We start from the raw sequence: 144179 nt of genomic DNA, 5'->3' as shown, positions 1-144179 counted from the left end.
AGCCCAAACGACGGCGAAACATATCAAAAAATTTATTTGGGAGTTTATCATCTGTCGTTTCGGGCTTCCACAAAACTTGGTGAGCGATAACGGCACCAACTTTGCTGACAAGAACCTACAACGGTGGCTTAAAGAACTTCAAATCACCCATACCTTTACCTCAGTGGCACACCCGCAGGGTAATGGTGAGGTGGAAAGAGCAAATAGGAGCATCGTTGATGGCATAAAAAGAAGGTTGCTGGAACACAGAGCTGGCTGGGTGGACGAAGTTCCACATGTACTGTGGGCTCATAGAACAATGAAAAAGACAAGTACAGGAGAAACACCGTTCAGCCTCACTTATGGCACCGAAGCCATGGTCCCGGTCGAAATTGGTCTACCTTCACCAAGGGTCATGATGAAACCAGAGGACAACGATGCGGAGAGACGGTTAGACCTTATGCTGACCGAGGAGCGCAGAGACTTAGCTGCAGCGCGTGAAGAGAACTACAAACGACAAATGCAAAAGTACTACAACACGCGGGTGAAGCTATGCAACTTCAATGTAGGAGACTACATATTGCGTAACAACGAGGCTTCAAACCAAGAACGCCCAGGAAAACTGGCACCGGTCTGGGAAGGGCCGTACATTATCAAAGAAGTTCTGGGAAAGGGCGCATACCGGCTTGAAAGGCTCGATGGCACTCCCGTCCCATGAACATGGAACGGAGCTCAATTACGCAAATGTTACATGTAGATCAATTCCAAGTTTGTACCGGCCAAGAGCCGCTTTAAATGGAAATGATTCTCCTTAAAACATCGACGTTAATGGTTTTGCATTCATATATAAACTGTTCACACGGATATGTCGGTCTTCACAGCGTACATAAGTGCAAAAGTCGTTGCATGGGGAAAGCGGTCAAACCCGCATAAACCCAACAATTGGTAAACCTTCACGCAGACTCGCTGCATGGGGAAAGCGGCAAAACCCGCATTAACCCAAAGAATAGAAAACCTTCACGCAGGTCAGTCATGGTTATATGTCGGTCACCCTACTGAATGAAAATGCAGGCTTTAACCGCATAAATCATGAAAGGTACCTAGATCTATTGACAACCACGCGATGAACGGTTAACCTATCTAGAATATGAGGAAAAGCGCTAGAATAAATTTAAATATGCATGCGCAAATCCCAAAGATTCGAAAAGTAAGCGGGAAAAACCCCTTACCCTGGCTATCCAGTTGACCGTAAGACGGCTGCGGGTACAGTGTTAAGGCAAAACCCTTCACAAACCTAGCACCCGCAGGGAACAGAAACCGGAAAAACCCAACTATGAAGTCGGGTGCGGGTACAGTGTTAAGGCAAAACCCTTCACATACCTAGCACCCACAGGGAACGGAAATCGGAAAAACCCAATTATGAACCCGGGTGCGGGTACAGTGTTAAGGCAAAACCCTTCACTTACCTAGCACCCGCAGGGAATGGAAACCGGAAAAAACCCGACTATAAAGCCGGGTGCGGGTACAGTGTTAAGGCAAAACCCTTCACATACCTAGCACCCACAGGGAAGTGAAGCCGAGAAAATCTTGGCATTCCACCCAACTACAAAACGGGCACAGGTACAGTGTTAAGGCAAAACCCTTCACATACCTAGCACCCACAGGGAAGTGAAGCCGAGAAAATCTTGGCATTCCACCCAACTACAAAACGGGCACAGGTACAGTGTTAAGGCAAAACCCTCCACATACCTAACACCCGTAAAAAGTCATACCTCGGCACCCAATTGTAAGTCGGGCGCGGGTACAGTGTTAAGGCAAAACCCTTCACATACCTAGCGCCCGCAGGGGATTAAACGCCAGGAACACCTCGGCAACCATAAGTCAGGTGCGGGTACAGTGTTAAGGCAAAACCCTTCACGCACCTAGCCCTGCAGGGATTTAACGCCAGGGATACCTTGGGAGTAAAGTAACTAATAAGACGAAGTACGGGTACAGCGTCAAGGCAAAACCCTTCGCATACCGAGCACTCCATGGGAATTGAAACCAAGAAGGATCTTCTGGGCCATGCTTGCAGAAACGGGATTAACATCCCCGCATAGCGGGAACGTCAAGAACTAGATTGTTTGAAACTTCAGGATGGAATTGGTGGTTATAACATGATTGATCACTATGTTCAAAACCACCAAGACCTCATGGAGAATCTACACAAAATGTTCTAAACGCTCCTGACTTGCGGGGAGGTTACAGACCTATCCGCATCATCCCAGAGATCAAGCAGAACATTGGGAAATTCTGCGTGACATTGGGAAACCCGTGGGTAAGACTTCCCGCGGAAAACCCATAAAACTAAACCCTTTTCAAAAACCCTTGCTTAAGTCCAAAAGTTCACCTCACTTTATTAAACATTCATGAGAAGAACATTGGACTGGGGGGACTTGAAGAGGTAGGTCCCAGCAGAGGTGGTTAGGACCCGCAAGACTCCCTTAAAAGGAGACGTCTGCGCAGTTGAACACGCAAGACTCCTTAAACGGACGTCTGCGCAGTTGAACCCGCAGACTTCACCATAGGGACGTCTGCGCCGCGACCTACCAAACCCGCAGGACCCACCACGCTCAGAGTTGTGACGACCTCACATGCGGTACGCAAGCTGGTCTCGCAGGAAATGCCTCCCTATGGTTTCCAAGTATCCGCCTGTTCCCGCAGGTACGGATACCCGCCATTAGGGACTGGCCACCCGCGCAGCATGGCTACACGCATAAGGCTCAAACTCGTAATAATTCAGTAGTCACCTGAAGAAGGAATGAGCAAAGCCGGGAGCATTCCCGCATAAAGGCGGGAGGGGGAAAACTCCCGCCTAAATGAGCCAGTCCGTATAATAATGGAGGATCTTTTGTGTGATACCTGACGAGGTATGGACAAAAGATCTGACCAACGATACGACAGCTCACTGACAGCAGCATGGCAGACAACACGCCACAGCACTGTGACCAATAGCCGCCGCCTGCTCACCAACTCCTGCCATACCACGTGCCTAGCCTGTAGTTGGTGGAAAAGGAAAAGTGAACAGCACGCCTGGTCACTGTCAGCCGCTGCCTATCCACCAATAACCAGCAGAGCACGTGTGTAGGCCACAGTTGGCAGAGTAGTAGGCCGGCTAAACCTCCTTGGAAACCCACCTTCGGCTATAAAAGACATCAAATGGTATTATCATTTCATCATCTAATATCTTGTATAATTTACCTGATAACTGCTCTAGTATTCTTAATATACTTTTATATTCAAAGAGTAATATAGACTGATTCTCACGCCGGAGGGTGGTCACAAGGAGGAACCCCCCCCCCCCTTTCTTAGTGACGAGCTCACGGTGTCTGTTTTGCAGGTTATCGGAAGAACCATCTTGCCGGAATTAACCCCTCGTGGGAAACGTCTATCTAACCGTCAGGTTACTCGTAATCTGTCGGGGTTCGACTGGTGTTTCTTCAATGGTCTTTGTATCATGAGCCAGGGGAGGGTAGTTTGTGGAGCCGTGCACACCAGGAAGAAGGAAGGAGAGTGATCAAATTGATGTTGTTGCTGTGCTTGATTGTGTCTACATATTGAAAAAAGTGTTATGTTAATTTAAAAGATGAGTTAGGTTGCTTGTATGGACAAGGGAGGTATGGATTTCACACCAAATTAGTCGATCAAGTAGGTGTGGCTTCTTGAGTGTGACTTTGGGTTTGAAAAGTGGAACACAACTTGTGTATTCAGTAGATGGAAGTGGACAAGGAGTGGGTGGATTGGTTGTTGATAGATGGATTGAAGGTATAGGTTGACTAGGTAAGATATGGCTAGATATTTTTACCATTGAGGGTAATTAGACTAGATTAGACAAAATTAGGAAAGCTAGGAATAATAGTTAGTTTATTAGGTGATATTTCATGTTTGATTAGAGTTAAGCATGAACCTTAAGCATTATTGGTATGTTTATATACTGTTGATGTAGTGTATCATAGGATTGTAAATAATAATAAGTGCTCGTAGTTTTTTTTTTCTTTTTTCGTATTTGTTGTCGATGCTTTATAAAAGTAATTATAAAATATAATCATGTACCTAGGATTCAAGCATTCATGTTCGACTTAAATATATATTCAAGTCATTTTTAAATATATCACCAACGTATGTGTCTGTCGGACAAGATCCGTTAGTTCTAATAATTCAATTAAAAATATCTTATTTATATGTAGTGTATCGCGCATATGCAGCCTAAGCTAGATTCGTTGTGATTAATCTTTAAAAAAATAATCATGCGTGATTTGTCGTTAAGAAATCATGATTAACTGTTGTACGGAAAAATGACATATGTAGCAGGGTGTCACGGATGGTTTATCAATTATCATCATTAATACTAGTGATACCCAATTCCCAAGACTGACACTTTCAAGATTGATAACCTACCACACAAATTTAATGATGCATTTTTAAAATAGTGGAACAGCCCAAACAAGTTTACTTTGTTTCCGGTTAAGGCACACATGCTCAGATGCTCACACCCCTCATAATATAATATCTCTCCTTTCGGCTTAATAACTGGACCGGCAAAAAGTGTGCTAGTATCTCTCTGCCCTCTATACCGAGTATGAACACAACGTAATAAGCTTGCGAGCTGATCATATCTCCACCCGTTAACCACCGGTTGCATAAAGAATATGACTAAAGGTTTTGCTGTGACTTGGGTTCGGGTGTGAAATAGGAATTAATTTTGTGACTTATGGTGAATGAGACCCGATTTATTCAAACATACAAACAAACTTACTAACTTTTATTTACACATATACTGAGTCAAGCATTTGCTCTTTTTGAGCTATTCTTTGATTTTTACAATTTTTTTATTTTATTAATATATGTATTTTTTATTATTATTATTTTATTGTTGTGGAGATGACCACGACCGAAATGCTATACGATTGTCACCACGAGTTGATTGTGACATGAACTGACAATGTGAATTTTAATTGCAGATATGTCACAGGCACCGAAGGGTTCAGGCGCTGGTAGGCACAAGCGACCACGTAGACAGCAGGAGTTTGATCCAGCTGCATAGGAGTTTGCGAGGAGACGTAAGATATGATGTCGAGGAGATCCATGTTGAGGGAGCTGCTACTGAGGACCTTATGGTGATGAAGATACCCTCATATTATATTGAGATTTGGTCTAGGTCAGCAACGCGTGCTGCTTATGATAGGATTGCGGATGTGCAATTGTTGAGACACCAGGCATTTGATTGGGAGTTGTTGGGTACTTTGGGTTCGGTTGAGAGGATCCAAGATTTGTTGGGGCCACGTTGGGTCACAGTGTTGAGGTCTGATAGGCAGCAGTATGATGAGCTTGTGCATGAGTTTTACTGGACTTTTTAGCACAAGATGGGTGACTTTGATCTACCACATGCAGTGTCGTTCTAGTTGGGATGACGGATTTTTGAGATGATAGTACCGAGGTTTACGGTTGTTGCAGGATTGTATACCAAGGCAGAGTGTCACACCCCGGTCCAGGGCCTAGGAGTGTGACCATCAGTTGGTACCTGTTTGGTAAATATATCAGAGTAGCGGGTTCATTTTAGCGGAAGTCTTTAAATATTAAAGTATTAATTTACATTATCAAAATTACTCGGGAATTAAACACTCGAGTTTCAGTTTTACAAAACAATGATATTAATAATACAAGGATTTATAATATTCAAAAACGAGCCATCTTGAGCGATCTTCTATGACTCCAATCCTTGTATACCATCTATTGTCATCTAATTACCTGCAAGGGTGGGAAAAACACGTCAGCTATATGCTGGTAAAACGTTGACTCGATAAAACATTTATAACAGCCGTTAAATACAAACATAGTTTTCTGTGTCACAAACTCAGCAAGAATGCCTGTCCATTCCCGGGATTTGTACCACTGCCCTACACACACAATTCATAGGTTCCCCGAGTACATAGCCCCTGTTCAGAGACAACCTTCCCCTAGGTTATGTAACCCTGTTGGAGAACCGGTTATGACTGACTTGGTTTTGTATGCCAATTATCAGTTATGTTTGGATCCAGACACATGTGTATTCGGTCTGAGTTGCTTTTTATTATCTATTTTGTATTATAACGATTTTAGAGATTTTATCTCATGCAAACATTTATCAGACTCTTTGTAACAAACAACCAGTCTATTACAAGAGTAAAATCAGTTCAGACAGTAAAAGGTTAACGTGTTCACCTTATATTATCAACTGGAAATATCAATCTCCTTGGCTTCAGTATGCTATTAACCTATATTCATAATAGGTATGCATAAGTACCTAGTTGGTATTATTCAGCAGACTTTAAGTTTGTTACAGTTTCAGCAGACTTGAGGTCTGATCAGCAGACTTGAGGTCTGATCAGCAGACTTGAAGTCTGATTCAGTTCAGCAGACTCTTAGGTCTGACCTAACCTTATTATAGTTATAGTCGTTTTATGAAAATACTTTGGATTTACATAGAACGTTTGGAATAGCACGCTTTGGCCTAATAAAGGGGTCCCGCGGTTGATTGGGATTTGTACGAATTGCTTTCCTTAGGCAAGAAGAGTCTACTAATGATACACCCCCTTCCAGTTACTACATGCCCGTCAAAATAATAGATTTGATAACATTACTTCACGTGGAAGCAACGTCTTTGCTTTATAAAACATTACTTGGAAAATAATTACAATTTAACGACTATACCCTTAACTAAGCTATATCTTATGTGTTTAAAGTAACTAGTAAAGTAACTTAACCTTAATCCTACCTTAATCGGCTCGACGGGACTTAAGACTTAAGAAATCAGCAGCACTTCGACTTGCACTTCGTTTTCAAGATTAACAGCTCGTTTTGCAGCGTAACAACACCCGATTCTTTGCTAGAACAGCCTCGGAACCACCAGAACTCTCTTGGCACAACTCCCTAGGTTATGTGTGTGAGAAAAGTGTGAAAATGGGATGAAAACGACTGAGCTCGTGGTTGCCCTATTTATACCCGTTTTTGTGTACCTTCGCGATACGCAAAGATGTTTGCCTGAGCATCTTCGCGATACGCGAAGCTGCTTAAGTCGGTGCCGCAATTCTGCATGTCAACCCCAGGTTGCCACGTGTCACCACGTCACTGGATAACGTTGAAATGTGTGCCAGCATCTTCGCGATACGCGAAGATGTTCCTTCTTTGCATTTTCGCGATAGGTGAAGGTGCAGAATTTCATATTCAGTCTTTCTAATTCTGGATTTGACATTTTTAGCCCTTTTAACTTCTAATCTTGACATTTTTGGCCCAAAACTAGATGGGGTATTTTCACGGTGTTACACAGAGACTCAAACTGCTGCTTTTAGAGAAAGTATTAGGGGTATCACTACTGGGATTCGCAGGTTTTGGATTTCGTCGAATGAGTTGTTGGAGTTTTGACCTATGATTGGTGATGGGCCGCATTCGAGCAATTTGGTGGAGGTTGTTATTCGAGATCTGGTACACAGGTATGTTCATAAAGTTATTGTTTCCACTTTCATCGGCCGTCAGTCGAGCCATGATAAGTGTAGCAATTTGGATCTCTTGATATTAAGCCCTAATACTATAGGTTCCAATACCTTCACAGTTATAGCGGTAGAGAATCAGAGGCTTAGACTAGAAAACAATACATACGAAAACATAACTATAATAACAACATAGGCATGTAACATCCCTCATCGGTTGGGGAGGAGAACTAAGTTTTCTTTATAAAGAGGTGGATACCTTCCCCATCATAACACGCTTTGGTTGCTTAATGGTAGTGGATAAGAAGAGAACTCCCTGATTAAGCGTGCTCAGATGGGAGTAGTAGCAGGATGGGTGACCTCATGGAAGTCTCCAACTGGGCAACCAAAAGCAAATCCGTGAGGCGATAGTGGTACGTCCCGACCAAAGCGGGCAATATTATGGTGCGACGATAGATGAGCTGTTACAACACGTGCATCGATCGACTCAGAGATCCGAACTTTTGCGTTCCATAGGCTTCAAAGACAGATCCATAATCTTGCAAAAGAGGTGTACAATGTGGCGGCGCTTCCGTGGGGCATAAATCTAAACTAGCGGCGCGGCGAAGGACTGAAGCCCAATAAGCGGCGGACCAAGTCGGCGGCAATAGCAGGGACCGTAATCCAATATGCGGCACACCAAAGTCGGGGCAATAAAAACATAATAAAGAAGAGGCGGCGCGACAACAAGGAACGACTTGAAATAGAAATAGGATCAAACAAAATTAACTTCAGCCATTGAATTGTCAACACAAGTGATCTGATTGAAAATCACCAATGAAAATGAAAAGAAAAGAATGGTGTTGCAATCTTGCAATCACACCCTAAAAGGCTACAAAACTTATTTTTGATACTATTCAAATGTTTACAATCATTAAAGCTTTGTTGGATAAAAAAGTGCTCAAAACAAAAACAAAATAAAGTTTTTAGTTTTTATTTTTTTTATTGATTAGCATATGTAAATATTATTCGTTTTCAATTTATGTGTACAAAGGATTATTTGCATTGTTATGAATTTCCTCATTCAACAATATTTGAAGTCTTGATCACACCTCTCACTAGCGGTGTTATCCCAGTATTCTTCTTCAATACAAATCCTGTATGAAATAAATTTCTTCAACACCAACACGTACGTTTTCTTCAATCCTGAATTCCAACAAAAGTATGCCACATGGTTCAAGAATACTACAAGATGTATCGAAATGGAAAGGCGCAAAAGAAGTGTCTAAAAATATCGGAGATTCTTATTAGTATCTGCTCTATGCATGTTATATTTTAGTTTTTAAATTCGTAGTAATTCGTTTCTGAATAATATTTTTTGCTAACACATAGTGTATCAGCAACTTTAAAATCATATAAATCTAACTATTTTCTAAACTAAATATTTTAAAGTCATGCATTGGTGTTATTTGTTTTGTTGTTTAGTATATTATGATTCTTTATTAAGATAAAGAACAAAATCCTATAAATCTAATTATTTGTTTTATTGTTTTTGCTTAATAGTAATCCAAAGTTCTAAAATTGTTGCCAATTACTTGCCTTCTTTTTTAAAAAAAAAAAAAAGTTTAAATTGAAGTACAAATATAATGAGATTCAATTTCTATATTTTTTGGGAATATGATCGTTAGAATTATAAAAGATACTTAGGGGTTGTTTGATAGCATCTTAGCAGTTATTAAGAGGCTACCTCTGAATGATTGATAACCTCTTAATGATTAAGAGGTAGTTCTAAGCCAGAATGGTTAAAAGGCTATCACTTAGGTTACCAAACAACACTCTTGATTATATTACAAGTTAGATTTGCTAGATTTCTTAATTAATTTTTCTCATCAACTTGTAAAGAGATGATAACCATTTAGATGGTGGTCAAGGAGGAATGGATTAAATAAAATTTACAGTTAGGTAAAAACTGGTCTGTTAAATAGGTAATAATATTTTTAAATTTTTAAATAGAAAATTACCCATGGGTACAGTAGGTCTGGTAAATAGTTAATAACAAGTAAAAACGAATAATTTCCGCGAAATGCATTCAAAATATGTGTATAGTATGATAACCAACCAAAGTAAAATAATGTAATGTAAGATGGTAAAATACTGATCGCAATACCATTCGATAAATTGTTACAATGCATAGAGAAACAGAGTTGTGGGCTCGATACTAAAACCCTAAAACTATAAGTTCAAATACATATAAAAAGGAATTCAATATTCTACCTTTTTAATCTTGCATGACAACTATACGGGACATTAAGGCTATGTGTTGCGTAAGGATGAGAAGAGCGTGGATTCTGCCACGTAGACATACAGGGCGCGAAACAACACCATGGCAAGGCGCTAACGGGTGTGGAGGGCACAAAGGCGGGGATAATTGAGGGCGTGGGCGGTTGTGTTTGATTTCTTTTTCTTAATAATACAAACGAATTTATTTATCTACACTTCATCTTACCATCATATTTCACATTTTTCCTCATCACAACATGATGTTCTTAAGTGTAAAGCGTGAAATCATGTACTGTGCACGTGACGTTTATTTGTCTTGTCACTTTTTTCAACACTTCACACTATCACAACGAATGGCTTACGTGGGTGATTCATTCAAACTACTCACTACTAGAAAACTACGATTAAATGGCAACATTAGATATAACCATATCATTAAGTATCGTTCTTAAATATAAATATAAAAATACAAGTATAATAGGATTTAGTAAATGCCATTAAAAACTTGCTTTTGCGTTTTGCACATTAACAAAATCATTAATACAAATTTTTGACGCAATTGAATTAATTAGACTTCCAAGAAATATGTTAGTGTGTTACTGTGTTGTCTTTTTTTTTAATAGTACAAATTTTGAGGGACCCGTTTTGGTTCGACTTAACTTGTTTTTGTCGGTCGGTAAGAATAAAATATGTCTTTGTTAGTGTCTCAAAGATAAACATGTTATTTGTTTTAACTTCTAAGCGACTCATGTTGAACACGAATTCTCAGTCAACCGCCCTTCTTTGTTCAACGTTTTTATTTTTATCTCAATATTTATCGGTTCTTGTTTTTAAAACTAGGGGGGTGTGGAGGGCACGTAGGTGGAGGATAATCGTGGGCGTGACCGGTTTGTGTTTGATTTTTTATTTATTCTTTAACTATTTCTTAATAACACAAACTATTTTATTTACACCTTAACCCGCCAATCCGCCATCATATTTCAATTTCACGGCATTTACTGTACGCTTTGCGTCTATTTGTCGTCACTTTTTTCCACATTTTACGATACCATAACGGATCGCTTACGTGGGTACATAATTCGTTTCAAACTACCCACTATGAGAATATCACTATTGAAGGGAAACATGAGGTATAAGAAAACTCATAAAGATTCGTTTTTAAATAAAAAAAATACTTGCTGATTTGATTTATATGATTTAAGCTTGTTGTATATTCAAGCCTTTTTAAAGGGTTGGTGGCACATGAAGATAGCCTTATAAATGCCCATTAAAAACTTGCTTTTGCATCACACTCATTAATAGTTTCAGTCTGAATCTTTATTACAAATTTTTGAAGCAATTGAATTAATTAGACTAAAGAAAATGTGTTTGTTGCTTATTTCTTAATAGTAGAAAATTTGGACATGTTTTGATTCGACTCGTTTTTGTCACTCGGTTGAAGAAATACTGTCTTTCTTACTATCTAAGAGACAGACATGTTATTTATTTATTTTAACTCATCCACATTGGACACGAATTTTCAGCCAACCGTCCTTCTTTGTTCACTGTTTTTACTTTATTTCAAACTAGCTTTTGAACTCGTGTATTACACGGGTTGTCAAATAATAAAGATAAATAAGGTCTATTATTTTAGTTGTGATTCTCAAAATACTTGTTAATTAATTTAATGTAGACTTAATGGAAAAAACAAACATGGTTAACAAAAAGTACTAAAATAGCATGATTTTGAAAACACCGGGTGTTGATTTGTAGGAAATTTAAAAAAAATGTATTAAAGTTGTGTAGTTGATCAAACCTTAGGTATGAAAATGACACACTATGTTATAACCCATTTGACAAAATGGTTTTGACCCATGACTCATTAAAGCTAGAATGAATAAAATAAGGGATTAGGAATGAGGTGAAATATGGGCTTGACACCTAAGCTTCAATATTTTCTTTTATTAGTATTGTAAGATAAAATGTAAGATAAGATAAGATGTAAGATGTAAGATGTAAGATTTTCTTTTCATATTGTAATTTATATTTAATCTGCTTGTATGTAATAACTAAATTATTTCTAAAGGGGCAGCGTTGTACCGCTATCTTGATTACTTTATCTATGATAGGTCGTTGTTTTGAGTCTTGTTCATGACAAAATTTGTCATGTGCGGACCAGAGGTTTTACCACAGTGGGCTCTCGGGTGATGAATTTCCCCTAAAACTGGTGGCGGACTCGGGTAACAGCGTTGTCTACATCACGTTAACATGTGCCCTTTTTTCAATGAGTGTATCCAAGTTATTGGACTTTTACCCTTTTTTTGGTCATTCAAATAAAAAAGAACTAAATTATTATATAAATTAAGTTTTAAAAAAATATTAAATATTAGTAAATATGGTACTTCGGATTGTGACACTACATTGTAAAAGTTTCTCTCTTTTTCTTATCACATTCCAAGCTTTTTCTTTTCAGTTTGGTTACTATGATCTTCCGCATCAAGGCATCCTTAGCTTATGTAGAGGAAATTTGTGAGAAGAATGGAAAAGACAAGTGTTGTGAAGGTTGATGTGGAGACCATCCATCCTTAAAGATCCTTCATCAAAGATGGTGGTTTGTGGGTCCTCCATGTTGGTAATATGAAAATTATGAGGTTGTTTGTAGAAAGAATGAATGAGTTATTGTTGTAGGTATTGTGTTTGTGAAAAAAATAAATAGAAAGTTGACGTGGCACGCTGACTATGCTGTTTGTAAAGAAAATTCCTCTGAAGTTATACGAACGGTCTATCAACTCATCCACACCCCCTTTACTAATTTCCACCAACCAACAACACTTCAAACACAATATATATCATCTCATTTGTCTCTATAAACACAATCCAAACTTCATTTCAAATAAAACCATTCACCATTTTTATGGTTTTAAGAACTTGATAGCAACAACAGCTAGCCCCATTGGAGTGAGTATTTTCTTTCATCACTTGGTAAGCCAAAAACCACATAAAACCTTCATTTTAAAACTTAAATCATCACTTACAAGTGCAATTTGCGTACAAGTTATTTTTGAAGTTTACACAAGAAAGGCTAGTCTTCACAAAAAAAGGTATAATATGCTTAAACCCCAAAATTATCTTTTAAGTTTTAACATTTTTAAATGCAACATCTGTGAAGTTCTAGTTCCGTCCTTGTCTGTGAAGTTTATGACTAATAAACTAAATATCATGATTTTACATAGATAATAAGGGTAATATAAAGGTAAAACCATCAAAAAGTTACAAAGATGTAACCAGTAGATGAAAATATAAAAATTACAGATTTAAATATAAAAGCTATCTTTGGAATAAAAAGTTTGAAAATTAATTATTGAACCCATCAATGCGGTTAAAATCTGAGCAATAAACTCATATTTTCAAGTAGGGTAAGTCTAACTAAATTCTAAATAGTTTACAAAGGTTTAAAATGATAATCTATAAATCTACGCGTTAAATACTCGATTACATGTTTAAAACGTGATTTTTACCGAAACCGATAACAAAAGTGTGTTTGGATTTGTGTCAATGACATGTAGAGTCTTTGAATGTGGTGGGCCCTAGTGTCAACTACAATTTTGGGTTGTTAAAAAGTTTTGCGACTCGCTAGAGAAAAGCTCGGCTAAAAAAAATATATCACCTTTAAAAAATTAATTAAAAAGTTTAGCGAGGTATGCTCAACTTCTGACTCGAACTTAAGCGTGCAGAGCTCGAGCTAGATTTTTTCGCTTGATAAAGTAAACGAGCTCGAACCAGCACGTTTAAGTTCAAGCTCGAGCACTTGGGGCATAGTAAACTTTGTTAATAACCATGGTTAAGTTGTGTCATGGATAAACCCATACCCTCTTTTCCATTTCAACCACATTCATTTTTGTCTGGAACTAATTGTTACTGACGATGCTCTTGATAATTTTCAATTACTAGTAATAAATCAGTCTGATCAAACGGAAATGCGGTTTATTAGAATTTGTCGCGCAAACCTACAATGGCGTCTTATTCAACGTCATCGAGGAAGGAGCTATCAGTATGTGATGTATTCTAAGCTTCAAAAGGTGAGGTTGATACTGAATTTAAACTTTCTTATCGAATTGATCTTTTTATCTTTGGAAATACATAACTTATAAAATGAATTTGTGGTATCGGTACCCAAAAATCAAAAAGTTGGTACCGGTTCGGTACCGGTAACCTTTTGTTGAATACTTGAATATTAGCATAATGCTAAATTTCTAATAAGATTGTGTGTATATATTGATATAGGGGTGTTGCCGTATTGATGCACCTGAATCAGATCAAGATTATGGAGAAGCTGCACAATTACTAAAAATGCAGTTGTTGATAAATTTTATTAATCAACGTGTATTACATGGACCGTTATGGTCATTGTGTCAGCGATGTGCATGATGATCAAGAACTCATTCAGGTAATCCTGTCCTCTGTGGTCATATGTGTAATAACCAATGTATATATATAATGTATATATATAACTAATATATGAAACTCAATTATGCAGGTTTTAATGTTAAAAGAAGGAGCCATCTGGTGGTATGAATATTTTGACGATCGCAATGAGCTAAAACAAGTACCTCTTTGAAACTCGATTATGCATGATTTTTTGGATTGCTATGGATTTCCTAAACAAAAAATTTATATGTTTTTTAAGGATTTTTTGGATTGCTATGGATTTCCTAAACCAACAAAGTATGAAGCCATCATCACACCTACTGCCAACGGTGTTCTTCCTATGTTCTCTTTCAGAACATATCCGGTACGTATTAAATTTCTTTATCACTAGCATTGTTTCTTCAAAACTGATTTTTTATTACTTTTGCAAATCTGTTTTAAAAAGGTAAATGGAGGAGATATTCCTGATGGGGATGGCTTGAAAGTCTCGGCTGCTCTAATTGACTTGTCTCAAGTTCCAACAGAAGTTTATAATAACCTCCAAAATTACTATCATATGTATCGATTTAACAAAACATACAAAAAAAAAGTTATTATAGCATCTCATAGGTACTTATTTTGTGCTTGTTATATTTTAATTCTTAAATTAATGATAATTCGATTATAAGTAATAGTTTTTTTGCTAACACAGGATATCAATATCTTCGGGGAAGGCAGTCCTGCCCCACTCTTATGATATTCCCCTAAGGTAATTTCAATAGATTTTTTGTCTCATATTTCGTAAGTTTTGCTGTTAAGAAAATCCTTTTCGATTCTTGGTTTTAAGTTGCGCAATGCGCTCCGATGCGTTTTATTCAAAAATCGTTTTGGCTTTGTGCTTATAAACATTTTTTTGGTTAATGTGTGTGTTTACTCATTACTACATCCGTTTGAACGAGTGATCATAATGGGAGTTTTATTATGATATATAGGTTTAATTGTAAACCATACATTCTAATTTCCAAACTTTGTTAGAAACCTGAATACCGATTAACCCGACCCAAATAAACATGATACAAAATAACCTAAAACGGTTAACCTGAATTTTATTTGGGTCAGTAAGTCGAATAACCCGACTTGAAAAACTTAAAATCCGAACTACATGAGTACATGCTAAATTTCAACATTGAAATCTTCTATTTTCATATGCTTGCAGATATTCCTTTTATTATTTGAATAAACATCTGCATTTTTTGTTCCGTTCAGCTAATTTCCCAACATGCAATTTTTTTCCAAACCATTTTGATTTCCACTTTGTTTTTTACATTGGTTTTTTCAAATGTTTTGCAACCGAGTTTTGACTCATGTGGTAAATATATAAACATTTAGGAATGTGTAGTTATTACTCATGCCCACCGGCTCATCCCAATTATAAAAGGAGCTAGGGTTTCATTCTGGATTAAGAATTCAATTTGATAGCAGACTCGGTCAACGAATTCATCGCCGGTGTTTTCAGGTTTCACAGATCCGGCTTGGTAAGTTTTTTATTTCTCATCTTTAACCTCAACTTCGTATTCAAATTTTGAGAGAAAATCGGGATTCTAAATATATTATTTATCTCAACTTCTTTAACCCCTATTTCATATTTACTTGATTTATAGCTTCCAAGCTCTAAGCCTTTGCCGGATTCAGCTGCAACAATGTAACTTTCTACTTATTGCTCAATCTTTCTTGCATTTCTTTATTTATTTTATCTAATTTGCTTTGCTGCTCGGTTTTCAAATTGAAGATACTCCCAGCTCGCATCGCCCTTGACGAAGCTTGTTAATGAAAGGGAAACAGAGGGTGTTTTAATCACACCCGGTGAGGCTGTAAAACTAGTATGCGACACTATCAAATGTTAACGATCCATAAAGATATGATCAAGAATATGGGGACGCTGCAAAACAAGTACTTCAAGATGCAGTTGTTGATAAATGTTTGTTAATCAACGTGTATTACATGGACCGTTATGGTCGTTGTGTGAGTGATGTGTATGACGATCAAGCAAGCAAAGTCGAAAGGCATTGGCTTGCGGTATTATCCCAACCCTATTGCACATTGGGATTGGAAACGACATAAAAGGTTGACCGCTAGACTTGGCACTTATTAATGTGCAACCTAGGCTGGCTTGTTAATAAAAGTAATCGAAAAATAGATTAATCATTTGCAACGCAAGAGCATACTTGCATTTATTATGACAGTTTCGCCGACCATTTTGTATAGGAAGAAACTCGCACAAGGCTGCGTTATTATGACAATTCCGCCTATTATGACCATTTTGTTTGTCTTGTAATTGTATGGTTGGCTTCGAAAACATATTGCAGCTTCTTGATGTGTTTGTTTTTCGCTAGATTCAACCTAAAAGCTTCTTAATAATAAGTAAAAATGAGGGACGGTGAAGGTACAACGCCATTGCATTTGGAACATGGACCGGATGCGTTTTAAGAAATCGTTTATCGTGTAAGCATCTTAAATTAATCAATTTGGGTATACAAACAAGAAGCACATTTCAAATCCATTATTCAAATCAAACCTCCCTCTTGCTCACTATCTTTCTGTAGTCTTTTACCTCCACAATTACCATCTGAAACTTCACTCCCACTTCACTTCCTTCCACTCCGAAGATTACTAATTCTAGTCATCTCCATTGATATTAAAACAGCATTATTCTTTTCATTTCTTCCTGAAGTCTTTGATGATGTTAATGAACTTTCTAATGATGATTTTGGTTTCGGGTTTTCTTCAGGATTATGTTTAAAGAACTCAGGCACCTGTTATTCACCATGGAAACTAATTGTGACATCTCAGATTTTGCTACTTCCACTTGTATAGAAGATAGGTCATGCCTGGTACCCTGCAAGTATTTCTTGTGTTTTTTCTCAAAACCAAGTGTAAAGACCTTCCATGTGCCTTGATTCTTAACTACAAGCGTCTTTGTACATGAAAGTTTTGTGTGGTTAGTCAGTGGCGGATCCAAGATATTTTAAACATGACGTTTTTTTGCTTAATTTACACCACAATAAGATACGCACATAGATTCTCTTGGTAACCATGACAACTCGTTACCAGAAAACTCACGGGCACCATCAATACTCAGCTAACCAGTGGGATCATGTAAGCACAAATGGGGCTAACAGATTGCCTTCACGGATAGCCGGGTAGGGGTAGCAATTTCCGAGGCCCGAACACAACACAAAAATAGTCAGATTTTAGGTTTCCATGTTTTAATAGACGGATGGTGTTCGGGTTGACTTTTTTTAACAACCCACCAACTCGGTTAACACTTTCCAACCCGCTTGACACGGTATGAAAAATGGGTTACATGATTTTTAAGTGTGTGCGGGTTATTGTTGATATCTTTCACATGCATATAAATATGGGTCATGTTCTATGTAGGTCTACCGATATATGAAGTTGCACAACATGCATGCACATTTGTACTTTTCTTTTGTTCATTCTTTTACCTTTATTCTAGTTCATGAAGTTTTCTTTGTACTTTTATTTGCATCTGTAGAGCATGAGCAATCTTTAAGCCTATGATACCATGAGCTCATTAATGTTCATCACCCTCATCAAAGTAAGCCCAATGGATGATTATTTAACTAAAGAATTTGTTTTAATTGTTGATTTCATGTTTGAACTTCAAGATACAATCTTTTAAAGGCGTGGTTATAATTTGTTGTTGGCGAATATGGAAAGCAAGAAATGAACATATTTTTTATAACAAGAGATACAAGGTTGTGGATATTGTAGCGGATATTAAGGCGTATGGCTTCCTGTGGTATAAGAATAGACACAAGGTTTCGATTAGCGATTAGAATTCTTGGTGTAATTTGTATTTGATGTAATGTGAACTGCGGGCCCCTCTCTCCTCTTTGGAGAGTGGGTGGTTTTTGTGTGTGATTTAAAGAAGTTCAACTTACAAAAAAAAAAAAAAAAAAAAAAAGATACAGTCTTTGAAAATACATATGTATGGTTATCAAAAGATCTTAACTCGTTAAGTAATTTGTTTGAAAATATTATATGCACTTACATGGTCCTTGACTAAAGACATATTGGACAAGAAAGACATCGAGGCTTTTGATATATTTGTTGCCTTAGTAAAACCAAAAATATTGGTTTTCACGATGGGGTAAAAGTAAATGTTATATTGTAAGTTTTAGGTGAAGGTTTCATAAGCCAGGGTCTAGATACATATTTTTTAATATGATATATTACATAACTTTTAGATAATTAGATTAAACTATTTTTATATTAGTCTCGAAAATTCAAAGAGACATATAAGACTATTTGTAGTAGTGGTAAAGCCCCATTATGGGACGTTTTGCAACACCTGGCCGTCCTAGTTAGTAATTGAATGTTTTGTAAAAAATGGTGTGGTGGTAAAAAACATCATACCCTCTTTCAATCGTTACATAATAATAATTATTCTTTTAATGATTTTTTAAAATAAATTAAAAGGCAAAAAACTTTGATTGGCCAACCCTCCACCCATCGTACACAACATTGGACATAAAAAATGATTGATGTCGAAAGGTCAATCAAAAACATTTGTAAAATATCTTTACTAGCAAGGGCAAGTAAGGTGTCGAATCCACAAGGAATCAGTGGAAAGTGCTAATCGAGCTTAATGTTTAATAAATAATTATGCTAGGCGGACAGACGATGTCAAGCTGATTAAATATTAATTTAGTTGTAAAACAATTAAAAGAAAAGTAACCAAACTCCAGATCTCAGGTTGTGAAGCAACTAGACCAATTGATTAAACTTCTTTGAAAACTCGTTTGCTTACACCTATAATCAAAAGACTAGATATTTGACCTTGCTGATTGACAGAACTTGATCTGAACAATTGGTTTGGTTGAATAATAACCTAATTGATTACCAGTTTTAGGATTTGATAAATGTAAGTGATTTAATGGCTAGAGATAAACGGGTCAATGACTCTAAGAACCTAATCTTAAAAGTTGATGACCACAAATCAATTAACTGATAAAATCACAAAACATTCAATTACGAAAAACTGTTGAATGCACAAACAAACGTAAAAGATTAATCAACCGAATGACTAATCAACTATAGTTCCAATGCAAAGATTCAAAATACAAAAGGTCTTGCTTACAAACACAACCCTACTCCCGGAGATGGTCACAGAAGCTTTATGTCACACCCCAACCAATGAAGGCGGAAACGTCGAGGCGCGACATGATTGCTCATTGCACAATAACACTATAAAGTTACAATATTTAAACAACTCATTTAAATCCATATCATCATAAATAACACAACAATTGTTCATACAAAATGCCAAATAGATAGATAAACAAATAACTTGTTCTTTTATTTCCTAATATCCTAAAGCCAAGATAATAAGTTTCTTCAAGTAATCCAATCAAGCTAACATCAAACCTGTAACATTGCATAAAATAGAGTTTGTTAACATGAAGGTTGGTGAGCAATTTTCATAGTTTTGGACAATAAGTATATAGTATGAAATCCACAACTAGTATATGAAAACAATAAATAATAGCAACAATTTAGATAATAAAACCGTCAATAAGAATACATTGACGAACCGTCAATAAGAATACATTGACGACAATAATGAAATCGTCAATAAGAATACATTGACGACACCTTTCTATATGGGGATACCATATATACTCGGAATTAACGTATGATCATACTTTGATGAGGCTACCCGCCTTAGCATTCAAGAGGCTACCCGCCTTAGCATTCAAGAATTTGCACATAATCATGTAAAGCATATAACACCAAATCGAGCATTTATTTAAGTAAACATATACAATACGTGTTGTGGTTTAAGACTCAAGTATAAATCATTTGAATAAGTATGCAATGCCACCCCCAAAACAAAAGATGAAAAACGGGGGATGAAAAAGTACTCACATTAACAAGTAACTTGAAAGATAGTGTCGTGAATAATCTGAGAGATCGGTTTAACGAGCAAGACCTATATTAAACGGGTCTTGTGTTAATAGGTAGTCTTGGAAGGGTTTAAAATAAAATACATGACAAATATAGTAAATAAATAAAGTTTAGGATTTAAAATGTAAATATTTGAGAAATTAAAGAAACGAGTTTTGTAAAATAAGTTTACTCGAAACCGGGTCTCGGTATTCTATTCATTAGTTTTTTTCATTTTTTACTCAACCTATGTTAAGTAATAATATGGATTAAAATGCGATATTGCAAAACCCTTGGTTATAAGAATACCAAAACGAGGTTTAAACGAGTGTTCGGGTTTGTCGGTTCGAGACTTGATAATTGACCAAGCTCACAGTTAACTTCCCAAAATAATAAATGTTATGAGATAACTCAATAAAATCAAAATAGACTTAACCAAGTATGTAGTTCTATTGTGAAGAACCTTAACGTTCGTTAAGCGAGTATACGACCTTATCGGTTCGAACTTGTTATAAGATCAAGGTGGTTACCGACATGCCAAGTATGTTTAGAAATTAACTAAAATTGATTTAAAATATAATCTTGAAGAAAAATATGAGTTTTGGTGGCTAAAAACACACTTGTGTGTCATAAGCGAGTGAACTCGGTTTAGTTCGGTTTTTGGTTCGGTCCTTGACTCGGAATAAGACCGAGGATAGTCACCACATACCCAATACCATGGAACTTGACAAATATGAATAATAAACTAAAATATGTAGAAGTTAAGCAAGTATAACAAGTTATATGGTTAGATTTGTTAAATATATAAACAAGGACTATAAAGTCCTCCATGTAACCTTGCCTTACTAGCCCGACATTTCAACCGGCCGAGACCGGAGAAATGAAAGACCGAAGGTAAACAAGGAGTGTATATTATATATATGTTGTAACATCAAGCTTTAAGTATTGAGAAGTTAGTTAAAATGAAAGATTAGCTTATGAAGAACAACCTTAGAATTCAAAAATTTGAGAGAGAAATGAAGAAATGAGCAAGCACAAATGAAGAAGATGGGTTGGTTATAGACCCAAGAAAGCACAAACTACAAATGGGTCCTTCAAGTCTCCATTTTGGTAGTTTTAGTCCCTGGAGTTCGTTTTGAGCGTTTTCGGGGAATTTTAAGAACAGAAAATGGTGTTTTTTTTTTGATCCAACAATTATAAAACAAATATTTAACATACAATTCATCATTTTGATAATATCGAAAGGTTCGGGATACAAAACGGGTCGGGTTTACATTAAGAATACAAGTATAAAATAACTCGAAATTGACAAATGTCACACTTTAGCCTTGCATCTTCATCTTGAATAGCTTGATTATGGTGTGGAAGGATGAAAGCATGGATGATTGTGGTGATTAGTAGGTGTTGGGATGGTGGAAAATGGCTTCCTAATACCCAAAAACGGCTGGGAGGACTTCTCTCTTCGTAACCCTAAGGTTATATTTATATATGGAGGCAAAAACCTAAAATCTGTGTCTTTTTACGAACTAGGCCACAATTTGTGCTCATATGGCCGCAACTTGCGGCCTCTCTTCCAAAATTGCCTGATTAGCGCCCATGCTTGCGGTGATAGCCCCCTTGCACTATTTTGCCCATAACTTCTTCGTTATAGCTCCGTTTTACGCACCGTTTTTGGCTACGTCTTCATCTTCAAATTCTTTATAATTCCATGCAACAAAATCTTCATTTCCATTCCATCTCATATGCGCCAATTTAGCTCCTTTAAGCTTCACTCACCTATAAATGTAAACCACTCAAAGTATCGTGTCCAAGGCTTATAAACACATAAAACACACGATATAACTTACTTAAAACACATTCTTTCACCCACACATCAAAAAACACACCTGAAATGACCGGGGGCGGTATTCCTGGTCGTTTTGGGTCATTTTGCAAGTGGGGAAACGTCCACTGCAGATGTAGAATTGAGGAAGATATAGTTGTCATATTGAAAGATAAGGTATATCCGGTTTGTGTAATTGAAGAAATGAAAACTTGGGTTCCTAATTTATGTGATGCAACAACCTCTTTCAGTTCTAGTGGCTCTGAGGATGATCCTATTACAAGGAATCGGTCGTCTGAGATGGAAGAGGGGTAGTTTGTGCCTAACTCTCTAGAACGAGCGACACATTACAATCAGAGTGAAGATGGGAAGTCAGCGGGTGTTTCGGTTGCTTTGCATGAGGATATGGAGGGCTCAGTTGGTGCAAGGACCAGCATGATTTTTATCGAATGAGTTGGAGGGCTCGGGTAACCTATGTCAAAATAATTAGGTTGTTGGGCAACCCATGGACCAAACTTTTATTCTCTCCATGGCTATGAGGTGAATCGGGTGTCCCGTGTATTTTTACACGATAGAAACCGGTACTCCATGACACAATACTATTTCATTAACATATACGTCTGTCATCCGCTCCGAGGCATAAGACACACGTATGGTTACGAAATGCACACTAAAAAGAAATCGTATACAAACATGTTTACACTATCTTTGTTTTAACGGAAGGACTCATGTTAAACGCGAATTCTAAATCAACCCCCCTATGTTCCTTGTGTTTTAGTTCATTTAATTTCTTTTTATATTCCAATCTTTAATTTAAGTTATTAAATATTAAATTTTCCTCATCTGAGACACAACACATGGTTGTTTATATCGGACCCATGAAACACAACTTTTGACGTCATCATCAAACTACGTTAAAAAACTAGGGTGGAATCTTATGCCTGGGAGTGTACGGAACGTTACCGTGTTCCATCAATCTGTCAAATGGGTTGAATAGAGACAAAAGCTTCATCTGAGCCGTTGAGTAGGTTGTGGTCCAAAGAGTGGACCCTTGTGATTATTTGGACTATCAGATAGAGCACAGTATGAACCACACCAGATTGGGATAATAAAATTGTTAAAATAATAATAATAATAATGGAAAAGGTTGATAGTGATGTTTCGACAGAGCAAAAGGAACAACTTTTGTCCTTTGTCTGTGTTGGATTGAGACACAACGGAACTGACACAAATTGTCCTAATTTCATTTTATTTATGGTTATTATTTACTTATTTTTACTTTATGTTTAATTTGATTTTGGTATTTATATAATTATAAAAACTTAGTTTATAAATAATATGGTGCAACTATGTAACTCTTTTGGCTGTGTCGTGTGATAACTAGCAAGAGCTAGAGGTAGATAAATAAACTGGTTAACTGAATCGACCTAAAAATCGAACAGAATCTGAATCGTTTTGAAACAACTTATGTCTAAACCGGTTTGGAACCGATTGAAACCCTAGATTCGGAACCGGTTTGTAATTTTCTCCATCAAAACCGGTTAACCGAACCGAAACTGGCCAAAATCAGGCAAAAACCGTCAAAACCCGAACCGAAACCGATGGTAACCTAGTCAAGAAACCGGTTTCAACCCGAACTGAAACCGATCATAAACCGGTTTTGACTTTTACTGACTAAAAGGAATAGGTTTTAACCCAAACCGGTTTTGAGTTTTAAACCGGTTTGTGCATCTCTAGCAAGAACTAGTTATCGAGCCATGTCACTGTCACGTCAACAGTGGAGTTTTAACTTAACTAACGCGTTGTGGGTTAACTTTGTTTACTAATATAAAAAATAAAAGAAAAGGATAATAAATAAATGTGTGTGTGTATTTAATATGATTGGTGAATTTAGAGAGACACACCAAGAGGGGATTGCACCATTGAGGCAAAAAAATGGCTACACGCTATGATGATTTATTAAGTATTGTGGTTTAATGGCGCCATGGGAGGGTGATTAGGACGATGGCGCCTAAATTCTTTCTCCACAACGCAGCGTTTTAAGCAATGTTGTAAAAGTAGATCTTCAAAACCGAGTACTCCCAGAGTAATTGTTACAAGGTATGGCACCGAGGGGAGTTTCTTTAACTCCACCTAGTTACTAAGAATCGATTAAATGTGGTCAACCTCGACCAGAATCGAATCTAGTCAGTCAATTTGGGTCGATATTGACTTAAAAAATAAAACATAATTCATATTTCTATACTATCAAAAAATGAGTCATATTTTTTAGTTATTGATTAGCAAATTTTAAAATAATTTAGTATTTAAAAATGTATTTCTTTTATTTATATTGAATTTCACTTATTTTATTAAAAATATCAGTATACTTATGATATTTGACATATATATAATATCAAATAATTAATTTTCTTTATATTTACCATTTCCGAGTACTCTCTGAGTACTCCCCAAGTACTCCAAGTACACCCAACTCCCTAGTCGGCCGCTTAGGGTCCGCCTAGCGACTTTTGCAACCTTGGTTTTAAGTGTAGAACAAGAACTTGTCTAGCGTTTTGTTAGGAATCAAGTGGCACAACGAAAACTAACACGCAACACGTAATTAAATGAAGTAAAGAACACATAAGAAATGATGTAGTTCGGTCAAGGTCACCTAAGGGCTAATTACCGGATAATCAAGAAACATAGTTAGGCCTCTTAATTGTTAATTGAAACCGGCTCGTCCCTTTTGTTTCCTACCAGTCGACCAAGACTAGAAGCCCACATAATCCTAACACGTTTTTATAATTTATGAAAGTGAGAAACAACAATGTGTAACATGTTTTCATAAATGCTTTGTATTTTACAGGTACAACATGAAAAATACAAGCGTTTGTGGTTTCATTAGGGGTGTACGTGATATTGGTTTAAAACTGGAACTATCACTGATTGTTTTCATTAGATGTTCAAAAACAGTGTGTTCTTGTTATACAATATTTGTTTTAGTTTGTCATTGAAAAATTGTTGTGGCCGGTTCAACCCTGGTTTTGTACATGAGTTGATTCTATATAATATCAGTCCAAATACTTTATGAAGAAGAAAAATGTCAGAAATATATTTATAAAAAACCTTATTTGTAGAAAAATAATTCAAATTTTCAAATATAACAAAATACCATTAATAAAAATTAAAACCATTAAAGTTCATATTTATCACGTAAAACCATAATCAACTATACAAATCAAGTGTATAAGAAAATCATAACTAAACCAAAGTTCTTAATCAGTTGTTCAGTTATTTCGATTTGTTTTTTTCTCTTTTATTATATATTGATTATTCGTTTTTTACGGTCACTCTTAGTGTTTGTGGCTCTTTACTTAACGCTTGTTATATATTATACACCACTCTTTCAATATATTGACAATGTACTTAAAATTGACAACAAATTGGTGTTTCTTTAAGTAGATATAAGAGTTAACTTAGCCCCAATTAAGTTAAGTGATTTTAACCCATAAATATTAATTAAAAATATTTTTTTAAAAAATTATAATAATAGAAAAAATGTTGGATACTAAGCTGTGTTCATAGGGTATGGACTATGGAAGGGATGGAGTAATGTTTTGTTCTGCATGCATGACACAACAGACTTACAGTTGTATTCAGAAGTTATTATGCATTGAAACGATAGTGTATATTCTTCAACCCTCTGTCACTAATACCAACTTCATTAAATTATAATTTACTAAAAGGAGTTGTACAACAAAAAAAATAGGTTTTTACTTTTTAATATAAACATACATAACCATACAAATATTTATGCATGTATTTGATACATGTTCTTTGAGACAGAGATTTAGCAACAAGAAGCTAACCGTTTACATGGTTTGGTTTGGGTCAGTTTCGGCTAAAACAAAACCAATATCCAGAACTTCGGTTTTTTGAATTTTTGAAAATCGTTCAGTTTCGGTTATCTCATTTCTTGAACTTCAAAGTTTTGGCGGAAAAAACAAGGGTATTCACCTGAAATTATGAGTTTGAGGCTGAATCATTTTGTTAACTAATAAATAATTGATTATTAATTGTATATTAGAGTTAAAATATTTAAATTATATATTATTAAATTCTTATAGATTATTTAAAATAAAAAATAAAAATTGATAACCGAAACTTCGGTTTTTTAATTTTTAAAAATCGTTTGGTTTCAGTTTTCCCATTTCATGAACTTGAAAGTTTTTGCGGAAGAAAAGGGTAGTAACATGAAATTATAATTTGATTCTAAATCATTTTGTTAAAGTAATAACTAATTGATTATTGTATATTAAGAGTTAAAATAGTTGAATTATATATTTATTAATATCTTATAGATTATTTAATATAAAAAACAAAAGTTGAAAATCTACTAATTCGGTCCGGTTCGATTTTTATAAAAACACAAAACTAAAGACTAAATCACTAACTAATAACTAATTGACTTGTATATTGGAGCTATAAATATTTGAATTATATATTTATTAAATTTTTATAAATTATTTAAAATAAAAAATTGAAAATCTACTAATTCAGTTGATCGGTTCGATTTTCTTAAAATCAAACCGTCAGTTTTCGTTTTAGTTTCATTCACACCTCTTTTGAATCAGTCAGTGCTAACTAACAAGATTATAAGACAAGCAAACATTGTTCAACAATAAAACATAAGATTCTTGACATTCTCCCGTACTTTCGGGAGCGGGGCGGTTTTAGGCGGGCCTCGTCTCGTGAACACCGACGAGCTACCAGTCCGATCTAGGTACAACCGCCCCCGAAAAGCAGCCAAATGTGCATAATAACACGGTGGCACTAACGAAACCGGTTTAGTACATCTTACAAAAGTGAAACAAAGATTGTAAACCAGTTTCTGAAACTCATCCGAAGTGAACCGGTTTTCGTCCCATAATATGTGATAATGAGTCGGTCGGCTCGTACCCTTTACGCCCCAATGGCTACATAGATAGAAGTCGAACTCTTTCGGGTGGGTGACGACCGAGTCAACCACCGTGCCTGGCGGCACGTTCTCGTCAGAAAACATGTTTCGACCACCAACCGAGACTGTTTCCGCCGGAAACAGTCTCGTGTGGTGGCGCTTCTGCACCACCACAAACGAGATCGGTGGGTTGTAGGCTGGGAACCGCCTACAACCCTCCCGAATTGCTTGTAGCTCATCGCGAAGCACCTTCTGGAACTGTGTCTCACTGACACCGTCCCGGAAGAATACCAACCGTGTCGGGAGCTTCGACAGCTCCCGAACGAAATCATTTAATATTTCCTCCACCATTCCCGCCAAATCTTGAATTATTTCTTGCCGGTGCGTCTGAGACCGCATCTTCGAAACATACTTATTCGCCGCGGGCCAGTTCACCGACCCCACAACCGCCGCCACGGACGGGCTAAAATCATCCAACGGGTGCGGGTGAGTGACATCCGCACCCAGAAACATTACCGGCTCATCCAGTGTCAGGACCCTCGGGATCTGAGCCGGTAACGAGTTGTACAACGCGACAGTACACCCACCGATCTTCGCATTAATCTTAAGCGCCAAATTCCCGAGAAACTGCAAACTCAATCTCGAAATATTTTGATACAAACAACACTGGCTCATAACCCCGATGCTCGTTTCGCTTACCCGCTTCAAATCCGCATACCCTTTGTGCTTCTTCTCCATTACACAAATCAAAAGCTGGAGATTATTATTCGCAGCCTTTTGAATCTTTTTAATCTTCGCTTCGAGAACCGATACGTTGTTAAGAACCTGCATTGACTCAAATTGCGGTTTCACGACGGTATTCTTGTTTAAAAAGATCCCTAACTGTTCGCATCGTTGTGTTAACCGATCGATGAATTTAGGGATTATTGATTTCTGCTCATTTGTGCCTCCAAAACTGATTATAGCCCATCGGCCGATTCGGCTGCCTTCAAAAACTTGGCTGCCCGAAAAGTTCCATTGGCGGTCGTGGCGGGAGGGGAGTAAGTCCCTCACTTCGCCTCCGTCTCCGAGTTTGAGCCTCGGAGGTCGGAGAATTCGACCGTTAAGTTTGGTCATTTCTTTTAGAACGCGAAGATTGAATTCGCCCGCTTGGTGTCTGCTGTTAAAATCATGGAAAAACGTTAAAAAGATGTATAAAACATAGGGGTGTGAAATGTGAATACTGACACGACATGAACCTAACGCAAAATCCGCTGGTTAGGATTTGGTATAAATGGGTCGGATTCGGGTTGACCTGACGGGTTCACGGGTTGATTTGATCGACCCTTTTGTTTATTATGTGTTTTATGTAATAAATTAAACTGGTCGAGTATTTTACGCCCAAATTAAAAACTAATAATTTACAACTATGTACAAAAAAATGAATAATATACTTTTTAAAGTTATAGAAAAATTTTAACTTGCTTCCATATTTTTATACCTCATAGCAAAATAAATTTATATTTATAATAATAACGATTTTTAAATGCATAAATACATATATATAAAATTAGATAAAGAGACTTATTTTATACAAAAGAAGTCATAATATTGTTATTTTATCATATCAACCCTTTATATTTTAAAAAAATTGCAACATAGTTTTTTTTTATTATTTGTTATTTAATTTATCTGATGATAGTAAAAAAACAAAATACATGTATAATTTTATAAAATTTACGATATTATTATTAAAAAATTGCATATTTTTCTAGTAGCGTGAGCCCTTAAAAAAAGGAAAGAGGTCCAGAGGGTAACTAGTTATTCTTTTAAGTACATAAATACATGTATTTTTAAACAAGTTTATAGACTTTAATATATCAAAATAAGTAAATACATTGTTTTTTATTTTTATCTTAGTAACCCTTTATATTAAAAAAATATAGCAACATATTTTATTTTATTTTTTACTTTTTTCTTAATATCACTGATGATAGTAAAAAACAAAATATTAATAATTCATATTACTAAAAAACAAAAGATGTCATACCTAGAATCCTAGATGGACCAAATGGTAAATAGTTATTCTTTTTCAAATACACAAATACATGTATTTTAAACAAATTTATAAACTTTAATATCAAAATAAGTAAATACATTGTTTTTTGTTTTTATCTTCACATAATTTTTTAAACCTATTTTCTTAATTTCACTTATGATAGTAAAAAAACAAAATATTTTTATAAAATTATGACATTTTACTAAAAATGCAAATTATTTTGGTAGTGTAACAAGACCTTAAAAAGGTAAAGAGGTCATACCTACATGGACCAAAGGTTAACTAGTTATTCTTTTTTAAACACATAAATACATGTATTTTAAACAAGTTTATAAACTTCAATATATCAAAATAAGTAAATACTTTTTTTATCTTATTAACCCTTCATATTTAAAAAAATGTACCAATAATTTCACTGATGCTAGTAAAAAAACAAAAATATTAATAACTTTATAAAATCATGACATTTTACTAACAAATGCATATTATTTTGGTAGTGTAAACAAAAAAATTAATAACTTTTAAATGTTATTTTTTAAATATATAAATACATGTATTTTAAACAAGTTCATAGACTTTAATATATCAAAATAAGTAAGTACATTTTATTTTTATCTTATTAATCCTTTATATTAAAAAAAATATAGCAACATAATTTTTTTCTTACTTTTTTCTTATTTCACCAATGATAGTAAAAAAACAAATATATACAGCATAGTCTGGCCAGAGTAAGGCGTCGCCTAACACACAAAAAAGTCGTCGTTCCAAAAAAATAAATAAATAAATAATTTTATAAAAAAGTAAAAGATGTCATACCTAGATGGACCAAATGGTCCAGCCATGACTCCATCAATAATGGCTTTTCTTTCCCTTGGTTTTTGACACCCCAACTTCAGTATCCTTGCAGTCTGATCATCAGAAAGTTTTCCAAGAAACTTCTGCCCTTCACACACCACACACACCTCCATCGGTAGATAACACGGCCGTCGTCGGCTCGTTTGTAAACACGGCAAGTTTCGGTACCGAATGTCATACCCATATTGTTGTTTAAAATACTCCACAACCCATAAACTCTCCCCGTTGCGGTCCCTAAACCATAAGTTCTCGGTTGACTCGTCGGTTAAGCTATGGACTTTGTATTGTTGGATGGTTTCTCGGTGGTTAACGAATACTTTAACGTTTTTTAATGCCTTTTCGACTTCTTTTTTTTCTTCGAGTGTTAAGGTTTTGGTGTCGGGAAGTTCAGTTAAGAAGGGTAAGCGTTTTTGTAAGTATGGGATTACGCCGATGCTGTCGTGGAATGCGGTGACGGTCAAGTCGACGTTGAGGGCTAGACCTTTAGGATAATGAAAACCCCATAAGGTATTATTATTAATAATAATAAACTATGTAAACATTAACTTTACAATTAGTATGAGCAATGTTCTACTCTTGAATTATACTAAATTTCTAAACATTAGTTATCCGATACAGTATCTAAGGGTGTGCATGAAACCGAAAATCAAACTAAAACAAAAACCGAAGATTTGGTTTTTTGTTTTATTAAAATCAAACTTACAGTTCTGTTTTGGTTTTACATGTAATGATAAGTTGATAACCAAACAAACCAAACCGGATTTGTAGATTTCGATCTTTTATTTTTTATTTGAAGTAATTTATAAATATTTTAATAAATATGTAACTCAAATATTTTAGGCCAAGTGTATAATAACCAATTAGTTATTAATTAACAAAATGATTTAAACCCAAATTCATTATTTTGGGCTAAAGAAAACTATTTTACCCAAAAATTTCAAGTTTAAATGAAAACTGAACCCATTCTGAAAATCGAAAAACCAAAAAAGAACGGTTTTAAAAACTGAAGTCGGTTTTAGCTCAAAACCTACCCATCTGGACCGTACACATCTCTAACAATATCATGCACAAAAAAAGCCGACCCGAACTACCCAAGACCGAAATAATAAAACCCATAGTACTGTGATTAAGGGTAATTATAGGAGTATAATAATAATTATAAACCAAAACTAATCAAATCATTTCTATAACAATACCTTGTTGTGTTGGTCTAAGGCTTTGAAAGAACCCCCTGAGTCCAACCGCGCCACCGCCAATGTCTTTCACCCCTCCCATTGCAGCCGAGTACAATGACCGGCCCAACGGAGTGCACTCCGACAACGGGTTTTCGCGTAAAACGACATCTAGAGCTTGTAAATAGTCTTGAGGAAGTGGGATTGTGTTCTTTTCATGTTTGTTTAAGTACTTACTCAAATCTTGACCATTGAGTTTGGACACATTCTTGATAAAGATTTTAAAAAGCTTTGTTTTCTCTTCATTTTCGCCCGAATTCGGAAGCAGGATTTTGATCTCAAGTTCGAATCTATCGGTTTCGAACTCCACCGAGCTGAAAAGGGTTCTCCGGCCATCAAAGCAGGGGTTTCCACCCGAAAAGATACCCGAATTCTGCTCCACAAGTTTCTGTTTTATTAATCTTGCAACATCTTTTGAGGGTTTCGGGTTCATTTCGACGTCGTATTGGTGAATTTGTTGTAAAGGGTCAAATTCTACTAGGAAATGGTTTGCTAAAAGTGGGATTATTGTTCCTTCTGTGCCGCCGGAGTCCGGTCGCCTTGCCGGAATCAGTGGTGGCTCCAGTGGTGGTGGGGTTGAATCTTTCTTGGGTTGCATTGATGAGTTCATTGTTCTTGGATTCTTTGGAATGATCTCTAGAGCTGTTTTTAACAAGAAAGTTTATTAATTTATGGGTCCCATTTGATTAAAATTAGTGTGATCAAGAGCAAAATAATGACATTCAAGAACAAGAATTTATGTTCTTGAAAAGATAATTATAAAAAAAATGAATATATAGAGCTGTTTTTAACAAGATTATTAATTTATGGGTCCCATTTGAATAAATTCAAGATTTTTTTAGTATGATCAAGAACAAAATAATAACATTCAAGTACAAGAATTTATGTTCTTGATTTTTTTTTTGAATCACTAGAGCTATTTAACAAGAAAAAGTTTATTAATTTATGGGTCCCATTTGAATAAATTCAAGATTTTTTTGGGTGATCAAGAACAAAATAATAACATTCAAGAACACGAATTTATGTTCTTGAATTTTTTTTAATCACTGGAGCTAATTTAACACGAAAGTTAATAAAAGTATGAACAAGAATTTATGTTCTTGACAAATTTTTTTTGAATTACTAGAACTGTTTTAACAACAAAGTTTATTAATTTATGGGTCCCATTTGATTAACTTCAAAATTTTAAGTATGATCAAAGAACAAGTACAAAATAATAACATTTAAGAACAGGAATTTATGATCTTCAAAAACAAAAATTATAAAAAGTAATGAATCTCTAGAGCTGTATTAACAAGAAAGTTATGGGTCCCATTTGATTAAATTCAAGACTTTTTGAGTGTGATCAAGAACAAAATAATATCATCAAAGAACAAGAATGTATGTTCTTGAAATACAAGAACATTAAAAAAAATTGAATCTCTAGAGCTGTTTTAACAAGAAATCTTATTAATTTATGGGTCCCATTTGATTAAATGCAAGATTTTATAGCTTGATCAAGAACAAAATAATAACATCAAAGAACAAGAATTTATGTTCTTGAAAAACAAGAATTACAAAAAATAATGTATCTCTAGAGATGTTTTTAACAAATAAAGTTTATTAATTTATGGGTCCCATTTGATTAAATGCAAGATTTTATAGTTTGATCAAGAAAAAAATAGTAACATTCAAGAACAAGAATTTATGTTCTTGAAAAACAAGAATTGAAAAAAAAATAGAGCCTCTAGAGCTGTTTTAACAAGAAAGTTTATGGGTCCCATTTGATTAAATTCAAGTATTTTTAGTTTGATCAAGAACATAATAATAACATTCAAGAACAAGAAGTAATGTTCTTGAAAAAAATCAAAACTTTATGCCCTTGAAAAAAAATATATTAATCAAAAAAATTTTAACAAGAAAGTTTATAAATTTGTGGGTCCCATTTTAATTAATCAAACTCAACATTTTTTTTATTAAGATCAACAACAAAATAATAACATTCAAGAACAAGATTCTGTTTCTTTTTACCCAAAGATTCTTGCAAAAATCAAGACTTTATGTTCTTGAAAACCAAGATTTATAAAAATGTAAAATAAAAACTAAATCTTGAGCAGATTATTCAACACCCATTAACAAATAAAGACAAATACTTAAAATTTAGCAAAAAAAAGGAGGTTTTAGTCACCTTTTTGATGCAAGGCATGGTGGTTTGGAACCACCGGCGGCGGCAGCGGCGGAGACACGGCGGAGATGGGTGGTGGGAGAGGAAGAAGTGGTGGTGAATAAGAATATGGGTTTTGGTTAAAAAGAGTAAAATTTGTGGTGGAATGGTGTAAAAGGTAGTGTGGATGAAGGTGAAAAAGATGGTGGTGATGATAAAAGTGGTGGTGTTGAGGGGGGTTAATAATAATATTATTGTTGGGAATATTATTATTATTATTAATATTATTATTATTATGTGTTCTTCCTCTGAAACTCTTTGTTTTTGCTGTGCATTTGTTCTTGTCTCTTTCTTCCATGGTTAAAACTCACACTGAAGATAGCCAAAAGGGTGCAGGCTTTGCATGAGAGACTGAAATATGTGTGTATGTGTATATATAGACATATATGTATAGAGAGAGAGGGTGGGGGGGGGGGGTTAAGAGAGAGAGATAGAGAGGGCAATTTGGTATTTGTCTGAGGATAACAGAGGGCAACTAGGAATAGGAGTAGAAAGTAGAAACTGCAGTTATTACACACATATGTATATATTGTGTGTGTGTATATATATAGAGAGAGAGAGAGGTGTAATGGTGTGATCTTCTTGAAAGAAAAAGGTAAATGAGATCTTTTTTGATATTTGGATTAATTTTCCAACTTTTTATTTTTGACCTTTTGAAGTATTTTATGGCCTCTTTTTGTTTACTATAAAGTTTTCTTTTTATATCAAAAACAAAGTAAAAGATTATATTTATGTATACTTCTATGAAACTTTATATTAGAATATAATAATGTAATGTAGATTTACTTTCTCATTATTTAATAATTTATTTTTTGTAAGTGCTATCTCATTAGACGTGGGGCCGACGAGTACCCAAGATCTGTTTTTTTTTTCCAGATTTTCATAGAATAGCCCTGAGTCATTATTTGTACTATCGATCTGCAAGCATGATGATGTTCCGTTTGTAGTCACAAGATGTTTTAAAATAAGTTGGTCATTCTTTAAACTGTCATGTTAACTGTGGACTGATCAGCTAACTAAATGTTTTCACAAGTTAACCCAACGCTAAGCCAGTTTCATTTGGATTAAACTCAAACTTGTAAATCTCTTAATAGGTTCATGTAAACTTTCATTAATAATATTTAAGAAAATTATTTTTTTGATGCATTACTTAATTTGTAACTTGTAACAATGAAAAAGTGGAGATTGTTGCAGGCCGGTAGATAAATAAAAAGATCAACACATTATAAAATTTATCTTTAAAAAAAAAATAACATAAAACAAGTTGTGCAATTTGTGATAATAATTTGGTAATATATCTTTGGCCGTTTGTTATGAGAAATATGTGGAGGAATCAAAAATGTTTTTTTTTTCAGACGAATTTTAGTAATGATATTTACTTTTTTTTTAATATTTATCTTATTTAAGGAAGTAATTATATAAAATCAAATAGTGTATCATTTAAAATGGAATAAATAATTAATTTGTAGCCCCACATGAACAATAAGTAGACCACTAGTTGGTGCATATGAAAACCACTCAAGAGAATTAGTGTTTTATTTCTCTGCGCCATTTTTATTTATATTTTGTTATGTTAAATTTTGCTATGTTTTTAGTTTAATAAGGGAAAACTCTTGTTTTGATTTATGTGGTTTGTTGATTTAATTGTTTTGGTTTTATTGACAAACCTTTAATAATTTGTAACGCTTTCAATCCGATTGTCATACTTATCCACTAAACCTCATCCATATAAGGGATATTTTTATCTAAGACATAATTCTTTTAAATCCCCCTTTTTATCCACTTTCCTTTCAATTTGATGTAAAACTATAACAATTATTAATTAATATTATAATGTTATATATTATGTTAACAGTTGCTATATATTATGTTAATATTATAATATCTTTTAACAAATAGTAAATGAGCTTAGTACAAGTTGAGCTCAGACTTGAAAAACTAATCATGAGCCGAGCTTGAGCCTTGGTAATAGAGATCGAAACGAGTCAAGCTCGAATTTAAGTCATGTGTAAGTTAAACGATTACACCACCATATGCAGGTCTGTTATATTATGTATAATAATGCATATAGGGGTGCAAATGAGCTGAGCTCCAACTCGAGCACTGTGTCAGTTAGACGAGCCAAACTCGGTTCGGCTCATTTACACCCATACGCATTATACACAATATAACATATCTGCATATGGAGGTGCAATTGTTTAACTTACACATAGCTCGAGCTCGATCTCGGCTTGTTTCGATCTCTGTTTCTAAAGCTCGAGTTCAGCTCGTGCTTATTTTTTCAAGCTCGAGCTTGATCTGGAATCAGTTCGTTTGCTATTTGTTAACATAATATATAATAATTGTTAACATAATATATAAATTGTTAACACAATATATAGCATTATAATATTAGGGAAAAGTTAAAATACAAAGGGAGACAAAAATGAGAAGGATGAGAAGGATTTGTGGACACACAAAAAAAACCCCTTAAAAAAATTCCAAAAAATTAATAAAAAATATCGTAACTCAAAATAGAAATAAAAAAATTAAGAAAACAAAAATGTTTCCCTCATCATTCTCGTTAAAAAAAAGAAAAAAAAACGAAAAGACACAATGCAGAGATAAAAGACACAATGACGAAAATGAACAAAAGACACAATTATAACTAAAAAAAGACACAATAAATCGCAAAATATAACACAATGCCGAACAAAATATAACACAATGTTGACTAATATAACAAAATATCAAGAAAAAAAAACACAATGTCAGGGAAAAAAGACAATCAATGACGAAAATAAACACAAAATACAATGATAAACTAAAAGACACAATGGTCATTTTCACTCAACATTGTGTCTTTTTCGAGTTTCTTTTTTTAGAACGAGGAAGACGGTGGAAACATTTTTGTGTTTTTACTTTATTTGTTTTTTTATTAAATTTTGAGTTATGATTTTTTTATTTATTTTTAATATTTTTGAAGGGTTTTTTTGTGTGGTTATAAATCCTTCTTATCCTTCTCATTTTTGTTTCTTTTTGTAGAATAACTTGACCAGATAATATTAATTAACAATTATTATAGTTTTTGTCAAGTTAAAAGGGAAAGGGGATTTAAAAGAATTATGAATAGACCAAAAGGGGATTCACATCTTGGAAAAACTTGATTTCTGTCAGTGGGTGATAGTAGGGTCTCTCAGTGACTCTTTGCTTTTGCGTATAGCATCGACATTCTCTTTGGCAACATCAATTTGGAACTTAACTTGAAAGCCATATTTCGACTCGAACATTTTCAAGATGTCGTTAATAACCAACGAATGAAGTGTTCTTCTTTGTGTGGATCCTATTTTAATGTAAACCTGATTAGTCGATCCATGTTTTGCTTTTACCGCTATACCTAAGTGAATCTGATATAATTTTTCAATGTGCTTGAATAGCCTATTGATAATTTGAAGTAGAAAGATGTATTTTGTTATATCTACCAATACAAGATTACACGTTCTTTTTTAATTGCATTGTAGTAACCTAACAAGCTGAAAGACTTGGAAATTAACTGTTATAGTTGTTACATTTAATTGCTTGTAAATGTCTGTCTTAACAGTTATAAAAGAAATTTGGAAGGTTAAAACAGTGTGTTATCAAATTTTAAAGATTTCAACATTATAAAATCAGACATGAGTTCAACCCCTTTTTAAACTTCTTAAATTCTAAAGATTATAACATTGTATTATAATTGGCCGAAAATTAATCCTAACTCATGAAATATTTACAGACAATCCTAATGTATTTTTCTTCAACAATCCCACATTAACTGAAAGACATATTTTTGACACATAAGCAATCCACGATAACATAAATTAATAAGGTTCGGTTTCAGTTAGTGTGGGCTCGCTAGAGGAAAGCACATTCATAATTAGGATTATTTGTAAATATTTCTTGAGTTTAGATTAATATCAGCCAATGTGAAAGTTGAGATATTAAAATCCAATAACCTTTCTCATTTCACATCATGTATGGCGGTTTTCATTTAAGGGTTTAATACAATGATGATGATAATAAGACCAAAGAATCTTTGTCTAAAGTCGCATGAATGCCCAAATTAACTTTTTTCTTATCAGTCAAAATTAAGATTAAATAACATGACAATCAACGGCTAATAACTAGCCGGAGGAGAAAAAATTGCATAACAAGAAGTGGGTTTTTTAATCATTCGGTCCAGCTAATTTTAAATCTTACATTTTTATTCGAAACCCATTAAAGCACCGTTGCCATTAGGGCTGAGCACGGTTCGGTTCGGTTCGGTTGTCAGGCGAAACCCAAACCGAAACCGAAGTAATCGGTTATTTGAATATGCAAAGCGTCCGGTTTTCGATTTTCAAGTTTTTCGGTTTTGGTTGGGTTGTTTTCGGTTTTTTCATTTATGTGTTGACATTGCAAAAAAAAATTAAAAAATGAAAATGCATATTTTAAGCTTGTATAAGAACGTGTTAGAGTACCACAGTGCACAAATATATTGAATTCAAAAAACAAAAATAGGCGCGCGTTACGTGGAACTGTACGAATATAAAGTTGCTAAACAAAGTTCAAAAATTAAAAAAACATTAAAAGTTTAGTCCCGATCTTCATTAATCATCTTATTTATTTATCTTAAAAGTTTAGTCCATTCCTCATCATTTTGAAAATCTTTATCATCATCAATCGGTTCGGTTCGGTTTCTTTCGGTTTTTTATAAATGGATAACCGAATCGAAACCGAAATTTCGGTTTTTCAAAAAAAACAAAAAATTAACCGTCGGTTAATGATTCGATTCGGTTTTTTCGAGACGATTTTTTTGGTTAATTCGGTTTCGATGCGGTTAATTCAGTTTTCTGCTCACCCCTAGTTGCCATAACGAAATCAACAAGTGGCTCCCTTGTTAGATCATTTTTTTTAACACAATCTCATTTCGATGCATCCAAATAAACCACCACGACGAGAAGATAATAGCTTCCATCAAATCTTTTTTCTATTTAACAAAAACAAGTCCAACCAAGAACACATATCCACCGGATTAACTTAGTTATGTGTCAAAACAAAAGATAGAAATGGGGTTTTTTGTTTGGTAGTGATAAATGGTCAATGGGAGTTGTTAATATGGTCCTAGAATAAAACACAACGAAGCCTCAAATTTGGTGGAATCAAGCTTTCAAGGAAGGTTGCATGCATCATTTGAGTGTTGTAAGGGGCCCTTAGGGCATCATCGATCAAGGTAAAGTTAACACGTTCTATGGTATCATTGCTAGCTAGAAGTGGGGTTTTGACCATAAGAGGCTATTATGATATTAAAAGAAATTGAAACCTATAATAGGTTATAAATGATTTACTAGTACTTGTCAAAAATGGTAAAAGTTTAAGTTAAAGTATTTTATGAAACTTATGTTGAAAGCACTAATAACTTACTAGAATTGAGTATAATCATCATTAAAGATGTTTTGGTTGATTATATAAGATTAAAATAAGTGACTTGTGATTAATAAAGACTAATATAAAGAAATATAAGTTCGACCAGGGTTAAATGGGTATTTCCATAAGATGTGGTTAGACGAGAATCCAGAATCTGACAGTGAATATGTTGTGATATGCAAAACAAGCAACATCATTAGCCTTGTGACAGGAAAGGGGGTTTTCTGTAAACACTCTCTAACGTGAGAATCAGTATGACAAGTTATGAGTATAAGGAGAGTTGAGAGAGCAGGAGTGGAATCTATTACCGTTTGGTGGAGTCTTGTGTGTATAGACGGAGGTATGGAGTGTTATGGAAGGCTTATTGGGCCAAGTGTTTAGGGAATATCCGGTTTGTCCCTTCTGCAACCGTTATAGTGGATATCGTGGATGCCGTTTTGCACGGTACCCACTGCTCAGTATTGTTTCTCCTTTTCTTGACTATATCAAAGTGGTCTCGCAGGTATATGTTGCACAGTGGCGCTACGTTGTTGGTGCTTGAGCCTGCACAACTCTGAGCCTAACGGTGGTCGCGAATGTACCACCGCCTATGTGGTGCTTTTGTACGTATCTATCCTAGGGTGTGCGCCTGCGGGTATGTTTCTCTTTTTTGCGTTTTCCCTTCTTGACATTTTGGCTTATTTGGGTTTGTGCCCGAATCCGAAACCATTTCCCTTCCCAATCAGTTTTAGTCAAATTGATCTTAATTGTTAATGATTTTGGTGATTTGTAACAATGGTTTAAAATAATCTAATAACATGTCCACAATTAGTGTTTACTGAAAAATAGGTGTGACATGTTATAAAACTCATTTTAGAAAGTTTGGTGTGGGATGGTACAAAACTTATGTTATAGAGTTATGGGTGATAAAGGAGTCATGATGGATATGAAAAAACTTGTTGAAATGTGAAGAAACACTAACCGGACCCCGGGCAGATTACGGGTAACCTGGGGGTTAGATAGATGTTTCCCACGAGGGGTTAGACCCGGTAAAGATGGTTCTTCTGATAACCTGCAAAACAGACACCGTGAGCTTGTCACTGAGAAGGGGGGGGGGGGTTCCTCCTTGTGACCACCCTTCGGCGTGAGAATCAGACTAGATTGCTCTTTAAATATAAATGTATATTAAGAGATTGCTAGAGCAGATATCAGGTATAATATGATGATAATGTGATAAGATATGATAAGATGAGATGATCATACCATTTGAGGTATTTATAGCCGAAGGTAGGTTTCCAAGGAGGTGTGGCCTGCTGAATAGTATTCCTGTTCTACCAACTGTGGCCTACGCACGAGCCCTGCTGGTAGTTGGTGGGTAGGCAGCGGCTGATAGTGACCAGGCCTACTGTGTACTATTCCTTTTCCACCAACTGCCGGCTATGCACGTGGTATGACAGGAGTTGGTGAGTAGGCAGCGGCTAATAGTGACATACAGTACAGGAGCATGCTGCTCGCCATACTGTTGTCAATAAGCTGTCGTATCTTTAGTCAGATCTTTTGCCCATACCTCGTCAGGTACAGTACAGAAGATCTTCCCGTATCGTACGGACTGGCTTATTTGGGCGGGAGTATTCCCCCTCCCGCCCTTGTGCGGGATTGTTCCCGGCTTTGCTCATTCCTTCAGGTGACACTGAGTGATTGAGAGCTAAGTGCCTTGTGCGTGTAGCCTTGCTGCGCGGGTGGCCTTCCCTGATGGCTTGTATCCGCAGCTGCGGGAACAGGCAGAGTCCTTCACCATTGGGAGGCATTTCCTGCGGGAACAGCTTGCGTACTGCGCGTAAGGACGTCACGTCTCTGAGCATGGTGGGTCCTGCGGATCCAGTTGGTTTCTGCGCAGACGTCCCTCTTCAAGGTGAGTCTTGCGGGTCCAACTGGGCTCTGCTGGGACCTACCTCTTCAAGTCCCCCCAGTCCAATGTTCTTCTCATGAGTGTTTAATAAAGTGAGGTGAACTTTTGGACTTAAGCAAAGGGTTTTGAAAAGGGTTTTTTTAAGGTTTTCCATGGGGATTCTTCCCGCGGAAGTCCTTGTCACTTGCAGAAATTCCCGAGTTTCCTGCTTGATCTTTGGGTATGATGCGGGTAGGTCTGTAACCTCCTCGCAAGTCAGGAGCGTTGAGTCCCACTTGTGTGGATTCTCCATGAGGTTTTGGTAGTTTTGAACATAGTGATCAATTATGTTAAAACCACCAATTCCATCCCGGAGCTTCAAACAATGTAGTTCTCGACGTTCCCGCTATGCGGGGATGTTATTTCCGTTTCCGCAAGCATTGCCCAGAAGATCCTTCTTGGTTTCAATTTCCTGCGGAGCGCTAGGTATGTGAAGGGTTTTGCCTTGACACTGTACCCGCGCTCGTCTTATGGTTACTTTACTTCCAAGATATTCCTGGCGTCAATTCCCTGCGGGTGCTAGGTATGTGAAGGGTTTTGCCTTAACACTGTACCCGCACCCGTCTTATAGTTACTTGGTTGCCGAGGTATTCTTGGCTTCAATTCCCTGCGGGTGCTAGGTATGTGAAGGGTTTTGCCTTAACACTGTACCCGCATCCGTCTTACGGTTACTTGGTTGCCAAGTTATTCTTGGCTTCAATTCCCTGCGGGTGCTAGGTATGTGAAGGGTTTTGCCTTAACACTGTACCCGCATCCGTCTTACGGTTACTTGGTTGCCAATTTATTCTTGGCTTCAATTCCCTGCGGGTGCTAGGTATGTGAAGGGTTTTGCCTTAACACTGTACCCGCATCCGTCTTACGGTTACTTGGTTGCCAAGTTATTCTTGGCTTCAATTCCCTGCGGGTGCTAGGTATGTGAAGGGTTTTGCCTTAACACTGTACCCACACCCGTCTTATGGTTACTTGGTTGCCAAGGTAAGGGGTATTTTCCCGCTTACTTTTGAATCTTTTTGAATTTTGAAATTCGAAAGGTTGGTGAAAGGATAAGAACAGTCCAAACCTCTGAAACGTCGTGCGACGGTTTCTTCTGACTGTGTCAGGACGTGCAGGAAGTTATGGTGACGTGACAGTACATGGTCATTCCATACGCTTTTTCAGGCGCGTGGGCGTGATTTTTCGGGCGCGTGGCCGCGAAATTAATGGTACGCGTCCTGTCAACAGCTGTTGCCAGCTTGCTTTTTGCCACGTGTCATAGTTTCATTGCACCTTCAATTTCTCTCTCTTCCGCATTAAATTCATCGCATTAATTGCGATTAGTATATAAAGGGGGAGAGGGTTCTTTGTAATCCACACTTTCACTCTTCTCTTCATCTTCAAAACGATTTCCGGCGAATACTCATCTTTTCAGTCGAGCATTCCCTTGAAATCGTTTTCTTCTTTCATCTGCAAGATGTCTTCACGTGATCTCGAATCTACAGCCGATGACAAGAGTACTGCTGGCGAGTGCCAGTGTCCTCTGCATGTCGATCTGTATCAGTACGTCGTCAGGAAGTTCATGCTCGAGTCTCTCGAGCCTGAGTTTCCTGAACCCCATCAGACGGTGTACGATGCCCCCAGAGGCAAGATCGGGGTATATGCTGCATTCTTTGTTTATGTGAATCTTAGGTTCCCATTGACAAAGTTTGTTTACCGTGTCCTTGAGAGGCACGGTGTGCACCTGACCGAGGTGCATCCGATGGCGATTGCCAAGGTTCGCCACTTCGAGTGGGTGTGCCGGATTCTGGGCATTGAGCCCTATGTTGACCGCCTGATGACCTTCTACTCTTGGAGGTGCATCCAGGGGTGGTATACGTTGATAACCCGGATTAAGGGTTTGAAGATTTGCGCAACCGAGCGCAGTCTTCGCTCGTGGAAGCGGGAGTTCTTCTACATTTCCGCTCGCGCCATCCCCCTTGCCATGAAATTCAAGAATGGGCAAGCACTTCCCAGCCTTCACGCCTCCAACTACCAGGAGGCGGAATGGTTTTCGAAGATATCCCGAGTCCAATCTCTGGTTTACCGGTTTGCGGAGTCTGGGATGGTGATGCTCGGGATGAGCCGGGTGTGGAAGGATGCGGATGCGCGAAAGATTCCGATCGTCCTTGAATACGGTTCGAACTCTGTTCCTTACGGTATGCTTTGTTTATTTTTGTTGATTTAGAATCTCTTCTAACTTCTTTCCTGTTTACTTCAGAGGGGAACAACTTGTAGTCGCTCATGTACCCGCGGGAGGCTGACGGTCCCGCTCGGATAGGTACTCGCGCTCTAGACGAGAACGAGTTGCCCATCCTAGAACAAACGGCGGATCGGTTCGTGGAGGTCTACCCGCTAGGCCACGAGATCCTGAGCGCCAGGCGGCCAGGTAAGGCGCTATTCGACCCTCGACCCCTCAATGTTGAAACCTCTGCTGGAATTCCTCTAATCGTATGTTCTGATGAGGAATCCGCAGATGGTCCTCCGTTGGTGCGGAAGAAGAAGGCTGCCGGCGGGAAGGGGAAGGACAAGGTGGCCTCCACTGCCGATCCGGTGCCTCGGTCTGATTCGGAGACCGAGAGCGAAGAAGTGGCGGGGAATCCCGGTGGTGATAAGACCACCGCTCCGGAGGCTGCGACTGTCACCTCCGGAGAGCCCAAGAAGACGACGGTGAGCGGCGCAAAGAGGCCGGCTCCATCGGGTTCGTCCCCGCCTCTCCGTACCTTTAGGCTCAAGAAAACCCGTAAGTACAAACTTTATCTTTTAATTTCATAGTTTTCCATCATTAATACTTATCTTATTTACGCAGGCGTGGATGTTGACGCATTCCAGGGTGGAGCGCAGAGGAGTACCTCTCCGCCAATGACGGTAGGCTTGGTCAGCCTATCTGGGGCGACGACCCAGGCGCCTGCGCCTGCTTCCGCTGGTTCAGTTGCTCACTCCTTTGAGCCGACTGTTCCAGCTGTGATGACGTCACCGCCGGCTGTGAGTGCCATTTTTACCACATCTTTCACTGAGCCGGCGGTTACTTTTGCTGCGGATTCCGCGGCGGCGACCGCGGCGGCTGTTACCATGCCTCCGTCATCGGCAACGACGGCCGAACCTTCAGGTATGCATGGGGCTTATCGCCAACCTCTGCCTCCTTCCCATCTGCCTGACCTTTTGGATGGATTTCCCTTGGGTTCAGGTGATGGGTTTGGCGGCTATCGGCCTGTTATTGACCCTACAGGTGCGTAGGGTTCTTTTGGCCCATTTTATATATTTTTTTATCATCTTTTCCTAACTGCTTTATGTTTTTTGCAGTGTCGGATTCCAATGAAGTGTATGTTCCACGATGGAACATTCGCCGAGGAACAACCCTTCGCACCCCTGTGGAGTGCGTGGAGTGGGCTCGTCACGCTGCTCCCAGTGGTGCGTTGGGGGAAGCCATGGCTAGCTACCAGGAGGGTAGGCTAACCAATGAGCTTCGGGTTCTCCTGGCCCGGATGCAGCCGCGCGTCGAGCTGCTTTGTCGTGAAAACGACAAGTTAAAAGCAGCTCGCATTAAAGAAGTAGCTCAGGCGCGGGCTGTCCGGGAGAACCAAAGGCTTACCGCAGCTGCTGCGGAAAAGGAGAAGGCCTTCAAGGCCCTCGAGGTTGAAGTTCAGGCCCGGCTCGAGGCCCGTTCCAAGGCTGCCCAAGCTGTTAATGAACAGCTTCGGCTGGCTAAGGAAACTGCAAGGAACGCAACCGAGAGGGCCACCAAGGCTGAAGCTGTTGCTGAGCCTCTACGCGTGGAGAATGAAGAGCTTAAAGCTAAATTAGAGGCTCTCCAGCAGGCTCATGATGCCTTGGCAATGGAAGACGCCAAAAAGCTCCAGGAGATCTTGGACCAGAGGGGGGTGCTTGACCATACTGAGCGGAAGCTAAAGGGCGTCGAAGAGGCTGCGGCTAAAGAAGTGTTGCTTGCCAACCTCAACAAGAGTGAAGCCGAACGCGCCCGTAACGAAGCTCAAGCTGCCCTCCAAGAAGCTCTGGTTGCCAAGGAATGGCTTCTTCGGGAAGCGTTGTCTCAGGTATGCTTTTCATGTCTTTACGCTTTTCTTTGTAAATAGAAAAGGTTCTGATACTTGTATATTTTCTTGTAGGTTGTGCATCGAGTCTTTGCTGATACGTCTTATGACGATGCTATGAGTGCAGCCCTCAACGCTTCTCACGAGGATGGGGAAAAGGCCGGCTTCCTGCTTGGTCTAGGGTTCGTTGAGAAAGGCATCCCGCCTTCCAACTTCCCTTTGTATAATGTAGATACTGAAGCTGTATACGACCAAGCAGTGAATCAGTACGCCGCCTTCCCGCATCCGGTGGTGGAGAAGGTGAATCAAGTTGCTGCTGCTGATGATGGGTTAGCTATCCTTAAAGCTTTCCTTGAACTGCCACGATCTACTGATGGTGCTGGTCCAAGTGGAAGTGGCCCTGAAGCTTGATCCTGAAGATCCCTTCCCACTGTTAGGATAGATTTATCTTGTATAGATTTATTTTCTTGTAGGCGGGTAGTTACCCGGCCATTCTTGTAATGAATCATTTTGAAATATAAATCTTTGTGCGGGTAAGACCGCTACTTTCTCTGGATTCCTTGCTTTATAAACGTTATGACTTGCATACTTTAGTTTAAATTAGCAATTTTCCAAGTGTAGAATAAGTTAACCTTTGAACGTGGTAGATAATAGGTTGAAGTTTTGCTTCCTCTTTAGTGATTATGCGGGTAGGACCGTCACTTACACTTAGTAGGATGGCTAAACTTTACCTACGTCTGACCTGCGTGGAGGTTTTCCTCATCTTTTTTGAAATTTCTAAGTATTTAGGATAAGTTAACCTTTGAACGTGGTAGATAATAGGTTGAAGTTTTGCTTCCTCTTTCGTGATTGTGCGGGTAGGACCGTCACTTGCACTTAGTAGGATGGCTAAACTTTACCTATATCTGACCTGCGTGTAGGTTTTCCTCATCCTTTTGTTAGAAATTCTCGAATAAGTTAACCGTTCGACGCGCGGTTGTCAGTAGGTTTGGTTTCCTCTCATGATTTGTGCGGTTAGGACCGGCACTTTCATTTAGTTGACCAAAGTTTACCTATGACTGACCTGCGTGAAGTTTTGTCGTTTTTTGGGTTTATGCGGGTTTTGCCGCCTTCCCCACGCAACGACTTTCCACGTAATTATGCGGTGAAAACCGGCATATTAGTGTTGAATAAATTAACCGTTCGACGCGCGGTTGTTAATAGGTTAGTGTTCAGTTTCCTCCATCATGATTCATGCGGATAGACCGGCACTTTCATTTAATGGGATGACTGAACTTTTCCCCTTCAACTGACCAGCGTGAAGGTTTGCCGTTTTTTGGGTTTATGCGGGTTTTGCCGCCTTCCCCAACCAACGACTTTCCACGTATTTATGCGGTGAAAACCGGCATATTATTGTTGATAGTTCATAAAGTATAAATGTAAAATCATCAGCGTCGATGTTCTAAGGAGAATCATTTCCATTAGAAGTGGCTCTTGGCCTTTTCTTTACAAATTTGGAATTGATCTACATGCAAACTGTGTAATTGAGCTCCCTTCCATGTTGTTGGGATGGGAGTGCCATCGAGCCGATACGCACCTGGTTCGGGATCTCGTTCTTTACGCAGCATGTAGTCTCCACATTGAAGCTGGAATTTTTATTCGTGTTTTCCCCAGCTGGGGTTCTACACGCATCAGCCTGCTCAGCGATCATTGCGCCACGAGGTGCGCGAGCGTCCCATCTCTGACAAATGCTTCGACCATGTCCTTCACGTCTGTGCATTCTTCAATGTTGTGGCCTTTTGTCCTGTGAAAGTCACAGTATTTGCTCCGATCAGCATTGGGACGATGTCGGATTATTGGAGGCTTTGGCCATGGGAGCTCCTCAGTGGCGAATATCTCGGTGACGCTTTTGGTGAGCGGCGTCCATCTGGAGTTCTGGTTCGACTGTACGTTACCCCTTCCGCCTAACCGATGTTGCAAGCCGGATGAGGTGTCAAAGTTTACCCTTGACTGCCAAATGCCTAGCTTCCGCTTTTTGTTTAATCGGGCGGTATGGACGTTGTCTTCTCTTGTTTTCTGGGTGTATAGGTTTGTGCTCTGTGGGAGATCTCTACCCAGTTGCTTCTCCGTTTCCGCAAAGCGTTTAGCTGCTGTCATGATGGCATCCCATGTGGATGGCATGCCATCTTTACCCGTTAAGGTGCGGATAAGCTCAGGGTCGTTCGCGCCCTGAATAAAAGCAGCGCGAACAAGATCTTCGCTAATGTTACCCACACTTAGCTTCTTCGAGTTGAAGCGAGTGATGAAGTCTAGCAAAGATTCATCTTCCTCTCGAATGCATTTGAGGATTGTCCATTGCTCCTCGGTATACTTTCTTTGCTGGCTGAAGTGTTGGCTAAACTTCTGTTGGAAGTCTGCCCAGTCGTAGATGTGGTTGACCGGTAGACGATCGAACCACGCTCTAGCAGCCCCAACAAGCGTCATTTGGAACATGTAACACCACGTAGGTTCCGTCCAACTACTGACGGTTGCCCCCGCTATGAATCTGTTCAAATGATCATCTGGGTCAGATATACCATCATATGTGCCTATGCTGGACATTTGTTTGGCACTTTTTGGGGCAATTGCTTCCGCAATGTCCCTTGCAAATTTGGACGTTCCCGCATTTGCAACGTTTGGTCTGAATGTTTTGGAGAAGTCACGTGGACTTCCACCTGTGTTTTTTGGTTTGAAGGCTTCTCCAAAATGCCTTCTCGGTTGGGAGTCCGTTTCCTTACGCTTCCCTTTTGCCCTATGGCGAGGGTTCGCGTCGGTGTCGGATTCCTCCGAGTCGTCGTCTAAGTATTCTTCGAATTCGTCAGCCTGTTGGACGGAACGCAAGCGTTCGTCCAACTCAGCTTGGAATTCCTTTTGACGTGCCTCCGCCCGTGCCTTAACTTCATCGAGTGTTTGGCGGGGGAGTCTTGTTCGTTTCTCTAACTGGGTATCGGTGAATCCCAGTGAGCGATTATTTACTGCACTTGCCCCAGCTTGGATAACTGGGGTAGTGTTCGTAAAATTTACTTCACTTGCCCCGGCTTGGGTAACCGGGGTAGTGTTTGTAAAGACTGTGTAGCCGGTATTCCCCCCAGTAGCTGGGGTTGTGGTTACCGGAGTTTCTTTAACCATCTTTCCAGAAGTTTGAAAAAACTGGAGAAAAATGAAGTTCTAGCTTTATGCACGGATGGCGCCAATGAAGAAACACTAACCGGACCCCGGGCAGATTACGGGTAACCTGGGGGTTAGATAGATGTTTCCCACGAGGGGTTAGACCCGGTAAAGATGGTTCTTCTGATAACCTGCAAAACAGACACCGTGAGCTTGTCACTGAGAAGGGGGGGGGGTTCCTCCTTGTGACCACCCTCCGGCGTGAGAATCAGACTAGATTGCTCTTTAAATATAAATGTATATTAAGAGATTGCTAGAGCAGATATCAGGTATAATATGATGATAATGTGATAAGATATGATAAGATGAGATGATCATACCATTTGAGGTATTTATAGCCGAAGGTAGGTTTCCAAGGAGGTGTGGCCTGCTGAATAGTATTCCTGTTCTACCAACTGTGGCCTACGCACGTGCCCTGCTGGTAGTTGGTGGGTAGGCAGCGGCTGATAGTGACCAGGCCTACTGTGTACTATTCATTTTCCACCAACTGCCGGCTATGCACGTGGTATGACAGGAGTTGGTGAGTAGGCAGCGGCTAATAGTGACATACAGTACAGGAGCATGCTGCTCGCCATACTGTTGTCAATAAGCTGTCGTATCTTTAGTCAGATCTTTTGCCCATACCTCGTCAGGTACAGTACAGAAGATCTTCCCGTATCGTACGGACTGGCTTATTTGGGCGGGAGTATTCCCCCTCCCGCCCTTGTGCGGGATTGTTCCCGGCTTTGCTCATTCCTTCAGGTGACACTGAGTGATTGAGAGCTAAGTGCCTTGTGCGTGTAGCCTTGCTGCGCGGGTGGCCTTCCCTGATGGCTTGTATCCGCAGCTGCGGGAACAGGCAGAGTCCTTCACCATTGGGAGGCATTTCCTGCGGGAACAGCTTGCGTACTGCGCGTAAGGACGTCACGTCTCTGAGCATGGTGGGTCCTGCGGATCCAGTTGGTTTCTGCGCAGACGTCCCTCTTCAAGGTGAGTCTTGCGGGTCCAACTGGGCTCTGCTGGGACCTACCTCTTCAAAATGCAAATGGAAAAAACAAGATCAATTGGAAAAAAAATGTTATTTTAAATGGCAGAAGCTTGTCAATCTATTTTTGTCACTCTGGTAAAGTGATTATTTAATATCTTTTTCTCTTAAATTCTTCTCTTTTTATAATTTATTTTTTTGAAAAATATATTTGGACCAAGTTCTTTTACTAAATAAATAAAAACATGTAGACATTATCAAGTTATCAATTGTGAATAACATGCTCATAATAAACATAGAGAATGAACATATTTATTTCACTATTTGGAAAAATATGTTTGTTAAACTTGAAGCATGTATGCGTTATCTTTTGCTAAGTTTACAACATGTAGACGATCTAGTTTGAGGTCAAGAATACCATCGCAAATATCATGCAACTCTTGAAGTTGCCTCAATAAGTAACTCTAAGAGGTTGTTTGTCAATCTTGTGCTGAATTATTAAGTCTGACCAATTTAGAGGTAGCAACTAAATCATTCAGCATGTTTATGAAACTTACTTATTAAAATGCTCTATGAACCATTAAGAGATGTATTTTTAATAAATGAAACACAATACGGATTCAGAGGTAGCATATTAACAAAATCATTAAGAGGCTACCAAATAGCGCCCCTAAGTCACTCTAGCACATGACTAGCGAGAGCCCGGCAATGCATCAATCCTAATAACTCTCTAGCCAAACCTAAGTACTCTTACTCTGCAAGATAAGTAATGTGTGTCCCGTGTCCGAAATGTATATAATAACCATATTCAACCAACCACATATACTATAGAGTTTAACATGCATGCATGGGGACATGAATAAACCTCATAACTATAATGTGAAGTTGTGAACCTCAAAACAACAAAATTGTACTTCTCCCACACCAACAGCCTTTAATCGTTGACGGTTGATAAGTGCAACGCAAACATCAACGAGTTAATGTGTCCTAAAATCAGCGTCATCATCACTCATATAAGTATCAGTTTAAATGAGAGTTTGCCAACAAATTTGCATGTCATAGCACACGAATGATTATGTAATTATTGACTATATATGCGCTATGGTGATATGTGATACACCATCGAATACACATTTAATATTTTTCAAATAACTACCAATGAAAGGACGAAATTCTAGTAATACGCAAATGAAAGGTGATACATGACCAATAATCGCGTAAAAGATTCTTTTACTGTTTTATGATTGTCCATTCATAAGTACTACTTATTTTTTCTCAAGTATCATGTAATGCCCAAAATTCATGAATTGGATAAGACACGGGTTTATGTATGGGAAAATTCTCTAAATGTTTATTTTTTAAAGACAGAATTACAAATTTTGTCCTTTAAAATAAGACGAATTACGGTTCGTGTCCTTTTCTAAGTTTCCTTGCAGGCGGTGTACTTTAAACTTTTTTTTCCTACAAGTTTTGTCCTTTACGCTAACTGGGTTAGAAAAAGTCAGTTAAATCCCCTCACGTGAGGCGCATGTGAGGGCATTTTGGTCTTTTTGCCTACCCTGCAACAACTTCTTCTTCTTCATTTTGCAGATTTACAAAACCCTAATTTCCCCCCTTTCTCTCTCTCTCTCTCAAGAACAACATCCTTCATTCTCTCTCTACCCCTTTATTTATTATTATTATTACTATCATCAACCCTAATTGACCCTTTCGATTTACTTAACCAAATTGAAATTCGCTTCTGGGTTTTCTTTGATTGAGGATAACGATTGGTGGGTCGGAATCGTTATGTTGAAATTCGTCCTGGAACCCTAGTTTTTGGGGGTGTGATATTCTAGGGTTTGCTCGATTTGCAGCCGTTCAATGGAGACGGGTTCTGAAGGGGAAAGCAATCGGAACGTTAACGATCATAATAACGCTCAATCGGATGGATCTAAGAAGCCTAAACGCCAGATGAAGACCCCTTTTCAACTCAATATGCTTGAAAAGACCTATGCTTGTATGTGTTTTCTTAATTTAATTGTTGTTGGTAATTTGTTGGATTGACGGAGCTAGTTGATGTTAAAGATTAGATTTTTGAGAAATTTTATGTGATTGATATTGTTTTGCAGCTGATATGTATCCGTCTGAGGCGGTAAGAGCACAGCTTTCAGAGTCTTTAGGGTCAACGGATCGACAACTGCAGTCTGTATGTTGTTCTTGAGAGAGAGAGAGAGAGAGAGAGAGAGGGGGGAAATTAGGGTTTTGTAAATCTGCAAAATGAAGAAGAAGAAGTTGTTGCAGGGTAGACGAAAAGACAAAAATGTCCTCACATGCGTCTCACGTGAGGGCATTTAACTGACTTTTTCTAACCCAGTTAGCGTAAAGGACAAAACTTGTAGGAAAAAAAGTTTAAAGTACACCGCCTGCAAGGAAACTTAACAAAGGACACGAACCGTAATTCGACTTATTTTAAAGGACAAAATTTGTAATTCTGTCAAGTGTCTTTTTTAAAAGAAAATTCCTCAAAAATGTCCTCACTCGCTACTCTTGAAAACTTCCACTACTAGAAAACTGGGCCTTAATGACACGTACGCTATGACACACAGTGATTTATGATGTGTAAAAGTGAGTATCATAATAAAATGTCATATTTTATAAAACCTAAAGGAAATGATGGAACGTAGGTTTGTGTGTCAACGTTTTATTGTCGTATAAATATAAATAATAACACATGATATATTTGTGTGTCATCTTTGAATACGTTTTATTAGTTTTATTATGTTCAAATAAAAAGTTTGATTTTCCTAAGAAGGCTAGAAAGGAGGGTATTTTAGTCTTAACACTTTAATATCAAAACTTATTTACTTTAATCTCAAAACCCACTTACATTAATTTCAAAAACCCACTTACATCATCACTCATCTCCTACAACCACCACCACTCCTTTGCCACCATAACCGTCACCCACCGCTACCACCTCGCCGAAAAAGCCTATGGAAATTTTGTCAGAAAATTTCACCGGAAAACAATCCCCGAGAAATTTCGCCGGAAAATTCACCGAAAAATCGCCGAAAAAAAGTCACCGGAAAACGGCTGCCGAAAAAAACACAATGGAAAACACTATTAAAAACACAATTTAAAAAACACAATGTAAAAAACACAATGGAAAAAATCACTATGAAAAAAAACACAATGATAAAAACATAATAAAAAACACAATTATATGACACAATGTAAAAACACAATGGAAAAAACACTAGGAGAAAAAAAACACAATGATAAATACAATTGTATAACACAATTTTGTAAAACACAATTTTGGTAAAACACAATACGTAAAAAACCCACTAATTTTTTTTAAATTTTATATAACAATATGGTACTCATATAAAAGATAAAAAGACACTCGTTATTATGGTGAAATTTTTTTTCAATAAAAACGTCGTAATTTATGGACGTTTTAAAATGATATGGTAATTTGGCATGTGCCTTGCATGTGGAGAGAGAAAGTCAATAAATGTGTTATTCCTTTTATGCCCTTTACCTTGCGTTCACACTTGATTTCCCCATAAACTAATCTCAACCCTCCATGTTCAAAATCAATAGACAAGATTACTTCTTATCCTTCGTACAAAAACTACATTTCCTATTATAACCTAACCCTACGTTTTATATTATCTTTTTAATAAAAACTTCCCATGATATCCTTAAATTAGAAGTTGCCGACCAATTTATATAATTACAATTTCGTATAACTTTGTGCTACAGGGGTTGTAACATACGCATCTAAAATTGTACCTTGCTGACCTGGTGTTGCTTCTTCGACAGCTGTCCTTGAATGATTGGATTTGCAATCACAAAACTTGCAGCCACTACCATCTTCCATTCGACTTCCACCTGTTTTGAACACCCTCAAATAGTCTAATCTCTTCTCCTTCGAGTGGCGTTGCGACTTTGGTTATGCGTCACCGGATGCTCGGACTTCAGTTATAGCATAGTCTAAGTTTTTAATTCAAGGTTTTGTTTTGATTTTTGCTATACTGTGTAATGATCAAGTGTCAAACTAGGCATAGTCTAAGTTGGCTAATTTCATATAGTTATAACATACATTTTTAATGTTATCCAAATTTATCTGTAATTGGGAACATGTCTACATGATCCCTCGAAAAAAAGACGAATTTAATGCGATTCAAGCTAAGAGCTAAACATATGTTTAAGCTGGTTTTTTACATGTATAAATCTGATAATAATTCATTTATATTTTGTGTGATATACAATATATGATGCATGTGGCAATACAGACACGCAATTAGAACGCACCACAAAGAACGAGATAGAACACAACACAAGGTTTGCTTAAAATTATTTCATATCTTATTTATCATTTTTGATGAATGTGAACTGATTATTGTTTATGATATTTCTGTAGTTATCTCCATTAACAACATAGGAATCATCCTTTCAGTCTTTGATGGTAAGGGCACCACATTAATGTGTTTTATATTTAAATTTTACCATAAACTAAGTTTGCTTCTTTACTCTTTAGTTGCATTTGTTTGTCGATCATCTTTATTATTAGACAACTGTTCAGTTTGATGTAGGTGGATTGAAAGTTTGAAACATGTCAAAATGTTTCCCTTTGGTTAACAAACACTAACAGTTGTCTAATTTTTTAGTTTAAATTTTTATAAAAATGGTTAGTGTCTGGACATCCGTTTGCCATCAACATTCTTGACAAAAACCCGGATCAAGAGTACTGGTTATGTATATCATTTATAGGTAATGCATGTCGGTATAATGATAATTGCTTTAGTTTATTTTTTGTTCTTTTTCATAGATTAATGTATATGAGGTCTATGATGCTATTTCACTTCAAAATTTTGGAGTGAATGGTTCAAGGGTGAAAATTGTTTGTTTTTTAAATTCATCAAATCTGTTTCTACATGTAGGGCAAAATCATGGGAGCTAGGTGTATGACAGCAGCAGAGTGACATCTTAGGTGTCTTCCACTCTTCCAGATTTCTAGGTTTTTTAAGGTTCTTTTTCTCAACTCATATTTATTTATTTTTTTATTTTTTGTAAAATGCAGAAACCAATAAATTTTGTATATTGTAAGACACATTTGGTGACTTGGTGAATATTAGTTCATGCCTATGCTTTTGTGTGAGATTAGGTGACATCTTTTGACTATTCTATTGGTATGCTACTGTTTTTTTAGAAACAAGTTAATTGAATAGGTGAACACTAAACCACGCCACATCGTGGACAATAGGTTTACACCAAAACCGCCGCATCGCGGCGGGTCCACCAACTACTTTCATCTAAAAATTTACATCTAAATATTTTATAGTTTGGATTTTATATTATTATAATTAGTTTTACTTATATTTTAATTTTCTTTTATAAATTAGAAAATATAAAGTTTTATAAAATTCGAATTTACCGCTGAGATGCACTAACTTTATCTACGTGACAACATAAAATTTATTAAAACTAGGCCGGATCAAAATTTATTGAACATTTGGATATAATTTTTAGAAAATTTTCCTTTGTATGTCATTAGGATCCGTACCTAGGACCATGGTGAGTCAACACATCCATAAATGTAACGTATTTTATGAAAGATTGAGAGATACAAACTATGAAACTAAAAAAAAGCCGAATGAAAAACACAATGATGCGATCATAATTTCTTATCTACTAATTAATATTAATATTATATGTAACGTAATCCATGCAAATATTGGATAATGCCAACTTTATCATTATTCATTACATGCAATCACTTGATAGTGAAATGCTTTCCTTTTTATCCGCTAATTCATTTATGTGTGTGTATATATATATATATATATATATATATATATATATATATATATATATATATATATATATATATATGGGTTAGGTTATAATAGGAAGTATAGTTTTTATAGGAAAGATAAGAAGTAATTTTGTCCATTGATTTTAAATATGGAGGGTTGAGATTAGTTTAGGGGGAAATCAAGTATGAATACAAGGTAAAGGGCATAAAAGGAATAACACATTTGTTGACTTTTTCTCTCCACATGCAAGGCATATGCCAAATTCCCCAATCATTTTAAAAGTCCATAATTTTTTTTACGACGTTTTTATTGAAAAACAAATTCACCATAATAACAAGTGTCTTTTTATCTTTTATATGAGTACCATATTGTAATATAAAAATTAAAAAAATATTAGTGGGTTTTTTAAAAATCGTGTTTTAGTGAATTGTGTTTTACAAAATTGTCTTATACAATAGTATTTTTCATTGTGTTTCTTCCATTGTGTCATACAATTGTGTTTTTATCATTGTGTTTTTCATAGTGTTTTTTTGGACTTTTTCGGCTAGGTGGTGGCGATGGGTGACGGTTGTGGTGGCGGTGGAGTGGTGGTGATTGTAAGAGATAAGTGGAGATATAATTGGGTTTTTGAAATTAATTTAAGTTTTGAGATTAAAGTAAGTGAGCTTTGATATTAAAGTATTAGACTAAAATACACTCCTTCCTAGCCTTCTTAGAAAAATCAAACTTCTTATTTGAACCTAACCCATATATATATATATATATATATATATATATAATATCACTAAGCAAATGAGTGGACGAGTGTTATTCTTGAAGTGAAGAGACGTAATTGGCTTGATGATCTAGAGTCAAAATTTATATTTGACTCTTAATTGAATAGTTAAACATATCTTCTTCCTCTGGTGTGTGTAGATTTACAGTGTTTCTAAATTGTGAAGTGTGTGAATTCATCAATAGTTAAACATTTTATATATAAGTATACATCGTTACGTATATGTATAATTAGTTTGAGATCCGTTTATTATACGAGTATTTCTTGAAAATACAATATTTAATAAATAATCGATATACAAGAAACAATAAACCTATTAAACACTATTAATACACAGTCGCCGTATAATAGTCTTTAAAACAACTTTAAAGTAAAAGATTATTATAAATATCAAATATTTGGAAAAAAATAGGAAGTAAATATTAAATTAATAAATTTTGAAGCATAAGTTTTAAGAATGATAAATATTATTTTACTATTAAATTTGTGAAAAATGGTAAGGTTTAATGTGAGAGTATAAATATAGATTATTTGCAGTGATAAAACTTAGACAAAAACGTGGAGGGTTAGGGCACGCCACCACAGGCCTAAAGAAAGCCTCGTCCATGATTATATGCTATTGTAATCAACAATACAACACAATATTTGTTTGTTTGTTTTTTTTTTTAAGTTGCTATTTGAAACATATATCAACTCTATGCTAAAAACAAGATTAGTTCTTGATTAAAAAGAAGAAAGGAAAAATTAAGGTTGATTCTTTTTTTCCATTTTCATTAACTTTTTATTCCATATTTTTTTTATGAGTTTGCAACCGCTTCAATCTTTAATTAAGAGGGAGAGAGATTAGTTCATGTACAATGTAATTTTGCTTCGAAGCATACCAAGTGTCCAAAAAGCAACACATGTATTTAGGGCAAGGGATATGTTCGTTGAATTACAATTAATTTTCATACGCATTGTTGTAATGTTTTGATCACATGATTCTTTCTTGCGTATGACCATGACAATTTGGATGCATTGTTGTACGTGTGACACACCCTTGTAATTCTTTTAAACGTATTGTATGCGCCTTGTAATTATACTTCTTATTTAAGTATTTCCTTTTACTAGAAAGCTACCCACTAACATTTTTAATTGTTTTGATTAAAACAAAGCTTATTTTGTAATAATCAATGCCACACAAAATAATATCCCACAAGGGATTTTGGATTAATCCAAAGCATATCTCACAAGAGTGTATCATTGTGATATATTGTTCCTTGAGTACTTAGGGAATCAATTCTGGCTGTATAGATACATATGTTTAAGCTTTGTTTGAAAGGATCAAAACAAAACAAAAATGGATAAACCAAGACTCCATGTGTTATCATATTGTTGGTATTTTATAAACTTATTTAAGTTTCTAAAGTACTTAGATCATAAAAAATATGAAAAGGATTAACTGTGTCGAAATGTACTGATCTCGACATTTTTTTACCATTCTTAACATAGTAAAACATCGTCTTTACATGTATCATTTTTAACATTTTTTTTACCATTATATGTAACGAGTGACTTGAATAAACGGCGACTGGTTATTTTTTTTCCTTTTAAGTTTCATTTAATTAAAAAAGCAAACCATTGTTATTAATTTATAACTACCTTGCCCGCTTGTTACCCGATTGCATTATGTTTTGATGTATACAAGTATGGTATCTATTATATAAAACAACTTAAAGTTACAGGGAAACCCAAATCAATGAGGGTATTTAAATTTCAAATTTTGTATACGTTGACCTTTTTTAGTTTTTAGAATTAACCTGAGATTCTTAAATTAAAAGTATCTTTATTTTTGTTATACTTTTTAATTAAAAGTTAAAATTAAAATTCTTAGAATTAGGTGTAATTAAAATTCTTAGAATTAGGTGTTACAATTATGAATAGAAAAATGTTAAGTAATTTGACAAAAAGAAATATATAAATATATTATTTATCGTGTTAATAATGGGTTTTGTAACTTATATGATTAAAATTAATAAAAATTATAATAAACATATCATTTTAATATTTAAAAATTGTTTAGAAAAGAAATATATTTTTAGATTCTTTATTTATAAAAAATGTAAAATATACGATAGTTAATAATTTTTTTAATATGGCTTTTTTATTTTATTTTATTTTATTTTATTTTGGTATGTTGTTAAATTACAAATGCTAATTTATTAAATTAGAAATTAGACTAGAAAATAATAAAAATAGATTAAATTAAGAGTTACTAAACTTATTATATGTATATAATAAACACAAAAATAAAATTTTTAAAAGTTAGTAAGAACTAATACAAGATTAAAAAGTGATAACATATATAGGTTTTTATTAGATAGTATAGATATAGATATAAATATATGTATAAACAGATAGATTGTAAACTGATTATGTGATACACATTATATACTTTAATATTTAATTTATTATAATACGTAAACACATACTTTAGACTAGGCCGTCCAAACCGCTCGCCGCGCGTTTGGAAATTGCTTGGAAAATCTCGCTCGTTTTCTTGCTCGATTGCAAACGAGCCGCTCTACTCGGTTCGGTTTGTAAACGAGCCAAGCAACAAGCAAAGGTCTGCTCAGTTCGGTTCGGCTTGAATGTTTTTAATTTATTTTCTATATAATTATATATGAACAAATATATAAATATATAAACAACACACATAAAATAAAAGTATACAATTTTTTAAACCCTTTTAAATGTTTCCTGTTTCGTCGATTTTATAGTTTTATTAGTTCGATTCAAGTTTTTCAGAATATTAAAAGTTTGTTTACATGTTCATTATATCTCACTTCAAATTTATTTATCCTGAAAATTTACAATCTATTATATGTTTGTCTAAAAACTACTAATTTGTTTACAAAATATATTATTTATAGCATTCAAACTTGTTTCTTATTGAAAATTTTAAAGTGAAAAGGAAATAAAAAATGCTCGAAATCGCTCGATGTTCGATCGAAAAATGCTCAATTCGATTTTGGTTAGTTTCGTTTTTCGCTTGGTTCGAATTTCACCCGTTCGGTTATAAACAAGCCAAGCAACGAACAAGCCTTCGCTCAGTTCGGCTCGGCTCGTGAACGGCCCTACAGTTTAGACCTTATGAGTCTAGAATCTAGATTATGAGTCTTATTTTCGTCATGAATGAATTATGAACCCATCAATTTTGGTTTCAAGCCCAATTTAATGTTGGGCTTCTAGTAGTATTGTTGGGTTGGGATATAATACTATTAAAATGATCATTACATAACTATTTAATTTTATAATCAATGAAACATAGTACCGGCTGAAGTGGATGGCAATATTCTAATACACAATTACAAATTCAACACTAGCATTTAACTATGATATACAATACGACCCATTCTTACCTCTATAGCTATGAAATACGTAAAAACTATTTTCTATATCGTTAAAAATCACCTTACGATATACAATACGACCCATTTTTACCCTTTTTTTTTGTGTGTGCATGTGTGTCTTGAGCGTTAGTTTTTTACATTATTTTTTCTGCGCAGTTACTAACTTTACTTCTTTTGAAAGTAAGATGTATACATTATAATTCTAAGGCATTTATAATGATACCACATATGCAATGTTACTAGTGTAAGTGACCTTTACATATAAATGTAAATGTAAGGTAGGGGACATTGAAATACCAACTCAAAAATCATAATAGATAAATTATAATGATGATAGTCTTCTAATAATTTGACCAAAATAAAATGACTTTTAACTGTTTGTCAAACCCCACCATGCAAAAGTGAGGTGGAAGTAATTGAATCTTGATACTAGTCTAAACTTCTATTAATAAAATACTAAAAAAAAACCATTTTGGAACATGTAATGGAGTAATGGACTAATGGTCAACTTCAACTTTAACTTGTACCTTATGTAATCATGTTTATGCCTTCATTTGTAGCATTGATTCATCTCCTTCAACCAAAATCCATTATTACCATTAAATGAATTTAATAAATTTTGATTGATTTATAGGACTATGTATTATTAACATTTTTTCAATATGGTAACTTAATGCTCCCTACCTAAATCATCTATGTTTAGTTGTTTACATTAGGGGTTGTGATGTCATGCGCCATATTTATATGAGTGTAAAATGTGGTTTACGCATTGTAAACGATCATTTACAACACATTTTTTTTTTGTCTTTTTACACAACTGGTGTATGAAAACCAAGTCACGTTTAATTATCTTACACTCCTATGTTTATTACTCGTTCGTATCTCATATTTTACCCTATGATCTGTCTCGTAGGGGATATACGCTACAGCCTCTAACATTTGATATTGGTGATTTGACGCATATGACAATTGACATGTACACTAATGATGGGTATGGTAGGGTTCAAACCCTAATTTAACAAACTTAAACATATATAATAAAAAGTAATAACATCTTTTGCATTATAGAATATAGATAGATATGCATTGTTTACCATAGGGATATACCATGAGAGTGATGATATTGCTTTTCTTACAAGAATAACATCTAGGATACATAACTAGATGTTTGGTAAAATGTGTTTTACATGACAATAGACTACGTTCCGATTTCTCATATTCTTGTATGCTAGTCGCTTATTTGTTCATTAGTGGTTAGATTAGAGAAACGCATATTAAGAAAGGATTTTGTTATATGAAAATCACGGATCTTAAAGTTTTGAGGTATACGATACATAAAATTATACTTCGACAAAAAAGTTAAGGATATCATGGGCATTGCTGGCACCCACATAGATCTGCCACTGTCGCAGAATATTACCATAAAGTAAGTTAATAGAAAATACACACTACACCAAGTCAGACAAAAGTTTATATTATCTTGTTGGCAGAAGTTACAGTCTTTAATTAACATAGTTTCTAGTTTTTTTAGTCCGTTGAAGTTAGTAGTGCTCTTTATGTGCAAACACTCTTGCTTAGTTTGTACTTTTGTTGTCTTAGTCCCTACAATGTTACTTGTTAGTAATCTCATGAATAATAAGCGGCATGGGGTTTAATTCGATACAAAGTGAAGAACCTTACCAGAGCTTGACAAGCTGCGAATCTGTCAGAAACATATAAGCAAAAGCTTCCTTTATTTCTAATAATCAAACCAAAGACAAAGTCATACGAATTATAAAATGAAGACACGTAGGATTGAACCCTAGGAACAAAAAAGAAGATTAGACTACATTGTTGATTGTTGTACTTTGCAATTGAGATTAGTCTTCCAATATATAGCGATTAGGTGTGAGTTTCTTCACATGGCAATCTTCAATCAATCAATCAAAGCTCAACGGTCATAGATCCGTTGTAGATGAGTAATTTAGGGTTGAGGCCGTTGATGAAGGAAGCACAGAGAATGCAGGAAGGAGCGGTCCAGAAGTCTTCATGGCAAGTCCAAGATGTAGGAACCCAAACTTTGTATATATCAAGAGAAATCAAGATCATTGCAAGTCCAGGATACGAGAGAGCCCAACTCGCAAGATAAACAAAAAAAAAAAAGATATTAAAAACGAGATAAAGGATTATAAATTGATCAAATATATTTATATTTTTAACCCCCCCCCCCCCCCCCTCTCAATTTGATAATCCAAACATGTCATGCATAGAAAATTCATTGGTTAAGAAATCATGTTTAGCCATCACATTATGTCACGAAGAGAACAGTTCCTACTCAAATTTGAGGTTGAACAATTTTTTTTTTATTTTTTATAAAACAGCTAGAACACTCCTTTTTGTATAATGAACTTTACATTCAGTATGAAGCAGTAACACCATACATCACAGCACATATAACTTTTTGCATCAACCAGAAAGAAACCAATACAGAAAAACATAGCAGACAATCACATGATTCAGTCACATGATACCACATAAGAGAACAACAGTATTGTATTCAACCGTCAAACATAAAAGATCATACAAAGATATCAGATACACACCTGATGAAACATAAAGTCACACGACTTTTAAGCATTCAGAACGAAGTCTGAAAAAACAAGAATTGTGAAGAACTTAAGGACTAATTTGGCTTGATCAAAAACTTTTACAACCTTACAAGAACTTGCAAAGAACATAAAGACTAATTTGATTCAAGCAAAAACTTTTACAACTTCACAAATAAAAATGAATCACAGGATTCAATAAGATTATCAGAAATTTGAAATTTATCTGATAAGACAAAAGTCACACGACCTTTAGACTTCAGAACCATGTCTGAAAGACTTTTGAGGAACATAAAGACTAATTTGACTTGATCAAAAACTTTTACAACTTTACAAGAAAAATAGTATAAGAGAACTTGAAAGAACATAAAGACTAATTTGAATCAAGCAAAAACTTTTACAACCTTAAAAATAATAACGAATCACTAGATTCAATAAAAAGTATCAGAAACATATATATCTGATAAAAGAAAAAAACATCACATGACTATTATAAAAGATAATGACAAGATTCCACAAGACAATTAGATAAAAGTCACGCGATATTTAGATTTTTTTTTTAAGATAAAAGTCACTAATTTTAGAAAAGAAGAATTACAAGAATTATACCAATGAGAATTACATGATTCTACATTAGACAGGAACTCCAGCCAAAGACAATTTCCAACTTCATAAAAATTTATCACTTTATGCAAGCAAACATCTTATTCTATCAAAGAATCAAAAACACTCTTAATAATACATCTGGTTAAAAAACGCAAAGCACATGGTTCGACTAACCAGAAGCTAGATGGACGATAAGACAAATGGGTCAAGAAAAACATGAAAACAAACACGATAGCAATCTAAAAAGATTTTTTATGAGACAAATAAACACCCATCAAGACAAAATTAAACCACACAATTTTAAGACACACAGAATTCCTCACAAAGATTGAACTAATAGAGACAATTGCTATCGATCTTCGCCACCACCAATCGGAAACAATCTTCCCACTGTTTCAGATGATTACAGGTGGTTCTAAACCCCACGGACCCTTAATACCTACCGGAAAAATGATCTAGATCGCTTTCTTTCTTCTCTTCCGTAACCGCATACCTGCAACACCCATAGTTGATGGTTGATGTTGATGGTGGTGGCGGCTGTGATTGATGGTGGTGGTGGTGGTTGTCTGGTGGTGATGAAAGATTGAGCGTGGTGTGAATGACAGGAGAAAGAGAGAGAGAGAGAGAGAGAGAGATTTTTTATTTTAAAGTCATCTTTATTTTGATTATCAAAAATAAATAAATGTATAAATTTACAAAACTACCCTCGATTTAATAAGAAAACTTAACTGAGTTAGGATCAAAGGATAAAACGTGATAGAGTTTTTAAGCATAAAGGATGTTTTTTGCCATTTCTTTCGCGAAAGGATGTCTATTGAAAAAGCGTACAAATATAAAGAACTAGTTTTGATGGTTTGTCTTAAATTAGTAATACTTAATCATGTTTGTGAGAAAACAATGGGTCACATGGCTCAAGCCAGAATCTTATTAATCCTCAACTAGAGATAGAATTAACCAACCACATCACAAGAACTTGATAAATCACGACTCATTTTTTTTTCTTTATTTTTTCTTCTATTTTTTTACAGAGATATCAAAACTGTTAGGCGAACATGTAACAAATGCAGCACATAAGACAGATAACCAGGCTATATTAACTACCATTCACAAATGACTAGTACAATTCAATCAAACGCAGTGTCCTTTTAAAAGATTTTTTCTTTCCTTTTTTTTAATAGAAGAACTTTCAAAAAGGATATTTAACAGATTCGGTAGACAACACACCAACGAACATATTATCATACGGAAACATGAAACATGTTTAATCAATCATAGGGTCAAGTTTCAACTTACAACATCAACATAGACCATTTATATAGAAAATATTATCACATTTGAATTCAAAACAACCAGTTATGCACCAAATGCAAGCCTATATGATAAACCATTTACCAGTTGTGCACCAATATTATCTATGAATGGCATTTTAAAATCAGTTAGCACATCACCTGACAGAGAACTAAGAATCGCATCATATATTGTAGAACCATATTAACCAAGATTTAGTATTTAGAAAAGAACAAAAGCAGCAAAAGAAAAAAAGTTTACCGTGAGCAACTGTAAACTTCTCTTGTCTTGGTGATTTTAACGGTAGCAAAGTAAAAGATCTCCACACACTTTCACGTGAACAGTGAACTTATTCACCCCCACCAAGTTTGAATCTTCACTTCATAGTTTGCAAAAAATTGGTACCAAGTAGAACCAGATTCTCAAGCCAATCCTTAATTGCGAGACCTTATTCTATTTTTTTTATTTTCACCCGAATACACAGCCAGTGGAAGGTTTAGAAACCATGAGCCCCAACCAGAATCAACTTCAATATAAACCTCCAATTGGTCATAAGACCTTTAAGTTAAAGGATGAACCCAAGAGCATGAAACAGTAATAAACACAAAAACACAAAGGGTTTTTCTTTGAAAACCTTAACAGAACTAGCACTGGTGATGGCTGGTCACAGAACCAAAAAGAAATAAAACGAGCCCCACAATTGCACCTTAATCGCACGGATTACTTAGTAGACGACCAGAAGCAACCAGCTGAGTGAATTAACTAAACTTTGTCAACTATGGGTTTCTTCAACTCAACTCAAAAGACTAGAGAATAAGAGACAAATTGGATAGTCAATCACAGTTACCAAACAAGCAGATGAGATAGACAGTAACCAGAATAATTTTTAAAAATGTTTTTTCTCTTTTTTTTTAACTCACCAACTGAAAATACCCACTTGAGCACCAATTGCGGATGACACTTAACTAAACACCTAAAAATATGCAAATAGAAGGGAAATACCACAATTACGGGAAACGATTCAAATGATTTTATCAAGAAAGTAGAAGCAAAGAGTTCATTTTAACGAATTTTAGCATGGTGCTCGTGCCGTAAGGTGTTGGTTAAATCCCACAACGAGCACAACCCTCATGTTTAGTTGTCATCACTGAATTTGGAACCATGAACAAACTGCCGGTGATAAGCCGGAGGAAGGTGAGGATGACGTCAAGTCATCATATCCCTTTTGCACTGGACGCCACATGTGCTACAATCGACGGGACAAAGGGTCGCGGTCCCGAGAGGGTGAGCTAACTCCAAAACTGTTTGCAATCTTATGGATAATTTAATGAGAGGTATATCTAGTTTCCTTGAACAATATTACTAAATTCCGCCTTACATCTATATTGGCATTCCAGGGTGGTGCGTTTTCATCTATATTGGTAGAAGGAGATCAAGATTCATATAAAAAGATAATGACTAAAAGATTTATCTTTTAAGAATGTTTGAACATGTATATCTTTAATTGTTTTTATTTAGTTTATTTGAATTTAAAGTCCTAGATGAGTTTGGTTAGTATTGCTATGTACGGGTCTATATAAAACCATTTAGTTTGTCCTTTCTTTTTTATTTTGGTATCTTCTTGTTTTTGAATTCGTAAGTCGAAGTAATGAACCTGAAAGCTCATTGAGCAAACCGTCAGTCGGTGCGCGTGTGTTTCGTTGTTCTCGATTCCCACTTCCAAGTTGAAACATATATTTTATTTATAACCTATTGGCATACTTGCTAATTATAACAAAGGGCGAACCGATATACTATTATGGCACAATTGTCTTGCTTACTTTTGTTGAATATGTGCTTATGTTTTGTTCTTTTCCAAGCCACTCTCGCGAGTCGCAAGGACAACATACCTATTTACTTGAGGTAATTGGGTAACGGGCTAAAACAAGTTATTTTTAGTATGAGTTACTAGGTCAGGACCATAGTTGGGTTCTTTATAAATATATACCATGTTAGTTGTGACTATATAAAAAAAGAAAAAAAATATTCACGCAAAAACAACGAGTATTTAAAAATCCTTTTTCTTTAGTGTTAAAAATGGTTGATAAAATGAAGTTGTTTACTTAAGAAAAAGTAACTTGAAAAAAAGTAAATAAATAAATAAACATCAACACATGGATGACTACTTGAATTGTGAATATGAACCATCTTTAGACAAAGTAGAAAGGTCAATATAGACAGTTTGTGTTCACTAAACTAAAAATTGGAACCTAAAGTATTGTGCAAGGGCTGCGCGGACGCAAACCCCTAGTGCCACAATCGACGTAGGCTCGATCACTTGGGGCCGACCTTAGACGGGCACCCCTTCTAAGTGCAATGGAGGCCATTAAACTAGGTCTTGGACCTTGTTGATCATCTATTGACCCCGTCAAAAACCCTAAAATATCAGTTTGAAACTAGGGAAAAAACATAACGACGTTAAGTATTTTTTAACGGAGGACCAGTGAGACAAAAATAGTTAAAAGGTGGGACCATTGCTAGTGATTTTTAAAGGTGGGATTATTATCGGCCAATACACAAAAGGTGAGATTATTTATTTCCAATTTTCCTTTTTAATTTGAGTATGATATTGCTATGCTTTTTTCATTTTAAAAACTTAATGTGTTGCGTGATTACCATTAAGGACCAACAAATGGGTCGGGCAGGTTCGGCCGTTTGGGTCATGGGTCTAAAAGGTTAAGGTTGAAATGGGTCGATACAAAAAATGTTACTTTGGTTTGGGTCGGGATGTGTTCAGGTCCAAAGGGGTCAAGTCATAACGAATTTCATGTTAGAACATTGTTAGGCGGAACGGGTTGTGGGTTAAGACACACTCAATGTTGCGTTACGTGTGCACCGACACCTGATTGCGTGCATGCAGTTGTTGTGTGACGTGCTTACTAACACCAGCTTAACTTCTAATGCCGCATTACGAGCATACTATCGCTAGGTTACGTGCGTACTATTATGAAGTCGCGCACTTACCGAAGCGGTAACACTGATTACGCATTCGATGTCATGATTGCGCACATACCCCTCTGCATCGTGCGGACACCCATCTAGTATCTTGAAAAAAATCTGATCAAACTTCTTCAGCTTTCGCTTATGCTTCACAAATCATTGCCAATTGGCAAGATGATTTCTTAACAAACTGTTTTTGCATTTTTTTTTTTGTATTATCCTACTTATTAGTGAATTCTTAGCTCATTTCTTAAATTCTTGTGAGTAGAAAATAGAGAAAAATTAGTGATTTTTTTTTCTTTTGTAAATTTGGTGTAGTATGTTTGCCCTTATTTATTTTTTAATATTTCTTGAAATTTATTGTGAGTAGAGGAGAGAAAAACTTAATAATAAATGTATAAAAAAATATTATTTAATTGAAAATAAGAGATAAATATAGTATTTTTTACTGTAATCTCCAGATAGGGATGGAAAGGAAATATTTAGAGAATTGTCATTTCTATTATGTAACTTGTATATTTCTTTATATCGTATGGATTCATAATGTATGTTAATTTGTATATTATTTAAAGTTAATGGTTTTGATGTTTCTATTCTATTAACAATCCGTGCTAAACACGGATTGTAACCTAGTATATAATATACATGTATTTTTTTTTCACAAAGTAAAACAAATTTATTTTTTTAAGGACCATTATTACTATGATTATGTAACATTGTATATTTCCTTATATCGTAAGAATCCAGAATGTATGTTAATCTGCATATTATTTAAAGTTAATGGATTTGATGTTTCTATTCTATTAACAACCCTTGTTAAACACGAATTCTAACATAGTATATAATATATATGTAACGGAAAGCTAAAAACACCCCACAAGCGGAGCCGCATAGTGGACCGAACGTTTGTGGGAAGGATGCCACTTGGGCGTTTATGAAACCAAAAATATAAGCATTACAATCAGTCTAAGATATGCTAACAATAGAAAATACAAACCTAAACTAGATAACAGATTACTTGAAATAAAAAGAGATCAAGAATTACACTAAAGGGATATTTGGATAAACTTTTAAAAAATGCTTATTTGCTTTTTTAAAAGCAAAAGCTGTTTGGGTAAACTTCACTTTAAAGTTTCAAAAGCTCCAAATTGAAGTAGTTACTTTTACTTTTCAAAATTGCTTTAAAAGCTCATCCTAGCATCCTAAGATGCATTTATAAATTCAGAACCAATTGTTTTAATTAAACTCAGTTGGATATATGTAACATCTATGGATTTTTCTTGCAAAAACGCTAGTCTTTTGTGCTCGTATTAATTTCATCGTCTACATTTATTAGTGTTGAATTATGTGTCATTTATTGAATAACATTTTCTTTATATGCGTAATTATATGATCCTATGTTCATTTCATCATAACCGTGCTTAATCATTAATATAACACGTTGAACCGGAATGCCTAGATTAATAGTTTATAACATGTAACAAAATATTTTGTTATTATTAATTTTATCCTAAGTAATTAAATTAATCATGTGATTAAAAAACAAATGAAGCATTCTAGAACCTTCTATATTAACCTTGTTCCACAATTAAATTTATCCAATTCTTATAATTTAAAAAAAAAGTAAAAAAAATAATAATAATAAAATAAAAAGTGCCGTGCACTTTTGAATGCACACACACATATCTATTTTTTTTATTTATTATTATTGTATATATTATTATCATTATTATAATTAGTTTATCTCTTAAGTTTTAAAAAAGTTTTATCTCTATCTAAATCATATTCAAACCTCAACTTTTGGCCTATAAATAGAGCCCCTCATTCTCATATTTTTTTCACACCAAATCTCATTCTCTCTAAGCATAATCAAGTAAGTTTTACATGTTTTCTTAGTTGTTCTTCATATATTTTTGATTTTGATCTTGTTCTTTTGAATTTCTTTTAGTTTGTTCCTATGTTCTTGAGTTTTCTTTTGAATCTTCATAATTGTTCATATACTCTCACCATGATCATCATAAATTGTTAATAAAACCCTTACTTTTTGCTCTAAAAGATTATGATGATCATGTTATTCTAAGAAATCATAATTGTTTTCTCATAATCTTGGATCAAATTATAATTTTTCCATGAACAACTATGGATATTCTTATGATCTTCAAAAAAACTCATAATGTTATCATAACTAAAAATTATATTTACATAATTGGTCCTTATACTTTCATAAATGTCAATAAATATCCTAAATTATAATATTTACACTTTAAACCCTATACTTTCATAAATGTTAATAAATATCCTAAACTATAATATTTACACTTTGAATCCTACACTTTCTTAAATGCCAATAAACACCCAAACTATATGATATTACACTTTTAACCTCGTACTTTATTATTTATGAAAACCATTCTAAAACATTTTGAGTTAGTATACAAATAGAGTATAAACCGGGTATGTATGTATCTGACAAGCAAACGGGTTCTGTCTAAGGCAAGAGTGGCGTAAATAATCCCATTGGACCCGTGACTCTTACCTGGGAATCAACTTGCTGGAGGTCATGCTCTTGGTTTAGAACATTCTAGTATGCGACACTCTAACTAATTTAAAAATCAAACTTAATCTAGGGCATCCCGTAACCGGTTCAACAAACTCTTGCTCGTGTTCGTGTTCATCCGTCAAGCAAGGTGAGTTCATAACCCCTTTTACCTGCTTTTAAACGTTTTATAATTCGGGGTGGAAACATGCATAATCAACTTGTTTTACATGCTATTTGAATCAAGCTTTATTTCATAATATTCGTTATGTGTGATCATTACAAGTGTATACATATTCGCATTGACAACCATTAACTTGTTACAGCCCGTGGTAGTATGATGATAGATCTATTGGCCCGACCCGCCCACTCAGGCCTCGGGTAGAGGCCTGTGTGTTTAGAATCAGACGATCGTTAAACATTAAACATAATAGTCTAATCGTGGATTAGACGACTCGCTAAACGTGTCAGAGGTTTGGTTGTAATCACTAAAGTATACAAAGTAACTTAACACATATGGAATGTTTTCAACATAAAACTTATTTTTTTTTCAAAACCTATGTTCTCACCAACTATTTTTAGTTGACACTCTCGCATGTTTTTCAGGTGATGGAAATTAAGTTATGAAGATTCTTGAAGTTTCATATAGGGCATGAGTCAGACTTAGAAGTTGAATGAATAAAGTGCTATGTCATATTTTCTATTTGGATTATATTTGAATAATTCGTTGGTTTCTTTTAATAGGAGTTTTTACATTTAATACCATGTGCATGATTTCAATCTACGCATGCCCCGACGTTTCCGCCTTCGGCCGTGGGGTGTGACAGATTGGTATCAGAGCCGTGGTCGTAGAGAATTAGTAACCGACCTACGTCTAGGAATGTCCTTTAGGTTGAAATTATGTGCTATTAAATGTCATAACTTCATATTTTTAGCATGTCTCTCGATTTCGTCAACTCTTTCATAAACTCCTACATCCCCTTGCCACCGTGGGACGAAGACTTCATTGCTCTATTTTATAGCAAAACATTTGCTTTATTATTCCTTACTCTTTTACTTATCCACCTTATATAATGATTTCTTAGAATGCCTCCTCGTCGTGATGCCTCCAATGACAACAACGACAATGACACCCCACTAGCAATTGTGCTCGCTCAAATGGCTACTCTTCTTCTCGCTATTGTCAATCAACTCAACGGCAACAACAATAATAACGGCAACAACAACAATAATGGCAACAACTACGATCAATCCTACCGAACCTTTGTTGCTTCAAAACCTACCGAGTTCACTGGCTCGGAAGGTGCCACCGGGTTGCTGCAATGGTTCGAGAGCACGGAAGCCGCTTTAAACATGTGCAATTGTCCGGAGAATCTAAAGGTGAAGTATGCTGCTAGCACCCTCAAGCAAGGGGCCTTGACTTGGTGGACCACTCAAATCAGGACTCGAGGTCGTGAGCCGGCCTTGGCTCTACCTTGGGCCGAATTCAAAGACCTGCTGACTAGGAAATATTGTCACAAGAGCGAACTCCGAAAGATGGAAGATGAGCTTTGGGGTCATACCATGAAAGGAGACGATCACCTTGGCTATACCAACCGTTTCCAAAACTATCCCAGCTAGTACCCCACCTAGTCACTCCTGAGGAAAAAGCTATTGATCGCTATATAAATGGCTTACCTCCTTCAATGGGGAGCATGATCTTGACCGTTAATCCTGGAACCCTCCAAGATGCTATACACCTAGCAAGTACCTTAACCGATGAACTAGTCAAAACCGGAATTTTGGGGAAGGATTCGGGGAAACAAAAAGAGAGAGAATTCAAGAAGACTAGTTACCAACCTAATAAGAAACCAAAAACCACCAACTATGCTGCAGTCACCCCTGCTGTGCCCGTCCAAGCTGTGGCTCCTACTAACCAAGCCCCGGCTAGGGCAGGGTACTCTGGACCTCACCCTCTATGCTCCACCTGCAACTATCATCACCCACCAAGTTCCCAATGCCGAAAGTGTACCAATTGTGGTCGATTTGGTCATCTAGCCCCTCGATGCCGAACTGCACCTGCTGCTGTTAATCAAGCCATGGTCACCAACCCTGCTCCACCAAATAATAACAATGCTCGTGCTTGCTTTCAATGCGGTGGTTTGGACCATTTCAAGAACAACTGTCCCCAATTGGCTCCAAACAATAACCAAGCCACTCGTGGTAGAGCTTTCACTATTGGTGCTTCAGATGCACGTCAAGATCCCAATGTCATAACCGATACATTTCTCTTAAATAACCACTTTGCATCCATACTATTTGATACGGGCGCGGAAAGAAGTTTTATATCACTTGATTTTGAACCTCTTGTTAAATGGAAACCGGTAAAACTAGACTCCCCTTACATCGTCGAGTTAGCCAATGGTAACACTGCCCAAGCCAATACTATTATGCGTGATTGCACCTTGACCTTTGATGACCACTCTCATAATATCGATCTAATTCCCTTTAAGCTTGGTAGTTTTGACCTAGTTGTGGGAATGGATTGGTTATCCTGTAATCAAGCCGAAGTTGCCTGTGCCGAGAAGCTCATTCGTATCCCGTTACAATCCGGCGAAACACTAATCATTCAAGGAGAAAAACCCGATCGTAACTTAAAAATCATCTCTTGCATGAAGGCCCGTAAACTTTTGAGGAAACAATGCTATGCCTTTTTAGCCCATGTAATTGACAAGAAATCCAAAGTGAAAAAGATTCAAGACATTCCTGTTATCAAAGACTATCCTGAAAGTTTTTCCCGATGACTTGCCAGGACTTCCTCCGTCTCGACAAGTTGAATTTCGAATCGACCTTGTACCCGGTGCAACTCCCATAGCCAAAGCTCCATACCGTTTAGCCCCATCCGCAATGCAAGAACTCTCTAGCCAACTTCAAGAACTTCTCGATAAAGGATTCATTCGGCCTAGTTTCTCACCTTGGGGAGCTCCTGTCCTTTTCGTCAAAAAGAAGGACGGATCTTTCCGCATGTGCATCGACTACCGAGAGTTAAATAAACTCACCATCAAGAATCAGTACCCACTACCGAAGATTGATGATCTCTTCGATCAGCTTCAAGGAGCCATTTGTTTTTCAAAAATGATTATATGCAATGTTTTCATAACCGGATCGGACAGCGAATCGGACGGACAACAGGTTCAACGGTTGGACCGGCCGAACAACTTTTATCCCAAAAATGACGGTTAAGGCTGAAAAAAGGAATTTTCATAAACAAATATTTATTTTTTCATAGTAAACCGGTTCAACCATTCCGGTTTCCCAGTCAGACCGGTGAACCGGTGGTTTTCTAGTAACCGAACGAACTTCATAGAACCGGACCGGTCAGTGGACCGAATCCTAGTCTGATCCAGTCTCAACAACATTGTATATAATTATAAGTCATGTTCCTATTTGACTCGTTTACAACTTGATTATAAGTTGCGTTTCTGTTTGACTTGTTTAGATCAACTGGTTGTAAACGGTTATAAGTTGGTTAACATGTTTACAAAACGAGGACAAAACCGAAGAGTGTACATTAAAATTGGTGGTATGTTGTATGTTTCTATTTCAATTGGGTTAGATGGAAACATTACTTTTTTTATACATATAATCATATATATATATATATATATATATATATATAATATTTATATAAAAGGTTGGTCACCATCACCAACAAGAGTACAACAGAGGATCTTAGTTGTTTTTCACTTTTCAATTTCATTCCCTTCAATATTTACTCTTATTGATTCTACAACAAATTGAAAATATTGATTATTTGCATCTATAATTCCACATCCAACACAATATTGTATATGTTATTTTAACTATGATATATAACAGGATTATATAAAAAAGGGGAAAATTAAATATAATAAGATAATACTAAAAAAAATACCAAAAATTTCATAAAAAACTCGTCCAAACTATTTTTTAATTAAAATAGCTAATAGTCGTCCTGACAAGTTCAGTGCTTCAAAATACTCGTCCCTGAAATTTTCTTAGCCTAAAATAGTCGTCGCGACTAGTTTTGTAAACTACTCGTTGAAACCAAGAATCTAGTCGTCACGATTATTTTAAAATAATTATTTATGGAATTCTTTGCAAATGATACCTAAAACTAGAAACTTATTTTTGAAAAAACCTATTTTGAGAATTTTCGCTTGTATAAAAACTCTTTTTTTTCTAGATTAGAGGTGGGCAAATAAACCGGCTAACCGACCCGACCCGAATCAAACTGAAATCGAACCGGTTTGAAACCGATTGTGTAGAAACCGGTTACCGACTGAAACCGTATGTTCGAAACCAGTTTGTAGTTTTCTCTACCATAACCGGTTCCAAGCCAGGTAACCGAACCGAAACCAGTCAAAACCCGAACTGAAACCGATCAAAACCCAACTGAAATCGATCATAACCTGGTCAAAAACCGGTTTCAACCCAAACCGAAACCGATCATAAAACGGTTTTGACTTTTGTTGACTAAACCGAACCGGTTTTAAGTTTTAAACCGGTTTGTGCACCTCTAGTCTAGATCGATCTAGAATTACGCACTAACGTATATACGATTTTTTATTTAATTTTATTATGTATTGAACACGTATAGATGTACGTATGTATGTTTATATGTGTATAATATTTTAGACAAGAATGTACTCTAGATTATCTTGAAACCATTGACTTGTTCATTAATGTTGAACCTTTGGCATCACTAATCTATTAATTAATGTTCATTATGTCACAAAACCGGCCCACTCAAACGTAAGGCTGAAGGGTGTGGGGGGTTCTAATGGGGGCTTTAATGGGGGCTCCAACCAATAATATTATGACGTGTGGCAGAGAGAGAACTGGATAAGGGGGGTGTTGGAGCCCCCGTTGGAGCCCCTGGCCCTGGTGTGGAGGGGCTCCAGCGAATTTTTTTTTTTATTTTTTTATAAATATATTCAAACAACGTATTATTAAAAAAACTCATAAATTATTAAAAAAACACACATTAATAAAAAAAACACATTAATATCTAAAAATAAAATAAAGTTAGGAGACGGTTGTGTGTTGGATGGTTGAAAGCCGGATGATTCTTGCGGCTCCGAATAAAACATCGGTTGGTGCGGTGACGACCATAAATCGTCGTCAATATAATCTGAATCAAGGTTTAGGTACCAATTTCCAGCCATTTTTTTAAAAAAAAGTTGAGAAGATGAATTGACTTTGGGTGAAGGTTTGAAGTTGTGGTATAAAAATGGGTGAAATGGGGTATTATATAGGAAAATTTTTTTTTTTAATTTAATAAGAGCCCAACGGCTCTTTTCCTAAAACCAAGACAAGCTTTTCTCTCTCTTCTCCCGCTAACAGGCTCACGCCTGCATGGTTTTTCGCGTTAGCGCCCCCGTTAGCGCCCCAGTGGTGTGGTGTTAGCGCCTGGGGGCGCGAGCGAAGGGGCTTTAGCGCCCCCGTTGAAGCCCCACACCCCTCAGCCTAATAATATATGGTGAGGGTCATAATGCCACGTTTGTAAGACCATGTTTTGGAAGATATGAAAGGCCGAATGGTGGGCCCACTATTTTGGTGGGAATATTTGGTAAATTACAAGAATGCCATTTTTCGGCCAACAATTTTAACACATATTCAACTTTGTCACAAGAAAGTAATAAACTACATATTCAACTTTACACATATACCATTTGAACCATATACGTGTAAGAACATTCAAATACTATCCCCTTAAATATATAAATGGGGAAAATGGATACGGTCACGCATCTAAACTTACGAGTAAAACCTTTTAAAATTACGTCGTTTTGATTAAAAACCTTTAAATAAACCTAAAACCCCTTTTTACTCCTCTATTTTATTTGATCAATGATTCTTCTTATTTACAAAAGTCAAGTTATTCTACAAAGGGAGACAAAAATGAGAACGATAAGAATGATTTGTAGTCACACAAAATAACCCCTCAAAAAAATTAATAAAAAAACCATAACTCAAAATTTAATAAAATAACGAAAAAAGTAAAAACACAAAAATATTTTCACCTTCTTTCTCGTTCTAAAAAAAACCCCGCAATGTTGAGTGAAAGCATTATTGTGTCATTTTGTTTATCATTGTGTTTTGTGTTTATTTTCGTCATTGATTGCGTCTTTTTTCCTCGACATTGTGTTTTTTTCTTAATATTGTGCTATATTTGCGATATATTGTGTCTTTTTTAATTATAATTGTGTCTTTTGTTCATTTTCGTCATTATGTCTTTGATCTTGGCATTGTGTCTTTTCGTCGGTTTTTTTTAACGGGAATTATGGGGGAAACATTTTAGTTTTTAAAATATTTTTGTTTTTTTATTTATATTTTGAGTTATGGTTTTTTTTTTTTGAATTTATTTTTTAAAAGGTTTTTTGTGTGGTCATAAATTCTTCTCATACTTCTCTTTTTTGTCACACTTTTTATTTTAACTTTACTCTATTTACAATCCACCGAAGTTCAGATCCGTTTTGCCGTCAAACTTTTACACCCAAGTGATTTTTAACGTAATTTTGGATTTAGGGATATGAGAAGGAATGGGAATGCTCTAAGGACTTTGGTTGTAAAATGCGCTAAGATGGCATAAAGGAGTCAAACCGGTTTGTGAGCTACCCGGAATCGACTTGTAAAAGGATTCAATTGAATCAGCTTATACAAGCTCGAGTCTAAAAATAAGTTTTAGTTAGTGAGCTCAAGTTGACTCGTAAGCCTAACTGTACCTATAATTTTAATATTTTTTTCAATATCTTAAATCTAACTTGGATATAAAAAAAATTATAGATATCATTAATCTAATCTAATCTAATCTAACTTCTAATATAATCTAACTATACTAATAAAAGAAAATAATGGAGATGATGTGACAATCTCACATCCATTCTTGGTCTAATCTCTCTTCTCATTCACTCTACTTATCCATGGGTTATGAGGCAAAAGTGCAAAACCATTTTGACAAATGGGTTATTATCTCATTTCTAATCTTTCATCTCATTCATCCTATCTCTCAATGGGTTATGAGTCAAAATAATTTTGACAAATAGTTATAATTTTCTAATTCCCAATCTTATTTATCCTACATATCCATGGGCCATGGGTCAAAACAATCCATGGATAAACTAATAGGTCAAAACAATTTTGGCAAATGTTGTACATAAAGAGATTTTTTTCTAATTTGTAAATTTAAGATTACAGACTTCTTATTATTTGTACTATATATTTTATTGTCTTTTTACCTTTAATTTTGTTTATTTCTTTCAAATAACGGACCTTATTTATTTTTATTATTTGACAAATCCCGTATAATACACGGGTTCAAAAGCTAATTATTGTATATAATAGTATGATAAAAAATAGCTAAATAAGTTATGTATTTGTTGTATATAAACATTATAACTGAAGTATGCATAGAAATAATTATAAAAATAAATAAAAACTGAAATAATAAATAAGCCCGAGCCAAGCTTGAGCCTTTGAAATAGAGATTGAAACAAGTCAACTCCGAGCTCGAGCTCTTGTATATTAACAAGCTCGAGTGTAGGCTTAGCAAACTCATTTACATCCCCACATATTATGAAGGTTTCACATACAAAAGGTATTTATCATATGCACAACCAAATGTTACATCAAGTAAACAATTCAACTCTTCATTCTTTTGGTCATTTTTATATATTAACCTCTTGCAAACCCTATATTTGACCAATTTTGACCAGCATGTACAAGTTCATATGTATTGACATTCTAGTTATCAAAACATATAAACAATCAAAAACATATAAACAAAGAAGCATAAATATCAGTCATTTAATTTGCTCATCTTTAAAAATTCATCGATACCGATATACGCTACAAATATATAAATTATAATCCATTAACATAACTAAACATCAATATTATATGAGCTTCTTCTTTTCAAAGAAAGATTTCAAGTGCCAAACTTGCATACCCGCGACCGATAAACATATAAAAAGCGAAAGAAAACTCAACCATGCCATTCTTGAATTTGTCACTCTGTTAAGCTCTTGCATCTCTCTTTCCCTTCAATATAACCATATACAATAGAATCAATAATAGTTTTTCGATGATGACGTGTCAACATGTTACTGGTCAAAATTCAAAAAGACAAGAATACCCTTGATTAGGTAGCTATTACAAGTTTACAACAACGGTTAGGGGCATTTTCGTCATTTTACAATTTACTGCAAGTTTAAAGTGGAGATCATAAATGAATGAGCCCGAATCACAATGTTCGAAATTCATAAAGATTAGTACTAGGGGTGCAAACGAGCCGAGCTGCTCGCGAGCTACTCGAGATCGGATCGTTAAAAAGCTCGATCAAGCTGAGCGTAATCGAGCCCGAGTCCAAGCTCGAGCCTAAAAGTAAGCTCGTTTAATAAACGAGCCCAAGCCCAAGTTTCACTTATTGGCTCGCTAGTCTAAACGAGCCTGTCATTTTATATAATTTTTCAAAATATATATTTAATAATTATTAATTAATATATATAATGTTATGAATAAATAAATAAAAATAACTAAATAATAATATATACTATTTTATACATAAAATTATAATAGAAAAAATATATAAAAATAATTATAATTATATAAAAAATAATTAAGACACAGTAAACGAGCCAAGCTCGAGCTCTGCGTAAGTTAAACGTCAGGCTCGGCTCGCTTGCACCCCCTAAATTTAGTACTATAAGCAAAATACCAACTTTTGAAAGACCGTTACTAGAGATGGACAATTTTGCCCTGCAATGAATTTTTTGGTAAATTATTAACCAACCTTTCTCGGAGATAAAACATTTCTTCGTGAATCGAAGTGATGGTATCTGCAAGTTTCTTAAGCTCGTATTCCATTGCCTGAAATAATAATCAAAGTTAACAATACACAAATAAAAATATGAAATACAATTATGCATTACATATTTACATTATATATGAATATATGATATGTTAAGAAAGATATATATAAATAGACTTACATCTACTGAACCTTTTTTGGCAACATTGGACCAATCTTTAGCAGCAACACCAGACCTCCAATCGAATTCAATTGGGATTTTAAGCGGCGGTTGATGATCAGCTGCAAAAAAACAAGCTAAATAATCTCCAGCCTCAACAGCATGAAACGAAAATTGACCCGATTGCACGTTTTCAGACGAGTGATAGCTGTTTCCATAAGACGAAGTCACCTGCATGACATGAAAACATTAACTGATGCAAACATATTAATTTTACCGACAACCATAAGGCGAAAAAACAAGGTTAAAAGAATCATAATTGAATTTCATAAGAATCCAACAAAGAAACACACAAAATCCAAAATTTCCACCAAATTCGCCTACGAATGATTGAACATGTGCAATTAAACAAAAGGGTTTTGTAAGTCGTGTTCGTTCGTCAAGAAAATGAGTTTGTTCATGTTCTTTGTTAATAATATAAACAAACGGTTCACAAACAAACGAAAGTAGCTTAACATAGATGAACAAATATAACTGAACAAACACCAATTAAAAGTAAGCGTAAACATCAAGTTGTTGGGTCTAAAAGATTCATAAAACAAAGCTAAATTGTAATTTGTGATGTGTTAACCATAGTTATTAAAAGACCTCGCTTCTTGCGCCTAGGCCCATTTTTCAGGCGAGGCTCAATAAATGCGCTTCTAGTTCCTAGGCGAGCGCTTCAGCATTGTCTATGCCAAGAACATGAGAACATAAAAGCCGAGCAAAAGAAACGCAAGGGATTCTATTGAAACTTAGATCTAGGAGAAGTAAAGGCATCATATTGATACATTTTGTTATTCAAGTTTAGGGATCGCATTTTGAATCTTGACTAGTTTAAAACTTTTGGTATTAATTTGATGACACTAAATGTTATATAATAGCGTTTGTTTATTTTATTTGAAGAATAGTATTATTTTTCATATACATAATATATTTTTTATTTTGTATTTAAGTGCGCTTATTTTCCTCAGGCCTTCGTTGTTGTTTTTTTTGCGCTTTGCGCCTAGGCCCTAGGCGAGGCCTATGCGCCTACCGCATTTGATAAACTAGAGTATATTGTAATGGGTGATCTTTTAAGTATATAAAACCAGACTAAATTGTAGTAGGTGATAATTAATTTTATATAACTAGACAAAATTGTAACTGATGATATTATAATTTTATATAACTAGACTAAATTGCAACTGGTGATATCCTAACTTTATAAAACTAGAGGAAATTGTAACGGGTGGTATCTTAATTTTATAAAACTAGACTAAACTATAACGGGCCTAAAATTAAAATAATGTATAAATGAAGACAAGGAACATCGACGAATGAACATAACGAAAATGCGCGTAAATGAAACAAACATAAACGCAGTGAACTAATTGTGTTAATCTCCATTCGTTTAACTAAATGAACAAAAACGTTTATTCATATTCATTGGTTTATTTTGAATTTGAGAGTGCATTTTCGTAGAACTTTTTTAAAGGAATTGGAATCTATCACTACGACCACAACCTACCGGGCATGTAACCAACTTTTAGAGCGTTAACCAATGGCAACGTGTAACCAACACCAGTCGTGCTGAACACATAATCAACAACGGCTGACGTCAGATGTGTTAACCAGCATCGGATGTATTACCAACCTAACCGGCATAAAAAGCGTTACTGACGTCACATGTGTTACTGGCGTCGAACACGCTACCAGTGTAACCGGTGCCGGATGCCGAACGCGTATCTATTAGAATGTACTGGTGCCGGCACGCATCCGTGCCGATATACGCCAACCAAACACATAAACAAAACGAATTCAAATTCCAATTCCTTTGAATTCCGCAAACCAAACGCGTCCTAAATGTTTAAAACTACAACCCAAATCATTAAAAAAAAAAATCCAACATCTAGGGCTGTGCAAAAACAAAAAAAAACTGATCCGAAACCGAAAAAACCGAACCAAAACAAAAACTAACGGTTTGGTTTTATATTTTTGTAAACACCGAACTAGCGGTTCGGTTTCGGTTTTGCATGTAATAAAAACCGAACCAAACCGAATTCATAGATTTTTATTTTTTTATTTTTTATTATAAGTAATTTAATAAATATGTAACTCAAATACTTTCAGCCAATTGTATACTAAGTCTATTAGTTAACAATTAACAATATTATTTATACCTAAATTCATTATTTCTAGCCAACTTTCTTTTCCGCCTAAATTTTCAAGTTCAAACGGCAATAACCGAAAAAACCGAAACCAAAACGAAAACCGAAACCGAACGGTTTCAAAAATCCAAAAACCGGAAAAACTGAACCGAAATCATAGATTTTTATTTATTTTATTTTTTATTATAAGTAATTCATAAGAATTTAATAAATACGCAACTCAAATACTTTTAACCAAATTTATACTAGTATGTTAGTTAATTAACAAAATTATTTATACCTAAATTCATTATTTCCAGCCTAACTTTCTTTTTGACCTAAAATTTTCATGTTCGAATGGCAATAAGAGTGAACGTAGTGGGTGGCAAATTGGTAGCGTTTTGGGTGATAGCTGATAAAGGGCTACAACACCGCCCCCTAGGCAAATATAGATTTGTCGCCGGGTTTGGGTTGAAAATAATAATAAATTAAAAAGAGGGCGACAACATCATCCCCCCCCACCCCCCCAAAAAAAATCTTTAGCCCTCCACTACACATAGCCTAACCGAAACAGAACAGTTTCAAAAATCCAAAAACCGTAGTTTTGGTTTTAACCAAAATCGCACCACGCACACCCCTACTCGCAAAATCCAATCAACCAACAAACAAATCACAAACTATTAAAAAAACCCCAAAACACCTGGATTACTATGTGACAATATATAATAATAATAATAATAATAACAACAACAATAATAATTAGTAATTGAATTGACCTTGACTGTGATTCTATGAGATTCAGGTACCGGCACTCCTTCAGTAGAATTAGCGACGGAATAGTGACCAACAGTCATCGAATTGCTCTTAATATCTTCAGCTATGCACTTGGTATGAGTATGACCCGATTCGAGTTCGAATCGGAGTGATTGAACAATTGGGGGTAAACCCACTAAAATTAATACGACCCAGATGGTTAATCGTTCAAGATTTATTGTTATCACAGAGATCTTGATCTGCAGAAGGTGAATTCGAGCAGTGATTGGTTGATTTGGGGATTGGAAACGGAAGTTGACCAAAAGTCAACGTGATTTCAATTGGCCAATTGGGGTTTTGTGAGGTCTTCACGGGTAACTTGAAGGAGATGAAAGTGTTGAAAATTGAAAAATAAAGTTACATTTTTTTAATTTTTTTTTAATTTTAAAAGATTGGGTTTTGCGATTCAAAGAGGGGTAGCGGCACAGCTTGTTGCCTGCTTGCCTTCTGTTTCGATGTAATCCTATAAACAATCATATATTATAGAAGCAATAATTAATAATAATAAAAAAAAATTTATAATTGCGACTTTCGTTTTGGCGTTTAGGTCACCGAACTTTTTAAATTGGAGAGTCTCGTTGATATACTCTTGCCGGACTATGCTGTCTTAATCGGTCACACGCTCTGGATTCAAAGTTTGGTTTGTTAATGTGACAAGTACTCTATAATAAAGACGAAGATAAAGGCTGAAAGCTCTCTAGACCGAATCACAAACTTTGCTCCATATTTAGTTCCATAATTTTTGTTGACGATGGTGTTGTCGCATGGACGGAGCGAGCAATTGTTTTGGCATCAAGAGAGCTTTAGTAAGGGAACTGGGTTAAAAATGGCTAATAAGAAACCAATAAGGGCCCAAATAAACTGAACAAGTTCATTAAACATTAAATAATCTAATCTTATTGGATCTGGCATAACAATGAATTAATGAACTTGTAAATTACTTAATAGTCTGTTTCATTGACCTCTTTCCCCTATATCTCAACATGGGCCAAGCCCAACATCCAACATAAAGTCAGCCCAAACATGATAAACAAAATAAAACAAACAACTAAAAATTCAAAACACAACTAAATTAATTATACATGTGTTTACTATTGAATTAGACATAATACATATATTTCAACACCTTGGTATCCTTAATTTAGAATATTCTATTATGTTAATACCTTAACTTATATGAAAATTTGCTATTGTAATCATTGTTCTACAATCATTTTGTAATATTTTGAAAGGGTTTAGAATTAAAAAAAAAATTATGATTATATCTATCTTCGGTCTTCAACCATCGGTATAATTAACGATCAATATTAGATGAGCTTCTTCTTTTCGAAGAAAGATTTCAAGTGCCAAACTTGCATACCCGCGACCGATAAGCATATAAAAAGTGAAAGAAAACTCAACGATGCCATTCTTGAATTTGTCAGTTTATTAAGCTCTTGCATCTCTCTTTCCCTACAACAACCATAAAAAAATATAATCAATAATAGTTTTTCGATGCAGACAAGAATACCCTTGATGAGGTGACAATATGTTATGTGTCAAAAAAATTGTTTACAAAGAGTTATTACAACATCAGTCTGTTGCATACTTCCAGAAAACACATACAATTTTCTTCGGTTAGGGGCATTTTCGTCATTTTACCATTTACGACATGTTTTCAGCTCGGATTATAAATGACTGAACCCTAACCAAAATGCTGGAAATTTGTAAAGATTAGTGCGACAAGCAAAATACCAATTTTTAAAAGACTAATATAACACATACAATTTTCTTTCGGTTAAGGGCATTTTCGTCATTTTACCATTTATGACATGTTTTCAGCTCGGATTATAAATGACTGAACCCGAACCAAAATGCTGGAAATTTGTAAAGATTACAAGCAAAATACCAACTTTCGAAAGACTAATATTAGAGACGGACCGTTTTACCCCTGCACTAGTATGAATATTTTGGTAAACCGTAAATTATAACTAAACTTTCTCGGAGATAAAACATTTCTTCGTGAATCAAAGTGATGATATCCGCAAGTTTCTTAAGCTCGTATTCCATCGCCTGAAATATAAATCAAAGTTCAAAAAAAAACACAAATGAATGTATGAAATACAAATGCATAATATATGATATATTGATACATAATGAAAGATGTATAAATATAATATGCTTACATCTACTGAACCTTTTTTGGCAACATTGGACCAATCTTTAGCAGCAACGCCAGACTTCCAATCGAACTCAATCGGGATTTTAACTGGCGGTTGATGATCGACTGCAATAAAACAAGCCAAATAATCTCCAGCCTCAACAGCCTGAAACGAAAAGTGACCCGACTGCACGTTTTCAGACAAGTGATAATAGTTCTTCTCATGAAACCTAGTCACCTGCAATATGTAAAAACATTAACCAATGCAACATATTAATTCAAGCGTCTGTCGTAAGGCGAAAAAACAAGGTTAAAGTAATCGTAGACGAATTTTATAAATATCCAACAAAAATGTCCAAAATTGCCATGGAGGTCACCTAGGAACGGGCATGTTTGTCTTTTTTGTTCGTTTAACTTTAACCGAACAGACGATTGAGCATGGCTGCATGAGCAATTTAACGAACAGGTTTTCTTGGTCGTGATTGTTTGTCAAGAAAATGAGCGTGTTCATGCTCTGTTGCTAATAATATAAACGAACAATTCACAAATGAACGTAACTGAAAACATAGATGAACAAGCGTAAATAAGCAAATACCAATAAAAAGTGAACGTGCACATAAAAAAATAAAATAAAATAAAATAAAATAAATAAAAATTCATAAAACTAGACTAAATTATAATTAGCGATTTTTAAATTTTATGAAAGTAGACTAAATTGTAATATGCGATATTTTAATATTATAAAACCAGACTAAATTGCAACGGTTGATTATTATTATTATTATTTTGGAAAAGGTGACTAAATTGTAGTGGGCCTAAAAAAATTAAAACAAATGCATAAATTAGCGAACTTTGATACTCGTAAACCAATGAAAATAAAGAAAGGATGTAAACAAACATAAGTGAACAAGCTGATACTTATGTTCATTTCCGTTCATTTAACTAAACTGAATTAACCTGGACGGTAATTCTGTGAGACTCCGGTAACGGCTGCCCTTCATTAGGATTAACGACGGAATAATGACCCGCGGTCATCGAATCGATCTTGATATCTTCCGCTACACACATAGTATGACCCGATTCGAGTTCGAATCGAAATGATTGAACAATTGGTGATAAAACAACTAAAATTGTTGTCATACAGAAGATGAAGTTTTGAAGATTCATTGTTAACAAAGAGAGCTTGATATGTGAAAGATGAGTGAATTTGATTTCATTTGAGTTTGTTTGTGTTTGTTGGTTCCTTATATTGTTATTGGTGTTTAACTTTCACCGTTGTTTAGTTGTTGAGACCGAGCTCGAGTCTAGTATGAAAGTCTCTAAAATCTTGAGGCTTCACGAAAACTCTGGTCTCTGGACCTTAGAAATTGACATATGAGTGGAGCGTTGGACTTTAGAGGCTTTATCTGATAGCCGGGGCCACCAACGGATCACTTATTTCATGGCATGTCGCATATTTCAGAGGAAGCGTATACGCAAGCATCTTCTAAGGGGAAACGTCTAAAACATAGACGTTTCCTTAAAGACGTCAAAATATGCACATGAAGCGTCTAATATGAGAAGAAACATTTGAGTCATAGACGCTCTCATTAGGCTTTTTTTAGACGTTTCCTTACGTTTTTTAGATTTTTTCCTTTTTAATTATTTTTATATTCTAAATTTATTTTTAGGCTCTTCTTATGTTTTTTAGACGATTTCGTACGATTTTTAGACGTTCTTGTACCAATTTTAGATGCTCTGGTACAGAAGCGTCTAAAAGTCATACATAAGCATCTAAAAATTGTACGAAGCGTCTAAAAAAGTAGAAAGATAAACATCTAAAAGTTTTATGAAGCGTCTAAAAAATGTACGAAAACGTCTAAAAAATTGGGGTCTAAAAATGTACGAACATGTCAAGAAAAAAAAAAGAAAGTGGATCTACCATCAAAGCCGAATGAAGCGTCTAGGGCTCAGATATTTCCTCTCATACTAGATACTTCATATGCATATTTAGACGTTTAAGAAAAAAAAAACATCTAGGTTTTAGACGTTACCACTTAGAAGGCGTATGTGTAGACGCTTCTTCTGAAATTTGTCACGTGTCATGAAATAAGTGGTCCGTTAGTGGATCCAGTCATCAGATAAAGCCCCTAAAATTCAACACTTCACTCATGTGTCATGTTCTAAAGTCGACAGTTTTCATGAAGCCTCTAGATTTTAGAGACTTTCCATATTTATTTTGGTAAATGGTTATGTGATCATGATTATTTTGATGATTTTCCTTTTTATTGCATCTTAAGAACAAAAAAAATTAATAATAATAATAATAAATATTCCAACTTAAATGATATAAAATATGTCACGGTCCATAAAACAGCTCACATGTATAAGTGCATTGTGCAACCATCATTGTCACAATGCAAAAAGAAAACGGTTTACTTGCCTTAAATTTGTTAGAGTTTGATTATGATACAAAATGAGATTAGTCTAAAAAACATGAGAACTAATCCTGAGCCTCTATTTTTAATATTGACAGTTGAGATTTATTTGCTGGTAAAATTAGTAACTAAAAGGTGTCTTAAATGAAATCAAGGGCATTTTGGTTTTTTATGCTATTTAGTTAAGAGAAACTCCCGTAAAATTTTGACAAAACTCGCCCACCTTAAATGAGTGATTGGCCACATAAATAAATAATTAAATCCAAAATCAAGAAAAAATGTTTCAGACAAATAGTTATTTTTTATAAGCGACATAATTTATAAAATAGAACAACACAATTTATACTATAAAAAGCAACATACTTTACAAAGATATATAATAGCACACTTTATTAAATAAAAAAACACAATTTATATATTTATAAAAATAAAACAACACATTTTTATAATAACAACACAATTTATATTTATAAAAATAAACAACACATTTATATTATAACAACAAAAATAAAAATAAATTAAAACAATACATTTATACAATAACAACATAATTTATATTTATAAAAATAGAACAACGCATTTATATTATAACAAAAATACATTTATATTTAAAAACATAATATATATTTATAAAATAAAACAATACTGGTTATACTGTAACAATACAGGTTAAACTATAAGTCCATAGCAACACACTTTAGTAAAATAAGACAAAACCAACACACAAATTGGTTTAAAACTCAACCATGTGAAAAAAAATCATAGAAGGTGAAATCTCTAGTAATGCTTATTGTTATGTTCTTATTATAATTTGCTTCAACAGATTTACAAATGCAGATATGGAGATCGTAAATCTCATTATGGAGATCGTAAATCTCATTCAAAACAAAAATATATATGGTTGCATAAATTCAGGAATTGCCAAAACGAATAATAAACAAGACTATAAAAATGCCCCTTTTTTACTAATTAGATAGATACCATGTGGTAACTTGGTATTGGTTCTTATTGTTTTTAGAAAAAAAATATTTTTTATTTGATACCATAATATAGACATTTATTTAGTGACTTGATTTTACTACTTTTTTTTTGTTTCAGACGACTTTTATTATAACGAACTAAAAATAGCTAGAAAAAAAATTACATGACAAGGACTTTTTTTTTATCCACTCAGTCTAACTAGCGTTACCTATTTTATCTTTATTTGTTAACCATGAAACGAGTAGCTAATAATAGGTTGAACTTGAGTTCTTTTCTAACTTGTTTAAAGTTTAATGACATCAGGGCTGCTAATCCGGTAATAACTTATTGAGTAACATTAGAGGTGGGCAAATAAACCGGTTAACCAAACCGACCCGAAAATTGAACCGAAATCGAACCGGTTCGAAACCGATTATGTAGAAACCGGTTTGAAACCGATTGAAACCGCAGGTTCAGAACCGGTTTGTAATTTTCTCCACCAAAACCGGTTAACCGAACCGAAACCGGGCAAAAACCGGTCAAAACCCGAACCGAAACCGATCAAAACCCGAACCGAAACCGATCGTAACATTGTAAGAAACCGGTTTCAACCCGAACCGAAACCGATCATAAACCGGTTTTGACTTTTGTTGACCAAACTCAACCGGTTTTAAGCCAAACCGGTTTTAAGTTTTAAACCGGTTTGTGCACCTCTAAGTAACACCGGGTTAGGGAAAGATCTATGAAAATTGTTTCTCCCTCTACATAGGAGTACTGGCGGATCCAATTTTTTTTTCATGGTGGTTGAAAATTTCCTAAAGTGTTTCTGGTTTGATTCATGTCGGGTCGGATTGGGTCACACAATAAAAGGCAGATTAAACAACTTAAATTTCAAATGCATGAGAAAATCTACAGCTCAACCAAATAATATTACATGTTGATAATTGCTCCATATCTACATTATTATTACATAAACTAGGATAGAGCCTGTGTGATACACAGGTGGTTAAAAAGTAAAATTAAAAAATTAAATTTAATAATATACATATTAATACATCTTATGGATTCATAAGATATAAATAATTTTCTAAAATATATAAATTAGTAAGAACAATTTGTATTTGTATTTTAAAAGTAACAAAATGGAGTGTTGTGAATCTATACCAATTAAGAAAAAGAAAAGACCAACATCAATTCATCCTAGTTGAGTTGGTAAGTCATAAACATTTAAAAGTAAGTTTGTGAGTTCAATTCCCAACAACAACATATTTTTCTTTTTATCATTCATGAAGGGAAAATTATAAAAATGAAAACTTGTACACTTGGAGCCTATGTGGAAGGTTTAATTGAATGACATGTGGAAAAAATTATGTTGTTTTAATATAATAGGTAGATTGTCTTTTTTTAATTTCAACTTGTTTTTGTAAACTTATATTCCCACTTGTGTCACTTTTAGTGGATTATGGTAACGAATGATTTGAGTTATGCTTTGCGAGGCTGTTAGTAAGAATCCCGAGCCTATCCGGGTTTTCGTCCCACCGTGTGTTACGCCAGAGAGTTATGCTCTTGTAGTGGCACAACGACTGCCAAGAGACAGCTGATGGTATGGTTTCTTAGGGGAACGCCCAAGCTAAACTCAGAAGCCAACGTGGACCCAGTTAAGACAATATAGTTGGGCCAGAGTGAGACAACATGATTATAAAAATTGAGGCGTGCAATGACGTAACACACAAGAAAGTCGTCGTTCCAAAAAACTTGTCTTCAAAACATTTCTTTTTCATTTGATTTAGCCTCTTTTTAATTTTAAACTCTAACATCAGAAACAATTAAAAGCAATATAATTTGTGTCATATGTCCTCTGTCCAGCCGTCAATTAGTTAAATCGAGGTGGCCAACGGAGGAGGTGATGGTGGTGGTGGTGCTGTTGCTGTTGTTGGTGGTGGTGGTGGAGATGAAGGAAAGGTGATGGTGATGGCGTTGGAGATGGAGGTGGAAGGACTCAATCGAAAACCTTATTAACCACATGGGCCCAAATGTTTCAAGTTAGGGGTGAAAAGTCGACATTGCCATTCAAGCTAACGGTGTTAGTTGGCAGATGAGACTCTACGTTGCCCGCCTTAAAAAAAGTACTAGGACGCATCTAGGTTATTTTGACTTCTGGGGAAGCGAAACATATGCCCCCTTTGAGCATAGGGGCACAAATGCTACATCTAAATAATTGTTCACGTGAAGACTGCCATGTTAATTTAAATTGGCAAACATCCAACAAAAATCTTAATAGTTTTCCGAATTTAGAAAACAAACTAATTTGATTTTGATATGCGGTTATGTGCTTCAAAGAATAGGTTGCGTGTGGGATTCATTAGTGGGACTAGGCACTCTTGTGGTAGAGCGAAGTGATCAAGTGGCGTACGGTCCCACTGGTTGTATCGGGGAAAAGAGCGGTCATGTCTGCCTTTGAATCGTTTCATTTAACCGGCCGGTTATAGCGGTTTCCAGCAGAACTAGGTAACCGCCAACCTCGGTTGAAGCGGAAGGCAAGGCATAATTCATATGCTAAAAAATTTATTAGGATAACCAACACAACTAATTTGATATATGTGTTGGTGAGTTGATTAATATAAGTTTTGTTTTCGGCCATGTAGTTTGGTAAATATTTCCTCGAGGACAATAATGAGACTATCGGTCGGTTTATATATCGTTATATATTTGTTTTCAAAGAGTTTTTATACGCGACACTTCACATACATCTCTTTGATATAACTTTATTAGAATGTTGTTGTTAGATAAACAACATGAATAAGCTCTTACTCCCATTGTCCTCTATACTTCCATGCCGGATCTTGAGGCGACGATTTAAATTCATTTGACAAGTAATACCCATCGTCTTTTAGTAGCCAAAAAACTTCTGCATGCCCACCATATTTGCAAGGAATTATATGCTCTATTTCTTTATCAAACACATTAAAATGTGCAGATTTAGACGTGGTGAAAAAATCTCCGCTAAAAAGAGTATTACCAAAGATACTTGAACAAAATTCGAACTTATACCCTTTAAGAGAAGTAATGTTGTGATGCCCAAGATCATTATCTCTTAATCTCACACGAGCATCGATGACGTCTGAAGAATAGTCTCCACTGTAAATATAAACAGACCAATTTTTACCCAAAGAGCATATACTATGAGAAGGAATTATTGGAAAGCAGATGAGATAGGCCAATACAAGGAAAAGAAAATAACTTTTCTTTGTGACCAAAATACTCATCTTTCAAGACCAAACAATGAGTATTTGAGTTTGTTCCTCTATGATCACACTAACTTATATACAATACATGAAAACCCGCAATAAATTGGTATATCTCTACAAACATATGTTGGCAATTGCTTTTAATACATGTTTTAAGTATATATGCAATTCTATTTAAGTTTTATCAAAGTGTCCAACAGTATTCTGTAATATAAATGCAATAAATAGCGTATATAACTATATATGACATGTGGTATTTAATGAGTTATATTCGGTTTTTTAATAAACCAAAATATTCATTTTTTTATGTGATAATTAAATTTTGAACCATTTTAGCTTAGCTGGTTAATGAGTGTAAATGCACAATTAATTCTATCTATTTATCTTGATTTGATGAAGGTTTTAAAAAAATGGGTTTTTCATATAACTTATGAATTTTTGGTCTAGTCTATAGTGTTTCTCATTTAAAAAAGCTGTTGGGTTTAAATTGTTATAAATTTAAAATTAGAAAATTTTATGTTAAAAAAACAAGGGATTGTTTGAAAAATGATAGGTTTGACCGTACCCACACCATAATTAGAAAATTTTCATATAATTTATGAATTTTGCATAAGTCATTAACCAAACATTAAACACACATTTGACCATTCATTAATTATACAAATGTTAAGAATTCATTAAATCAATTCAATCATTATATTTAATTATATATTAGGTTCTTACCTTCGCGTTGCGTGGAACTTTAAAGCGAACAACATATTGACCTAAAAACAAAGAGTCATGTATGGGCGTTAACTTGCAAAACTTAGACTAAGACATAAAATAAATAAAAGATTAGCTAATACATAACGGTGAAGCACATCCCGTAACTATATTCCTAAGTTAGATAAGTAAAGGAAACTAAATAAAGAACTCAAAATATAATCGTAAGGTTATGTATGTCTTATTAAAAAACTTATATTAGTCTTAATATTATTACTATTTACTGTTGTAGGAAAAATTGGATGATGTTATTAATTTTATTATAAGTTGATATTATTAATTTTATTATAAATACTGTTAACTAAAATGATTTGTAGTAAATCTAATATAAAATCAACATATTCTAATAAAGTAAAATAACTGGGGACACTTGTTACTTGAAGATTCATTCTTAGTCAAAATTTTCCGTTCAAACTATGTTCATGTTTTTAATGAAAACTTATTTATGTCAGTTTAATTAAAATAAATCAATCCATCATTTAATCAAATAACTAATTACCTAAATTATAGAGATTAAAAATATGCGGGTATTTATGTCATTATAATAAAAATATTTATAAATTTAATGAAATCATATCCACCTTTTTAATAAACCAAAATGTTCATTTCATGTGATAATTAAATTTGAACCATTTTAGCTCAGCTGGTTAATGAGTGTAAATGCATAATTAATTCTATCTATTTAAGATTTTTTTTTCTAGTGGTATGGTATTTCTTATTGCAAAAGAAGGTATTGGGTTCAAATTGTTACAAGTGGTATATTTCTCGGCAATTTGAGCTCAAACTTCTCTTCAATATCTAAGGATTCTGCTTAATTTCATATTTCTGTCAAGCTTCCAATCAAAGTTGTATATCAAACAACCCAATATTGTGTGTAAAGCTCTTTGAGCATTGAGCAATATTCAATCTTGGACATAATCTCCTTCCCATTTTCAACTTCCAAAAACCTCTCTTACATAAACACATTGGGTTGGACTTGACTTTTCGGTCTCACCTAGTCGCCCAAACATTACAGAGGATCTCTGCACCTTTAGGGACTCAGAAGCCTCCGACTTTTACATCATATATGGTTTGATGAGGTATAAGAAAAGGGGCAGATGAATGTAACTGCGGAGTTTCTTTTATAAATGCATGTAGATAATGTAGTTGAGGGATATCATGTTCCAACAAAGTTTTGTCATTATTTTGCTTGTGTTTCATAAGCTCTAACCAAGCTATATCCATTTTCTTTGGATTACGAATGAGCTCAGTCATCCCCTATGCCCATTCCAATGATGTTGATACCGTATCAGTTCCCGCAAAAAAACAAATGCTACAATAATTTAGAAATTATTATACAAAAATATAATTTACCTACAAAACACTACTTTCATGATTTTCTCAACCAATAACTATTATCATCTTACCAAGAACAAATGTTTCATGTCATTCATACTAAACTTGGATTCTTCTTTTAAGTTGATATTTAGCAGCATCTCCAAGGGATCGTTTTGTGTAGATGAATCGTTGTCGTACGATGATGAAATCGCTCTTGTTTGCAATTTCTTATCAATGATGCTATCAAAAATAGCAAATCTTGTTAGCAATAACATTTCCTTGAGGATCAAGGCATCTGAGTATCAGAAAAATGTATACTAAAATTTAGTTTCCCTCCAACTTCCATCGCACCCTATATCAGGTCCTTGATTTCTTGCAATGACAAGGAATCTAATTGAGAGAAATTCAGAGAAAACAAGTTTGATAAAATGCTAAGATTCATGATAAAAGCAACTTCACCTACATTTACAACTTTTTCTTCCTTACAACATTGGCGAACATAATCAACAAGTTCTTGTACCTACGAGAATGTATAATCAAACGTCACAAGGGTATTATATATTTGAATTTGAATGCCTTTTGTTACTAGATACTTTAGGAAACTGTTAGCATTTATAGGTTGTAAGTGACCTAAACTCTCAAATTGGATTTCAACTCAATTTCCACATTACCATTTTTACATTTATTTTGCACAACCAAATTATTTTTTGCAACCAACTTTAAAAGTATAATAGAATACTGTCAACGAATTAGCGGAAATTTTATTGATTAACACCGAAGAACATAAACTCAACAAACAATTTTGAACTTGTAGTAAAGTTACATTTGTAGTAACCAACTCTAGAGAAATGACCCGTAGTTAAACAATATATTTAACCTTGAATTAAAGTAAGCATCGTCTCTAACCGTTACTTTTCCTAAAAATAACATAAATATAAATTTTAAAAAATTAAACATATCTAGTTTTACATATATAGTTAGTTTCAAGATTCACCAAACCACCCCTAATGAATAATAAATTTGTATCTATATCAAAGGGATAATCATATGTCATAGATCAAAGTTAAAAGGAAAGGTAGCATGAACAAGAGAGTTGCATTATCCATATTTTGTGGTTGCGTGGTGAATGGTGATGCTACACAAATCTAATGTGGGATTTTGGCATGTTATATTGCAATGAAACTTATCATAAAGAGAGAATAGTGTTTAGCACTCATTGAAAGTGATTTGACATCGTGTTAGTTGAAATTATTAGTTTAATAGATTAAAGTTATGCCCTATGTTAAACGTACATCACGTTTATGAACTTATTTATTTTTACTTTTATCAATTAAATTTGTTTCCAAAAGCATTGGCATCACATCCACTGTATTCAAATATGATTTTTAGTTAAATTATACAGTGATACATAGAGAATAATAGCACTCATGACTCATCAAACAATATCGTTATTATGTTTCTCTCGCATGCATTTATATCAAGACTCAAAGATAACCATGTTAATTGATTCACACCTAAAATTTAAGAAAGCCACGTCTTATATGTATTTTTTTCTTTAAATTGGATTTTAACGGTGTAAGCTTTAACCTATTGATCAGAACTAATCTTATCTAAATATATAAATATTTACAAACAGTTATAACTTTAACTTTAATAATAATTGAAAGTTAACCTGTTAGTTTCTGTTTTAATAATGTGCACTACATAAGTGACAACCTCTAAGTTAGAATATTAAAGATATCATTTTACACACATAACCTTAAGAAAAAATACATTACAATAAATACTATTTTTCATATTATATAGATAAGTGAGACTATTTTAAAGAAAATCATAGTTTAACAGGAATGACTTTAAATGGTACCTTTTTTGGTATTGAGAGTCCGAACTTCTCTTCCATATCCAAGTCTTCTACTCTCATGTTTCCTTCGAACTTCCAATCAAAGTTGTGAATCAAATAACCCAATATTACATGTAAAGCTCTGTGTGCAACATTCAATCCAGGACACATCCTCCTCCCCGCACCAAATGGTATGAGCATGAAATCTTGACCTCTATAGTCAATCTCAACTTCTAAAAACCTTTCTGGCATGAAGGTATTTGGGTTGGACCAAACTTTTGGGTCTCGTCCTATCGCCCAAACATTACAAAGGATTTAGGCATCTTTAGGGACTATGAAGCCTTCGACTTCAACATCACAAATTGCTTGGTGAGGTATAAGGAAAGGGGCTGGTGGATGAAACCGAAGAGTTTCTTTTATAACAGCTTGTAGATAAGGTAGTTGAGAGCTATCATGTTCCAACATTGTTTTGTCATTATTTTTCATGTGTTTCATAAGCTCTAACCAAGCTATCTCTATTTTCTTTGGACTATGATTGAGCTCAGCCATCCCCCATTCTAATGATGTTGCTATCGTATAAGTTCCCGCAACAAACAAATCCTATAAAATTTAGGAATTATTATAGAAAATATAATATATGTACAAATCACTACTTTCATGATTTTCTCAACCAATATAACACTTACGAAACTCTCAAACTATTATCAACTTACCAAGAACAAATGTTTCATGTCATTCACACTAAACTCGGATTCTTCTTTTAAGTTGATATTTAGCAGCATGTCCAAGACATCATTTTGTGTGGATGAATCATTGTCGTGCGATGATGAAATAGCTCTTGTTTGCAATCTCTTATCAATGATTCTATCAAAAATAGCAAACAATTTGTTAGCAATAATATTTCCTCGCGATGCTAATCCTTGTGGATCGAGGGGTCTTAGTATCGGAAAAAAGGGTATCCCTCCAATTTCCATCACACCCCATATCACGTCCTTGATTTCTTGCGATGACACCGAATCGTATTGAGAGAAATCCATAGAGAACAACAAGTTTGATAAAATGTTAAAGATTTGTGGTAAATGCAACTTCACCTACATCCATAACTTTTTCTTCCTTACAACCTTGGGTAACATGGTCGACAAGTTCTTGTACCTGCAAGTGTGTGTAATTAATTAGATGTCAAAAGGTTATTAGATTTTTTTTATTTTTATTCTTTATGAATGGCGGTATTTTATTAAATACCGACTAGCAATATGATAGAGAGGTGAGAAAAAAAACTACATGAATAATAGAGATTTTGCAACCACTACCTGTGAAACTTTACATTTAATTTTCCTACACGAGTACTAATGAAAAAAGAAATACAAAATATCATCAAAAGAACACGAGTTTTTTGGCTGACTCTTCAATAAAACCACATCATTCCAAACCCTCTAAATTGCCCACCAAACATATTAAATAATCACACCGATAATTTCTTTCTTAACCACTCTTAACAAAGACTTATCAAACTTATCCATTAAACTGGAACGAAATTTAAAATACGTAATTTCACTCAAGTTATCTTTCGACCAAATCCCAAATCTTATTAACTAAACCACAATCACCAAAGTCCAAACACATGACTGAACATATTCCGTTTTACAATATCTTTAGCCATTAGATTTGACCGAGTTGGTAGGCGATTTACCAAAGACTCTATTAGGTATTTAAATTTGAATTATAATTTCAGGATAACCTAAAGCTGTAACTACATAAATTAAAGAGAGAAAAAAAAAAGAAAGAGAGAAATTATAATGGTAATTTAAGTTTTAAATGGCAATCCAAATAATAAAAAGAGATTACCCTATAAAATACTAACAAAGTTTTATAATTATAATTAGGTCATTGATAAATAATTTGTTTCAATCAGATCACTAACTATTAAAATTGTACATGTTATAATTTTAAACGTTTAGTGACTTGATTGAAATAAATTATTTTATCAGTGACCTTATTAGAACAATTATAAAACTTGGTTACACGTTGCCCATAATAACGGGGTGTTTGGGATTCCTTATTTTACCTCCTTATAACTTTTCATTAAGTTAATAAGTTACAAAAGTGTAACTTATGAAACTTTTCCTCTCACAATATAAGCAATCCTAAATACCTTATTACTTTTTAAAAAGTTAATAAGTTATAAGTTGATGAAAATAAGCAATCCTAAACACCCACTAAATGTTATCCATCCAACTTTACCTACGTACCTTTTGCATGAGTAGTTGTTCGCTACAATATACACGTTGCCCAGATAATAAGAACTCTTTAGTAATTCTTCTTAGTTTTCGCCATTGATCTTCAGCAGGTAGCCACGGAATGGAGTATAGATTGTGGTCCATCAATCTGCCTGTTTCGGGTACGGATCGGGCAGAGAAAGATTGATCATGTTTGTGAAAAAATTCTTTGGCCATTTCGGGTGACGAAACGACTGTAGCTGTTTTACTTCCGAGCTTAAGTGACATTAAAGGACCGTAACGTTTAGAGAGTGCGGCTAGAGAGCGGTGGGGTTTGTTGCTAAGTTTTAAGAGGTTTCCTATGATCGGAAAAGGGTAAGGACCCGGTGGAAGCCGCGGGTTACCGCGGCCGTAGATGGTGTATACATAGATGAAAGTTAAAAGGAAAGGTAGCATGATGTCACACCCCTGCCAGCTAACGGTGGAAACGCGGGGGTGTGATGACGTCATGGATCATAGTCACTGTTTACAGACTTTCCAATAGATACTTCATCAAAATGCCTCTACATGCATGTGACTCCATATGTGTTTCCAATACTTTAAATACCTGAGAATGCATGCATAAAAACGTCAACAAAAATTATTGGTGAGTTTCACAGGTTTATATAACATCTAAAAATATGTGTTTCTTGGACAACGAGTCAACCAATTTCTCAGACAGTTACCATGAGCTCTATGATCAAGATTTAACATCGTTTCTATGATCATCCTCTTGACGTTCTAATGCGAAAAACATCGAAGTCAACTATGGACAAATATCACCCGCTAGACCTCCAATCTAAGTTAGTGCGACTAACCACGGGTGGGGCGTGTTACTCCCAAATAGTACTATTCATATCGACCACATCTACAATAGTTAATGATCACATATTTTAAGGGACTTTGACCGCATTATTGATTCAACCCATATAACAAAATGAGACCATGTTTCTACTCGTTTTCGAACATGTGTTTCTCCATGCATTCTCCCCCAAAGTTTCAAAACAATTTAATTAAAAAGGGGCCATGAAACTCACCTTATGAGTTGTGATCAATGAGTCTTGGATAACACAATGTCCTGATGAACTACCGACCTAAATATAAACTAGATAGTATGAGAGCACTTCAATATTCCACATATATTATTACTGGACTAGTCGGTTTATGCAACATGTTCACCTATACGTTACCTTTTATAACAAAAATGCATTTCAACCTGATGATATAATTATGTTTCTTTGTTTTAAGCGACAAAAATACGACGTTTGTGTTTAATAAAATCTCATGTTGGTCTTGTATTATCTTCCATTAATCTAAGTTTCACTTGTTTATTTTATGAGTAAATAAATATACGCAACGTTATATATTTACTTTAAGAAACACTTTAGTAAGTGACTACATGAAATTATGTCTTTGTTCTAACGAGCTTATTTTAAGCATGATTTCTTTATTGTATAAATGTATTAACTATTAAAATTTCCAGCCTAGTATTTCCAAACATTTCGTTGATTCATTCTAAGTTACGCGTATAGTATTTCCCCATTTCAGTTATGCATCTCTTCACGAATATTTTATCTAACTTATTTTATTTCGTATTAAAATTTTTATTTTTTTCTCAAGTCTATAATTTTGCCCAAGTTTACTAAAATATATATATTTAAGATAACTTCAAAACCTTATTTTTCGTATAAGCTTACCAAGTACGTATTTTAACGGTATGTGCAGCATCGATCTATTCGTTTCTTTTAGAAAGTTATATTTTAGTTAACCGTATGTTTAGACTACATATTCGTTCTGTAGGTTATTTTAAGTGCAATGACCATCATTTTAACATATATAGAATTACTAACACAATTCTAAAATCTGTCCATATCACAAAGTTTACTGTACCTGGAGCAAGGTTTTTTTTAACTTTTCATATTATTATTATTATTATTTTCCCACTTTTTAGTCTATTGCATGTTAATCACTTAATTGGGTGAACATATTTGTGGCATAAACAACAGGATTATAGATTTTAGTATAGAATTCTTACTTAGCGTAATGACATGTTTAAGGATGAGAAAGAAAAAGAGCTTGAGTTAGTATCTACTCCGCGATGCCTGGCTCGACGAGACGACCCTACAAATCTTTTCTTTTGATTGAAAACTGGAGTCGGGTTTGATGTTAGCTTTCGGTTCACAGGAAGAGACTGTTGGGTTCGGACCATAGAGGTGTCTGGTGTCGCTTTCGGAGCCATTATCGAGTGGTGCGCCCATGGTGAATGGTGTAAGTGGTTGTTTGCTGGAGGTGTTGTACAACCCAGGAGGGTAACGATGCATGTGTGTTGAGTGTGTGTTGTGTTTGGCTATGTGAAGCGGCCTGGTGAGAGCAAATAGCTAGAGAGAAAATGAGAGTCCAGTGTGTGTTCTTTTGTTTTGATGAAATGATGTTGTGTTTGTGGCATGCATCTAAATTTCCATCTCATAGTAGAAATTAGAGATGGGTTGAGCATTTTAATAATTGAAAGATGAAAAGTGTTTTTGAGTGTTGGAGTGACCAGAATTTATATCAAGTGCATGGAGTTATGGGGATGGGTTACGTATTTGAAAAGGGTGATGATGATGTTTGGTGATTGCAATCTTTGACCATTCTAGACAAGCATTATCCCTTTTGATATTTTCATTTTAAATTTCAAATAAGTGTAACTATGTATTCTTTTATGTAGAGGCAATGAAGGCCACATGCTAGTGCCATTGTTAATTGGGTTTGTTTAGAAATTTATATAGGTGATTTAGTTGATCTTTTATGAGGATTGAACATCTATTAATTGTTAAACGTATCCGTTTGTTCATAGTAATGTAACGTAAAAGCATAATTTTAAATAAATACATACACATGCGCATACGAATTTGCTAGACAAATGCCAATTAAGTGAATAAAATTTAGCCAAGAAAGAATTAACGTAAATAAATGGAGTTTAAGGTTTGTACGGAAAACACCCGAATTAGCGAAATGTCACACATGAACAAGAAGGTTGCATTGTCCATAGTTATCACTTGCCAACTAGAATGCTGTTTGTGATTTTGGAATGTTTTTTCAATGAAAATGGTAGGTGTTTAACATGTCATAAAGTGAGAATATTATGTGACACTAGTTGACATTATTGTGGGTTGAAATTATTAGCTTGGTGATTAAAGTTGCACATGCACTATGTTAAACGTACATCACGTTTACAAACTTATTGATTGATGTTTTTTTTTCTTTACTTTCTTCATTTATTGAATCTCATATAATAACAAGTAACTTTCAAAAGTGTTTCAATTAGATCATTCATCAATTTTTCTTCAAATCGAGTCACTAAATCTTTAAATCGAGTCTCACCGATCTTTTTATGCGTCAAGAAAGAAATGGAGTATAAGATGTGGGGGTCGGAATTTGCAATATATGTATTTAAATTTAAAAATTAAAAAAAAACATTAAATGTATCAAAATTAAAAATAAAAAATAAAATCCATTTCACCACTCAACATTAATATATAAAAAAAAGATAAAAAGATTTCTTACGTGAAACAAAAAAGAAAAGGGCTAAAAAATACATGTTAAAACCTTTAATTTAATAAAATATAAAAGTTGAGTGACATAATTGGAACACTTTTTAAAATTAAGTGATCTAATTAGAACACGTTTGAAGCTTGCTTACTGTTCTATGAAATTGCCCCTTCATTTTATTATAAAAGATTTTCTTTAAAATGGATTGTTTGTTGTTTAGATCATATCTAATTAATAACATGAATCATTTTTATAACTTGATGTATTGCTTGTAGAGGATATACCACTTACTGCCAAGTCTGAAGAACACTATGTTGGTTCTTTTGTTTATCCTTTGCTAGAATGCTTTTTTATTGCACTTGTTTAATTATTATTAGTTTTTTTGTTGAAGAAAGTTTGTTGAAGAAACTTTATAGAAAATTTAGGTATAATGAATATTTAAAAATGAAATTGTGGTTTTATGAAAATTATTTCACTGTTATTTGACTATTACTTAAATTTTGATGTTGAAGACCTCTTTTAAGTTTAAAAAAATCAGTTTATTTAAATTTCAGTATATTTTAGTAGTCTGCAGAAGTTAAAAAATAAACATTTTTCTTGCATACTGCAGAGGTTTGATTCACCTCTTTTTCTATATATGCCTGCAAAGATGATTCGTATACTGCAGATATTTTATCTATAAAAAACAACAACACCTGAAACAATTCAAAAATGTTGAAAAATATATTAGTTAACATATTATATTTTGTATTGAATAGCTAAAAATCAGAAATTTTTTTACAGACAACAATAAAAGGACTATAATAAATCTAGTCCAGCAAATCAACTAATGAAAATTATAAAATATCAAAAACTATTACAATATTCAAACTAGTCATATCTACGGCCAACATATTGAAAATTTGAAAATATTAATTTAATATTTTTCCCATTATACCCTAGTTTATGAACTACAAATTCACCAGAAATATTTTCTCTTTCTTCATCATTTTTATCATATTATATACTTAAATTTATGAGACTGAGGTTGTGAGGTCTTTCAACGTTAAAATTAACATTATAGATTGCGCTAGAGACGTCTGATTATATGGTCAGCGACTATTAAGTAGCAGTCAATGATATAGTTTTTCGTGGACGCCGAAGCCATTCTGAAGTCAACATGGGTCCAATTAAATAACATAGTCTGGCCATAATGAAGTTTGTTTATATATTGTTATATATTTGTTTTCAAAGAGTTTTTATACACGACAATTCACATACATCTCATTGATATAACTTTATTAGAATGTTGTTATCAGATAAACAACATGAATAAGCTCTTACTCCCATTGCCCTCTAAACATCCATGCCGGATCTAGAGGTGATGATATAAATTCCTTTGACAAGTAATACCCATCGTCTTTTAGTAGCCAAAAAACTTCTGCACGCCCATCATATTTGCAAGGAATCATATTCTCTATTTCTTTGTCAAACACATGAAAATGTGCAGATTTAGACGTGGTGAAAAAATCTCCGTTAAAAAGCGTATTACCAAAGATACTTGAACAAAATTCGAACTCATATGCATTAAGATAAGTAATGTTGTGATGCCCAAGATCATTATCTCTTGATCTCACACGAGCATCGATGATTTCAGAAGAATAGTCACCGTTGTAAATATAAATCGACCAATTTTTAGCAAAAGGACACTGACTATGAGAAGGGGTTATTAAAAGCAGATGAAATAGGTCAATACAAGGAAAAGAAAATAACTTTTCATTGTGACCAAAATACTCCTCTTTGAAGACCAAGTACTTGAGTGTGTTCCTCTCTGATCACACTAACTTATATACAATACATGTAAACCAACAATAAATCAGTATATCTCTACAAATAAAATATATGTTGACAATGCACAAGTTACAATGCTTTTAATACATGCTTTAGGTGTATATATGCAATACTATATAAGTTTTGTCAAAATGTCCAATAGTATTATGTAATATATATATATATATATAGTTGAGTTCAATGAAGAAATCATATTAGTATGAGAAGTGTGAGAAATACTTTGAATCAATTAGATTTTTTCTTTTTATTTTTTTTTTTAGTTAATTACAAGGGTATAATGGTAAAACTCCAAATTATTTTATTTAGTAAGTGTTTAAGTTTTGGAAGTTTGGAATGCTAATCTACTTTTTTTTATTTAAACTTATTTGTCTTTTAATACATTTAAAATTATTCAGGTTTTTAATTGTTATTCATATAAACATTGGAGGATGGAAAGTTATTAATTCAAAGATGATTAAATCACACAAATTATTCTTTTCTTTTTGGTAGTCCCCTTTATAGACACAAACATATATATCACACAAATCACATATTTTGACATACATTATAATTATTGTACAGCATATAACAGATAAAATTTAATAATTGCCTTTATTTTTTTCTTAAGAGAACATTGGTCTATACTATTAATATTAGAACTCGACAACATATAGCCAAAAGCTATAATATACTTATCCTACATTCCTTACACGTACAAGTAAATTTATTTATCCTACGCAAAATACATGTATACAACTAATTTATCGAGCAAAGTAAACATATTTATTAGGAGACCCTACACAATAAACTTATTTATCCTACACGCCAATTAACATATACGGACCATACAAAGGCAAAAATATTTATCCTATACACCCTAATAATATCCTACACACCCTAGACACTAAAGGATTTTATACTACACACCAATTTATATATGCGGACCATATAAAGTAAACATATTTATCCTACACACTCTACACGTTAAATAGTTAACAATCGTATCCGACACACCCTAGACACGTTAAATCGTTAACAGTCGTATCCTACACACCCTAGACACTAAAGGATTTTATGCTACACATCCAACATAGTAAACAAATTTATCCTACACATCTTACACAATAAAAACTTCTTTTGGAATTACCTAATACCAAAAGGTTATAATAAAATAAAGTCCTCACAAAAAAAAAAGCTATCGTTGACAGTAAGCACATGCACTATGTTATGATTTTTATTAATTAATTACATCAAATTCTTGGAATATAGAAAGAAACACTAACTTTTTTTGAAAAGAAATATAGTTTTTTGTAAGGCTGAGGGGTGTGGGGGGCTCTAATGGGGGCTTTAGTGGGGGCTCCAGCCAATAATATTATGACGTGTGGCAGAGAGAGAAACTGGATAAGGGGGGTGTTGGAGCCCCCGTTGGAGCCCCTGGCCCTGGTGTGAAGGGGCTCCAGCAGGGGCTCCAACGGATTTTTTTTTTATTTTTTTATAAATATATTCAAAAAACCTATTATTAAAAAAACTCATAAATTATTAAAAAAAAACACACATTAATGAAAAAAAACATTAATATCTAAAAATAAAATAAAAATAAAAGTACTAAAAAAAAACATTATTCTTATCCCGTAGCTTCACCGTGTGATTCTTGTGTCTCCGGAACAACAAAGTTAGGAGACGGTTGTATGTTGGATGGTTGCAAGCCGGATGATTGTTGCGGCTCCGAATAAAACATCGGTTGGTGCGGTGACGACCATAAATCGTCGTCAATATAATCTGAATCTAGGTTTAGGTACCAATTTCCAGCCTTGTTTTTAAAAAAAAGTTTGGAAGATGGGTTGATTTTGGGTTTTATTTTGAAGTTGTGGTGAATGTTTTATGTGAAATGGGTTATATATAGGAAGAAAAAACTTTTTTTTTATTAAATAAGAGCCCAACGGCTCATTTTAAATGTCCAACGGCTAGCAGCACACTCCCCCATGTCTCTTTACGCCAGCCTCTGCCGCTAACCCCATCACGCCTGCTTTGTTTTTCGTGCTCGCGCCCCGCTAGCGCCCCTCTCGCGCCCCGGTGGTGTGGTGCTAGCGCCTGGGGGCGCGAACGGAGGGGCTCTAGCGCCCCCGTTGAAGCCCCACACCCCTCAGCCTAACCACTAGCATATTTTTGGAAGGAATATTTGAGAGAATATTTTTTTATTTTTGAAAGATATGGAACCTGTATTTGGACGGTAGCATGATATGCTAAATTGATTGACATGGTCAATTTTCAACTCTTAAGATAAATTACTACCATGCCCTTCTTTCTTAAAAACTCATTAAATTCATAAACCAATTAATTACAAAACCGCCATAATAAATGTAGGCCATAGATCCACACAATCAACGGTTATGATTAATTTCTCATACTTCTCACACTAATATGATTTCTCCATTGAACCATCCCCTATATATAGGCTAAGTATAAAATGAAAACCCACTTGAGTTGTGAAAACTCTAGAAACCCATTCTCAACCACATGTTTTTAATTAATGTTTAAATATTGTGGTCCACAATTAAAGTGAATAAAAAATATAAATATAACTTTTTCCATAATTAAAGTGAATAAAAAATATAAATATAACTTTTTCTCTCTCTTGAAAACATATATAAAAATTAGTAAAAAAATGTTAAAAAATAGAAAAACATTTTTTTAATGTTTCAATGCTTTGTATTAAATGTTACAACGTATATTACATGTAACAAAAAAAAGAAAAAATGATGCTACAACGGGTTTTCACAACTCAAATGGGTTTTCATTTTAACCTTACCCTATATATATATATATATATATATATATATATATATATATATATATATATATATATTGTACATGTGATTTGTTATATTTAATGAGTTATATTCGGTTTTTTAATAAACCAAAATGTTCATTTCTTAAATTTGAACCATTTTAGCTTAGCTAGTTAATGATTGTAAATGCACAATTAATTCTATCTATTATCTTGATTTGATGAAGATTTAAAAAAAAATGGGGTTTTCATATAATTTATGAATTTTTAGTTTAGTGGTATGGTGTTTGTCATTTAAAAAAATTGTTAGTTTAAATTGTTATAAAAGGATAGGTTTGACCGTACCTACACCAAAATTAGAAAATTTTCATATAATTTATGAATTTTACTTAAAATTATTAATTATTACCCAAACATTAAACACACATTTAAACATTCATTAATTATGCAAATGTTAAGAATTCATTAAATCAATTAAGTCATTATATTTAATTATATATTAGGTTTTTATTTGCGTGTTGCGTGGAACTTTAAAGCGAACATATTGACCTAAAAACAAAGAATCATGTATGGGCGTTAACTTGTAAAACTTAGAGCATGTTTGGGATTGAGTTTTAAAAATATTTAATGGCTTATTGGCCTTTTCAAAAAGCCAGAATTTGAGACTTTTGAAAAACTGCTTTTTAACCCCTTTAAAAAGCTAGAATAAGAAATATTTTTGTGATAGCCAAACATATTTTAAATTATTGGATTTTTAATGTAACATTTCGAATTTTCTAAAACCATATTCGTTTACGTTTAACCCAACCCGGGAATATTTTAGATCATTATAATTAATCAAGAAACAAATATTTAAGTTGAGTAAAGTGTTATTTTCGTCCTTGAGGTTTGATAATTTGTGTGACTTTCGTCCAAAAACTTTCTTTTTTGCATATGGAACCTTGAGGTTTTACGTTTCTTGCCATTTTCATTCAATTCACTAACTCTATTAAATAAAGGGGGCATTTCAGTCATTCTATTTATTTGTTTATTGTTTCACCCATCCTATCAACAACTTCCTCTTCAACCTTTCATCATCCCTCAAAAACTTTTCAACTTAACCTGGCCACACCCACCAAATAGACAGAGAAACACCGGCCCCAACACTCCCACCAGTCGCCTCAACCGTATACACCTCCACGAATCCAATGTTTTGAAGAAATCAATGGCACTTATGTGTCTCTCCACCCTAAACCGAAGCAACCACGCCTGCAGACGCGGCAATTTTGTCTCGGTTTGTTCCATCGCGACAACTCCACCTGCAAGAAAGGATCGTCTCGAACTGAGGTCCTGACCAGAGGTTGTGGTAGTTATTGCGGTGGTTGCCGGTGATGATAGTTTCATGGTTAACCAAATTGAGTAGAGAAGATGAAAGTGGTGACTGGTGTATTGATGTGTGTGTGGGTCTATAAAAGATGAACAAAGTGGCAAAGGGTTTGGTGTTGGTCAAAGGATGTTGGTGGACCGTACACGTCAAACCCCAACCTAAGGCGGAAATGCCTGGGCGTGATCCGATTGCTCACAGCTTGAAGATACTATCATATTATAAAAGTGATCATATCTAATTAATTATTTTAATATCAACATACACACACGTTTTTAAATATACAGTAACCAATTTAAATAACAAATATGAATTCAAATAAAGTTTAACTTGTTTTCATCCTAAAGTCTTGTCTACGTGTCCAAGCTTCAATCTTCCATACAAGAGACCTGCATATGCGTATAAAATGGAGTTTTTGTCAACATAAAGTTGAGTGAGAATATCACCAGTTTGACACAGCAATAAAATAAGCATAACGTGATAAGTGCGAATAATGAAATCAAACCGTAAACAAGTATGTGGACCGTTGCCAAGCGAAGCGGGCATTGGTCACCAACAGGAACACCCGCTATATGATTGATTGAATAGTAATTCCAACATATGAATGATTGAATGGTAACACAAGTAAACAAGTAACACGTATGATTGATTAAATCACTCGCAATAACACGTATGCATTTGTTTGAATATATATATATATATAGTATGAAAGTATGAATACGTACGCATATGTCCCCAAAACGTTTGAAATCAGGGTATAAAAAGGGGAATGATAAACTCACCTGATCGATTAAGCCAAACGGGAATGTTTACGTCAAGAAAGTGTAAATCATACTCTTCAAGAATTATCGACAAGAATCCTAATTAAATAATATTATGAGTGAATTATAAAGGATGTAATACGTATAACGAATTTAGGATTTCAATGTGGATTGAGTTACAATTACGATTTGTACGTTTATGGATCTACGGATTTTTGTTATCGTTTAATTATAAAATCATTGTCTATTATATAATCGAATATGCGAATAATTAGTTTAAATAAATCTGGGTTGAGATATACTATAATAATACACGTTCAAATATATGATTATTATAAAATTTATATTTTAAAATCCTTAACGAAGTTTAATGGTAAGAATATAGTTAACACTAATAATACGTTTAAATACATTTATAGTTTTGCTTAAAAAAAATAATACATACATATATACATATATATCTAATAAATATGAGCGATTTATAAAGACGTTCTAACGACAAAAACATCAACATTAGCGTCGGTTTTTAATAAATAATAATTGTTGGTTCTTTATTAATAAAATATATATATACATATATATATATATACACGAAAACTTGTAACGAAACTAGCCGACACGAAATGTTTAATGTTTAATCTTTAAGATGTCGGTTTAGATATAATGTTGTTTATTTAATAATTAATATATTAATTATAATACTTTATAACAAATAAATCCATCAAAACAATTAAAACCAAAAATAACAAAAAAACACAGCAGGCCGGACTCGAGCCCGCGTTGGATGCCGGCACAGAAGACCTGAACACACACACACCAGCCATGTGTGCTGGTGTGTCAGTTGTTTAAAATTTGTAAACGCATTATTATATACAGAAGCTTAATAAACTCAATTATGATCATAAACCCTAGATATCCAATTGATTAATCCGTTAAGTTTTCATTGAATTAATGTTAGGGTTAATGTTCAGCTCATCAAAACGAACTTGTTTATATAATTTATTACCTGCTTGGATGATTAAACACAGCTTAATTGCAGCATATCAGGGCCGGCGACGAGGACCCAAGAACAGAGGATTACAGGCTTCAACAACTCAATTAACCATAGGGTTCTGGTTGGCGACGGGTATATGAGTGTGCAGACGCGAACAATTGATTTATGGACAAGCTTAGACTATAAACCCAATTTTTAGGTTAAGACGGTTAAGAAAATAAATCAATTCGTGTTATATCTGATCTTGTTTCTTAATTAAGTGGGTGGTTTAGGCCGTTAATGATACAGGAAATCACAAACACAATCCAATTCTTAATTTATAATGAAAATTGTGGTTCAAGAAAGATAAACGGGTTACAGTTATGGTTAAACGGGTATGGATCATGGGTTACGGGTCAGGGACCAAAAGTGATGAATAAATTTTTGCAGTTTAGTCCTTGAGGATCCCAGGTTGAAAAAATAAGGGATCAAAGTTTAGTTTGGGTTAAAAACGAACATTTTTCAAAGTTATATATAATATTAGACAAATATAATAGATAAATATAAATTTTATAATAACTTCTCGATAAACGTGCTTACTTTCCGTTGTTAAAGTTTCCCGAACCTAAAACGGGTCGGTTTATAGATATAGATTCGTACGTGGAAAACCCGAGTTGTTACAGTCTCCCCTACTTTAGAGAATTTCGTCCCGAAATTAAGGAAAACCACAAAATCATTGTTTTGAAAACAATTATACTTTTAACGAAAATATCATAACACAGAAGCTTCCAATAACCAAAGCAACGCTTCAAATGACAATCCGATAAGAGCACTTATATATAGGATGTACCAGCGGCGTATCCACCATGTCCTTATCATCTCATCATTCGTACCGTTACCCTAGCTACCTTAGGTTCTAAATCATGACACACAACTGTTCGTATTATGATTCCCATGCTAGGACTTGAATAATTATGTTCCGAACCATAATTACTTTTATCGTCGGATGGTCTTCATAACTCGTTTTATCATGTGGATTGTAAAATATTTAAAATCATTATTTTGAAAGAAACAAACATTTTAATAATTTAAAATTCAAAAGGTGATAAAGGTTCAAGTTTAATTAATAAAACCAGGTAATTCTTGTTATTTATTTTGATTATTACGAATAAGATTTGGAAGATCAAAAGAAAATTAAGTTCCTGAAATGGACACGATAATGAATTATGATAGATACGAATAAGATAATAAGGTAGGAGTACAAAATCCTAACAAAGTATAAAAGAAAACGTCATTCATAAGATGAAACGTGCAACATAGTTTAACTTAAAATCACCAAACGTCCTAAAATAACCAAAGAGTCGATACGATGCAAAAACAGATAAGATAGGATAGTCTTAAAATAGAAATAAAGAAAGCAAATAAATCTTCAAGGATCTTCAGTTACGATTGGCTTGATTTCCTTGACTTGGAGCACTTGAGGTACTTGGATCCATGATGACTTGAGCAGCAGCAGTAGATGAGTTGGGGATAGCTTGGATAGGTTGCACTTGAACAACTTGCATAACTGGGGCTGGGTTGAAATGAGTTGGGTAAACTTGAGCTTGCGGGTAGGGAATTGGATAAGGGTAAGTCACGTTGGTGATAGGAGCTTGCAATGGATATGATTGATGGGTCGGAACTTGAGAAGCAGTAGGGATGTAGTAGGGGGCAGGCGTAGCTTGAGCTTGATGGGCATGGATAAGTCGAGGGCACGCATTGCGAAGGTGATTAGGATCTCCACAATTATAGCACGTGCGGGTTTTAGGAACACCGGGTTGAGCAAGTGGGGTAGTTTGAGTATCGGACGATGCACGGCAAGTGTTAGTAAGGTGACCATAACGGTTGCAAGTAGTGCATAAGCGACATGGGATTGAGGCGAATGATGGTAGTTGCAAACGGAGCATAACGGAAAAGGTCCAGTATACTTCTTCTTGTTAGGAGCATCTTGGTTGGAGGGTGGTGAGTTGGTTTTGTTAACAGCATAGTTGCGGTGGTTGGCCTTACGTTTGTGGTGAGAAGAATTACCAGTGGATTTGGGATCGGCTTTAGCATCGGTAGAGGAATCAGTTTTAAAGTTGCCAAGGGTAGGTTTTGCATCTTTATTAGGCAGGGTTCCATCTCTAACATGGTCATCAGACAGTGAAGCAGCAAGAGTAATAGCTTCCTCGATGGAGAGAGGGTCTCGACTAACCACAGCATCACGGAAGATCGTCGGTAATCCACGAATGTATTTGCGAATACCCCAGGCCAAAGGAGTCACAAGGTGAGGCACTATCAGGCTAAGTTCCTTAAAACGATTTGAGTAAGTCGAATTGTCACCACCAATTTGTTTAAGCTCCCAAAACTCCGTCTCGAGCCTTTGCAGTTCATGCTCAGGACAAAACTCTCTCTTCATCGCATCCTTGAGTTCCTCCCAAGACATAGCCAAAACTTCATCAACACCATGTAAGGCTTTATAAGAGTTCCACCAAGTGAGAGCTCGTTCTTCAAAGACGCTCGTTGCGAACCTAGTAGGCTTATCTTCCAGACATTCGCAGTGGATAAACTTGTTCTCTATTTGTTCAAACCAGCGGAGGAGCTTAGTAGCATTCTCCTCGCCAACATAAGAAGGGGGTTTAACACTTGTAAAGTTCTTGTAGTGAAAATTGTTTGGTGTTGCCGAAGTAACGGATCCACTAGAGTTGATATTTTGTAGTTGAGCCACAATCTCGGGTAGGGCAGTAGTGAACTCCTTAGTGATTCTAGCAGCCAGACGGCGATCATGAGGGGTCGACGAACGACGGTGGTTACGACGATGAGCGCGAGAAGGCATTCTACGAGGATCAACAATGAAAATTGTGTAAGATGACAGGTGAGTTGTAGGAATGAGTTAATATGAAATAATGGGGATGCGTAGGTATATGTGTGTGTATGTATATGAATTAGTGCTACTGAAGACTCGAGGACGAGTCGGGATTGAAAATAATATGTATGTGTTTGACGCATTTAAGTGAATGATCAATGTTTATAAAGTTTTCCAAGAATGAAATAACCAAGCATATCAAACTAGTGGACCTCCCATGAGCTTTCATGGAAATTTGAATGGCCCAACTAAATAAACAACATAAAGTTTGTGAATTGGCCTCCCATGAGCCTTCCATGGCAATTTGATGGCCCAATTTAAATAACGTGTAATAAACAATTGAGTTGTCCAGCCCATGAGAGTGTACATGGCATTTAACTGACCCAACTAAGTAACGAATTATCGAATCAATGGAATTGTTTGGACCATGAGCGTTACATGGCATTTAACCGACTCAACTAGATATCGAATCAAAGAATCAAATAAATTTAAAATAACTTAAAAACACAATTAGAATTATAACCGTTTAGCCGGTTATGCTTACCACGCAACCGTTTAGCCGATTACGGGTACCATTGAAGTTATGGTTGCACGACATTTGTCATGTCCTCACGCTTCAAGGTGAAGGAATAAAACAAAACACTGGAATTCTTAAGGAATTTCCCACAATAAAAGACAATCTACTAAAAGAAAAGGGTGTAGAAAAATATTTTGAATGTGAGGCATAGCCTCGGAATTTTTGTGTGTGTGTGTGTGTGTGCATTAAACAAATAAGATAAACACGATTAAATAATTAATCTAAGCAAGCTGTAAACAATTTAAATAGCACATAAGGCAGTTTAGATAAGCACGTATAGGATTCCTAACACATGTCTATGACCATTTCTAACGACCTATCTTATAACCTTCGGCTCTGATACCAATCTATCACACCCCAACCTAAGGCGGAAATGTCGGGGTGTGAACTGATTGCTCACAGCTCGAAGATACTATCATATTATAAAAGTGATAATATCTAATTAATTATTTTAATATCAACATACACACACGTTTACAAATACGGCACTTTACTCATTTAAGTTTTTAAAGTTCACTTTAGACCCTTCAAGTTTTATATATCCTTTATTTCTTACTGATATCATAACAAGTTCGTATAATGACCAAAAACCAAAGTACAAGGACCAAACATGACAAAAAGTGAAACATCACCCTCCTCACCACCGGAGCGCCGCGTGGGCAGCCTCCATGTCCCCGCCGCACGGCGCTATGGCTCCCCTGCATATATCGTTTAAACTTTAGTTCGTTTCCTAGTTCGTTTAAGGTATAAAATCGATTCTATTAGGTTTGTTTGAGTGAATTAAGGTCCAAGTAAACATCTATCATATAACTAAAATACAAGTCCTAATTAGTTTTCCCCTGATCAAGATCATAACTTTTAGTATATTTCGTTGATTCTTTCCCTTAAACCATATTTACTTGCTTAAACGGGCCAAAAAGCCATAATTAGTTCGATTTATGTTTTCCTATATAAACCCATCATAATTCCCTGCTGTAAACTTTAATCTAACCCTAATACACCTCCTCCAGCCGTCATTAGCCTCTGCCATCTCGTAAACCTTTCGGTTTTTGCATATTCGTTAAAGATACAAGGCTTGGTCGTTGACTTTGCTTGCTTTAGGACCTTTGACTTCCGTTTCTCATCAATCCTTTCACTTTCCGGGTAAGTTGTAACTGTAAAATCGTTCATACATATTCCCTAGTCAATAAACTTCAATCAATTTCGGTGATTGAAGGGTATTGACTGGTCAATTGCTTTAAAACCCGATAAAGGGTAAAACAGTCAACAAGTTTGACTTTACGTTTTCTCATGCTTCTGGTTGGATTCAACGTTCGGTCCAGAAGACTTCTATTCTCATAACATGATTTTAAGGCTACTGCCCAAAACCCGAATTCCGACTCGATGTTCGGATTCTGGTCAGTACCAGCTCGCTTAAATCTTAAATTGAACATAACTAGACTTATACTCATCCGTTTGGATTGATTCCAGCGTCACTAAGTTCTTTTTTATTTATATTTTCATATCACAAAGTTTCAGGTTTTAATCAGTTATCTTGTTTGACGCGTATTGGACGATTAGCTTATCCGTTAACTCGTTTATTCTTAATTATACTCACTTGCCTTTAATATAAGGTAAGTTTGATCATTCTCCTTTTTATACACTGTTTTCTAACGTTTTAGGGACATATGCCTACTTACTCATATTTTCTATTCTATATATATACTAAAAATCGTAAACATAATTATTGTGTGAATATTAGTTGAATGCTATTTGCTAATTGCTACATGTTTAATTGTTTACTTGATAACTTTCGGAGAGGTCCAACATATCCCCTTGTAGAGGGTTCTCATTAGTATGATCATACGACCGTCTTAGTAACCGGAACCCGATTCGCTTGGCGAAGATAAACCGACAATTTAGTCATTGTAATCAATGCCCGATTCGCTTGGCAACGATTACAACTTGGTTTTGGTTTTTTAAGGTTTGATTGATTATTACCACATAGATTGGTTTGCGCATTTAACACTTATCATTTATTATTTATTTATTTTATAACTATTTGTTGTGTCAAAATTGGTGATCATCTCACTCAACATATTTGGTGACCAAACTCCATTTTCTACGCATATGCAGGTTGTTTGAAGTTGAAGTATGGACGCTTAGAAAGACCTTAGGGTTATAATGAAGACAAACTTGGATTTAAACTTGTTATATTTATTTATTTATTTGAATTGTTTTTTGTTGTATTTGATTATTGTGTGTATTATTTGAATAAAATAATTAATTAGATATTGTCATTTATAATTATGATAGTATCTTCGAGCTATGAGCAATCGGATCACGCCCCGGCATTTCCGCCTTAGGTTGGGGTATGACAGATTGGTATCAAAGCCGAAGGTTATAAGATATGTCGTTAGAAATGGTCCTAGACATATGTTAGGAACCCTATACGTGCTTATCTAAACTGCCTTATGTGCTAATTAATAAATTGTTTACAACTTGCTTAGATTAATTATTTAAATTGTATTTATCTTGTTTATTTGTTGCACGCACACACAAATTCCGAGGTTATGCATCAACTTTCAAAATATTTTTAAATTCTCTTATTTTTGGTAGATTGCCTTTTTATTGTGGGAAATTCCTTAAGAATTTCCATGTTTTGTTTTGTTTCTTCACCTTGAAGCATGGGGGTATGACAAATGTCATACAACCATAACTTTAAGTGGTACCAGTAATCGGCTAAACGGTTGCGTGGTAAACATAACCGGCTAAATGGTTATACTTCCAAATTGTGTTTTTAAATTATTTTAAATGCTTAGTTGGGTGAAAAATCCAAGGAAATCCATGGGCACTCCAACTATCCATTTCTTAAACCATTTTCGATTTGACTTTTGGGGTTGGGACGTATCGTCCAGGGTGATTCTCGAGATACACCAACTACTTATATTTGATTCGTTGATTTGATATTTAGTTGAGTCGGTTAAATGCCATGTAACGCTCATGGTCCGAGCAACTCCATTGATTCGATAATTCGTTAATTAGTTGGGTCAGTTAAATGCAATGTACACGCTCATGGGCTGAACAACTCAATTGTTTATTTCTCGTTATTTGAATTGGGCCAACAAATTGCCATGGAATGCTCATGAGAGTCCAATTCACAAACTTTATGTTTCTTATTTAGTTGGGCCATTCAAATTGCCATGGAAAGCTCATGGGAGGTCAACTCGTTTGATATGCTTGGTTATTTTATTTTTGGAAAATTCTATAAACATTATTTACTTAAATGCTCCAAACTCATATATATTATTTTAATTTTTGACTCGTCCTCGAGTCTTCACTAGTACTAATACATATACATACGCATCCCCATAATTTCATATCAACTCATTCCTACAACTCACCTGTCATCTTACACATTTTCTTTATTTGTCCTCATAGAATGTCTTTCTAGGAAATCAACATAATCAACGTCGATCACCTATTTCTCGTGATTGTCATTCGACTACTAGAATCGACAAAGAGTTTGCTGTTGTATTCCGTTAACCAAACGACCACCAACCTCGACAAAACTAAAATACACCGAACAAAAAAACTTATACTAACTCATATCCGTTAAAATATTGTTTAAATTATATTTTCTTATTTATATCCTCAAACTATAAATTTCTAAGTACATTTAAATCATTATCCTCAATATTTAAACTATAAATATTTTATTATCTCTTGTTTTCCTCAATATTATGATGATTTTCACAACTTAATTTTCACCTTATAAATCTTTATTATTAAAATTTAATTATTGTAAATTTTATTATTATTAAACTAAATTATGTATTATCTAAATTTAATTTCCATTTTTAAATTAAAAAAAAATTCCATTAATTAATTTAATTTTTATTATTAAATTGACTTTTTGATTGAACCTTCATCATAAATGTTTCAACTCCCTACTTTGATTTTGATACACCTTGAAAATTTTGAACGTTTTAAATGATGAAGTCGTAATTGTTAGAATAGTCATGGTAGTTCATGTATTTCTAGCCTCGTGTTTATCTTATTTTATTATAAACTCCATAACTTATTTTTGATATCACAATTAATTTAAAATTGTTATTCACTTGAATTTCCATTATCAATAATTCAATTTACATATTTCCTAATATTTATAAAGATTTTGTGAAAAAGAAAGAATTCCCGAACTCACAATTTAATCTAATATCTTCAATTACATACTTTATATTTTATCAAATTTTATCAATTTAATTGGAATAGGACTATCTCGGTGGTTCGGGAATATCCGTTTTCCAATTTAATCTATTAACGATGTACATTTTCACATTATCATTAATATTTAAATTACTAACTATTATAATATTTTAGAATATCTTAATCGAATTAATCTAAATCCCAAAAAAATCACCAACTTAGCGATGACCTTATATTAATTTCTCTTTAAACTCATAAGTACTTAAATTAACTGTAAGGCCCCGAACCCCGGGAACCTCACAGTTGGTAACCATTCAAAACACGCGTAAAAATAATTAAACTTAAAACAATTCTTTTCATTAAAATGAGCATCACAGAGTATAATTCGGCGGAAAACGTAAATAACAAAATAAGTTCCCAAAACCCGGGAATTTTGCCCAAAACCAACATAATTATCTTTAAATAAAAAATTTTTTAATAATAAAGTCTTCAGATCCCGTATGCCCTTCACCGTCCAAGTAACTTCGTGCACGTCCAAGCGATAAGGCATCCTCTTCCTAACCTGAAACTCACACTAACATGCACACAAAGTCAGCTTAAGCTGAGTGAGTTCAAGTTTTAAATAAGTAACAAAAGTCTTAATAATCATTCCAACGGTTTTAAAACGGTAAACGGAAATACATCGGTTAGGTCACCACATTCAATAAATAATCATCCTTACATATGAGCATCTCTATACATGCATTCCTATATATATCAATATATATATATATATATATATATATATATATATATATATATATATATATAACATTCAATAATAACATTCAGGGCCGAAAAAATGTACAACCCAAACACGTAACATTCATCGCATGCAAACACAAAGTAGGCATAAGCAACATTCAGTAGTCGAGAGGACTACAACATTCGCCAAATATTGGCCATTCTAATATATATATATATATACATACACGCATTCTTTAACATTCCAATGCCTACCAATACTAGCAAGCCTATGTAAAATCGTTTAAAACATTTCATCCAGTAAGAAAACACTTAGGTGTGCATACTAGCCCAAAACTTAAAAAGAGTTAAACGAGGCATCAAGAACTCACCTGAAATCGATCGAACACCTGTAACGAGCTAGGAAATCCCTAAGTGCACACTCACAAATAAAGGCCTGTAAATAGTACACAACGCGTTACTAAACTAGACCATAAGAACACTCTTGCCTAATGGGCCGTTCAAGCCCAACACTTTGGCCTAAGGCCCAACACGTTGGCCCAAGGCCCAACAACTTGGCCCAAGGCCCAACACTTTGGCCCATGGCCCAACACGTTGGTCCAAGGCCCTACAACTTGGGCCGAGGCCCAACCCAAACCTAATTACTTTACCTCAGCCCCTAAAACCTTTCAACTAACCAAATCCACCCTACGATTATGGTCGGGGCTAACCATGATGCACAACTCACCCGCCGGTAATCAAATCGAGTCGAATACGCGCGTAATAAATCTTAAAACCAATTGTCAAACGAATCAGCCCCAAATGGACCAAATTCCCATCTTAGCCTTTTCTTACATCATAATTATGTCACCCGAGTTGATAGGGTTGACGGTTCCTTTTTACAACTTTCAATTTAACATTTGAACGAAAATTCGCGCACCGCCGACTCGATTGACCAATCACCAACCAAAACAGCCCCGAGTATCAAAAATTTAATTTTCCCACAGCCCTTAAACCCCCCCTAGGGCTGTACAAATTGATTCGGTCGGTCATCCGATCGATTAACGCATCAAACTCAACAATTGCCAATCCTACACCCGGTAAACCCTAGTTTTCGAACTAAAATCGATAGACCGACCTAAACACCTTCAATGAATACGGTTTTTAAGTATGATGTACCACACATACCTAGGAGGATTTTGGTGCAAAAACGTCATTCAAAACAGCCCCGGAAACACTCAATTGGACAGCCACCCGGCTAGCCTACAACAAGCCATAAATCGATCAATACACGCGTTATAACGATCAATTATGGTGTAAAATACTTGGGGAATCATAGTACATACCTTGAATTGAAGTTCTAAGGCTTAGAATTGGCTGCAAAAAAGAAAAATCGAGGGTCTTGGGTCTTTGCTTCCTGCCGATCGCAACAGGGGGGGGCTAGGGTTAGTTTATGTTATAACATAATATATTACACTCTAGTCCCTCCAGATTGAAGTGTAAGGCAAAATGGAATGAAAAGTTAGGTTCTTTAACGTACCGGGATGACGTAAAGGCTCCCGAGAAACGTCGGATAAGTCCCGAGAATTATACATACTCTACACGCTTTAATACTTGAAACCGGAATTTAACGGGCGTTACATTAACTAAACTCGACTCACCAAAATTTTCGTTAACTATGTTTAAACTTATATTCTCGATCTTAAGAACTTCATTCCTAAATAATACGATCTTTAAGGACTCCGCATGCCATTAACTATTTGTTATAAATTAAACCTTTGCGTAATTCATCCCCTGAGTAAAATATCTTTATCGAAGTTAATCTATTAGGATCTTATATCTCCATCTCATTTCCTTAATCTCGATTATCACAATAACATCTGTTTCACCAAATCTATTTTCTTCAATTTTCAAAATTTTAATTTTAAAAAGGCAAACGAGGTTTCCGAGAATCTCACGGTTTATTCAGCAAGAACATTTATTAATTATAATTTGAAATTATATTTAGAATTATCAAAACAATTGTTTATACTTAAAAACTTTATTTAAAAAGTTTTATAACCCACAAGATTGAATGGATTATGCGGACCATCCGATGATCTAAGTAATTATGGGTCGACACGTAATTACCAAAGTTCTCACATGGAAATCATAATAAGTAAAATTGTGTGTCATGATCTAAAACCTAAGGTAGCTTTGGTAACGGTACGAATGATGAGATGATAAGGACATGGTGGATACGCCGCTGGTACATCCTATATATAAGTGCCCTTATCGGATTGCCATTTGAAGCGTTACTTTGGTTATTAGAAGTTCTATGTTATGATATTTTCTTTAAAAAGTTTAAACTGTTTCAAAACGATGATGTTTTGGTTTTCCTTAATTTCGGGACAAAACTCCCTAAAGTAGGGGAGACTGTAACATTTCGGATTTTCTATAACCGTATTCGTTTACATTTAACCCGACCCGAGAATATTTTAGATCATTATAATTAATCAAGAAACAAATATTTAAGTTTTTAAAGTTCACTTTAGACCCTTCAAGTTTTATATATCCTTTATTTTTTACTGATATCATAACAAGTTCGTATAATGACCAAAAACCAAAGTACAAGGACCAAACATGACAAAAAGTGAAACATCACCCTCCTCACCACCGGAGCGCCGCGTGGGCAGCCTCCATGTCCCCGCCGCGCGGTGCTGTGGCTCCCCTGCACATATCGTTTAAACTTTAGTTCGTTTCCTAGTTCGTTTAAGGTATAAAATCGATTATATTAGGTATGTTTGAGTGAATTAAGGTCTAAGTAAACATCATATAACTAAAATACAAGTTCTAATTCGTTTTCCCCTAATCAAGATCATATCTTTTAGTATATTTTGTTGATTCTTTCCCTTAAACCATATTTACTTGCTTAAACGGGCCAAAAAGCCATAATTAGTTTGATTTATGTTTTCCTATATAAACCCATCATAATTCCCTGCAGTAAACTTTAATCTAACCCTAATACACCTCCTTCAGCCGTCACTAGCCTCTGCCATCTCGTATGTAGGTTATATGTTTTCTTATTATTAGAACAAGTGTAGGCTATATGTTTTTGTGTAGGTTGTGTACTTTTTTGTTGATATTTAATGCAAACACGTGTAAGATAGTTTATTGTACTATTTATCACAAGTAACTACGTGTTGATGGATATTAATATATTGAGTTGGAAGAAATTGGTTGTAGATAGAAAGAAATTTTAATGTATGAATAAATTATACTTGTGTAGGATAAAAATTCAAGAGAGAGAAAATAAGTTATAAAAATAAATGAATTCTTATTATTTTCTAATTATAATAATTTGATTAGTTATATTAATTGAATAAATAACTATTATATTTATTAGTTATATTAATTGAAGAGAGAGCATGCATTAATACATTCCTCATTTATCTTTAAACATTTAAAACATAAAATAAACTAGTGACACATATTCATTTCTCATATTTCTCACAATAATCTCATTTCTCTCCTGAACATCCCTTATATATATATATATATATATATATTAAGGTGGACCAATAACTAATTGGGGGTGAGAGTCAGGGGGTCGATCGGTAAACTTGCGCATAGGTAAAACCCGAGCGTTGAGGCAGCGAGTCCACGTGAATTCTGTTGATTTCTGTCAGCTTCGTTATGGTATTGGAACTCAAACGAAAAAAATTAGTGTTTAGTCGGTTTCCATTGCGTTCAATTTGATAACGAACTAACTAAAAAAACAAAATTCACGAACTAATGTGCCGCCAAGTGACCCAATTAGGCACTTGTGGCACCAAAGTACATATTTATATATATTAGTAACAGTAATACAAATAACTAAAATGATTTGTAGTAAATCTAATATAAAATCAACCTATTATATTAAAATGTAAAAGTGAAATAACTAGGGACGCATGTCACTTGAAGATTCATTCTTAGACAAAGTTTCATTCTTAGACACGTGGCAGGCCGTAGTGACACGTGGCAAGCCTACGCGGCGACTCATCAAAGCTAGTGCATCTTCGCGATACGCGAAGTTGCAAATTTTTTTCTATAAATAGATCAGCCATGGGGATTTCACATTCATCCCTCACACACTCCAAAACACACACATGACTTCGATAAGCATGCCATAACCCCGATATGTCGATATTCCGATGTTTTTGGCCTCAAGGTGCGTGCTAGAATTCTACATCGTTATTCTCTCGACTTTCCTCCAAGTAGAAGTGCGATCCAAGTAGAGCATAGGCATGTCAGAAGCCATAGAAGGTAGGGGTTCTGTCCGATTATTATATTATAAATGGCTTAGACCCTAGTCGGGGATATAGCCCATACCTTGATTATATAATAAAGTGAGAAAATAGATTTTTATAAGTCAAGATTATAAATATTATGTCTCTATTATAAAGATTTTATAAATATTTCTTATGATAAAAGAAATATGAAATGTACGTTTCTTCATGAAGAAGAAACGTAGTTTATAAATGATTAACAAAAATAAGGACTAGAGGTCCTTATATTTTATAAAAAGATAAGTGTCAAGGTAAAGGTTATGCAATTGGACTAAAGGTCTGAAGCTGGATCGTTGATCTGGTATTTATAAAACGTTATTCTCGTACTATAGGTCCGAGGTAACGAGATTATACAACTCAAGTGAGAAAAACCAAACAAGAAGAAAGGTGAATACGTCCAACTTTTTATTAAACAAATCTGTGAATGTTTGCATGGGATTATCCCTAAAACTTTATAAACAAAAGTAATCGCTTGCCCTCAGGCTATTGTATACGTTTGTTTGGATCCTTACATATGTGGGTAGACGGTGGGCACACCGCACCACACTTGCTAATGCCTCCGCCACGTTGGGCCGGACCTAAGTAATGTCCGAGAGGGGATTATCTCGTGTATATTGGTAGTTGCTAAGTGCTCGATGTTGCGGTATCGTTGAGAGGTTTCAAGTAGAACTGAATGTTTATAATAGTAAATTTAACTTGGTTGTTTCCTAAGCCAGGATGGGTCGGGTCATAAGATACCCGAGGGGATAACTAAGTATTAAAATATTTTGTGTCAGCGTATTCACCAGCATGTGTTGCTGACGTTTTTTTATAACTGTTTTACAGGTAATTGAGAGTAGGTATTTGGAGAAGATGGATAGCCGTTAAACGATCTGATGGCTCAATGGATGATTTATTATTAAAATAATGTAAATCATGGTTTTATTATCCAAACACTTTTGTACAAATCAACGGGTGTTTTAAAATCCCGTCTTTTGAATATAATAATATTTTAAACAAAGTCTTCCGCCTTACAACCTTAAACTCTGATATATTTACAAACAGATACCAACTTATGAGTCACACGCATAGACCCTAAGTCGGGGTGTGCCAGAAGATAAAAGCAAGAAGAAATTATGAATAAATAATAATTTTATTCTCACGTATTCATTCAACCTCCGTATACCATAGAGTTCTCATCTATCTCTTTCAAATCCGCAATATAACAGCGGCCATAAATCTCAAGTATCAACGTCGCCTGGGGTTTACAAAATGGAATCCTGCAACGCAAAGACAAGAGTCTTGATTGTGATGTCAAACACTCACACCCTTCATTTTGTCTAGTCGGGACAAAGGATGCAAACAACAAAAACTTGTTAGAAGGTCTACAAGGCCGGAGTCCTATGGACACTGACGGTCGAGTCAATCATATAGAACCACAACATAAATTATAGAGTAAATTACAGTTTTCGTCTTTAATTATACAAAATATTTCACTTTTCCTTGTAAGGAATAACGTAAATGATCCTTTATGTTAATATGTTGTAATGGTTTGCATTCTTTCCTCTAGTAGACCTTAGTGTCTATTAAACCCAATTATATGCGTTGTAGATGACAAAATGGCATTATGTGTGGCCTTATGTAGATGACAAAATGGCCTTATGGTGCGCACAACTCCATTTAACAGGAAAATACAACGTTGGTTAAAGAAAATGACGTAAACTGTGGTAACATATGAAAAAAAATGATTAATTTATGCTACATTGGGCCAACTTTAGTGTGCTGGTTAAAGTGGGTCAAAGCCCATTAGTCTATGCCTAGAAAAAGCACGCGTATTAGTACTATGGCCTTCCAAACCGTTCGCTCGGATCCTGCTCGAAAAGTACTTGCTCGTTTCTTTGCTCGATTGTAAACGAACCGCTCTGCTCGGTTTGTAAACGAGCCAAGCAACGAGCAAAGGTATGCTCGGTTCGGTTCGACTCGAATATTTTTAATTTATTTTATATATAATTATATATGAACAAATATTTATATAGACAATACACATAAAATATAAATATATAATTTTTTAAACCATTTTTAACTTTTTCCTACTCCGTTAATTTTATAATTTCATTAGTTCGATTCAAGTTTTTAGAATACTAAAAGTTTGTTTACATATTTATTGTATCTCACTTTAAACTTCTTTCTCCTAAATATTTACAACTTATTGTACGTTTTTCTAAAAACTACTAATTTGTTTACAAAATATATTATTTACAGCCATCAAACTTATTTCTTATTGAAAATTTTAAAGTGATAAAGAAATAAATAATGCTCGAAAATCGCTCGATATTCGATCGAAAAATGCTCGATTCAATTTTGGCTCGTTTTGATTTTGGCTCGCTTCGAATTTCAGCCGTTCGGTTCGGTTGTAAACGAGTCAAGCAACGAGCAAGCCTTCGCTCGATTCGGCTCGGCTCGTGACCAGCCCTAGTCTATAGAAACACAAGTTTCCATTCAATAAACAATTATTCACTTTGATTTATGTTAAAAAAGAAATGTTACAATTTACTTGATTTCAATCCTATTTCATGTATTGATCCAATACTAACAGTACTAGTACCTGATTAAAATGGATTAAGGTCGGAACATTCTTTTTAGATTTGTTTATCAAATGAAGGGTGGATCTAATATTAATAAAATTGTTATTGCTTTTTTAAAAATGAGTAGGTACCTTGTGCTAACTAATATTTTAAAGGGCATAGTTCACTTGGAAGGTTTCCTGTTTTCCCCCCTTAAATCCGGTTCAATAGGTCGACATCATAACGGGTCGGCCCACATGAAGACGGTTCAAAAATACTCAACCAAACCAATTGTTTTAAATATTTATGTTTAAATATTCCGTCTAATTAGCGGGTATTTTGTTCGCATGTTAACGGAACGATGAATTGATGATATTTATTTGACCAACCTATTTTGGTCCGTAACTATTTATTTCTCTTTTCGTTATGACATTTTAATGTAACTAATTTTTTCAACTTTCTCTCAAAGTATACAAAATTATATAATTATAAAATATGAAAAAAGATACATAAATTCAACTACTTAAAAAGTTTGGAAATGTGTAGGTTAAAAACACCAAGATTGTGAAACCATTTTAAATTAAAATACCTAATTCTCATACAAAGATTGTTGGCAAAAGTCTAGTTAATTCATTAGTAACCCATATTACAACAACTTATATAGTTTTGTAATTCATTTTCACCTATTTCTCTTATAAGAACTTAACCTTTGCTACATGACATTAGAAATTGAAGATGGAAATGGGAATCTTGATCACTTTGGCATGTTCAATCTTTGCATGGATCTTCCTTCACCGATGGAACCAACGAACCAACAAAGGCCCGAAAACTTGGCCACTTGTTGGAGCTGCTATCGAGCAACTAGTGAACTATAACCGGATGCATGATTGGCTAGTCAATTACCTAACCGAGTCAAGAACCGTTGTGGTTCCAATGCCCTTCACCGCCTACACTTACATAGCCGATCCGGCTAATGTAGAACATGTTCTTAAAACCAACTTTGCAAACTACCCAAAGGTATGTAACTTCTATGCATAGGCCTATAATTGAACTAAGCATTCAATGAACCGTTCGGCAGGGGGTTTGTTTATGTTCGTTTATTTAATAAACGAATGAACATGGACAAAAAAGTGTGCTCATTTAATTAACGAGTGAACATGAAACACATATTTTGTTCGTGAATGTTTGTTTACATATGAATAAAAAATAATTATATATATATATACACACACACACTACAAATTATATCACCCTAACACCCAATATATGATTAAATGTTATTTGTTCATTTGTGTTCATTTAGGTTTATTTGTGTCCATTTACGTTTGTTCATATTATGTTCATTTTATGCTCGTGAAGTCATTTAAATTTTAAACGAAAGAACATAAACGAACACGAACATGCTCCTTTTTTAAACGAACGAACACGAACACAAATGTTTGTCCGATTATTTTTCATGTTCATGTTCGTTTAAAGTTAAATGAACAAACACGAACATGCCCTTGTTTGTGTTCTTTGTTTCTTTCAAGACTTTCTTTCGTTATGCACGCATAAGATCTTCATTTCTATTAAGATGTTCCCTTACGATATACACGTAAAGTTTTTTTTTTTTTTTGGGTTTTTGAAGGGTGACGTGTATCATTCGTATATGGAGGTGTTGCTTGGAGATGGCATATTCAATTCGGACGGTGAGAATTGGAGGAAACAAAGGAAAACATCAAGTTTTGAGTTTGCTTCTAAGAACTTAAGGGACTTTAGCACTGTGGTTTTCAGAGAGTATAGCCTCAAACTATCTTCTATTCTGAGTCAAGCAGCTTTTGACCATAAACAACTAGACATTCAGGTAATTAACAAGTCATATGTGTGTCTATGTCGCTTAGAGTAGAAGCAAAGATAACAAAAAATAAGTGTCCGTGTTCATTTAAAGTTAAATGAACAAACACGAACATGCCCTTGTTCGTGTTCGTTTGATTCGTTTACAGACTTTCATTATTCACATTAATAAAAACATCGGTCTTAATCTCTAGGCTCCGTCGATTTTATTTGTGTTCGTAAACCGTTCGTGAACACATTTGTTTCCTTATTGAACGAACACGGACATAAAATCTCGTCCGGCATGTGTTCGTGAACACATTCCTTAACAAACAAACATGAACAATGCCTTGTTCATGCTCGCTCGGTTCGTTTACAGCCTTACTAGTTTTCATCTATATGTTCTCACATTTTATTTTTGTTGTTATTCCAATTTCAAATTGATTGAAACACATTAAGTTAGTGTGTTTTCTTGATTTATTCTATTATGTGCTAACGTTGTTTTCTTTTTATACTATAGGAATTATTGATGAGAATGACATTGGACTCCATATGTAAGGTAGGGTTTGGAGTAGAGATAGGGACATTAAGTCCTAACTTACCCGACAATCGCTTCGGAAAAGCATTTGATGCTGCAAACACTATAGTCACTCTTCGGTTCATCGATCCTTTATGGAAAATTAAAAAGTTTCTAGGGGTCGGTTCTGAAGCCGTTCTTGACCAAAGCATCAAGATCATTGACGATTTTACGTATTCGGTCATCCATAGAAGAAAGAAAGAGATTGAAGAGACTCAAGATGCTCCTAGTAATGGCAAGGTACATTTACTAAAGGTTTTGTTAAATGAAACTTGGTTTATAATTAACTTGTAATAGGTCAAATACGATTAATGTGAAATGTAGCTAACGAAAATGGTTAAAAGTGACGAATAGCGCATAAATAACAAAATTAGTTATTCACAATCATATCCTTGAAAACGAAATAAAACGAAATAAATGAATCTTGTGTTCGAGGCTCAAAATGAAATTTGGGTCTGACAGTTGAGACAAACCGTCTATGTTGTTTTGCCACCCATTGAGACGTTTCATCCATTACTTATGGACCCCAGAACTTGGCTGTAACGCAAGTTATGTGACTTATGTCATTTTCTAGCATATTTGCCTTTATCGCTCAAATAAAGTATGCTAACTCTTGTATCAATTTCGTATAAAAAGTTACAAGTTTACAACATCTTTAATTCAATTTAGAAGATTTTATAGTATTTATAATATAGTTTTATATCATATAAATTCGTTTTAACTTGTGTTCATTGTCAAGGCCGCCCTTAGGTAGGGCGAGGCCTAGCGGTCGGTCGAGGCACGTAAATTTGGGGGAGGGCAAATTTTTTTTATATATATATTTTAAAAAAAATTTATAAAATAGGTATGGATCTTAATCATCTTAAATATATTATATTGGACCCAAAACCTTTTTTATCAATAATCCATTTAAACCGTTGGGCTCAAACTAAATAAAAAATAAAGTTAATCGTCGTTTAAAAAATTAACTTATATATTTCGTTACTCGTAGGTCATACGGGCCTTTTTATTTTGGCTCAGACGAGGTATTTAGATTCTCAGAGACGGCCATGTTCGGCTGTTCATTTTGTCGTGTTAACTTGTATTCATATTGATATTCATGCGCTACGTTTGCAATGTCGCGCTATAACTAAATTTGATCTTATTCCATGTATGTATTAGATGAAGCATGATATATTATCAAGATTCATCGAGTTAGGAAAAGATCCCAAAAACAACATCAACGACAAGAGTCTAAGAGACGTCGTATTAAACTTTGTGATCGCTGGAAGAGACACGACAGCAACGACTCTCTCTTGGGCCATTTACATGATCATGACTCATGATCATGTGGCCGAGAAATTGTACGAGGAACTTAAATCGTTTGAACAAGATCGTGCAGAAGAAGCGAATGTATGTTTGAGACCATGTGAAACACAAGATCCTGAATCGTTTGATCAAAGAACAAAGCAGTTTGCTGAGCTTATGAGTTATGATACATTGGCAAAGTTGTATTATTTGCATGCTGTCATCACAGAAACACTTCGGTTGTATCCTGCGGTGCCTCAAGTAAGTCATTGTTCTTGTCTTTGTTTTATTATAGATTGTGACATATTTCAGGAGGGGCTAAACGCGTCACGTTTGTGGGTTGAATGGTCGAACTCGAAATTGTGCTAGACACACATGAACCTGAACACAACACAAATATTCATTGATGGAGATCAGGGCTGTCTCCGGAAATCGTTAAAATGATTAGGGCAGAAGATGAGTAAATATTTGGGCCTAAACTAATATAAATTTGATAACTTATATATAAAAAAAGTAAATAATAAAAATAGTAATTGTGATTTCTTGGAGAAGATGGAGTCGATGTATGATTTAATACGTTATAAATTCAACTTATTCACGCTGACAGTTAATTAGGTTGAAGATGGAGTTGAATGAAATTCCAATTTTGCCACCGTGTTGTTTTAAAATCAAGGGTTGCAATTTCTCCTACGTTTTTGCACGATAAGACTGTCGGTAAATCAAGAACAATCACAAATATGATATGAACAAGAGCTGAAGAACAAAGATAATATAAAATTTCTGATGTATTGATCGATCTGAATTTTACAATATGTTTGATGGGTTTATATGGATAACTGTAAAACAGTTATTAACTTTCATAAGTACGCAGGCCCTTCTACTTTAACAAATATATAAAAAAGTTCTAAACATACTTTCTACTAATGACAATAAGACCCCTAAGTTTAGTTTAGCCATCACTACTTCCCCTTAAACTAAACTTGGTTTAAGAAGGTCTTTAGTCTTTCTTGACTTCCTTTCACAATAGCGATGGTTCATCTTCATAGGCGAGATGGGCCTCTTCTTGCTTGTCTTCTTCCTTATCCTTCCATTTAGAGAAATTTCTTGCAAAGTGTCTGTATTCACCACAATCGAAACATCTAAACTTGCTCTTGTCTTCGGTTTCTTGATTTGTAATTCTTCCACATCCCCTTCCTCCTCTAAATGATCCTCTTCCTCTTCAACGGTTTTGATCATCACGTTCTCTTCCATAATGTCAGCTTTCTGAATTACTTATACTTGCTATCAACAGTCTTCCTTGATCATTGTACTCCGTTTCTTCTAAAAATTTAAGACGTTCTTCAAAAGCTGTTATTCTTCCTACTGCTTCTTCAAATGGCATCTTATCAATTTCCGAGTACTGCTTGATATTTGCCACAACTGGTAGATACTTCTTTGGTACCGAGATAAGCAACTTCCTTACAATTTTCTTGTCTTTAAGAGTTGTGCCAAGACTTTTAAATTTGGACCGTATACTTCCCAACTTGCTTGCAAAGTTACTTACAGTTTCGTTCTCATTCATCTTTAGGGATTCCAATTCTCTCCTTAAAGTTTGTAGGCGCGCTCTCTGAACCATATCCGCTCCAAGGAATAGAGTTTTTATCGCATCTTTACACTTTCGAATTGCGCCACTTGCCTTAGAACATCTCCCGGTAATGTTTAGAATATCATTGCTCTTTTTGTATTATCTTTTCTTTCGTTTACTCCTTCCGTTGATCCAAGCATTTCCCAAAAATTATAAATGTATATAAAATAGTTGACGTTGATTTCTATTTAAATTTTGGCATTAAATACCAACCACTTTAAGTTATGATCTACAAACAGACATCAAAAAAGTTGAAATAATAAAGCAATTAAATGAATCAACATATGAACATCAACTTTTACCCAACCCATTTAGTTAAGCGTGTTAATTTGCATATCTGACCTGTAACTGACCTGAATCCTTGTGGACTAGAACTTTATGTTAGCTTCATGTCAAGTCATAAATTTAAACCTTTAATATCAAAAATAGCTAATTCTAGGTGTGTTACCAAACTGTAGAAATGAAAGCGAGTGGACCAGTGTGGACGGCTTAAGACTCATATTGTTTGGTCTGGTTTGAAACTTAGAACTGGTTGTGTAAATAGAATTGGTCTTTTAACCTTTATTGTTTATATATATTTTTTTCTCATTTTTTGTATATGTGGGTATTTATATGTATTATAATTAAAAAAAACTATCTTTATTATTAACTTTTTTAATACAAACTAGTGGTTTCAAAAATAAATATATAAATAAATTCAATTCAAACTGTTAAACCACCAAACCCGTTGTTCTGGCTGACGCACTCAACCTGGTTGATTTGGTTAGTGTAACACCCCGACCGAAGGCGGATTATACATCGGGGCGCCACATATTGTTTCATTACTCGTGACACTATTGGGTGTCAATATTTAATAAATACATTCATTCGCGCACGCGCAGGGTAAACACAAGATAACATAAATCATCATAAATCAATATATTATAAATCATAATATTCGAACAGCAATAACTTGTCTTGATACATTTTAATCTAGGTCCAAAAGTAAAAACGTCCTATGTGTCCACAAGCTCCAAAAACAGCTACAGCAAACCTGAACATGTGTTAAAATAAACGTCAAACACTTGCGTGTTAGTGAGAAATCAAGTTTAATAGATAATAGATAACAATAAATCTGCGCGCAACATGTGTATGTCTGGTTTTCAACAAGGGTGTAATCTGATCGGGACCAACTCTAAGATTCATAAGACTGCCAGTGCTCACAATTGAGCTCACAAACAAGACAAACTGTGCATGTGTAAACAAAAGAGAAAATCATAAACGATAGTTCTCCCGTGTTCATCTAATGGTACCATGAAAACTGCGGAATAGACCGACAAGACGGTTAATGATCCACACATACAAATAAACAGCCAAGTCTACGTCCTCAACACATGGGATACTGCGCGACTAAAGTTCATAAACAAGTTTAAGACTAAGTTTGTATGAACACATGAACATCCCAAAACATTAAAAGCAAAAAGGGATTAGGTACGAGATTACTCACTTGATAAACGATGCGGTGTAAGATAAAGCAAGAACCAACTTTAAACAAGCACAAGTTAACCTATAAATAAGATTATTGTTTTAATGATTGGTTTAAGTCTTGATTATAAGTTAGCATAATTAACAAGTAAATTATTATATATAATATATATATTACCGGAAAAGCAGGACAGAACAGGGAGGAAGACGGAGGCAGAGAGGAAGACGACAGAGAGAGCAAGGGGCAAGAGAACAGGAGAGATTAAGTGTTTTGTGTGTGTAGTGTTATGAAAATAATGTTATTATTTATAGGAAAACCCTAGGAGACATAAATCCAGAAAAAAAGGGAAAAAGATTCCAAGACAAACAGAACAAGACAAAACAAAAGATAACAAAAGATATCAAAAGATATGGCAGCTGCAGGGGGGCAAGATAAAGCTGTCAGGGAACAGTAAAAAGCATGGGCGGGTCAGATAAAGGTATTGGTCAAGCATGGCAAAAGCAGATCTCAAAAGATAATGTCAGTCACTTTTTCTGTCAACCAATGGGGTTGGTGCGCATGCTGCGCCGAAAGTAACTTTTCAGACATAAAGCAGATTAGGTCAACAGCTCAAAAGATAAGACAACACAAAAGCAACGGCTAGATTAAACAGAAGAAAACTCAAAGGGTTCAGCGCGAGAAGGCTAAGGCGCGAAGGCAGACACAGAAGGTCAAGAGAGCGCGAGCGCGAAGGCAGACAGAACCAACCTTAACGCATCGCGGAAAGAACTACATTTCCAAGCGCGCCGCGGGAAGAATCACATTTCTTAGCGCGCCGCGGGAGGAACTAAGATTCCTAGCGCGCCGCGGGAAGAACTATAATTCTTCGCGCGTCGAGGGATGAACTACGATCCTTAGCGTGCTGCGAGAAGAACTACAAATCCTTAGCGCGTCGCGGGAAGAACTACCGTTCTTAGCGCGCTGCGAGAAGAATTACAATTCTTAGCGCGCTGCGAGAAGAGTTCGTCTCGCGTATCGCTGAAACAGGTGGTCTTCACGCAGGATTCCTTGTAAGGGGTCTGGCGCGTGGAGCTGCGCAGACAACCTTAGGCGGGAAGAAACAAAGGACAAGCAAAGAGTTAGAAGAAAAAGAGGGAAACAAGGCTTAAGGGCGGAACGGCGACAAGAGGGAAAAGAAGGCGGAAAGAGAGAAGGAGAGGGACGGGACGGCGGAAAGAAAGAGAGAGAAAGAGGCGGGAAGGAAAATACATTATTATTAAAAGTAAAATATAAGTATAAATAAATACTAAATCATAAAAGAAAGAGATCGGGTCAGAGAAACGGGTACCTGGGTCGGGTCGGATCGGGGCAGATGCTACAGTCTCCCCTACTTTAAGAAATTTCGTCCCGAAATTTATCTCGAAGTAGGTTGCGCAGAGAACAGGTGCGGGTACTTGATCTTCATTTGATCTTCCCTTTCCCATGTAAACTCGGCTCCGCGCTTGGACTCCCAACGAACTTTCACGATAGGGATACGACTGCGCTTGGTTTGCTTAACCTCGCGATCCATAATCTCAACAGGCTTCTCAACGAAATGCATAGATTCATCAACTTGAACTTCATCAAGTGGAATGTGAAGGTTCTCGTCAGCTAAACACTTCTTGAGATTGGATACATGGAACATTGGATGCACATTACTGAGCGCGGGCGGCATGCCAAGTCTGTAGGCAACTTTTCCTACACGCGCGAGAATCTTGAATGGACCGACATAACGAGGAGCAAGCTTACCCTTCTTCCCAAAGCGGACAACACCTTTCCAAGGCGACACTTTGAGGAGAACAAGATCACCAACTTGAAATTCGAGAGGCTTTCGCCTACGATCTGCGTAACTCTTCTGTCGGCTTCTGGCAGTCAGCAGATGATCACGGATCTTGGCGATTTTATCGGTTGTCTCTTGAACAAGTTCGGGTCCTGTGATTTGAGTTTCACCCACTTCGCTCCAACAAATCGGGGAGCGGCACTTACGACCGTAAAGTGCTTCAAATGGGGCCATACCGATACTGGAATGATAGCTGTTATTATAAGAGAACTCAATCAAAGGCAGGTGTGAATCCCAATTACCTCCAAAATCAAGAACACAAGATCGGAGCATATCCTCAAGAGTCTGAATAGTTCGCTCAGACTGACCGTCAGTCTGGGGATGATATGCCGTACTCATGTCCAAGCGAGTTCCTAGCGCAGATTGGAGAGATTTCCAAAAGCGAGATATAAAACGGCCATCGCGATCGGATATGATGCTCAAAGGAGTACCATGGCGGCAGACAATTTCCTTGACATAAAGCTGCGCGAGATGCTCAACACGGTAGTTTTCACGAATGGGCAGAAAGTGAGCAGACTTAGTCAATCGATCCACTATTACCCAAATGCTATCATGTTTGCTTGCTGTCAAAGGTAACTTGGTAATAAAGTCCATCGCTACACATTCCCATTTCCACGTAGGAATTTCTGGTTGTTCGAGCAAACCAGATGGGCGTTGGTGTTCAGCTTTCACTTTAGAACAAGTCAGACATTTAGCTACGAACACAGCAATATCCTTTTTCATACCGGGCCACCAATAAGTTATGCGCAAATCCTTGTACATCTTATCAGCGCCAGGATGAATAGAATACCGAGATTTGTGCGCTTCACTCAGGATATCAGCGCGAAGATTCACATCAAAGGGAATCCAGATGCGATTGAGATAGCAGAGAATTCCACTCAGATTAGGCACAAAATGCGCTTCCGCGCCACACGCTAACTCGGCGCGAAGGTTACCATTACTGATGGATGCGCGCTGCGCGTCACGAATACGCGATTCAAGGTTGCTTTGAATCGGCGCAAAGTGAAGATGCGTGCGCGGCAAAATACAGTTAAGCTGGCAGGGTTTTCGGCTGAGCGCATCGGCTACCACATTAGCCTTACCAGGATGATACCGGATCTCACAATCGTAATCGCTGATGAGTTCGTTCCATCGGCGTTGCCTCATGTTAAGTTCCTTCTGATCAAAGATATGCTGAAGGCTTTTATGGTCGGTGTAAAGGATACACTTAGTACCATAAAGGTAGTGTCTCCAGATCTTCAAGGCAAAAACAACCGCACCAAGTTCGAGATCGTGAGTTGTATAATTCTTTTCATGGACCTTAAGTTGCCTTGATGCGTAAGCGATAACCTTGCCTCGTTGCATAAGAACACAACCGAGACCTTGGTTGGATGCATCGCAATACACGACAAAATCATCATTACCCTCAGGTAGCGCAAGAACAGGAGCTTCACACAACAAACGCTTGAGCATCAGAAAGGCTTCTTCTTGCTTCGAGCCCCAAATATACGGTTTACCTTTGTGCGTTATAGCTGTTAAAGGCAAAGCGATCTTCGAGAAGTTCGAAATGAATCGCCGGTAGTAACCAGCTAAGCCCAGAAAGGAACGGATCTCAGAAGGAGAGGATGGCGTAATCCAGTTCTTGATTGCTTCAATCTTGGATGGGTCAACATGAATACCCATCTTGTTGACAACATGACCAAGAAACTGTACTTCATCAGACCAGAATTCGCACTTGGAAAGCTTAGCATAGAGTTGCTCAGCTTTAAGCTTTTGCAACACCAACCGAAGATGTTGCTCGTGCTCGGCCTTGGTCTTAGAATACACCAGAACATCATCGATAAACACAATCACGAATTTATCCAAGAAAGGCCTACACACCCGATTCATTAGATCCATGAAAACGGCGGGTGCGTTGGTTAAACCGAAGGACATGACCAAGAATTCAAAATGGCCATAACGAGTTCGAAAAGCAGTCTTCGGAACATCTTCATCGCGGATACGCAACTGGTGATAGCCAGAGCGGAGATCAATCTTGGAGAAACAAGAGGCACCTTGGAGTTGATCAAAGAGGTCGTCAATGCGCGGTAAGGGATACCGGTTTTTAATGGTGAGTTTGTTCAACTCGCGGTAATCAATACACATGCGAAACGATCCATCTTTCTTTTTAACGAACAACACCGGAGCACCCCAGGGCGAAGAGCTAGGGCGAATGAATCCTTTAGCTGTCAACTCTTGAAGTTGGCTGGCCAATTCTTGCATCTCAGCGGGTGCAAGACGATAAGGAGATTTAGCTACGGGGGAAGCACCAGGGACAAGATCAATACGGAACTCGACTTCACGAGCGGGAGGGATACCAGGAAGATCATCAGGAAAAACTTCAGGGAAATCACGCACAACAGGGATATCGCGAAGCTTCTTCTTTCCTTCATCGGGTTTAACCACATGGGCTAAAAATGCAATACACCTTTTCCGCATGAGTCTTTGGGCTTCGGCGCAAGACATAAGTTTAAGACCGCGGGAGGGTTTCTCGCCGTAGATATGAAGATCACCATTTTCTCGAGGAATGCGAATCAACTTCTTGGCGCAAATAACTTCGGCGCGATTATGCGTAAGCCAGTCCATACCAATGATAACATCAAAGCTTCCAAGAGGCATGGGGATGAGGTCGATCAGAAAATCGTTTTCGTTAAGGTTAAGCGTGCAATCTTTAATCACTGAGTTAATTAAAATAATTTCACCATTAGCCAATTCAACTGAAAAATCTTCTTTTAAATCGCTGCGCGGTCGCGCAAGCTTCTGCTCAAAAGCGCGAGAGATAAAACTTCGATCGGCGCCAGTATCAAAAAGTACAGAAGCATAAAATCCGTTAAGCAAAAATGTACCATTAACTACGTCATTATTCGCTTGCGCTTGGTGCGCGGTTATGTTAAAAGCTCGTCCACGCGTTACTTGGTTTGAAATCTGGTTCACCGGATTCGCTTGTGAGATTTGCACTTGTAGCCTTGGGCACGCGTTCCGGAAATGACTGGGATCACCACAGTTAAAGCACGATCTGGGTCGTGGGTTTTGGTAGGTTGGTTGTGGGTTCTGCGGGTAGACTGGTGGTGTTGGCGCAATTGGATTGGCGAGAAGGACTCTACAGTTCTCAGCAGTGTGACCAGTACGGCCACATCGGTTACAAAGTCGACACGGGGTTTGGGTTGGGTGGTGAAATCTACAGGTTGGGCAAAAGGGATGGTTTCCTGTGTAAGGTTTCTTAGTTGGCGGGGCAGGGAGTGCGGGATTGGTTAAGGCATAGTTGTGGACTACAGGAGGTGTTGGGTAGGTTGACAGTGGGTTAGGCGCGTAAACTGGTGGTTGGTAGATGGGTTGCTGGACAATGGGCGGGTTGGTAAGCGCATAGGCCTTGCGCCTGCGCTTGAGGTTGTTACGGTTTGAGGGTTCTGGTTTGGTTTCTGTTGGTTCAGGGGCAGTTTTGGTGGGTTTGGTCTTCTCAGTTCCCCGCAGGAACAGGGTTCCTGCTCTGACATGGTTGTCGCTGAGCACAGCGGCCAACTCAATAGCGTCAGGGAGGGTTACTGGGTTTCTGGCCCATACAGAATCTTGAATTTCCATGGGGAGACCCCCAAGGAATTTCTCGATTGCTCGGCGTGAAGGGGTAACAAGGTGAGGGACAAGCAGGCTTAGTTCATGGAAGCGCGTCGCGTACTCGCGCGCTTCACCGCTGTATTGCTTCAAGTTCCAGAATTCTTCCTCTAGGCGCTTAATTTCGTTGGGAGGGCAGAATTCTCGCGTAAGAATTTCCTTGAATTCCTCCCATGTCATGCTAGAAGCAGCCTCTGCGCCACGCGCATGAGCTACTCCATTCCACCATGTAAGCGCTCTAGATTCCAGGACACTGGAAGCATACAGGGTTCGTCTGTCTGAGGGGCATTGGGTATGGAGGAAAGTGTTTTCAATCTTTTCGAGCCATTGGAGCATCACGGTGGCTCCTTCAAGACCTGTGAACTTTGGAGGGTTACCCGCGTTGAAGGATTTAATGTTGTAACTAGAGGTGTTGGTATTGTTTTGGCTCAAAGCTTGGGCTATTGCGGCGGCCATTTCCTGGGAACGTTGCTGTCTACGCATGCGCGAGGCTTCTCTTCTCTGAAATCGGCGAGATAGCGGAGGCATTCTATAAAAATTTTAATTTTAGTTAATATCTTGGTTTTAGCGCAAAGTTTTAATCTTATAAAGCTTGGTTTCACGGAGTCAGTTACTGTCAAAAGTTAAAGTAAAATAAATGACCCTAAATGCAGACTTAATAAAGGTAACAAATTCGAATCAAAAATCGACAATTCATGTATCACCATGACTTTCCGAATTCCCAATTTAAAATATACGAGCAAACGAGTATTGGAGATTGACGATTCATGTATCACCATGACTTTTCAATCTTCAATATAAAACATACAAGAAAATGAGTATTGGAGGTTGACAATTCATGTATCACCATGACTTTTCAAGTCTCCAACCTCAGAACATAATCGTAAATGGAAATTGAAAATCAACTATTCATGTATCACCATGACTTTTCGGATTTTCAAACCCAACAAACGAATATGTAGGAAAAATCAATAAAAATCGAAATTCAACAAAAATCGAAATATCGCGAAATAAAACATAAAATCATATACTGCGCAAGCGCGAGCATATTCATAAATAACGAGTAATTAACAATAAGCGCGCAAACATGAGATTTCTCTCATGCGCGAGAAGGGACTCTTAGGTATTCTAGGCCGTTACGTCTAACCACCTATCCTAAAGTCAACGAGCTCTGATACCAATCTGTAACACCCCGACCGAAGGCGGATTATACATCGGGGCGCCACATATTGTTTCATTACTCGTGACACTATTGGGTGTCAATATTTAATAAATACATTCATTCGCGCACGCGCAGGGTAAACACAAGATAACATAAATCATCATAAATCAATATATTATAAATCATAATATTCGAACAGCAATAACTTGTCTTGATACATTTTAATCTAGGTCCAAAAGTAAAAACGTCCTATGTGTCCACAAGCTCCAAAAACAGCTACAGCAAACCTGAACATGTGTTAAAATAAACGTCAAACACTTGCGTGTTGGTGAGAAATCAAGTTTAATAGATAATAGATAACAATAAATCTGCGCGCAACATGTGTATGTCTGGTTTTCAACAAGGGTGTAATCTGATCGGGACCAACTCTAAGATTCATAAGACTGCCAGTGCTCACAATTGAGCTCACAAACAAGACAAACTGTGCATGTGTAAACAAAAGAGAAAATCATAAACGATAGTTCTCCCGTGTTCATCTAATGGTACCATGAAAACTGCGGAATAGACCGACAAGACGGTTAATGATCCACACATACAAATAAACAGCCAAGTCTACGTCCTCAACACATGGGATACTGCGCGACTAAAGTTCATAAACAAGTTTAAGACTAAGTTTGTATGAACACATGAACATCCCAAAACATTAAAAGCAAAAAGGGATTAGGTACGAGATTACTCACTTGATAAACGATGCGGTGTAAGATAAAGCAAGAACCAACTTTAAACAAGCACAAGTTAACCTATAAATAAGATTATTGTTTTAATGATTGGTTTAAGTCTTGATTATAAGTTAGCATAATTAACAAGTAAATTATTATATATAATATATATATTACCGGAAAAGCAGGACAGAACAGGGAGGAAGACGGAGGCAGAGAGGAAGACGACAGAGAGAGCAAGGGGCAAGAGAACAGGAGAGATTAAGTGTTTTGTGTGTGTAGTGTTCTGAAAATAATGTTATTATTTATAGGAAAACCCTAGGAGACATAAATCCAGAAAAAAAGGGAAAAAGATTCCAAGACAAAACAAAAGATAACAAAAGATATCAAAAGATATGGCAGCTGCAGGGGGCAAGATAAAGCTGTCAGGGAACAGTAAAAAGCATGGGCGGGTCAGATAAAGGTACTGGTCAAGCATGGCAAAAGCAGATCTCAAAAGATAATGTCAGTCACTTTTTCTGTCAACCAATGGGGTTGGTGCGCATGCTGCGCCGAAAGTAACTTTTCAGACATAAAGCAGATTAGGTCAACAGCTCAAAAGATAAGACAACACAAAAGCAACGGCTAGATTAAACAGAAGAAAACTCAAAGGGTTCAGCGTGAGAAGGCTAAGGCGCGAAGGCAGACACAGAAGGTCAAGAGAGCGCGAGCGCGAAGGCAGACAGAACCAACCTTAACGCGTCGCGGAAAGAACTACATTTCCAAGCGCGCCGCGGGAAGAATCACATTTCTTAGCGCGCCGCGGGAGGAACTAAGATTCCTAGCGCGCCGCGGGAAGAACTATAATTCTTCGCGCGTCGAGGGATGAACTACGATCCTTAGCGTGCTGCGAGAAGAACTACAAATCCTTAGCGCGTCGCGGGAAGAACTACCGTTCTTAGCGCGCTGCGAGAAGAATTACAATTCTTAGCGCGCTGCGAGAAGAGTTCGTCTCGCGTATCGCTGAAACAGGTGGTCTTCACGCAGGATTCCTTGTAAGGGGTCTGGCGCGTGGAGCTGCGCAGACAACCTTAGGCGGGAAGAAACAAAGGACAAGCAAAGAGTTAGAAGAAAAAGAGGGAAACAAGGCTTAAGGGCGGAACGGCGACAAGAGGGAAAAGAAGGCGGAAAGAGAGAAGGAGAGGGACGGGACGGCGGAAAGAAAGAGAGAGAAAGAGGCGGGAAGGAAAATACATTATTATTAAAAGTAAAATATAAGTATAAATAAATACTAAATCATAAAAGAAAGAGATCGGGTCAGAGAAACGGGTACCTGGGTCGGGTCGGATCGGGGCAGATGCTACAGTTAGACTGTAAACACCTTTAAACCGAATAGATTAACCCCTTAACTTGAGAAAATAAACTAAAACGGGTTGTTAAAAACTTGATGAAGCTACGAAAGATTTATTTCTTTATTTATTTTATCTTAAAAGGGATCCCAAAGGAATCTTGAACGATGATATTTTGCCTGATGGAACGAAAGTAAAAGCAGGCGGTATGGTAACATACGTGCCTTACTCAATGGGTCGGATGGGGTACAATTGCGGGGCCGATGCAAATCAATTTAAACCCGAGAGATGGCTTAAAGATGGCTTTTTCCAAAATGCATCTCCATTCAAGTTCATCGCATTCCAAGTATGTAATAATGACCATTTATTTATGAACGGATTAATTCAGGTTATATTTTATTTTTCAAAAACAAATTTGAGTGTCATTTTTTGTTATGTGACAGGCGGGCCCACGAATATGTCTCGGCAAAGACTCGGCATACTTGCAAATGAAAATGGCGCTCGCTATTTTGTGTAGATTTTTCAAGTTTGAATTGGTAGAAGGGCACGTGGTGGAGTATAGAATGATGACGATTTTATCGATGGCAAATGGTTTAAAAATTAAAGTTTCAACACGTTCATAAAAACTCTTGTAATCTCGTTCCTTAAAATATACATTTTAGCATGTTTTTAACGACATTTTGGTCATATGCTAACGTAGTAATTTGGTGTTTTGATCATCCGATCTTCAGTTCACATTCTATATACGTAACACATACGTAAAATGTATGCTATGGTTTGTACCCAAAAAGATATTAAGTGCCTAAATCCGAAAAATAGATTTTAAAGGGTGTTTGAGTAAAGCGTTTTAAGACTTACATTGTATGATATTGAATAACAAAATTTAACAATTAGAGGGTTGATTGGTTAGTAAATTCTTTTTATTGAAGAAATTAGAAAGATAAAACTACCAAAATTTATAGTTTTGTTAATAAGAATGAAATTGAATTTAAATAAGCAAATATATAATTTAGTTTTTGCCACATATTTATGACTTCTATGAAGCTCATTAATCCAAATTTGATTAATAGACTAATAAATTTGACTTTCAAAAAAATATTATATCACAAACTTCAAATAATCCATACACCGTGAGATTACCACAAAACAAGCAAAGAAAGAATCATCAACTCCATCGTATCTCCCTATATAATAATAAAAGAAGATATGTTTGGACACTTGTCACTAAATTAGCCCACTTGTCAAGCCACATCCTCCTTGATGATGTGTCAAGCTTAGGCTATTCAAATCCTCCTCATTCAAAGCACGTTCAATTCAAGACTCGATCTTCAAAAGGTAAGTAGGGTCGTCATAAATCATCTTTAATTTGTGTCAAGACCTATGTTATCTTCTATTATTTTCATCTATGTATAAACATAGTTCTGATTTATAAAGTACCATAGTTTTCAACAGCTTTGGAAATATCAGGTCACTGTTATTATTAATGCATATGCTATTTTGAAACTGGTTATCTGTATATCTGTGATAAATTGTTTGTTAATATGATTTTCAAATTATAATATTGGGAATTCAAATATTTACTCAGATTTGGGTATCTTTTGTGAATATATGTTTATTGGTTTGTCAATATTTTGTTTTTTGTCTATTTGCTAATACAAATTTTAGGTTCAGAGGTTATGAATATTGATCTGTGCATACACAATATTCGGTATATATTGTGGATTTGGGATTTGTTTCTAGAATTTCTACTAATAGTCATTTAAAAAAAACATGCATAATTTGATTCAGATGATCTCATTTAACTATATAATGTTTTGGATAACAATAATCAGTAGATCGTATTCTTTTTAATTTTTTTTATTCTTTTTAATATATAATATTTATTTTAACTACTTGTATCATAGGTTATTTCATTAGTGGGTCAAAAATAAGTTTATAATTAATGAAATTGAAAATAGTTTTTTCAACCCGTGTATCACACGGGTATATAGGCTAGTCTACTAAATAAATTATATTTAGATTCAATTGTATCCAGTGATGTTTATGGAATTATGGTCCAGTTTAATTGATTGTGATAAAAGAAAATTAAACTAAACCTTTAACTACAGTTCTGGGAATGAAGTCATTAACTCACGGGATCAGTTGGGTTGAGTGGGTTGGCCGGACATGCTGGTAAAACAATTTGGTTTTGATGCCTTCAACTGTATTTTTCAAATTGTTATTTGTATTACATTTTTCAAAACGATAAATATTATACTCATTGTTATTAAGGTAACTACATATATAAACGTATTTATTTATGAATAATAAAGGTTAATTAAGAAAAATAAATAATAATAATAATAATAAAAGGCTTTCCACAACCCATACAAGGAAAGAAGAAGTGGCATGATGTGACATTGCCTTATAAAAACCTATAAAAAATATGTTTTAATTGAGAAAAATAGTTTTATTTATATAAAATAATATTTATTTTGTCACTTCAAAGGAAAAGCGAATAGAAGCCGAAAGTGTTATTTTCGGGAGGATAAAGTTACATAATGATTGTTTTTCTCTTCTTTTTCAACTAAAAACAATTTTAAAAGTTTTATGTTACGTAGCGACTACGTGCGTCTTTATAATATTTGGTATTGATGTAATTCGTGGCAAGTGTAATTTTATTGGTAATCTACACCACCGATGCATTTAGGTCAGAAGTTGATCATGTTGTTCTTGATGAGAATACAAATATTGTGATTCTTTCGGTCTCATCAGCATAAACTTCTGCAATGTATTGGTGGTGCGGATCCTTTCGTTTCATGATCATTTCAACATGATAACACACTAGCCAAGAATCACATGCACACCTAAAATCATAATAAAAATAATTGGAAGAATTATGTATAAATGCACCAAGAAGAGATGGAGATGAAGAACTGAGATTTAGTTTAACATGAAAAAAAAAATTATATTATATATAAAAAAAAGTAGAATAGAGGGTTTAAATAGTGTTGGGTGGTTCAAAAAAGACTATTTTTTAAAAAATATTATTTGAATATTGAATTACGTGTTTAAAAAACAAAGTGCATTAAATTAACTTTTTTAAGGATTTTTAATATGGGTGTTAGTATATACTATATATGCTTCTAGGGTAGGTTAACGTGCAATAAAAATTATCGTAAAAAATTTACGCTACTCCTTACACCATTGATTTCGATACGAATTTGAAACTACGTTGTGCCAAGATCGAAAATAACCTAAAACTAATTCAAGGTTTCTTCGTTCACTCGTCTTTTCAGTTTCTTTGTATCAATTTGCAGGTCAAACGAAGAAAATTTTAGAAAATCTTTAAGCGTGTGCTTACGCTTATCAATTGCTTCATATAGATCATCTTTGCCGATTTTATCACATTTCATGAGCTGCAATTACTCTGGTTTTGACCAGAAATGCAAAACGAAGATGAAACATCAATTAAGGTACGCTTAAAACTGTGAGTTACGTTCTGTTCATCAAGTTATGCTCAATTATACCAAAATTACTCTCAACACAAACCGAAGCAAAAACGAAGCAAAAATGATACTTTTTAATTGCACTTAATCTCACAAAAAGGGTCAGAATGTAAAAACAAAGTGTATTCAAACAAGTGAGCGTAGTTTTAACTGAGAGTAACTTCAATTGAGAGTAATTTTGGTTTAATTGAGCGCACTCAAACAACTTAGCGTAATCTTGGTCTGATTGAACGTAATTTTAATTGAGTTACGCTTTTTCATTTTTGTGTTTTGAACCGAAACAAAACTTCATTTATGCTCGCTATCTTTGATTGATCAATTATTCCAATTAATCAATTAATTCGCATATGGTACTTGGAGAAGGTGGAGTCGAGGTATGATTTAATGCGTTATAAATCCAATTGATTCACGCGGACAGTTAATTAGGTTGAAGATGGAGTTGAATGAAATTCCAATTTTTCCACCGTGTTGTTTTAAAATCAAGGGTTGCGAATTTCTCCTACATTTTTGCACGATAAGAGTGTCGGTAAATCAAGAACAATCACACAATATGATATGAACAAGAGCTGAAGAACAAAGATATATAAAATTTATGATGTATTGATCGATCTGAATTTTACAATATGTTTGATGGGTTTATATAGCCATCCATAATAATTGTAAAACAGTTATTAACTTTCATAAGTACGCAGGCCCTTCTACTTTAACAAATATGTAAAAAAGTTCTAAACATACTTTCTACTAATGACAATAAGACCCCTAAGTTTAGTTTAGCTATCAATACTTCCCCTTAAACTAAACTTGGTTTAAAAAGGTCTTTAGTTTTTCTTGACTGTAACATCTCGGATTTTTCGAAACTGTATTCGTTGCGTATAACCCGACCCGGAAATATTTTGGATCACTATTATTAATCAAAAACCAAATAATTATAAATATTTAAGTTTATAATAATTCACTTGAAGCCCTTGTACTTTAAATAGTGTTTAAATCTTATTTATATTATCAAAAGTTCATAAAAATGCTCAAAGACCAAAATACATGGACTAAATGTGACAACATGTGAAACTTATCCCCCATACCCTCCGGAGCGCCGCGCGACAGCTAGCCTACCTGCTGGCCATGCAGCGCGGTGGCCCCACTGCACCCAATCTTGGTTCGTCTTCGTTCGTTAACTCGTTTAAGGTATAAAATCGTTTATTTTAGGCATATTAGAGAGAATTAAGAACCAAGTAATCATAATATAACTAAAATACAACTCTTAATTCGTTTTCCCTTGTCTAAGATCAGATCTTTATGAATCTTTTGGTGATTCTTTCTTTAAAACATATTTACTTGCTTAAACGGGCCAAAAAGCCCATAATTAGTTTGTTTTATGTTTTTCTATATAAACAACCATTAAACATCTGCTGTAAACATTAATCAAACCCTAAAGAACATCCTCCAGCCGTCCCTTACCTCTGTTCATCCTCCAACTCTTCGGTTTTTGCATATTCGTTAAAGATTCAAGACTTGTTCGTTGACTTTGCAAACTCAAGGACCTTTGACTTCCGTTTCTCATCAATCCTTTCACTTTCCGGGTAAGTTGTAAACTGTAAACTCGTTCATACATATTCCCTAGTCAATAACCTTCAATCAATTTCGGTGGTTGAAGGGTGTTGACTGGTCAATTGCTTTAAAACCCAATAAAGGGTAAAACAGTCAACAAGTTTGACTTTGCGTTTTCTCATGCTTCTGGTCAGATTCAACGTTCAGTCCAGAAGACTTTTATTCTCGTAACGATATTTTAAGGCTACTTCCTAAAACCCGACTTCCGACTCGCTGTTCGGATTCTGGTCAGGACCAGCTCGCTTAAACGTTTAATTCAACATAACTAGAGTTCTACTCATCCGTTTGGATTGATTCCAGTGGCATTAAGTTCGTTTTTATTTATAGTTTCATATCACAAAGTTTTAGGTTCTGACTATTTATCTCGTTTGACGCGTATTCGACGACTCGCTTATCCGTTTACTCGTTTATTCTTAATTATACTCGCTTGCCTTTAATCTAAGGTGAGTTTAATCATTCCCCTTTTTATACACTGTTTTCAAACGTTTTCGGGACATATGCGTACTTACTCATGTTTTCTATGCTATATATATACTCAAAATCGCAAACATAATTATTGTGTGAATATCAGTTGAATGTTATTTGCTAATTGCTACATGTTTAATTGTTTACTTGATAACGTTTCGGAGAGGTCCAACATATCCCTTTTTGTATAGGGTTCTCATTAGTATGATCATACGACCGTCTTAATAACCGGAGCCCGATTCGCTTGGCAAAGTTAAACCGACAATTTAGTCATTGTAATCAATGCACGATTCGCTTGGCAACGATTCATTGGCACACGAGTATAGCTTGATCTTGGTTTGTTAAGGTTCGATTGATTATTACCACATAGATTGGTTTGCGCATTTATCATTTATCAATTATTCTCTCTCTCTCTCTCTCTCTCTATATATATATATATATATATATATATATATATATTATTGTTGTTGTTTCAAAATTAGTGATCATCTCACTCAACATTTGTTGTTGATCAAACTCCATTTTCTACGCATATGCAGGTTGATTGAAGATTGAAGTTTGGACATTTAGAAAGACCTTAGGGTTATAATGAAGACAAATTTAAATTTAATGGATTGTATTTATTTATTTGAATTGTTTTATTGTATTTGATTATTGTGTGTACATTTGAACTAAAATAATTAATTAGATATTGTCATTTATATTTATGATAGTATCTTCGAGCTGTGAGCAAACGGATCACGCCCCGGTATTTCCGCCTTAGATTGGGGTGTGACATTGACTTCCTTTCACAATAGTGATGGTTCATCTTCATAGGCGAGATTGGCCTCTTCTTGCTTGTCTTCTTCCTTATCCTTCCATTTAGAGAAATTTCTTGCAAAGTGTCTGTATTCACCACAATCGAAACATCTAAACTTGCTCTTGTCTTTGGTTTCTTGATTTGTACTTCTTCCACATCCCCTTCCTCCTCTGAATGATCCTCTTCCTCTTCAACGGTTTTGATCATCACGTCCTCTTCCATAATGTCGGCTTTCTGAATTACTTATACTTGCTATCAACAGTCTTCCTTGATCATTGTACTCCGT

The 144179-nt window shown here is 35.2% G+C and overlaps 5 protein-coding genes, 1 non-coding gene and 1 pseudogene across 6 annotated transcripts; 2 read left to right on the top strand and 5 right to left on the bottom strand.

Moving 5' to 3' along the window:
- The first annotated feature begins 14112 nt into the window (after positions 1–14112).
- Positions 14113–16250, top strand: LOC143619154 (putative staphylococcal-like nuclease CAN1). Its single transcript, XM_077091157.1, has 6 exons — positions 14113–14169; positions 14260–14328; positions 14410–14514; positions 14596–14759; positions 14842–14898; positions 16046–16250. Exons 1-6 carry the CDS (start codon positions 14113–14115, stop codon positions 16248–16250), a joined length of 657 nt encoding a protein of 218 aa, XP_076947272.1.
- Positions 16251–26578: 10328 nt separating this feature from the next.
- On the bottom strand, positions 26579–33518 carry LOC143619196 (protein argonaute 7-like). Its single transcript, XM_077091192.1, has 4 exons — positions 33153–33518; positions 30950–31627; positions 29715–30234; positions 26579–28019 (listed from the first exon to the last, which is right to left on the bottom strand). Exons 1-4 carry the CDS (start codon positions 33484–33486, stop codon positions 26579–26581), a joined length of 2973 nt encoding a protein of 990 aa, XP_076947307.1. The 5' UTR covers positions 33487–33518.
- A 31946-nt stretch (positions 33519–65464) lies between these two features.
- Positions 65465–65617, bottom strand: LOC143619207 (U1 spliceosomal RNA). The gene has a single exon (XR_013151152.1). It is a non-coding gene; the product is annotated as a U1 spliceosomal RNA (small nuclear RNA).
- A 10925-nt stretch (positions 65618–76542) lies between these two features.
- Positions 76543–80813, bottom strand: LOC143619094 (transmembrane emp24 domain-containing protein p24delta9-like). The gene is made up of 4 exons (XM_077091112.1): positions 80652–80813; positions 77729–77938; positions 77530–77606; positions 76543–76778 (listed from the first exon to the last, which is right to left on the bottom strand). Exons 1-4 carry the CDS (start codon positions 80727–80729, stop codon positions 76634–76636), a joined length of 510 nt encoding a protein of 169 aa, XP_076947227.1. The 5' UTR covers positions 80730–80813; the 3' UTR covers positions 76543–76633.
- A 1182-nt stretch (positions 80814–81995) lies between these two features.
- LOC143619093 (transmembrane emp24 domain-containing protein p24delta9-like) lies at positions 81996–84022 on the bottom strand. Its single transcript, XM_077091111.1, has 4 exons — positions 83786–84022; positions 82854–83066; positions 82666–82740; positions 81996–82142 (listed from the first exon to the last, which is right to left on the bottom strand). The coding sequence occupies exons 1-4, from the start codon at positions 83993–83995 to the stop codon at positions 81996–81998; spliced, it is 645 nt and encodes a 214-aa protein (XP_076947226.1). The 5' UTR covers positions 83996–84022.
- A 9341-nt stretch (positions 84023–93363) lies between these two features.
- On the bottom strand, positions 93364–96098 carry LOC143619055 (cytochrome P450 76T24 pseudogene; annotated as a pseudogene).
- A 26717-nt stretch (positions 96099–122815) lies between these two features.
- On the top strand, positions 122816–138159 carry LOC143619092 (cytochrome P450 704B1-like). Its single transcript, XM_077091110.1, has 6 exons — positions 122816–123094; positions 123705–123920; positions 124410–124706; positions 125628–126013; positions 137681–137882; positions 137980–138159. The coding sequence occupies exons 1-6, from the start codon at positions 122819–122821 to the stop codon at positions 138157–138159; spliced, it is 1557 nt and encodes a 518-aa protein (XP_076947225.1). The 5' UTR covers positions 122816–122818.
- The last annotated feature ends 6020 nt before the right edge of the window (positions 138160–144179 follow it).

This window comes from Bidens hawaiensis, unplaced genomic scaffold (genome assembly GCF_021521415.1).
Source record: "Bidens hawaiensis isolate Kalapana, Puna unplaced genomic scaffold, B.hawaiensis_p1.1 tig00002414_1, whole genome shotgun sequence".
Classification (NCBI taxonomy): Eukaryota; Viridiplantae; Streptophyta; class Magnoliopsida; order Asterales; family Asteraceae; genus Bidens; species Bidens hawaiensis.
The sequence above is the reverse complement of the archived record's forward strand: the minus strand, read 5'-3'. Positions and strand labels throughout refer to the sequence as shown.

Bases quoted from the DNA above. Each gene is read 5' to 3' on its own strand.
- LOC143619154 (XM_077091157.1), top strand. From the start codon at position 14,113: ATGGACCGTTATGGTCATTGTGTCAGCGATGTGCATGATGATCAAGAA. The intron at 14,329-14,409 runs GTACCTCTTTGA...ATGTTTTTTAAG, and splicing joins ATCGCAATGAGCTAAAACAA to GATTTTTTGGATTGCTATGG. The intron at 14,515-14,595 runs GTACGTATTAAA...TGTTTTAAAAAG, and splicing joins TCTCTTTCAGAACATATCCG to GTAAATGGAGGAGATATTCC.
- LOC143619196 (XM_077091192.1), bottom strand. From the start codon at position 33,486: ATGGAAGAAAGAGACAAGAACAAATGCACAGCAAAAACAAAGAGTTTC. The intron at 31,628-33,152 runs GTGACTAAAACC...TGTTAAAAACAG, and splicing joins CCATGCCTTGCATCAAAAAG to CTCTAGAGATCATTCCAAAG. The intron at 28,020-29,714 runs GTATGACATCTT...TGATTTTAACAG, and splicing joins GGACCATTTGGTCCATCTAG to CAGACACCAAGCGGGCGAAT.
- LOC143619094 (XM_077091112.1), bottom strand. From the start codon at position 80,729: ATGACTGTTGGTCACTATTCCGTCGCTAATTCTACTGAAGGAGTGCCG. The intron at 77,939-80,651 runs GTCAATTCAATT...CATGTCATGCAG, and splicing joins CTCATAGAATCACAGTCAAG to GTGACTTCGTCTTATGGAAA. The intron at 77,607-77,728 runs GTAAGTCTATTT...TTATTATTTCAG, and splicing joins CCAAAAAAGGTTCAGTAGAT to GCAATGGAATACGAGCTTAA.
- LOC143619093 (XM_077091111.1), bottom strand. From the start codon at position 83,995: ATGAATCTTCAAAACTTCATCTTCTGTATGACAACAATTTTAGTTGTT. The intron at 83,067-83,785 runs GTTAATTCAGTT...TACATATTGCAG, and splicing joins CTCACAGAATTACCGTCCAG to GTGACTAGGTTTCATGAGAA. The intron at 82,741-82,853 runs GTAAGCATATTA...TTTATATTTCAG, and splicing joins CCAAAAAAGGTTCAGTAGAT to GCGATGGAATACGAGCTTAA.
- LOC143619092 (XM_077091110.1), top strand. From the start codon at position 122,819: ATGGGAATCTTGATCACTTTGGCATGTTCAATCTTTGCATGGATCTTC. The intron at 123,921-124,409 runs GTAATTAACAAG...TTTATACTATAG, and splicing joins ATAAACAACTAGACATTCAG to GAATTATTGATGAGAATGAC. The intron at 124,707-125,627 runs GTACATTTACTA...TGTATGTATTAG, and splicing joins ATGCTCCTAGTAATGGCAAG to ATGAAGCATGATATATTATC.